Source organism: Sitophilus oryzae, unplaced genomic scaffold (genome assembly GCF_002938485.1).
Source record: "Sitophilus oryzae breed Bouriz unplaced genomic scaffold, Soryzae_2.0 scaffold_1018_pilon_pilon, whole genome shotgun sequence".
NCBI classification, from domain to species: domain Eukaryota; kingdom Metazoa; phylum Arthropoda; class Insecta; order Coleoptera; family Curculionidae; genus Sitophilus; species Sitophilus oryzae.
Genome location: NW_022145636.1, coordinates 1,613,703 through 1,757,490, shown reverse-complemented (window position 1 = coordinate 1,757,490; position 143,788 = coordinate 1,613,703). Strand labels below are relative to the sequence as shown.

At 33.4% G+C, this 143,788-nt stretch overlaps 11 protein-coding genes across 20 annotated transcripts; 5 read left to right on the top strand and 6 right to left on the bottom strand.

The window, feature by feature from the left end:
* Nucleotides 1-3,574: 3,574 nt before the first annotated feature.
* LOC115875017 (zinc finger SWIM domain-containing protein 8) lies at nucleotides 3,575-39,435 on the bottom strand. Of its 3 annotated transcripts, XM_030890349.1 has the most exons (25): nucleotides 39,058-39,429; nucleotides 34,151-34,267; nucleotides 33,940-34,088; nucleotides 31,392-31,548; nucleotides 28,504-28,598; nucleotides 28,222-28,397; nucleotides 25,764-26,074; nucleotides 24,031-24,237; nucleotides 23,492-23,969; nucleotides 22,359-23,139; nucleotides 20,119-20,265; nucleotides 13,581-13,802; nucleotides 13,433-13,522; nucleotides 11,908-12,112; nucleotides 11,638-11,825; nucleotides 11,269-11,490; nucleotides 10,216-10,827; nucleotides 10,082-10,155; nucleotides 9,408-9,492; nucleotides 8,552-8,784; nucleotides 7,775-8,084; nucleotides 7,487-7,714; nucleotides 5,596-5,780; nucleotides 5,391-5,530; nucleotides 3,575-4,162 (listed from the first exon to the last, which is right to left on the bottom strand). In XM_030890349.1, the coding sequence occupies exons 2-25, from the start codon at nucleotides 34,252-34,254 to the stop codon at nucleotides 4,096-4,098; spliced, it is 5,466 nt and encodes a 1,821-aa protein (XP_030746209.1). In that variant the 5' UTR covers nucleotides 34,255-34,267; nucleotides 39,058-39,429; the 3' UTR covers nucleotides 3,575-4,095. The 3 variants fall into 3 exon arrangements, 2 of the variants coding, with proteins under 2 accessions (XP_030746209.1, XP_030746200.1); XM_030890340.1 differs by having other exon boundaries at nucleotides 7,487-8,084; XR_004048957.1 differs by lacking the exons at nucleotides 3,575-4,162; nucleotides 5,391-5,530; nucleotides 5,596-5,780; ... (9 more) ...; nucleotides 13,433-13,522; nucleotides 13,581-13,802 and adding exons at nucleotides 15,387-15,520; nucleotides 16,117-16,348; nucleotides 16,992-17,076; ... (4 more) ...; nucleotides 19,475-19,679; nucleotides 19,749-19,838 and having other exon boundaries at nucleotides 19,897-20,265; nucleotides 39,058-39,435.
* A 1,002-nt stretch (nucleotides 39,436-40,437) lies between these two features.
* On the top strand, nucleotides 40,438-46,432 carry LOC115875010 (exocyst complex component 6-like). Its single transcript, XM_030890326.1, has 14 exons — nucleotides 40,438-40,864; nucleotides 40,922-41,087; nucleotides 41,142-41,326; nucleotides 41,382-41,656; nucleotides 41,715-41,893; nucleotides 41,950-42,117; nucleotides 42,542-42,748; nucleotides 42,810-42,988; nucleotides 43,048-43,239; nucleotides 44,832-45,069; nucleotides 45,132-45,273; nucleotides 45,329-45,515; nucleotides 45,571-45,702; nucleotides 46,279-46,432. The coding sequence occupies exons 1-13, from the start codon at nucleotides 40,767-40,769 to the stop codon at nucleotides 45,683-45,685; spliced, it is 2,331 nt and encodes a 776-aa protein (XP_030746186.1). The 5' UTR covers nucleotides 40,438-40,766; the 3' UTR covers nucleotides 45,686-45,702; nucleotides 46,279-46,432.
* Nucleotides 46,433-50,453: 4,021 nt separating this feature from the next.
* Nucleotides 50,454-87,652, bottom strand: LOC115874953 (adenomatous polyposis coli protein-like). Of its 6 annotated transcripts, none has more exons than XM_030890264.1 (21): nucleotides 87,523-87,652; nucleotides 86,903-87,065; nucleotides 78,830-78,901; nucleotides 78,624-78,768; nucleotides 77,787-78,499; nucleotides 76,072-77,161; nucleotides 75,679-76,007; nucleotides 74,824-75,443; nucleotides 74,140-74,434; nucleotides 73,917-74,086; nucleotides 73,660-73,859; nucleotides 73,387-73,548; nucleotides 71,560-71,827; nucleotides 67,961-68,016; nucleotides 66,267-66,515; nucleotides 65,789-66,142; nucleotides 62,900-63,092; nucleotides 60,103-61,507; nucleotides 58,584-59,332; nucleotides 56,880-57,298; nucleotides 50,454-51,199 (listed from the first exon to the last, which is right to left on the bottom strand). In XM_030890264.1, the coding sequence occupies exons 2-21, from the start codon at nucleotides 87,029-87,031 to the stop codon at nucleotides 50,961-50,963; spliced, it is 7,857 nt and encodes a 2,618-aa protein (XP_030746124.1). In that variant the 5' UTR covers nucleotides 87,032-87,065; nucleotides 87,523-87,652; the 3' UTR covers nucleotides 50,454-50,960. The 6 variants fall into 6 exon arrangements, with proteins under 6 accessions (XP_030746124.1, XP_030746149.1, XP_030746128.1 ...); XM_030890289.1 differs by having other exon boundaries at nucleotides 56,950-57,298; XM_030890268.1 differs by lacking the exon at nucleotides 87,523-87,652 and adding an exon at nucleotides 87,128-87,262.
* Nucleotides 87,653-87,775: 123 nt separating this feature from the next.
* On the top strand, nucleotides 87,776-88,867 carry LOC115874998 (sulfiredoxin-1). 2 transcript variants are annotated; one of them, XM_030890313.1, is made up of 2 exons: nucleotides 87,776-87,992; nucleotides 88,439-88,867. In XM_030890313.1, exons 1-2 carry the CDS (start codon nucleotides 87,932-87,934, stop codon nucleotides 88,804-88,806), a joined length of 429 nt encoding a protein of 142 aa, XP_030746173.1. In that variant the 5' UTR covers nucleotides 87,776-87,931; the 3' UTR covers nucleotides 88,807-88,867. The 2 variants fall into 2 exon arrangements, with proteins under 2 accessions (XP_030746173.1, XP_030746177.1); XM_030890317.1 differs by lacking the exon at nucleotides 87,776-87,992 and adding an exon at nucleotides 88,102-88,386.
* Nucleotides 88,860-89,778, bottom strand: LOC115874989. Its single transcript, XM_030890305.1, has 2 exons — nucleotides 89,376-89,778; nucleotides 88,860-89,319 (listed from the first exon to the last, which is right to left on the bottom strand). Exons 1-2 carry the CDS (start codon nucleotides 89,660-89,662, stop codon nucleotides 88,860-88,862), a joined length of 747 nt encoding a protein of 248 aa, XP_030746165.1. The 5' UTR covers nucleotides 89,663-89,778.
* Nucleotides 89,779-93,444: 3,666 nt separating this feature from the next.
* Nucleotides 93,445-96,484, bottom strand: LOC115874929 (cyclic AMP-dependent transcription factor ATF-6 beta). The gene is made up of 5 exons (XM_030890232.1): nucleotides 96,269-96,484; nucleotides 95,470-96,188; nucleotides 95,194-95,333; nucleotides 94,701-94,913; nucleotides 93,445-94,274 (listed from the first exon to the last, which is right to left on the bottom strand). Exons 1-5 carry the CDS (start codon nucleotides 96,351-96,353, stop codon nucleotides 93,689-93,691), a joined length of 1,743 nt encoding a protein of 580 aa, XP_030746092.1. The 5' UTR covers nucleotides 96,354-96,484; the 3' UTR covers nucleotides 93,445-93,688.
* Nucleotides 96,485-96,650: 166 nt separating this feature from the next.
* On the top strand, nucleotides 96,651-97,659 carry LOC115874944 (probable phosphomevalonate kinase). The gene is made up of 4 exons (XM_030890255.1): nucleotides 96,651-96,833; nucleotides 96,887-97,083; nucleotides 97,140-97,286; nucleotides 97,334-97,659. The coding sequence occupies exons 1-4, from the start codon at nucleotides 96,751-96,753 to the stop codon at nucleotides 97,468-97,470; spliced, it is 564 nt and encodes a 187-aa protein (XP_030746115.1). The 5' UTR covers nucleotides 96,651-96,750; the 3' UTR covers nucleotides 97,471-97,659.
* LOC115874935 (m7GpppN-mRNA hydrolase) lies at nucleotides 97,537-99,432 on the bottom strand. The gene is made up of 3 exons (XM_030890243.1): nucleotides 99,154-99,432; nucleotides 98,931-99,090; nucleotides 97,537-98,878 (listed from the first exon to the last, which is right to left on the bottom strand). Exons 1-3 carry the CDS (start codon nucleotides 99,222-99,224, stop codon nucleotides 98,135-98,137), a joined length of 975 nt encoding a protein of 324 aa, XP_030746103.1. The 5' UTR covers nucleotides 99,225-99,432; the 3' UTR covers nucleotides 97,537-98,134.
* Nucleotides 99,433-99,662: 230 nt separating this feature from the next.
* Nucleotides 99,663-117,693, top strand: LOC115874919 (tyrosine-protein phosphatase non-receptor type 9-like). The gene is made up of 6 exons (XM_030890221.1): nucleotides 99,663-100,092; nucleotides 101,672-101,902; nucleotides 101,980-102,210; nucleotides 110,760-111,322; nucleotides 114,588-114,951; nucleotides 117,250-117,693. Exons 1-6 carry the CDS (start codon nucleotides 100,057-100,059, stop codon nucleotides 117,685-117,687), a joined length of 1,863 nt encoding a protein of 620 aa, XP_030746081.1. The 5' UTR covers nucleotides 99,663-100,056; the 3' UTR covers nucleotides 117,688-117,693.
* A 2,179-nt stretch (nucleotides 117,694-119,872) lies between these two features.
* On the bottom strand, nucleotides 119,873-121,092 carry LOC115874911. Its single transcript, XM_030890209.1, has one exon. It carries the CDS (start codon nucleotides 120,948-120,950, stop codon nucleotides 120,153-120,155), a length of 798 nt encoding a protein of 265 aa, XP_030746069.1. The 5' UTR covers nucleotides 120,951-121,092; the 3' UTR covers nucleotides 119,873-120,152.
* An 84-nt stretch (nucleotides 121,093-121,176) lies between these two features.
* Nucleotides 121,177-138,038, top strand: LOC115874900 (receptor-mediated endocytosis protein 6 homolog). Of its 2 annotated transcripts, none has more exons than XM_030890206.1 (13): nucleotides 121,177-121,371; nucleotides 121,583-121,846; nucleotides 121,902-122,140; nucleotides 125,464-125,631; nucleotides 127,580-127,775; nucleotides 129,273-129,984; nucleotides 131,918-132,397; nucleotides 132,850-133,159; nucleotides 133,280-133,663; nucleotides 134,329-134,676; nucleotides 136,181-136,472; nucleotides 136,573-136,826; nucleotides 137,047-138,038. In XM_030890206.1, exons 2-13 carry the CDS (start codon nucleotides 121,595-121,597, stop codon nucleotides 137,780-137,782), a joined length of 4,371 nt encoding a protein of 1,456 aa, XP_030746066.1. In that variant the 5' UTR covers nucleotides 121,177-121,371; nucleotides 121,583-121,594; the 3' UTR covers nucleotides 137,783-138,038. The 2 variants fall into 2 exon arrangements, with proteins under 2 accessions (XP_030746066.1, XP_030746060.1); XM_030890200.1 differs by having other exon boundaries at nucleotides 134,323-134,676.
* The last annotated feature ends 5,750 nt before the right edge of the window (nucleotides 138,039-143,788 follow it).

Sequence of the window (143,788 nt, the reverse complement as noted above, 5' to 3'; positions counted from 1 at the left end):
GAGGGGTAGTAATGCGATGTCGCCCTGTGTGCCTTTCAACATCACCACTTTCACGGTAGCGTGCACTTAATCGCAATATTACACTTTACGTTGTATTTAATGCTCTAGCTACGTCGATTTGGCGCATTCCAGCTTCGAGCATACTTATGGCCCTTAGCATTTCGTCTCTGTTAGGGTACGAACATAGTGGAGGCAGGTTTCTGCTTTCCGGCAGCCAGCGCCGTCTCTGGGCACCTATTCTTGATCACTCGCATCTTCAAATATGGCTCACATCTCGCATCTCCGAAAAAGCCATATAACAATACACGTGATGCATATACGCAAAGTTGCGAACGATGTCAAGAATAGGTACCCAGATTGGCGCTGGCTACCAGAAAGCGACAAACCTGCTTGCACTGTGTTCGCACACTTAAGATGTCTACGCTCCATAATGTTTAATACTAAACAAAGTTATTTGAATGAATTCTGGCCAGTTATCATAAAAACATAGCCAGTACAGGTTAAATTCGAACAATTGATGCTAGGTGCTTTTTATACATTTGACACAAAATGCACAAACACTTCTGCAAATATCCCAAATTTAGAAATAACTAGTGTGACTACTTCGTTTCAATCGAAGTAGAAAGAATCGGCCTACAAATATGTGGTTGTTTATTCAAAACTATTATTTTTAACTTTAATAAAATGATATCCCTAAATTTTTCCGGTGTGTGTATTTAGTTTCATAAAAAAGTAACAAAGTAATGTGAAAATCGCGTCATTGTATCGCTACTCATAAACGAGAAATCCCATAAAACAAACAAAAATGGGATACCCTGCACAGATGTGATGCGCAGTAGTCTACCGGCAGCCAGACGGCCCGCACTTTCAGGAGAGCATAGCAAAAAACATATTAAAGAACCAGCTTTCTTAAAATTATCGTTTCCCCGACGGTACTAGCTCTTGTACTATTGTATTTTTATTAAGGTTAGATTAAAGTTGTCAAAACGTTCATTATCGTACGATCTTTCTCCGTTGACGGGCAATCAGAGCGCGCCGTCTTTTTAGTCTCTTTTTTATTCAAATAATAATAGACATTTAAATAAAACTACAGTAACGTGATACGAAAAAATGTATTTATGTCTGTAAGATTATACATATACAGTGTGGATAGTTACTCAATGAAAATGTAATATTGTAACAACTACAATAAGTCTTATTTTACGTTTTTTTTCTCTCATTTCAGACGAAGCGATCCACATTTTTAAGTTGCCACGCGCATCAGTGTATAAAAAATATATCGGAACAACCAACTAAACCTAAACACGTGTATATACGATCCTACATAAGTTATTCACAGTGTGTATATATTTTAGGTGACAAAAAAACCGTTGTACAAAGATAACTCTCATTTGTACAACAATTCCGGTATCACCCAGTACTTGGGTGTGGAGAGGGAGATAAGAGAGAATTATAATTATTAAAAACAAACTAGAGTGACCCTCCCCGGTCCTACGCCTCTGGAAATTTTGCTTAACTGCTGTAATCTAGAGAGACGAAAGGCACGAGTTTTATTTACTGATATTTTCTAAGGTCTGGAAGGCCGGGGAACGCCACTGAACCGTTTTTTTATCGGAAATAATCGAAAAAATAAATTAACTACGCCGCTGCTGCTTTTCGCGATTTTATACACCTTTGAGATCAGCTTTGGGGAGCGTAGGATTCCTTCCTACATATAAAGTGTCTTTGCCTATGATGACGTCGTTTTTTATAAGGTTTTTGTGGAGTGGAATCCTAGCTTTAGTCTTTTTAAAAAATAATTTAAATAAGGAGTATCGCGCATGTCTTTATATCGCTCAGATATATACCGTATGATCAAAAACAGCCCAATTGTCTCAACATGGCTAAGACAATAATCAAAATTGTAGGATATGCACAAAGTGGCAACGTTGGGAATCAACCTGCAGCTTTAAAGTTTTAATAAAATATAGAAAAAAATTTTGAGCATTTAATTTCGCCAAAAAAATCAGACGTTATAATGTTTATTATTTTATTTCATTGATTTAACTTAATTTTAATTCTTTTTTTCAATCGTACGGTAAAATCTAGCGAAACATTTGAACTACCGCCTGCCAAAAAATTTTTACACATCAAAAACATGCGCGACAAGCCTCCTCTGATTGAACACAACCGTTAGAAGATACATTAATACACCTAACTATTAAAAAATGTAACATACAACATAACGGAAAAAACGAATATTTATATATAGGTCATTCACTCAAGTCAATACGCCATTCGAGTATATATATATATATATATATATATAGAGACCTAGAAAAAATCGTCTACGAAATACCTCTCGCGACGAAAAAAAAATCGACTTCACGGTAGGCAGCGAAACCAACTTTTCTCCGCCTACCGTGACGTCGATTTTTTTTACAATTTCGTCGCAACCGTATCTTTTGTTCGTCTTTTACATGCGCCATTAAACGGTGAAAAAATATATGGGTGAAACAATCTAAAAAACGTAGATTCAACGTCATCGATATGATGGTGACGTTTCACTCACTCCAAGGCATAGGTGGTAAGAAACCTGAGCGTTGTTTTTTGAACGAAAAAATTGAACTAAAGGAACTTTGGGGAAAGTTCCGCGAAAATAAAATCTAAAACCTAACCTAGAATAATTATACAAAGTCTTATAGGACGAAACACGATTTTTAACCGGGTTTTTGTGTCTTTAAAGTACTCTTCACTGGGACCTGTAATTACATTGCACCCTGTATAGAGGATGATCCGAATTGTATTCTGGAAACTTCGGTAGCATATTCTGTACATGAAAATAAGTAAAAAAGTTTGTATAAATTTATGTCCTAAAACGCTTATTTTCGGAGATACAGGGTGTGAAAGTTTCATTTTTATTTCAATTTTTTTTCCGAATAATTTCTGAAGCAACGTGAGTATTTGGATGAAAATTGATGTTTGGACATATTTTTTAACTTTTTTGAAGGCTAATAACTTTTCATCTGTACCTGTATAAAACTACTGAGTGAAAAAATATACATTTCCGCCGTTTTTAACGTAAAAAAGTTCTCTTGGTAAAAATCGCCACGAGCAACCGTTCTCAAGATATTTAGAATGGAAATAGTCAATACATGTCATTAAAATTCATCTAAATATGACCTTAGTACAGAAATTATTGGGAAAAACCGAAATAAAAATGAAACTTCTACACCCTGTATCTTCGAAACGAAGCATTTTAGAACATAAATTTCTACGAACTTTTTTACTTATTTTTACATGCAGAATACGATGCCGAAGGTTCCCGAATACAATATTGACCACCCTGTATACAAAAAAATAAGAACCTATTCACGTTCTTTAAAGACACAAAAACCCGCGGACAAAAACAATCGCCGAAATTTCCTAAAATAAAATTACAATAAACCTAACCTATAACTCGTCAAAAATGTCTTTAAACGTGCGACTCTACGATATAATAGATTCCTGTACAAAAACGAAGAAAAAAACTGAAACCTGGACGGGATATGTCTTCTAGTAGTTCAAAAGAACCTCCATCCAGCTTTGTTTGATTCCTAATTAAGATCAACTATCGGCCGACCCCCAGTCCTTTGACTCTGGTTGCGGTGGCGCAGGGCACCTAGCTCTAACCTCAAAAGGACCTCCTCCCTCCAACCGCAAGACGCGCTGCTCGAAAGGACCGGGAAGTCTCACTGCAATCGGTCTACCCCCTCTGGCAAAAACGCCATCTTCCGTCGATTGACCTCCTTCCAGAGGCGATATGGCCAAAGCGGCCAAGGGATGGCCTTGAGGCGCGAGCAAGTAAGGCAATGCGTACCCCCCAGGCGGTTTAATATCCGCTAAAAACCTGGGAGGGGCCAATGTCCCTGGGGGAGGGATCCTCAGTGCCACTGGGACCAATTGCTGGGTCGTTTCAGGCGATGTGGGATCGGTGGAGGTGTTGTCGTGCTCGAAGGGACCGGCTATGAACAAGGGTCGGAAGGCTGGAGCTAGGGTAGACTCGATGACCTCGCCGTCGGTCAGGGAGAGTCTACGGAAGCCGCAGCCGGCGGAGGGGACCAGGTCAGGCCTTTGTCATTTGGAATTGGCCTGAAGAGCCGTGTTGATTTGCGTCCATAAGTCCTTTTTGCAGGATTTCGACCTGGAATATAAAATAGAAAGGTTTAAAAATACCGTACGATCGATAAAAACGGCGTCGAAGACGGCTGGGAAATGACAATTAATCGTTACGCGCGACTGTAGATACTAGTTTAGTTTTAATCATCTGCTGATGACGCCTAACATGGTTAGCGAAGCACGCGTCCAGTGTTTAAAAATAAAATGTTCTGGTATATTGCCGTGAATTAGTTATTTCGATCACAGATTATACAGATTATAATCTTTGTTTTTTCTTTATTGTTTTTCGTGGTTCCAATTTTCGGAATCGGGCACTAGTTAGGTGACTAGTTTGCGCACATAGCTTATGACCTCTAAAATTGTGCACAGCGCCTGACCGGCACAGTTATTAGAGAGATATTGGAAAACCGAATAGCGTCATCCAGTATTTACGCGTACCTTATCATGGTTACGATATGCGCGAGTCAATTTTTAACGCAACACTCGCTAATAACGTTACCGCCTGACGTAATTTGCGGATCAATTACACCAAGCGCTCTTTCTAAATAACCTCTGATAACGTTTAAAAATTGCTTAAATGGGCATGTGCGGGTATTTGACAACCGGAGCCGGCCGGCGAGATCTTTTATTTAAGGTTATGTTTGAATTGTTTTGAACTATTGCTTTAGTTTTATCAGGTAATTTGATATTTAAGTAGCTGGGATTAGTTTTAATTAAATAAATATGGCCCAAAATATGGATTCCATCTCTTCCAATACTAAAGAACCTATAAAGAGTCTTAGGTTTACAGCAGATGACGACTTAACCCTTCTAAGAGAATTTGTTGCTTGTTGCCCTAAACTCACTGGCAGACGTTGAACAATAAAGCACTGGAAATAAGCACTTTAGCCCTTTAGTTTTAAAATACCTAGTAAACAAAATAATTTCAAAGTTTTAAATTCAAAGTTAGGTTAAGTTTAAATAGCGGACGCGACGCGATCAGAATTCTTTCCGATTCGATAACTATAAATGAAGAGAGTTAATACCACCTCACCTAAAGGAAATAACACCTGGTCTTATTAACGTCCATGCACGCTATTCGGTTTAGCGATATCTCTCTATTACGCTATTTATTGTTATTTTACGCGAGTTTATTTTTGCGCACAGGAAATTTGACTCGTTTGCACATCGTCATAAAAAACAATGTTCGTACCACGAATTAAGGACAAGATTTTTATCTGTATACTTATAGGATACCTAATCTGTGATTATACCTTCTGATGGACGATAACCATTCCTTGAACTGAGTCGTTCCTTCGGGAGTAATTTGAAAAGCAGCCCTAGCTGCGCAGACAATGCTTACGAAATCTTCATAATCTGCTGAGGTCAAATGGTAGAGTTTCTGGTGCATACACTGCGCAAAAAAATGAAAATAAAACGGTTTAAAACAGACAACAACAGCAGAGAGTATATAAGTACCTGAATATACATTTGCTGACACTTGGTAACCAACGGCATTAGAGCTGTGCGGAGATGTTGCATAACCAGGCCTGGGTTGTTCCTGGCGAGGTATTGAGCTGCTTCTATGGCCACGTCGTGTAACACGAACGGGCTGACAATTGAGTTGACAGCGCAGACACAAAAGTGGTGCAGATAGTGTGAGCCTTAAATAAAATAAAGTCAATTGTTTAACTTCTAAAAACCTTCAAAAAAAAACATTTGAAAACTGTCAAAATACAGTTTTATACAGTTTTTTTGTCAATGAAATTTTAAATATATTGATTTTCTGCTATGCGTTCCAATTGTACCAACTTATTTCTTTGTAAAATAAAATAAACTAGTTTAAATTTAAAATGACAGACACATCTATCAATATAATAAACATCTATCAATCTATACAGGGTGCTACAAATTCGAGCATTGGTATCTCAGAAACCGTAGTAGGTATGAAGATGGTTAAGTTGGGGGTAAAGTTGCTCCTTGGCATGTTCACTAAGATGCCATCAAAAAAGTTTTAAAAATTTCAAGGATTGATGAGTTTTTTGGAAAATGAATTTTATTTTTTCCTGTCGTTACTTTTTAGAAAATCAAAAAACTAATTGTATATTCTCATAGGCACTTTATTAGGGCTATCTGATAGTAATTTTATATTTTCAAATTAGCTGATAATTTGTGAGATACAGAGGCCAACTTAATTTTTTTAAATCCGGACCTGAATTTTTTATTTGAGGTTTTGAAAGAACTCGGTCTCCTGGGTACAATGATATACCACACTTGATACTTTTTTTTGTTTTGGGTACCTTAACAGTAACAAAACTATTTAACTGTTATTTAAAATAATTTGAAGTCCGACTCTGGGTTTTTAATTTATTTAATCTGATTATATTCAGCACAAACATATTGATCAGCGCTAATTAACATTGACTAAGCAAAATCACGCCAATTGAAAGATTCAAATAATTAATATCCAGGTGAGTAATTTAAATATATCTATTTTTTTAACTTTTTTTTATTGTGAATTTGAAATCTCAGTGTACAATCTAATAATATGCATAATATTAATCGTAGTTATTATAAATAAATCAACTTCTACAAACTAGTTTCTAATGCCCTGCATGTTCGAAAGGGTTACCACCCTCCATAATGCATACATTTGTTTTTCGTTCAATCTTATTTATAGCCTCTTTGAACAGATCTTCTTCTTATACTTCGGAATTCATTTTGTACTCTTTAATTGTTTTATATTACTCGTTAATTGTTTTTGTACTCTTAATGTTGAAATGTATTGATTTCAAATGTCCTGATTTTCCTTATTCAATGTTAATTAGCGCTGATCAATATTGTTGTGATGAATATAATCAGATTAAATAAATTTAAAAACCAGAGCTGGGATTTGAAATTATTTTAAATAACAATTGAATAGTTTTGTTATTGTTAAGGTACCCAAAACAAAAAAAAAAGAATCAAGTGTACTCAGGAAACCAAGTTCTTTCAAAACCTGAAATAAACGATGCAGGTCCGTATTTAAAAAATTTAAGTTGGCCTCAGTATCTCACAAATTATGAGCTAATTTGAAAATCTAAAAATACCATCAGATAGCTCTAATAAAGTGGCTATGAGAATGTGCAATTAGTTTTTTGATTTTCTAAAATGTAACGACAGGAAGAAATAAAATTGATCTTCAAAAAATCAGTTTTTTCCAAAAAACTCAGCAATCTTTGAAATTTTTAGAACTTTTTTGATGGCATCTTGGTGGACATCCTAAAGCGCAACTTTGCCCCAATTTAACCATATTCGTATCTGTTACGGTTACCGAGATACCAATGCTCGTACCTCGAATTTGTAGCACCCTGTATAATCCAGTACTCACCTAGATGCTTGGATATCCTCAACAACCACTTGACGTCCTCCCCGTAGGGCGGATTCCGGGCGTACTTCGCTTGCGGCCTGTCGTCGTGCACCCTCCTCGCCAATGTGTCCAGCGCCAGCATACCCACCCGGTACGCGGTCAGCAGGTACCTCAGCTGCACCTGGTTGAGCTGGTGCGGCCTGTGCTGGCGCACCATGGCCTGCTGCGTCGCCGCCGGCGCCGCTATACCTACACGCAGGAACGGCGTCAGCGGTAAAACGGCTGCGTTAGCATGGACCAAAGTACTACCTTGCGGCGGCGCGGGCACCGGCTGCTGCGCGTAGATGTGCTGCTGCTGCTGCGCCACCGGTCGCGAGCTGGGAGGCGGCGCTTGAGCCAAGGCCACGGGCGCGCTGCCGAAGTACTGTAACTGAGGCTGGTGCGCCGAAGTGGCAGGACCTGAAGCTCCTGCCGGGGGAGGGCTGGAGTAGACGACGGGCGGTGGTTGCTGGTGAGTTGCGGTTATCGTCGGTGCCACGTATTGTGGGGGAGGCGCCGCGTACTGTGACGTGGGGGGAGAGACGTACTGGGACGTCGTGGGCGTGGTCGAAAAGGGTACCTGAAAAAATATAATTATAAATATGCCGTGATTTTTAAATCGCGCTGTTATCTGAGACCGTGATTTTTTAAGGTAAGTCTTCGACGATTTTACGTTATGCGAGAAACCTACCGACGTTATCGTTTTATACGACTGTTGTAACAGTTACGTTACATGCTTCTCTGATATCAGTGATTAAATCCCTAGATCATATACCGGGTGTTGCATCGTCGGACGAAATAGGAAATCCCATGTAAATTTTAATGGGGTCAATTATTGGCTTCCCTAATTATTTTAGAGAATAATTCTATTTTAGGTTTATTGAAGAGCACTAAAACCCACATATATATATATATATATATATATATATATATATATATATATATATATATATATATATATATATATATATATATATATTTATGATCTAGGATTAAATCACTGTTTCTGATATATCACTCATCGCTACAGTCCTATTTGATACTCACCTGGAATCGAGAGTCCTCCAAGTCATGAGTCTGCCTAGAATCCACGGAAAACAACACCGGCACTACCTGAGGCGGCGTGGGAGGAGGTGGCAACCCCGCGTAGGTCGCTTGTCCGACGTTTGGAGGGGGAAAAGGGGGCAGGGCTTGAGCGCCGGGAGGTGGAGGGGGAGGATAGGGGAACTGGTACTGCACGTGTACGTGTTGCGTCGCTGTAGGGATTGGTTGAAGTGGACCTGAAATAAATATAATGTTTATATTGAGAAAAATTCATAAAAAAATTTGCTTGTTCTAAAATGGTTAATCCCGTTTATACTTTTCCAAATATCCATACCGTTTTAGAGAAAATTTTAGAAAAAACACGAAAATATGTTTGAGTTTTGAAGTCCTAAAAATAAAAAGACGTTTCTATGGTACTATAATTTCGATTTCGTTCTTTGATGGATGGTTATTGTTAATTTTGATTAACGTCATATTTTTTGCTGTTGTTTGATCACATTTTCTGATAACTACTAAATTTTGTGCTTTTTTAATATTTTAAAACAGCAAAAAATATGACGTTAATTAAAATTCTATCAACAATAATCTATAAAAGAATGAAAACGAATGGAAACGCCTTTTTATTTTTAGGACTTAGAAAAAATTCAACTATATTTTCATGTTTTTTCTAATTTTCTCTAAAAGGGTATGGGAATTTGGAAAAGTATAAGCCAGATTAACCATTTTAGAACAAGCAAAAATTTTTATGAAGAATGCATTTTTCTCAAAATGTCAATAATAAAAAAGTGTTTCCTCTTGTAAAGACAATCTGGGGACATACTGTAGATATATTGGAATATGGAGAAATTCGGTGATTTACCTGCGTAGCCTATAGGGGCGCCTGTGGGATGGGCTGGTACAAAATTGTAGTGGCTCACGTACATGCCAACGGGAGGTGTGGCGTGCTGAAATAATAAATAAAAAAAAAATTAAGCAACAGTAAAAAAATAACCAAATCACTAGGATTTAATTATGTTGTTTAAGTTAATTAATTATGTTATCGTGTATCTTGTTTCTTGAAGAAATTGTCTTGTCATATAAAGCTACCTCTACACAAAACCTTTTACCTTACGTCTTATTACTCTTCAAAACAGTTAAAACACATGTAGGTGGCGCCCCCTACAAATAGCAGTCAGTTTGACATCAAAATCAAATTTCTCATGTCAAAAAACTCCCAGACACCAATTTTCATCCAAATATTGACGTTACTTCAAAAATTATTCGGAAAAAATCAGAATAAAAATAAAACTTCTACACCCTCTATCTCCGAAACTAAGCATTTTAGGACATATATTTATATAAACTTTTTTACTTATTTTTATCAGTAAAATATGCTGCCGAAGTTTCCGGAATACAGTTCGGACCACCCTGTATAAAGCCCTGTCTATACATAACGTTTTATATGTCAATCTTACCTATTCAGTCAAAACGTATCAAGTAAAACCTTCTGTTTGTGAAAAGGCTTAGAAAAACTGAAAATACTATGAAACTTACTGGATATGGTGGCGGAGCCGTTGTAACAACCACAGGCGCAGCCGCAGGAGATCCTTCCTGTGTAACTGGTTGTTCTGAAATATTAAAAAAGAAACCCTTTACATTATCACCCATAAAAAAACAGTATAACTAACCAATCAAGGCAACCAGCTGCGCGTGCGGATCCATCAGCGCCTCGTGCGGCGGTATATCGTTATCAATCAACTGTTCCCCACCCGGCGTATGCCTAATATACAACTCGTACCAGTACTTCGCAACCTGGAACAACACCTCCGGATATACTCCACCCCCTTTAGCAGCGCTCTCCACCGTCAAACAAGCATGCTCCAACATATCGTCGCTCTGCTCCTTACACTGCAATATCGCCCTCTGTATCTCATTTGGATTCAGTGCATGAGAATGAGGAAGCACAGACAACGCTAGATTAGCCGCAGCACTGACCATATTAATGTCACACCCTCTTGACGCCCTGTCAGCTATGCTGGCGGCCTCTGGAGGTGTTAGGTGACCCTCCCAGGTATCTATGAGAAAAGATATGGCAGCGGCACCGATCTCCATCGCCTGGCCGGTGATCCAGGAGACGTGCGAACTGTAGGTGCGGCTCAGCCAGTTGGGGGAGACGCAATTGTGTAGGCCTAGGGCGTAGAGACCTAGTTGGAAAGCGCACATGTGCAGGGCTCGATGGGGACCGTGGTGGCTCTGGCTCGTCGAGGGTTGGGTGAAGAGAGAGGTACTGCTTGTACCACCTGGAAGAATAGAGAAAAGATAGTGTTTCAGCGAGAAATGCTTTCTTTGATTGACACAGTAAAGAACAGAAGTTTCGTTATATTCGCATGTTAATATTTAATACTGTAACGTTTTTAGTTCGTTACATGTCTTTTATATATAATATATGATGTCTCGATGTGTGCTGTGCCGATCAAGTTGAGATTGACAGCAACCTTTTAAACAGAAAGTGAACGAAAATAATTGAATAGTAAATCGTCATTTATATTTTTTTATAAATCTCGTTTTTTATCTGAAATAAAAGTTAAGGCGTGATCCACATTTGAAAAACACCCGGTATATAAAATTAATTTATAAAAATGATAACGATGAAGTCAACAGAACCTTTTTAAGGTTATGTAAGCAGTAAAAACCGTTACATTTAGTTAAATTTTCGTAATTTTTTAAACAAAAAAACTTACCAGCTTTTGTCAGTACTGTCTTGGCCAATTCAAACATAAAATGAGCTCCAGCTTCCGAGGGCTGATTGGGAATGGAAGGGTACGCCCTTTTTTTGTACCGGCCCTCTTTGGTCCTTGAAATAGCTCCCTGCGATATTTGACCACTGGGACCAGCCAAAGAAAGGTTAGTCATACCCTGTTCCACCTCGGCACTGGTCGAACTATGAGGTCTACTACAACAATCTAGAGAAAAATAATAATAATTATAGATAAATCAATCATCAGGTTATTCGAAAACTATCTTAAGTTATGTATCAGAAGTAGTCAAAGTAAAAAAGGTAGCGGAGGCAACATTGCGGCGTGTATTCGTCAAATATTTATAATACTCACTGGCATCAGTTGGAATCATCTCTGACGGTGGTACAAACGGATTTATCGAAGCTATGGTACTGTCGCACTCTTCTCTGCGTAGGTGATTGTACTGGCTTCTGATTGGTGGATTGTTAGTGTAGTACGAGCTGAGAAGAGGCGTTTTTAGAAGCTGGTGAATTTCCCTGTCCAAAAGTTTCTCCATAATCCTATTGATGGGAAAAAATTGTGTGTATTAGCACGGAATATATCATAGCTAAAAACATCTTAAAAAAATAAATAAATACATACCGGCAAATCTTGTAACAGTAGTCTTTGTAGAAAGTTAGTAGAGTTATTGCTAGTTCTCCTCTCTGTCTTCTTGTACCCTCACAAAGTAAAGGATGATCTGCCTCGGATACGTTGGCTTTTAGACCTAAGGCCACCACAGCCGCTTCAAAGGCTAAAGGTTCATCAGTGGGTAGGCGGAGACTGATGATTTTTGACCTATCCCGACCTACAATGGTTCAATTATTATAAACTAAACTTGGTAATTATTGGAAAATCGTCCGATGTTCACCAAAATTGGTATACATCCTATTTTGAGGTCGTAGATTACGAATCTGAATTTACTGATTACGAATCTTTTTTTCTGGCGGTCTCTTACCGTTTTTCAGAAAAACGAAAAATTAATTCAACATCGAATTTTTCTTAATTTCTCATATTTTTAAGGTTTTCTAGCACATATTTTCTTAGGTATTCAATAAACAATGATGTTTTTGCTATTTTGTGTTACTTTTTTAACCAATTCTATGCATAATAGAGGAAAATTTGTTAAAATAAATTTGTAAACAATCTGAAAATGCTGGGTTATGTGTTTCTGGCATTTAAAGCAACGTTGCCAATGCTAAACCTAACCTGCTTTAGCGTGTTTTTTCGCTCATTCTGGAATCACGAAAGGCGGTCGCCAGAAAAACGGCTCCTTCCCATAACTGCTATTTTACCAACGAGATCTGACTATTTATAACCACGAAAGATTTTTGATTGCATTGGTTACAACTTCTATGCGGAGGGTGTTAATCTTTTGTTGTTATAATATATCAAAAAAAGATTAACCCCCTCCGCAAAGAAGTTGAAACCAATGCAATCAAAACTCTTTCGTGCAACTTCGTGGTTATAAATAGTCTTTATATAACTTCTTTGCGGAGGGGGTTAATCTTTTTTTAATATAATATAACAAAAAAAGATTAATCCCCTCCAGATAGAAGTTGAAACCAATGCAATCAAAACTCTTCCGCGTAACTTTGTGGATATAGGTAGGTATATTATTGTCAGATCTCATAATAGGTAATTTATTTAAAATCCCTAATCACCCGAAAAAATAGAAGATATGGCAACGTTGTAAATTTTCCAATTATCAATCTCTCATTACATAGGAGAGAGAAAGAAGTATATATGAAATGTCAAACGTCCATCTGGTCTCAATTTTCTTTGTTATTTTGTTTAGAAAAGTGTTTTTCAGTAAAATTTTGGACATTTTTCTATCCTCAATCAAGTGTGGAGTGTGGCTTTTAGATAAACTATAATATAATGAAAATATAGTGAAATTATTTCTTTATAAGGGCCGAAATAAAGAAAAATTCAATGTTGAAATTATTTTCCGTTTTTCTGAAAAACGGTAAGAGACCACCAAGAAAAAAAATTCAGATTCGTAATCTACGACCTCAAAATAGGGTGTATACCAATCTTGGTGAAAATCGGACGATTTCCAGTTTTCCTAATAATTACCCTAAACTTTTTCCACACATTTATACCTGGATAATGATGAAACACTTACCTACAATCGAAGGAATAACCAAAGCGTCGAAAATAAAACTAGCCAACATTATTGGCAACATCGCTTCACCTCTAGACTTCAAAGTACCATCTGCAAGTACCAAAACATTAATAAAATACAAACCAAGCCTATACAAACCCTTAAAAACCTTTGATTTGTTCAGCTCTTTCCCTCAAAATCTGTAGCTCTTTGTGTCCCAGAGGCAGCCTCTTCAACAAGTTGACTAAATCAGCTTCCTGGTTAGCTAACTTAACCTCCAAAGGCTTAGTGCTAGCAGGAGGTCTGGCCATCTCCAAACCGAACATTCCCACTCTGAAAGCCAGATGGAAATGCTCGGGGTTTTCCGATAAAACTGAGCAAAGAAAAGCGCCTTTGTTTTGTTTTGGGTACCTTAACAGTAACAAAACTATTTAACTGTTATTTAAAATAATTTGAAGTCCGACTCTGGGTTTTTAATTTATTTAATCTGATTATATTCAGCACAAACATATTGATCAGCGCTAATTAACATTGACTAAGCAAAATCACGCCAATTGAAAGATTCAAATAATTAATATCCAGGTCAGTAATTTAAAGATATCTATTTTTTTAACTTTTTTTTATTTTTTATTGTGAATTTGAAATCTCACTGTACGATCTAATAATATGCATAATATTTATCGTAGTTATTATAAATAAATCAACTTCTACAAACTAGTTTCTAATGCTCTGCATGTTCGAAAGGGTTACCACCCTCCATAATGCATACATTTTTTTTTCGTTCAATCTTATTTATAGCCTCTTTGAACAGATCTTCTTCTTATATTTCGGAATTCATTTTGTACTCTTTAATTGTTTTATATTACTCGTTAATTGTTTTTGTACTCTTAATGTTGAAATGTATTGATTTCAAATGTCCAAAACAATTTTTATTGATTTTCCTTATTCAATGTTAATTAGCGCTGATCAATATTGTTGTGATGAGTATAATCAGATTAAATAAATGTAAAAACCAGAGCTGGGATTTGAAATTATTTTAAATAACAATTGAATAGTTTTGTTATTGTTAAGGTACCCAAAACCAAAAAAAAAAGAATCAAGTGTGCTCAGGAAACCAAGTTCTTTCAAAACCTGAAAAAAAAAGAAACGATGCAGGTCCGTATTTAAAAAATTTAAGTTGGCCTCAGTATCTCACAAATTATGAGCTAATCTGAAAATCTAAAAATACCATCAGATAGCTCTAATAAAGTGGCTATAAGAATGTGCAATTAGTTTTTTGATTTTCTAAAAAGTAACGACAGGAAGAAATAAAATTGATCTTCAAAAAATCAGTTTTTTCCAAAAAAAACTCAGCAATCTTTGAAATTTTTAGAACTTTTTTGACGGCATCTTGGTGGACATCCTAAAGCTCAACTTTGCCCCAATTTAACCATATTCGTATCTGTTACGGTTACCGAGATACCAATGCTCGTACCTCGAATTTGTAGCACCCTGTATAATCCAGTACTCACCTAGATGCTTGGATATCCTCAACAACCACTTGACGTCCTCCCCGTAGGGCGGATTCCGGGCGTACTTCGCTTGCGGCCTGTCGTCGTGCACCCTCCTCGCCAACGTGTCCAGCGCCAGCATACCCACCCGGTACGCGGTCAGCAGGTACCTCAGCTGCACCTGGTTGAGCTGGTGCGGCCTGTGCTGGCGCACCATGGCCTGCTGCGTCGCCGCCGGCGCCGCTATACCTACACGCAGGAACGGCGTCAGCGGTAAAACGGCTGCGTTAGCATGGACCAAAGTACTACCTTGCGGCGGCGCGGGCACCGGCTGCTGCGCGTAGATGTGCTGCTGCTGCTGCGCCACCGGTCGCGAACTGGGAGGCGGCGCTTGAGCCAAGGCCACGGGCGCGCTGCCGAAGTACTGTAACTGAGGCTGGTGCGCCGAAGTGGCAGGACCTGAAGCTCCTGCCGGGGGAGGGCTGGAGTAGACGACGGGCGGTGGTTGCTGGTGAGTTGCGGTTATCGTCGGAGCCACGTATTGTGGGGGAGGCGCTGCATACTGTGACGTGGGGGGAGAGACGTACTGGGACGTCGTGGGCGTGGTCGAAAAGGGTACCTGAAAAAATATAATTATAAATATGCCGTGATTGTTAAATCGCGCTGTTATCTGATACCGTGATTTTTTAAGGTAAGTCTTCGACGATTTTACGTTATGCGAGAAACCTACCGACGTTATCGTTTTATACGACTGTTGTAACAGTTACGTTACATGCTTCTCTGATATCAGTGATTAAATCCCTAGATCATATACCGGGTGTTGCATCGTCGGACGAAAGGAAATCCCATGTAAATTTTAATGGGGTCAATTATTGGCTTCCCTAATATATATATATATATATATATATATATATATATATATATATATATATATATATATATATATATATACTGAATATATATATATATATAACTGAATATATATGGGCATATATAACTGAATTCTCCTGGACTAAACAATAAAGGGGTTTTTTCCTTGAACTAACGGCCTTCTTATTAGACTGCATCCCCAAGACACCTGTTTGAATATTTTTCTCTCAACTAGTCAGTCGCGTAGACTACCCATCTCTTTATATATATATATATATATATATATATATATATATATATATATATATATATATATATATCGCTACAGTCCTATTTGATACTCACCTGGAATCGAGAGTCCTCCAAGTCATGAGTCTGCCTAGAATCCACGGAAAACAACACCGGCACTACCTGAGGCGGCGTGGGAGGAGGTGGCAACCCCGCGTAGGTTGCTTGTCCGACGTTTGGAGGGGGAAAAGGGGGCAGGGCTTGAGCGCCGGGAGGTGGAGGGGAGGATAGGGGAACTGGTACTGCACGTGTACGTGTTGCGTCGCTGTAGGGATTGGTTGAAGTGGACCTGGAAATAAATATATTTTTATATTGAGAAAAATTCATAAAAAAATTTGCTTGTTCTAAAATGGTTAATCCCGTTTATACTTTTCCAAATATCCATACAGTTTTAGAGAAAATTTTAGAAAAAACACGAAAATATGTTTGAGTTTTGAAGTCCTAAAAATAAAAAGACGTTTCTATGATTTATACGTTTCTATGTTATATAATTTCGATTTCGTTCTTTGATGGATGGTTATTGTTAATTTTGATTAACGTCATATTTTTTGCTGTTGTTTGATCACATTTTCTGATAACTACTAAATTTTGTGCTTTTTTAATATTTTAAAACAGCAAAAAATATGACGTTAATTAAAATTCTATCAACAATAATCTATAAAAGAATGAAAACCAATGGAAACGCCCTTTTATTTTTAGGACTTCAAAAGAAAAAATTCAACTATATTTTCATGTTTTTTCTAATTTTCTCTAAAAGGGTATGGGAATTTGGAAAAGTATAAGCCAGATTAACCATTTTAGAACAAGCAAAAATTTTTATGAAGAATGCATTTTTCTCAAAATGTCAATAATAAAAAAGTGTTTCCTCTTGTAAAGACAATCTGGGGACATACTGTAGATATATTGGAATATGGAGAAATTCGGTGATTTACCTGCGTAGCCTATAGGGGCGCCTGTGGGATGGGCTGGTACAAAATTGTAGTGGCTCACGTACATGCCAACGGGAGGTGTGGCGTGCTGAAATAATAAATAAAAAAAAAATTAAGCAACAATAAAAAAATAACCAAATCATTAGGATTTAATTATGTTGTTTAAGTTAATTAATTATGTTATCGTGTATCTTGTTTCTTGAAGAAATTGTCTTGTCATATAAAGCTACCTCTACACAAAACGTTTTACCTTACGTCTTATTACTCTTCAAAACAGTTAAAACACATGTAGGTGGCGCCCCCTACAAATAGCAGTCAGTTTGACATCAAAATCAAATTCTCATGTCAAAACTCCCAGACACCAATTTTCATCCAAATATTGACGTTACTTCAAAATTATTCGAATAAAAAATAAAACTTCTACACCCTGTATCTCCGAAACTAAGCATTTTAGGACATATATTTATATAAACTTTTTTACTTATTTTTATCAGTAAAATATGCTGCCGAAGTTTCCGGAATACAGTTCGGACCACCCTGTATAAAGCCCTGTCTATACATAACGTTTTACATGTCAATCTTACCTATCCAGTCAAAACGTATCAAGTAAAACCTTCTGTTTGTGAAAAGGCTTAGAAAAAGTGAAAATACTATGAAACTTACTGGATATGGTGGCGGAGCCGTTGTAACAACCACAGGCGCAGCCGCAGGAGATCCTTCCTGTGTAACTGGTTGTTCTGAAATATTAAAATAGAAACCCTTTACATTATCACCCATAAAAAAACAGTATAACTAACCAATCAAGGCAACCAGCTGCGCGTGCGGATCCATCAGCGCCTCGTGCGGCGGTATATCGTTATCAATCAACTGTTCCCCACCCGGCGTATGCCTAATATACAACTCGTACCAGTACTTCGCAACCTGGAACAACACCTCCGGATATACTCCACCCCCTTTAGCAGCGCTCTCCACCGTCAAACATGCGTGCTCAAGCATATCGTCGCTCTGCTCCTTACACTGCAATATCGCCCTCTGTATCTCATTTGGATTCAGTGCATGAGAATGAGGAAGCACAGACAACGCCAGATTAGCCGCAGCACTGACCATATTAATGTCACACCCTCTTGACGCCCTGTCAGCTATGCTAGCGGCCTCTGGAGGTGTTAGGTGACCCTCCCAGGTATCTATGAGAAAAGATATGGCAGCGGCACCGATCTCCATCGCCTGGCCTGTGATCCAGGAGACGTGCGAACTGTAGGTGCGGCTCAGCCAGTTGGGGGAGACGCAATTGTGTAGGCCTAGGGCGTAGAGACCTAGTTGGAAAGCGCACATGTGCAGGGCTCGATGGGGACCGTGGTGGCTCTGGCTCGTCGAGGGTTGGGTGAAGAGAGAGGTACTGCTTGTACCACCTGGAAGAATAGAGATAAAATAGTGTTTTAGCGAGAAATGCTTTCTTTGATTGACACAGTAAAGAACAGAAGTTTCGTTATATTCGCATGTTAATATTTAATACTGTAACGTTTTTAGTTCGTTACATGTCTTTTATATATAATATATGATATCTCGATGTGTGCTGTGCCGATCAAGTTGAGATTGACAGCAACCTTTTAAACAGAAAGTGAACGAAAATAATTGAATAGTAAATCGTCATTTATATTTTTTTATAAATCTCGTTTTTTTATCTGAAATAAAAAGTTAAGGCGTGATCCACATTTGAAAAACACCCGGTATATAAAATTAATTTATAAAAATGATAACGATGAAGTCAATAGAACCTTTTTAAGGTTATATAAGCAGTAAAAACCGTTACATTTAGTTAAATTTTCCTAATTTTTTAAACGAAAAAACTTACCAGCTTTTGTCAGTACTGTCTTGGCCAATTCAAACATAAAATGAGCTCCAGCCTCCGACGGCTGATTGGGAATGGAAGGGTACGCCCTTTTTTTGTACCGGCCCTCTTTGGTCCTTGAAATAGCTCCCTGCGATATTTGACCACTGGGACCAGCCAAAGAAAGGTTAGTCATACCCTGTTCCACCTCGGCACTGGTCGAACTGTGAGGTCTACTACAACAATCTAGAGAAAAAATAATAATAATTATAGATAAATCAATCATCAGGTTATTCGAAAACTATCTTAAGTTATGTATCAGAAGTAGTCAAAGTAAAAAAGGTAGCGGAGGCAACATTGCGGCGTGTATTCGTCAAATATTTATAATACTCACTGGCATCAGTTGGAATCATCTCTGACGGTGGTACAAACGGATTTATTGAAGCTATGGTACTGTCGCACTCTTCTCTGCGTAGGTGATTGTACTGGCTTCTGATAGGTGGATTGTTAGTGTAGTACGAACTGAGAAGAGGCGTTTTTAGAAGCTGGTGAACTTCCCTGTCCAAAAGTTTCTCCATAATCCTATTGATGGAAAAAAATTGTGTTTATCAGCACAGAATATCATAGCTAAACATCTTAAAAAAAAATAAATACATACCGGCAAATCTTGTAACAGTAGTCTTTGTAGAAAGTTAGTAAAGTTATTGCTAGTTCTCCTCTCTGTCTTCTTGTACCCTCACACAGTAAGGGATGATCTGCCTCCGAAACGTTGGCTTTTAGACCTAAGGCCACCACAGCCGCTTCAAAGGCTAAAGGTTCATCAGTGGGCAGGCGAAGACTGATGATTTTTGACCTGTCGCGACCTACAATGGTTCAGTTATAAACTAAACTTTTTCCACACATTTATACCTGAATGACGATAAAACACTTACCTACAATCGAAGGAATAACCAAAGCGTCGAAAATAAAACTAGCCAACATTATTGGCAACATCGCTTCCCCTCTAGACTTCAAAGTACCATCTGCAAGTACCAAAACATTAATAAAATACAAACCAAGCCTATACAAACCCTTAAAAACCTTTGATTTGTTCAGCTCTTTCCCTCAAAATCTGTAACTCTTTGTGCCCCAGAGGCAGCCTCTTCAACAAGTTGACTAAATCAGCTTCCTGGTTAGCTAACTTAACCTCCAAAGGCTTAGTGCTAGCAGGAGGTCTGGCCATCTCCAAACCGAACATTCCCACTCTGAAAGCCAGATGGAAATGCTCGGGGTTTTCCGATAAAACTGAGCAAAGAAAAGCGCCTTTGGCTAAGGTTCCCGAAGCTAGAACGCTGAGCTGGTGTGTAGCTGGGTTGAGCTGAGGTTTTTTGCCTTTTTTCTTCGGGATTTGAGGTACTTCTATCATGAGGTTTGGCGGGTTAGCTAACAGTTCTTCGGCTAGTTTTACTCCTGCAAAAAAACGGTTAGTTGTAATTTAAAATTAATCAGTAAAAAGCAATGACTTAAAGAATACAAGGACGCGAATGGGAATCCTTTGCCTCGGGTATAGATACCGACACGTCGCAAATGAAACGAAATTGAACGAGACAACAGGAAACGCCAAAAAATTTCCCCGCATTCTTCCCCGCAATTTCACAAGTAGTTTCGATTTAACTAAAAGAAGTTTCTAATATTTTTTTCTCTTCTTGTTTTTAAACAGTTTGATTGGTCTATTTCAAAAATGACAGATCATACTTCAATATTATTGGAGCGACGGAACGATGCAGAGACGCAGATGCGCATGAACTCGACTTAAGATTTTTGAGGCTTGTCAAATTATGTCAAATAACCTGAGTTTTGAAAGATGACGTATTTTGATTCGTGTTTTTACGTGTGTTTTTTTATGTGTTTTTTGTGTCTTTTGAAGTTAAGTGGAGGAAAAATCGAGGGAATATTAACTGTAAACCCAGAGCACAGTTTATAGTTAATATTAATTGTCGAGACAGAGTTTTATACACCAATAAAGTTTGTATACCATGTCTAATATGGAACTAAAAACTGAAGTAGCTTGGCCGGTGATCCAGGAGTGTGATATCCAGTAAAATAACGATATCACACGATAGGTAAATAATGCATTTAGTACTGCGGAAAGATAATACTAAAAAGTACTGGTTTAAAAAAAATAAGATTAAAATTAATTAATCAACTTTTAAAGCATAAAATTCAGTTTAATAAAATATTTTGTTTTATTTACTCCTGTGCAATATTAAATATTTTTTATATGTTCATAAGTTATATTGATAAATATAATAATAAATGCAGGAATTTTCTTGAAGCTTGAAAGTAAGAAATAGTTCTTTTTTATATTTTTTTTTGTGGTGTTTTGTTTAAAATACACTCATTGTTTGTTTTGTATTAACACATACTGTAATTTTTTTTTGAAATAATAAATCTATTATTTTTTTTTCAGTTTTATACAGTTGTTTTTTACAATATTTTGAAGTAATCACTTGTCACTCAAATTTTAAATCTTTGAATAAGAAGACTAAGGAAGGAGCATAATGCTATCCATGTATTAATGCTGTATTAATGCAGGTGGGCGGAAAAAGGACTCTAGGGTGGGGATCCTTGACAGTTCTGTTCGACGATTCATTTGACACATTTGAATTTGATATGAAATTTTGTGGATTTGTCAGTCTTTACGGAGCTTATTTTATGTTATTTATTATTTATTCTACTACTGACAGTTGTATAAAGGTAGTAAATCTAGATGGAAATTGTGGCAGAACTTAAATTAACAGTGACACTATCGCGATTTATCAAAAAAGACTCTAAAATAGTTGGTTGTGTAGCGTGCGGTAGATCTCGGCAAAAATCGAGTGAAATAATGGTAACTTTTCGCTAGTAAGTGACTATATTATAATATACATACGTGTAGTAAACCGATCATTTATGAGAAATTCACTTAAATTAACTAATTATATATTTTTTCTTGCATTTTTGCTTTTATTTACTACTTGTCAAAGATTAGATGTCAAAGAATTTAGATACGTTAATTTGACTTACCTGCTCCAGTAGCGTATCGGATGTTTGTGTTAATAAATACTTATTATAACTTATCTATTTTTATTAGAATTATATATTTTTATAACAATTTTAATAACTACCAACATTTATTCACAACGTAAAATAAAACAACAAATTATTGAGTCTACCCCACGTCTACCCTACATCATAGTTTTACATTTTTTAAATAAAATTTGAACGGCACTGATAAACCGGAATTTAAGTCGGCCATATTTGAGGCCCATCGCGGTGGACCTAAGATTTTTCATATGCTCCTTCCTTAGTCTTCTTATTCAAAGTTTTAAATATATTAATTTTCTGCTATGCGTTCCAATTGTACCAACTTATTTCTTATTAAAATAAAATAAACTGTTCTGAAATTAAAATGGCAGACACATCTATCACTGTCAAGGATTTTATCGTTGGACAGACTATACTGATATTGATCCTTGTATTCTTTAGTTATTGTTTTAAAATAAAGAAAAAATAAAACATACCCAAAATACAAGCTTCTTTACTGTGCCCATGCGCGTGCAGTCCTTCCGCCCTAGCAAACAACACATCCCACGGGTCGTTACATCTCCGAATCTCCGAAAAAACGTCAGTCTTCCCATCCACCTGGTCCACAGGCATCCCACCACTCGCCGGACACTGTCCAGAACTCCCCGCTACTGGCTCCCCACCATTCGCCTCCTTGGAATTATAGAAATACACACTATATTCATCCCCGGAGTTCGGAGAGTCTAGAGAACTCGAAGACTCATCTTTCGACTGTCTTCTCGACTCTTCCTCGGTATCTGTTGAAGGTGGAGGTTCATTTCCTGACCAATTCGGGTCGGAATTGGGTTCATTAACTGGCGTTTTCGAGCCAGGTTGTTTCTGATCGATGTTCGAAGCCTGAGGGTTGGTAATCTGACGTGTAGGTGGAGTATTAGTATCCCTACTGCTACTAGACGAAGAAGAGTCACTCCCACCACCTTCCTGCGAGTCTGAGTCATTGTAACTGGGGACTTGGAGTATGTTGATGTCGTCATCGACCTCACAAAATCCCTCGCTGCTCACGCTGGATCTGTTACCGTCGCGTTCGTTGAGTTGAGTTATGTGAGGGTGATGGGGGGAGTATTCCACGGGGTTGAGGGACATAACGTTGACATACTCGAAGCGGTGGTTGCGGAACAGGTGGTGGTGATGCCGGTGGTGTAAATGGTGATGGGAATGGCCCGTGTGGGTGATTTGGTCGCCGTTGAGTACCGCTTTGGATGAGTTCACTTGGGTCACCTGCAGGATTGAAAAAAAGACGTTTTTTGTTGTTTTAGAAACATGATATTAAGTCCAAAGTTATAAGAAGATACAAAGACATCTAAATAAAGGAGATAAAAAAAACTATTATATTTTACACTGATTAAAGATCGTTTACATCAAAAATCGATAATGCCAAATTTCTGCTGTTTGCTTTAGATTTGTATAACTTAACAGCGTTGTCACATTTATGCACTCATCTTTTAACTTATATGAAAGTATTAAAGCGAGTATAACTATAAACAAATGGTGTTTTATCTCCCTCATTTACAACAATTAATGGTATTTTTAATCAAAATATTTAAAACCTCACAACCCTGGTTATAATTACCTGACTTTCGCCTCTGGCACTATCAGGCCCGTGCCTGAAACAAGTAAACGGACAATGATACATCGGATTGATATCCGACGTATACGTAATCCCAGGCATGGGATAATCGTCCCAATCCAAATAACAAGCTTCTATAGCCGGCTTAAATCCGGTAAAAATATCCAGATCGGCCTTCAAAGAACTCGCGTTCTTGTAATAATTCGACGTGGACGAAGAATTCGTATTCCGGCACTTTGAAACTTTCTCCAGGATTTTCATGTGCCACGTAGTGAACTGGCTGTGAAGCATGTCTCGTTCCGATGGTGCCAACCCTGGATTCAAGGCGGCGAGTCTCCAAAGAATTACAACTTCATCGCATAATGAGGAACCTGCGTGTTGTGAGGCGTGAGTATTGCTATTTATGTTGTTGTGTTTTCCTCCTCCCGAGCCTCCATGACCGGAATTTCCGCTCAGTAGAGCTACTTTTGTATTAAACCACCTTAAAAATTAAAAAATAATAAACGTTTAATATTTCAATTACCTATAACTAAAATTACTACCATATAAGGATTTGTTCGCAGGCCATACATTCCTCGGTGATGATTTCTAGAAGGGGTACAGCATTTCTGTCATTACGCTTAAACATTTCTCTAACTATGCTCAAAAGGTTCCACATGCCTTCGGGTTCTCTGCCTCTGAGGGGCCGCAATAAAGAAGACCATTCGGCCGCCGCTGGCGGCGCCACTGTGCTCAAATAGTTCACATCGCTGCAAAATTACATGTATTATGGTTTGGTGCATTTGAACTACTCTATATAAAAATGTTTATTTGAACTAATTTACTAATTTAAATTATTTTTCGTGTTCATTTCTTAAATACATTTAATAAAAATCGAAGGAAACACTAGGTCCCCTGCTCATGAAGAACCATAACAAAGAGTACCATTAGGTTACCAATGACAGCGCCATTGCGGTAAAATTAAACGTTTCATAGTGCGATACATTTGAACTACCGCCTATCAAAAAGCGTATTTAAACTAATTTACGAATATAAATATCCTATCCTGTTCACTACTTAAATAAATTGAATAAAAATATAAAAAATAGGTTCTCTACTCCTGACAAGCCATAACAAAGAAGACCAATCGGCGCCACTGTACTCAAATAGTTCACGTCGCTGCAAAATGAAAATATTTATGATGGGGTACATTTGAACTACTGCCTATAAAACTGTTAATTTGAACTATTTTACAAATTTAAATTATTTTTCGCGTTAATTACTTAAATGCATTGAATAAAAATCGAAGCAGACACTAGGTTCTCTGCGCATGAGGAAGCATAAAAAAGAGTACCACTAGGTTACCGATGACAGCACCATTGCGGTAAAATTAAACGTTTTATAGTGCGATACATTTGAACTACCTCCTATAAAACAGCTTATTTAAACTAATTTACGAATATAAATCTCCTATCCTGTTCGCTACTTAAATAAATCGAATAAAAATATAAAAAGTAGGTTCTCTACTCCTGAAAAGCCATAAAAAAGATGACCAATCGGCGCCACTGTACTCAAATAGTTCACGTCGCTGCAAAATTAAATATTTTATGGTGCGGTACATTTGAACTACTCTTCATAAAAATGTTTATTTGTATTAACTAATGATTTTAAATTATTTTTCGTCTTGTTTATTTACACACAAAATGTTCTGTCAAAAAATACCTTGCCATAAACACAATATCTACAAACAACGGTGTTTTACAATAATTTTATCCAAGCTTAAAATAAGTTATTAACTTAAAGGCTAGTGTGACGTCGTTTTTTTCACCATATCCACAAACACAGAGTACAAACACTATCCTGTCTTTTCAGCTTCAAGACAAAATAAGCGGGACTACTACTGTTCTCTCCAGGGCTCTACCTCAAAAGTATCAACAGTTCAGCTCAAACTAAGACATATTCTGATAGAAAAAACAATTCTGCATACGGCAAGTATAGTTTTGATTCCCTTAGCAAAAAAAATCCTGCAAAATTACATGTTTTATGGCGCATTACATTTGAACTACTCTCTATAAAAACGTTTATTTAGATTATTTCACGGTTTTAAATTATTTTTCATGTTGTTTACTTAAATTCTAAAAATGTTACTATCAAAATTTTAACAACTTTACAGAAGATTAAAGTTAAATAGATTAAAATATCTACAGTTTACTTAATTGACTCCACCATCGCAAATACGGTCCAATTGAACTATTTCTACAAAATTTATCCCAATTTAAACTCATTTTTTCCTTACCTGAACACCATAGGCGCCGGCACGCAGAACTTGATCAGAATTTTCTTGATATTGTCATGAAGGGTCTTCTCGTCCAAATACCAAGATGTCTGATCGGCTGCCGAAGCCCCGGCAGTGGGGTCGGGAGCCCCACATACAGAATTAATAGCCGAAGGCTGAGATCCCAATAATTCGTCTAGTAATCTCTGAGCGGTTGGCAAAATTTGCTGAGGCAGTTCGCTGATCAAGTACTGAGCGAATTTCTGTAACTGCTCCCGGTGTAGTCGCGATAGGGATTCGGAAACTGGGGCTCGCAGTGTCACCAAATGTGGCTAAAAATGATTAGAAATAAGACGATTAATGTACAGGATGTTTCATGTATAAATGCCAGTATTTTAAAAGATGGACCATCAGGACGAAAGAAATACAGGGTGGTCCGAACTGTATTCCGGAAACTTCGGCAGCATATTCTGCAGATAAAAATAAATAAAAAAGTTCGTATACAGGGTGTTTCAAAACAAATGCGAAAAACTTCAGGGGGTGATTCCTTGTTCAAAATAAAGGGTAGTTTGCTTCATAAACGTTGGGTCAAAAGTCAACCATTAGGGAGATATTGCGGTACAAAGATGGCGGAAAAATAATGTTTTTATTTTTTATCTTGAAAACGAAAAGAGAGATAGACTAATAAAATTTTATGGAAGCATTACTGTTATGAAAAACACACTTTCTGGTAATTTTTCACTTTTTTTAAAATGAGTGGAAGGGGTTGAAATAAACTACCCCTATCATTCTTGTTAACGAAATTTTAAGAAAAATCTTATCAAACACATGCAAAAAAATTAATTTGGATAGTTTAGTTTGTTTAGAAACTTTTTATCTCTTGTATTTTTTTGATAAAAACTCACCGATTTGAAATTAAAAAATAAAATGTAAAGCATTACATGTCAGGACAAAAAACATTTTAGATTAAGAATCTAGTGATAATAACGATAATAAATAATCATCTAGATAATAACGTATTGCAGTAGAGTAATGTCAAATAAAATAATATTAGGAACATCCTAAAAAGTAACAGCGGCCGACTAGATTTTTTCCTAAAAAAATTACAGCAGCCCACTAGATTCTTTATCAGAAAATGTTTTTTGTCCTGACATGTAATGCTTTACATTTTATTTTTTAATTTCAAATCGGTGAGTTTTATCAAAAAAACACAAGAGGTAAAAAAGTTTCTAAACAAACTAAACTATCCAAATTAAAGCATTTGCATGTGTTTGATAAGATTTTTTTTTTAAATTTCGTTAACAAGAATGATAGGGGTAGTTTATTTCAACCCCTTCCACTCATTTTAAAAAAGTAAAAAAATTACCTGAAAGTGTGTTTTCATAACAGTAATGCTTCCATAAAATTTCATTAGTCTATCTCTTTTCGTTTTCAAGATAAAAAATAAAAACATTATTTTTCCGCCATCTTTGTACCGCGATATCTCCCTAATGGTTGACTTTTGACCCAACGTTTATAAAGCAAACTACCCTTTATTTTGAACAAGGAATCACCCCCTAAAGTTTTTCGCATTTGTTTTGAAACACCCTGTATATTAGTAGTGGGAACTATCGAATAAATGCTATCGAAACATTCGATAGTTGCAATTGATTCGAATAATTCGATAGTTCGTAAGAAAACATTCGTTGAAAACTATTCGAATAAAAATTATCGAATAGATCCATCATCTGCCTTGAAATATTGTATTCTAGTAATTCGGCAGCAAAAACCATTCATTTATAAAATTCATTCATTTATGAAATTCATTTATTCGTCAAGATCGATTATAATAAAATATTAACTGAATTTTAGTTGTCGCCCGGCGACGTAGGTTTCTTTCCGAGAAACCCGACAGCAAAAGTTATTACTTTTCAAAACAGTTAAAACACATGTAGGTGGCGCCCCCTGCAAATAGGAGTCATATTGACATCAAAATCAAATTTCTCATGTCAAAAAACTCCCAGACACCAATTTTTATCAAAATATTGACGATACTTCAGAAATTATTTGAAAAAAATCGAAATAAAAATGAAACTTCCACACCCTGTATCTCCGAAACTAAGCATTTTAGGACATACATTTATATGAACTTTTTCACTTATTTTTATCTGCAGAATATACTGCCGAAGTTTCCGGAATACAGTCCGGACCACCCTGTATATTTTGTATCTGTCATTTATAAAATAAGTTGAAAATAGAGATGTTTAATTTTCAACATTTTGAAAACCGTCGGAAATCAGCTATTTGGTTTTTGTAGCAGATGTTTCTATTATAAACCGTTGACTTTCTGTTAAAATGACATTTATTACCAAAAATAATAAATTTTCAAAAAAATTTTTCATCAAAAAACACATAGGCGTGCTTTTAGGGTCGTCGAAATATAGTACCATTTAAAATACTGGCACTTATTTAAAAGACATGCTTTATATTAAAATAATACCCAATGTATTCTGGTGAGACACACGGCCACCACGTGCGAGCACCAATAAGCCTGCGACTGGCACGTGCAATTACATGAAGAAATCCGCCTCCTGTCAAATGTGACAGCTACATTGTGCGTAGGGGTCGAGCTGTTATTGTACCTGGCCTGTTGCACGCTTGCCGACAAATGAAAACCTATAATATTTATTAATACAACATAAATAATAAAAAAAAACCTTCAAAAGTAGGTCGTGTTTATGTAAACATTATAATTATCAAAAAATAAACAATAATAACTTACCAATTTGTAAAGGATCTTTGACCATGTGATTTCTGTGAAGGTTTTCACCTCTGGAAAATTCATCAGCTGAACCGTTTGCCAAGCAAGAATATAGCCTAAAATAAGTGTACAATAAAATATACCGTCTGTATAAACGTAGGAAACCCCATGTAAATTTCAAAAACGATAAATGAACGCCATTTTATTTTACAAAAAAAAAAATATCTCAAACTGCTTAAAGAACTTGTTTCAAAGAAGTTTTCTCTAAAATAAAATGGGCATCATTTTAGCACACGGTATATATACCGGGTGTTGCATCGTCGAGCGGGACATAGGAAATCCCATGTTAATTTTAATGGGGTCAATTATTGGCTTCCCTAATTATTTTAGAGAATAATTCTATTGAGGTTGATTGAAGAGCACTAAAACCCACATTCAAAAGAATAACTTTAGATATTTTTGATTAGCTCGTTTACGAGTTATCGCCGATTTCTTTTTAATTATTTCTCCTTTCTTATGGTCCTGTATTTACTTATGAGCACCAGTCAAGGTAAAAGATAACTGTCAAATGAAGTTGTCATTTCAGAAATTTATCTATTTAGTGCTTTATTATTATTATTAAAAACTCATACCTACATCGAAAATATTAGCCATGAATTACACTACCGAAGAAAAAGTATTGATGATTAAATGGTATTATCAAGGAAATAGTTATCAAAAGGTGTCGGACATGTTTGCTGCTCTGTATCCGAATAGACCGATACCTGGAAAATCTACAATTGCAAGGAATATCCAGAGATTTAAAACCAAAGGTACCCTAATAAATAACTGCAGATGTGAAGCAAGGCAGGAACAAAGAGAAGATGCAAGAAATGATACCGACTTGGAAGTTTTATTGTGCGTGGAAGAGAACGATGGAAAGATCAGCACAAGGAAACTTGAGGATGAAAGAGGAATAGATCACACTACAGCGTTTCGAATTTTGAAACGAAATAAATACTATTCCTTCAAATATGAAAAGCATCAAGAGCTACGAGATGGGGACGAAATACGACGGCAGGCGTTTTGTTTTGATATGATGGAAACAGCAAACACGGATAGGGAATTTTTAAAAAACATATGTTTCACTGACGAATGCACGTTTACCTTAAATAATGAACCCAATGTTCAAAATTATCGATATTGGAACAAAGAAAACCAACACAGGTTTGTCGAAACAAGGATGCAATATCCACAAAAAGTAAATGTTTAGGCAGGGATATTCGGACACAATATTATCGGGCCAATATTTCTTACGCGAAATTTAAATGCAGAATATTATTTGGAACTACTCGAAAATCATATTTTACCTGCTTTACATGATGCCGCTAGGGAAAATCAGGAAGTTTGGTACCAAATGGATGGCTGCCCGGCACATAGTACCCTGGCTGTTCGGGAATATTTAGACAATAGTTTTAACGGAAACGTTATTGGCCTACATCAAACAGGAAATTGGCCAGCAAGGTCTCCTGATATTTCGCCAAATGATTTCTTTCTCTGGGGCCATTTAAAAAACAGGATATACAAGGATAAAAAATACCCAAATCTAGACGAGTTAAAAAATGCTATTTCTGCCGATTGCAATAGAATTTCAGTTTACCAACTAGCGAATGTAAGAAGAGAATTTTATGATCGCCTGGGTTATTGTCTAGTGTCGATGGAGGAATATTGGAACGTCTTCTTAAATCCTAAAGTTCTAACAATTTAATAGTACCTAAATTAATAAGTTATTGAATATTGTAATAATACTATAATTAACCTTGTAATTGATTACTTTATTTTACTTTAATTCATATTAATTTGTATTTATAAATACATATTGAAGATTTCCGATGTAGGAATGAGTTTTCAATAATAATAAAGCACTAAATAGGTAAATCATAGATAAATGAAACAAGTTTAGATTGGAATGTGCCCATAAGGACAATGTAAACACTATCTGGCGCTATTCTTGCAACGGTCGCGACCCAAAACTTTTGAAAATTTCGGAGCGGTTCGGCTTTTTCCGGAACTATATCGCCAAATATTGTTTATTCAAATTTATTATTATTTTCGTTTAATTTTATAAATAAAATACAGTGTGTTGCATACAAGAAACTTTATTTTATATAAGGACGCATGTATGAAATACCTATGAAACATTGAAAACCGACGTTATGCCACGATCCACGATGGTTTTTGCAGTTCGCAATTCACAGCACAGCTTTTAAGTTTTTAATGCCACTTTTTCACAATTATCACCGGTTGGAGTAAATGAAACTTGAATTAAACTCACAAGATAGCAATAATTACTTTGAAAATGGACGCTATAAACACTTTTCGGAATTGCTTTAATGAGAGCGGTTTAGATTTTGAAAGATGATTATGATTTTTGAAGATTCTGACTTTGACAAGAGAAAATTATTTCTGTTTTTGTTTGCCGTTGTTCTTAGCGACCGCGCTATAGCAGCGCCAGATCGCGTATAACGGTCGCGACCCAAAATAATTTCGCGACCTAAAATTTTACGGGCTTTCCAATCTAAACTTGTTGCATTTATCTATGAGGTAAATTTCTGAAATGACAACTTCATTTGACAGTTATCTTTTACCTTGACTGGTGCTCGTAAGTAAATACAGGGCCATAAGAAAGGAGAAATATTTAAAAAGAAATCGGCGATAACTCGTAAACGAGCTAATCAAAAATATCTAAAGTTATTCTTTTGAATGTGGGTTTTAGTGCTCTTCAATAAACCTAAACAGAATTATTCTCTAAAATAATTAGGGAAGCCAATAATTGACCCCACTAAAATTTACATGGGATTTTCTATGTCCCGTCCGACGATGCGACACCAGGTTATTTACTGATTAAAAAAATTCATAAAAAAATATACCGGATGTCTTCTTCATTGTCCGGGAAACTCCAAAAAGCGATCCTTAATTGTAACTGTTCGGGAACAGGGGGATATACATGTTCAACCAGTTCAAACGGTATATGAGAAGCGACACATTTAGCTGTCAGTTCTGTCAATGAAGGCACCGCAAAAGCTTCTGCACCACAAAATATAAATTATTAAAGAAGCAAAGACACCTAACTTAAAGGAGACAAAACTATTAACATTTTATCCCAAACTATTAATATTTTATGACGTAACAAAGAACAAAAGCAAAATAAAAACACTAAATCACCACAATACACCAAAACACTTTTACTTTTACACTGGACGCGCGTTTCGCTAACAATGTTAGCATCATCAGAAGATGATTATAAACTAAAGTACAATCTACAAGTTGAGCGTTTATATACTCGCCCAGTGGGCACCGAGTGGGCGTGGCAAAATCTAGCCAACCGAGTCAGAACCATAGACAAACTAACAAAAGCAAGACTTTTCAAAGGATTCAGGAAGTCGAATTATTGTTTTTGCGCTGGCCAGTTGAGTCAGAAATCATCGCGCAGTCGCACTCGTCAAACCTAACCTAAATAAAACGAAAAACGTTTTTGCCTTGAATCATCCTTGAACGAACTGTTGAATTCCTGATTTTGCGTTTTGTTTGGTTATTATTATTATTTTATTAGCGTACAAAACGAAAACAAATAATTTAATACATTTTACATTTATGAAGAACATAATAATTACTGTGATTATACGTAGACAAAACGAAGGTCCTACAAATTGACTGTAAGTTATAAGAATCTTTATCTTTTTAATCTTTTTATGATTTGAATTTTCGTGCTTTATATTTTATAATAGACTCGAAATGTTAATATTTTTGCAAATTCTTGTGAAAATGTGAAGTTTATGTTTTTGTTTTATATTTGAAAAAGTTGTATATTTTTAAGATGTTTCTTGTTGTTCCTATTATTAATATTATAATATACATAATTATTTTTTTGTACCTTTTGAAGAATAATGCTTTTATTTCGTTTACCATAACTGTTGTTTTTTTTATCATCTTTGTTATTTTCATAAGAGGAATACGTTTTCGTTTATTTAACTTTTGTTTTTATATCTGTTATGTCCAGAAATTATTGTTTATTTTACCGATGGAAATAAATTTATTTGATTTTAATAAACGCTTTTTAATTAAACATCCTTGTCTAAAAGGCTACTACAAAATACACAATCCATAAGTAAACCGTCCTCGTCTAAAAGGCCAGTTGACGCAAGCGCGGTAATAAACTCTTATCAAACTTGTTACCGTTTTGCAGTACAGCGTTGACGCGTCTTGCTTTTGTTAGTTTGTCTATGGTCAGAACCCACTGAGCGTAACAGTTAGATTTCCGCTACTAGAGTAGTAGGAACAAAGAACTTGAAGGAATTGGACCGTTGTCTCTGTTCATACTATCTTTACATTTATTAATTCTGATGGTTTCATATGCATCTAATTGCCTGTAATTTGAGACTTGTTTAATTAATTTTAAATTATTAAGACCTATACAATGTTCTTTATCAACAATATGTTCGACAACGGAAGATTTATCCGGTCTACCATATCTTATCTGAGCTAAATGTTCTTTAAATCTAGTTAATATTGATCTTCTAGTTTCCTCAACATATTTCTGATTACAATCTTTACAAGAAATTTCATAAATACCCGACCTTTCCAGTGGAGGTGTTTTATTCTTTGGATTACCTAATAATTGTTGTAATTTATTATTAGCACTATACACAAGTTTATAATTGACATTCTTAAAAATTCCTTTTAGACCACGGGATAACTCTCTATCAAACGGTATCGAAAAATATTCAGACGTATCTTTCTCCACTTGAAAAGTCGAATTTTCAGAAATCATTAACCTATACCTACGTTTTCTAATTAATTTATCAACTAGTGAAGGAGAATATCCATTACGCTCAGCTGCATTCCTAATGTAATCTCTTTCTATTTCATATCTTTCGATGGAAAGTGGGAAACTAAGTAATCTATGAACTAAGAAATTTAAACTAGCCATTTTATGTTCAACACTATGATGTGATTCACTAGGAATATATCTGCGTGTGGTCGTATTTTTCCTATAGATATCAAATTCCAGGAAATTATTAGCATTTCTAATAACTAATACATTTAGAAATGGTAATCTGTCGTTGTTCTCAATTTCAACGCCCACTCGGTGCCCACTGGGCGAGTATATAAACGCTCAACTTGTAGATTGTACTTTAGTTTATAATCAGCTGCTGATGATGCTAACATGGTTAGCGAAGCGCGCGTCCAGTGTCAAAGTAAAAGTGTTTTGGTGTATTGTGGTGATTTAGTGTTTTTATTTTGCTGTGTAACACCAAAGGTTCCAACCCTCAACTGTAAGTAACAAAGAATAATGCCTGAACAGTCTTTGTCTAATTGTAAATTGTAAACAAATAGTGTTTTAAGAATGGAATTTTGTGTCTCCCTTTAATTAGATATCTAGATGATTTACAGTCTCTTTAACATTAAGTTCCTTACCTTCTGAGCCTCTTTTACCATTGGTAAAAATTCCAGCATTCGAGCTAGGTTTTTTCCATCCCCTCCAATTGTTACATACACTCTCAGGTTCAGTACTCCAGCTGCACATAGAGTCTTCCTCAAACCTATCTGAGTCTTCAAAACTAAACCTTTTTTACAAAAAAAAAACGTTACAAAACAACTTAAATTCATGTTTTAAAGATAAACAAACCTGTCCCCTGCGATGTCACCTCCGCCTCTGTCATCCCAGTCGATCATTTCGTCCTCCAAGTCGACCGGGCCCTGAGGGGGTCCTTGAGCCCCTTGTCTAGCCATTTTGAATAATTTTCTAGCAAAAATACCATAAAGTAATAAAAGAAACTCATAAAAATAACCTTAATTTAGTTTTACATGCATAAATAACATACAATCGAAAAAAAACGGCGTCAAAGACGGCTGGGGAATCACAATCGATGATAATTTTGGCGAGGTCATTATTTGGCCTGTACTCATCTTTATTTTTTAATGGTGCTTAGTGCCAGTTGGCTTAAGCAGGTTGTAATTTATTTTAATATTGAATAAAAATGGTTTAGTTTAAAATTCGAGAAAAAATAATTTCTTGGAAATATATTTGTGTGTTTAGAAAGTTCTATCATTTTTTAATATTTCTATAATTATTAGTTTTAATTTTTGACGAATTTTATGTCAATTTTTTAGCAAATAAAGTCTATAGAGATTGACCTCGCCAAAATTATCATTGGTTATCATTTCTCAGCCATCTTTGACGCCGTTTTTTTTTCGATTATACAAATACATTACGAATGTTAATTAAATAATGTATTAATCTGTGTTTTTTTTTAATTCTTTTTGTTTGGTTTGGTTTTATGTTATTGTTTTTTTTTTGCAAATGAGTAATAAAATTTTGGAAATGATAAAGGATATAATATCTAATATATTTTTAATGCTCTTCCTAAAAATATCAGAGAACTTCCTCTTTCAAGGTTCAAATTCAAAGTCAAAAATATACTTTTACAAAATGCCTTTTATACCTAAGAGGAGTTTTTGGCATTCGGGAGGTGATAGTACTCCTAAAAATAGTAAAAAAAAGTTCCTATAAGTATAGGACGGAAAATGCATATTAAGTGAGTTAGGGGCACTGAAAGGGTCCTCTTAAAAATCCTCTACTATAAATTTTGACCCTGAATCAAATGGTGATACTGAATAATGATTTGGAAAAGCGGAAAGGGTAGTTTTTGCAAGGGTGGGGGGTTGTTTCGCGAATAACTTTTTTGAGGTTATTTTTTTTGCAACGCGGGTTCATTTTTTGAAAACTACATACTTTTTCCTGCAAAATAGGTGCTCTTGTTGCACATCGTCCAGAGCTGTGGTTTTCGAAGGCAAAGAGTTTGCTCTGATGGGTTGCTAACTTGTTAATCAACGTAAACTTATGAAAGTTATGGCGGTTCAAAAGGAACCAAGTAGTTATCAAATAATTAATTGAAAAATCAAAACATCTTTAAAAAAACGAAATAATCCAATTACCAAAATTCCTTATTAAAATAATGCATTCCTTAATTATATATGTCTGCTAAGAACTTCTTAAAAAGCTCTTGAAAAAGGCCTAACAAGCCGAAACATATATGTAGAGTTAAAGTTACTCTTATTAAAAGTTTTTTGAAACATCTAAAAGCGTGCTTTATTAAAATACTAATATTTCAACGATGTTTCACAAGGAACCAACCACAGCTTCAGTACAATTTATCCTTGGTGTTGTCCGAATTTGATGGAACAGTCAATAATACGTTGCCGTAGTTAGTGATGTTGGTAGCGAATATTTCCATTCGAATTTTGCAGGAAATTTCAGAAATTTCCGAAATAGTCGGTCCCAAAATCGCGAATATTCGCAAAAATCCGAATTTTGCAAGAAATTTCTTTTCAAAATCCAAGACATTGATCAAAAATTTAACGAAAGTGTATAATGTATGCCTATTCTTAAATCAGAAGAAAAAGAATGCTTCTCCGCCTTACAAAATAGAAAACGTATGGCTCTTAAAATGTTTCCTGGGAGAGCACCTTAACAATGAAGAACACATAGCCGCTATGGAATTTATCGACAATATCACCAACAAACATCCTCAGTTTGTCAATAATAAAGAAGCCATTTTTACAGATGTAACAAATTATTGCGCCAAATCGGGTTTATGGGCTCTCGACTACGTTTGGATGTCAGTTAAAAATGCAGACTGTCTAAGTTGGTGGCAAGCAATATGTAAAAATACTCAGTTGAAATATTTAGCTGTTGCTCTGCTGTCTTTACCAACGTCATCTGCAGCCACTGAGAGAAGTTTCAGTACTTACAGTTTAATCCATACTAAAAAAGGAATCGCTTAACTGCACAAAGAGCCGGCAAAATAATGGTCGTAGCTCATAACAATAAATTATTACTACAAAAACAAAAAGTGGATATGGAACATGATATGCAACAACATGAAACTCCTCCAGAACCACTAGAACCTGTAGAGGTAGAGGTCCATCCTTCAGAATCAGAACCAGATGATGCATCAAATATACCTGATTTGGAAATAAAAACTGACGAAGACAGTACTACTACTACTACTACTACTACTATAATACCCTATGAAGATGGGACCAGCTCGGCGCATGAAAGTATTCCGGAATAGAATAATTCAGTTATTTGTGTTTTACGTTTTTTAAGTTTATATTTCGTGCTTTTTTGTTTTTTTTTCAAGTTCATAGTCATAGTTCATGGTTTATGTACAAAGTACAAATGTTACCAAATAATTTTTGTTATATCTTATGTTTATGACTTTTAGGAGTTGAGAAACAACCCCCTACCGTTGCAAAAACTACCCTTTTCGCTTTTCCAAATAATGTTTCAGTAGCACCATTTGATTTGGAGTCAAAATTTATGGCAGAGGATTCACCCTTCACCCTTTCAGTGGCCCTAACTCCCTTAATATACATTTTCCACCCTAAACTTATAGGAACCCCCGATTTTTTTTACACCATTTCAATGACACCCTGTATAACGATTTTATGATGTAAACTGTAATAATTTTATCCTAATATTTTTTGAAAATTGTGCATGTTTATTTAGAAAGTTTTGTTATTGTTTATTCTTTATATTTCACGTATGTAACTACCACTGGACTAACATGAATAAGTAAAATAAATAAATAAAAATAAAAATTACTATACAGGGTGTTTCAAAACAAATGCGAAAAACTTCAGGGGGTGATTCCTTGTTCAAAATAAAGGGTAGTTTGCTTTATAAACGTTGGGTCAAAAGTCAACCATTAGGGAGATATCGCGGTACAAAGATGGCGGAAAAATAATGTTTTTATTTTTTATCTTGAAAACGAAAAAAGAGATATATATATCTCAATTTCAATAGTCTATATATAGACTATTGAAATTTTACGGAAGCATTACTGTTATGAAAATACACTTTATGGTAATTTTTTCACTTTTTTAAAATGAGTGGAAGGGGTTGAAACAAACTACCCCTATCATTCTTGTTAATGAAATTTAAAGAAAAATCTTATCAAACACATGCAAAAAAAATTAATTTTGATAGTTTAGTTTATTTAGAAACTTTTTTATCTCTTGTGTTTTTTTGATAAAACTCACCGATTTGAAATTAAAAAATAAAATGTAAAGCCTTACATGTCAGGACAAAAAACATTTTTAGATAAAGAATCTAGTGGGCAGCTGTAATTTTTTCAGGAAAAAATCTAGTCGGCCGCTGTCACTTTTTAGGACGTTTCTAATATTGTTTTATTTGACATTACCCTACTGCAATACGTTATTATCTAGATTATTATTATTATCATTATTATCACTAGATTCTTAATCTAAAAATATTTTTAGTCCTGACATGTAATGCTTTACATTTTATTTTTAATTTCAAATCGGTGAGTTTTATAAAAAATACAAGAGATAAAAAAAAGTTTCTAAACAAACTAAACTATCCAAATTAACTTTTTTGCATGTGTTTGATAAGATTTTTCTTTAAATTTCGTTAACAAGAATGATAGGGGTAGTTTATTTCAACACCTTCCACTCATTTTAAAAAAGTGAGAAAATTACCAAAAAGTGTGCTTTCGTAACAGTAATGCTCCCATAAAATTTCATTAGTCTATCTCTTTTCGTTTTCAAGATAAAAAATAAGAACATTATTTTTCCGCCATCTTTGTACCGCGATAGGTATCTCCCTAATGGTTGACTTTTGACCCAACGTTTATGAAGCAAACTACCCTTTATTTTGAACAAGGAATCACCCCCTGAAGTTTTTCGCATTTGTTTTGAAACACCCTGTATATCTGGTACGGCCAGCAATAAAGTGGGTTTCAAAATGAATTTAGCAAAAACTAGACAGAAAAGACATTCTGATAAATAACACAACGCTGGAAATACCTAGTAGAAGAATATAATTTATATTTAGGACAAATAATACAAAGCTCGGGCTCTCTACTACCAGAAATCGACAGAAGAATTAAGTTAGCATGGAGTACTTACGAAAGAAACTCAATCATATTCAAATCTAGAAAATGCCACCTCTATATCTGTTTACCATGTGATATTATACATATATCATATTGTCGAGCCCTGAAAATGTCCCTCTCTATACCTACGTAAAAAAGATTTAAAAACTTTACAGAAAATGTCTAATTTTTTGCCCTGCAACTTTATTTGGCATAATTAGTGAATGAAACTCAATATTATTGACGAAAAACACATAAATTGTGTCAAAAAGGGGCTCTCTATATCTATTTTTGTTAGTTTTTTGTCATAACACACTTACAATGTGACATAAACAAAGAAACTCGAAAAAATAAACTTAATTTATTTTTCTATACACCTCCGAGTGGAAAAGAGGGCGTTAATAAGTGAAAATCTCCTTTTTATAGTGAAATATATTTAAATTACCCGTGTCTAATTTTGTTTAGGACCTGTCAACCTGCCACTTTATATGGTAAAGGTAATTAGTGAAAGAAACCCAATATTACACACTAAGAACTCGATTTCCTGATTAAAGAATCTTTTCTCTATATATTTCTCTTAGATTTTCGTAAAATAACACATGAACAATGCGGTAAAAGTTGGGAAATGACTTACCTTGCAACCCTGCAGTGGGGACAAAGAACCACAGTACCCCAGACGGAATTTCGTACCGTGGGGGTTATGCTAGGGCTCCGGCGAGCCCCTTACTCTAACATCACCGTACCGAGGTGTCCCTGGGGGCAGAAAAGCACATACACACGACTGTTTCACTTAGGATATCGGGGAAAAACGGATTTTAAGATGCAGCGACCTCCCCCATAGACGACAACAAATATGGCGTCTGGCAGCTCTCTCGAATAGGCCTAGGGCGAACGATCGCAGTGCTGCAGGACCAGCTTTCGCGCCGCGTTGCCGCACCCTCGCACAGCTGGCTTTCTCCCAATTTTTTCAAGCTAATTTCGAGATTAAACCGAAGAATTTCCTACTTATTTTACGCTAAAATTGTCAATTTATTTTAAAATATGACGTACACGTCACTCAAACAACGATTTGTGACAGTTTTGTAGCAAGATTTTGGTGTTAAAATGACGTTTTCTTTAAATCGGGTAAAAGGTTCAACGCTGGCAACGTTCTTTCGGGTTCTGATCATTATCGACTCGTCAGAAGGTTGCATTATTAATTTATATTTCTCTTTGTTCCTTGGATAAACAAAAAAGTGCATAAAATAAGGAAAAAATAGTCTGTGAAAGGAAATATCATTAATTTAAAAGTCTTTTAGTAAATGACTAAAAAATTTTACACTTTCTTTGTGTTTCAATTAGTAAATGATAAAAAATGTAAACAATAATATTTTAAAACAATATTTTTATGCTTTACATTCTAGTGGATCATTATTGGTGACGTCACAGCGTATGCAACTAACAATACAATGAGTCCTTATAATATTTTCAAAATATATTTATTTCGTTTTGTTATATTTGAGTTTTAATCGCACTAATACATTATTTTGTTGATAATATGGCAGAGAATAATATGATTTGTTTAAATCTAGTATTTAGTTGTTTATAATTGTATATAATTTTAAGAATTTATGGACAAATGGCAATTTACGTAAGAAAAAAACTAAAAAAAACTATAAAACAGTAAATTAAACATCTTTCTCGGGTTTTTTTCTATTTTATATCCATTTTTAAAAATATTCAAAGCATTTTTTTATAGTAATTATTTGTATAAGTGAAATATATATACATTTGACAATGGTGTTTAAGAAGTTTCTACGCAATTTTTGCCCAATTCTTTTTTTACAATATGAAATTTTTGTATTACAAGTATATGGGGTTACAGGAATTAAAAAATATACATATATTTGCATAAAAAAATTTAAACACATATTTTTATATCAATAATAAAAGTATAAATTTAAAAATGATACGCCCATGGAGGGATACTCATAATTAGAAAACGTCATACACTGTTGCCAAATGCGTACGAACTATATGAAAGTAAATTATTTAAAAAATGCCCTATTATTAGTAGATTTTCATAGATTTTACCGATTTTCGTAATTAGTAATAAGAAAATAACTAAATGCTTGTCCTGAACGATCTAGACATTAAAATCAATGGAAAAAATGAACAATCATTGTTATTTTTTAATCCTGCAACACTTTTCAGAACATATGTTTTTGACAACTACGTATTTTTTAGGTTAATTGAATAATTTAACAGCTGTCATTATTGTTTTCTTTTTATATTCATCCAAATAAAAATATAATTGTTATTTGGTATATTAATAAAGGATGGAATAACAATAAATTAATTAAAATGGATAGATTAGTGAAAGACCACAATGAAAAAAGCCAGTACGATCTGTATTTGCAGGAAATAGAAGGTATAGATGATTATTGGGGACCCACCTTCAGGTATTTGTACTATAAAATAGATATAAAAGAGTAATATTACTGAGATATATGTTTTAGAGCCGTTTTCGATAATAATGAACACGTAGAATTCAAAGAAAAAGTAGAAGAAAGGATCAAACACCATGACAGGGATATCGAAAGACTTTGCAACGTTTATTATCAAGGATTCATTGAATCAGTACGGGAATTGCTGGAAGTCAAGTCACAATCGAAGAATCTAAATGTTTGTAGTAAAGAATTTAGTTTTTTAAAGGCCAATAAATTGTTTTTATTACAGAATCAAGTTGTAGCCATTGACAAACATCTTCAAACAACATCTCAAGCGATTTCAAAGTCCGGAGCTGAACTTTTAAAGGCCAGGAAAGTTCAGAGCAACATTGCAGTTGTTATAGCACAGTTAAACTTATGTTTACCTGTGTTTCTTACTTATTCCAAGCTACAAAAACAAATTTCCGATAAGAGGTACCTTTTTATTGAATTTTTTATTATATTTTACATTTTTTTGATTTTTCTAAAGGTATTATCCGGCTTTAAAGACACTAGAAGAGCTGGAACATCAACATTTGCCTCATGTTTCAAACTACAGGTTCTCCAATCAGCTGCGTGAGAAGATTCCAAAGTATCGGGACAAAATTGAAGCAGCTTCTATGTCAGATTTGAAAGATTTTCTGGAAAACATCAGAAAATTTTCACCTAAAATCGGAGAAGTGGCAACGAGGCATACTAGTGAACAACTCGCCACAGATCCTACAGTGATTGGTCGAAAAAAAAAGCGAAATCTCACAAACCAAGGTATGTATTTCTATTTTTATTATAAATTTTTTTGGCATAAAAAATCTTTTTGCTTAAGATTCAACCACAAACTTCTCTGAAGAAGATTTAAGCGCCCAAGAGTTGATAGATTTCTCTCCGATATACAGGGGGTTGCACATAGCTCATGCCTTAGGGAAAGTTTCAAACTTTGAAGCGTACTACAGGGCGGAAAGAACTAAACAAGCTAGGTTAGTTCTTCAACCACCAACAAATATGGTAAATTTACAATGTTTTTAATGTTAATTTATTACAAAAATGTGTCTATATTTTAGCATGAATCTGAAGAGAGCTATAGAAACTATATCTACGCAGTGCTAGGGTTCTTTATTTTGGAGGATCATGTTTTAAACACCGGCAGGGGGCTTATTACCAAAGCTTTTTTGGAGGATATGTGGAGTATGGCTTTGTCAAAAATAACGACGGCCTTACAGACCCATTCAGTAAGTAATAACATTTTTTTTTTGTAAAACTGTATCATCGAGAGAAAAAAAAACAGTGTCATGGTAGCCTTTGAAGTTATTTTTTACGTGTAATATTAAAGCTTTTTTGGAGGGTATGTGGAGTATGGCTTTGTCAAAAATAACGACGGCCTTACAGACACATTCAGTAATTTTTATTTTGTAAAACGGTATTAACGACGAAAAAATAGCGTCACAGTAGCCTGTGAAATGATTTTTTACTCTTCAAAAACGTTTTATGAAGTAGCTCTGAAGACAAAAACACACCCTGTATCTCGAAAACGAAGCATTTTACAAGAATACATGCTTATATGAACTTTTTCTCTTAAAAATACTTGAAAAATCACCCTGTATAACTGAGATATTATATGGTATAGTTTGCATATTTTGAAATCAATTTTTTTAGGCATATTGCACAGACGCTACGTTAATTTTACGTATCAAGGATCTAATTATGTTGTTTTGCACGACATTGAGGAATTATGGGTATTCTGTGAAACCACTTTGGGAATTAGTAAGAGAGCTAAGAGATCACTATACAGAGGTTCTTATGCAAAGATGGGTTCAAGTTTTTAGAGAAATTCTGTCCAAAGAAGATTACCAACCAATAGAAGTATGTTTTAATTTTTTTATAGGAAGAAAATAGTTTTTTAATGAATTTTGTGGTATTTTAGGTACACAATCAAGAAGAATTTGAGCATGTTTTACTAACATTTCCATGGGATGGAGATTTGCCTGATGATGTCACTTTTCCGTATAGTTTTCCATTTTCAAGAATGGTACCCAAAATCTACCAGCAGGTCAAAGAGTTTATCTATGCCTGTTTGAAGTTTTCTGAAGATTTAAATCTCAGGTTTTATAAAAAAAATGTTCTATTATTATTTTGCCCTCTGTATATTTTTTAAACTGTAGCCAAGTGGAAGTGGATGAAATGATCAGAAAATCGATGAATCTCCTGCTCACTAGAAGCTTTAGCGGTTGCCTATCTTCGATATTCAGAAGCCCTCATGTCGGTTTGCAGGAAATAACACAAATAATCGTTGATACGGGGTATTTAGAAGATGCCAACGTATATTTGGATCAGTTTATATCAAATATAACTGGGTAAGGGATATTTTTTATATTTTTAACATAATTTTTGAATATTTTTAACTTGATTTTCGAATACATATTTTTTAACTTGATTTTTTGAATATTTTTCAACTTGATTTTTAAACATTTTTAAATTACTTTTTCCAATGTTTTTAAACTGATTTTTGAATATATTAACTTGATTTTAGAATATTTTTAACTTAATTTTTGAATATTTTAACTTGATGTTCGAATTCATATTTTTTAACTTGATTTTTTGAATATTTTTAACTTAATTTTTAAATATTTTAACTTGATTTTCGAATACATATTTTTTAACTTAATTTTTTGCATATTTTACAGCTTCATTTAATATTTAACTTGATTTTTTGAATATTTTTAAATTAATTTTTAAATATTTTAACTTGCTTTTCGAATACATATTTTTTAACTTGATTTTTTGCATATTTTGCAGCTTCATTTAATATTTAACTTGATTTTTTGAATATTTTTAACTTAATTTTTGAATATTTTAACTTGATTTTCGAATACATATTTTTTAACTTGATTTTTTGCATATTTTACAGCTTCATTTAATATTTAACTTGATTTATTGAATATTTTTAACTTAATTTTTGAATATTTTAACGTGATTTTCTAATGCATATTTTTTAACTTGATTTTTTGAATATTTTTCAAATTCATTTAATATTTTGATTTTCGAATACATATTTTTAACATGATTTTTAAACATTTTTAACATACTTTTTCCAATATTTTTAAACTGATTTTTGAATATTAATTTTTAACTTAATTTTTGAATATTTTAACTTGATGTTTGAATACATATTTTTTAACTTGATTTTTTGCATATTTTACAGCTTCATTTAATATTTAACTTGATTTTTTGAATATTTTTAACTTAATTTTTAAATATTTTAACTTGATTTTCGAATACATATTTTTTAACTTGATTTTTTGCATATTTTACAGCTTCATTTAATATTTAACTTGATTTTTTGAATATTTTTAACTTAATTTTTAATATTTTAACGTGATTTTTTCTAATGCACATTTTTTAACTTGATTTTTTGAATATTTTTCAAATTCATTTAATATTTTGATTTTCGAATACATATTTTTAACATGATTTTTAAACATTTTTAACATACTTTTTCCAATATTTTTAAACTGATTTTTGAATATTAATTTTTAACTTTGTTTTTGAATACATATTGGGACAACGGCCCAGCTACCTATTTCCGTTGATTTTTTGAGTATTTTAAACTTAATTTTTGAATACTTTAACTTGATTTTTGAATATATTTAACTTAATTTTTGAATATTTTAACTTGATTTTCGAATTCATATGTTTAACTTGGTTTTTAAACACTTTTAATTTAATTTTATATTGTATATATTATTTATATTGCACTATTATATTTTATATATTATTTAATTGAATATTTTTAACTTAATTTTTGATACATATTGGGACAACGGCCAAGCTACGTCGAAACATATTTTTAACTTGATTTTCGAATACATATTTTTAACTTGATTTTTAAACATTTTTAACTTAATTTTACCAATATTTTTAACCTGATTTTTGAATATTTTCCAAGCGAGGAAAGTCGAGGTGCCACAGTGGGCACCATCCAAGGCCAGTACGGCATGTTCCGAGTAGCCAGAGAGGACGCAGTGAGGCAAATCAGCGAAAAACTGCGCCAAAAACTTAACGAATTCCTAGAACTGGAAACGTACGACTGGACCCTAGTAGAACCTAAAGGCCACGCTTCCAGCTTTATATCAGACATTATAGCGTTTTTACAGACTACCTTTCATAGTTTCACACACCTACCGGTAACTTAACCCCACTTTTTTTAAATTATTATAAGTAAAATAGAGTTTTTTATTTTTTTTAGCCCGAAGTAGCTCAGGTTGCTTGTAGATCGGCTTGTGAGCATATAGCAAAGTCCATGTTTGCTATGTTGATGAATACAGAGATCAGACAAATATCTATGGGTGCTCTGAATCAATTGAACTTAGATTTACTACAGTGTGAACGTAAAAAAAATATTTTTAAAGTTGTTTTAATTAAATAAAATTATTTATTTTCTAGAATTCGCTGCATCTGAGCCTGTGAAAGGTTTACAGCAAGACGAATTGCTTGCATACTTTGCCAAACTCAGAGAATTATTAGATTTGTTCATTACTTGGGACTGGCCTACGTATTTTCACGATTATGCTCAAGAAACCAGCAAGTACAAAAAAGTTCAGCCTGATATTGCTATAGTATTACTGGAAAAGTATGTTTTCTCAAAAAAAAATTTAGAGAGGTGTTTAAATAAAAATGTTTTGTAGGTTAAAAGAAGGCGATAGGAAGAATATATTTACTGTGCTGAATAAGAATGAAAGAGATAAGAAAAAGCTTTTGGAGACTGTGCTGAAGCAGTTGAAACAGTTGTCAGTGAAGTAGTTGCTGGTTTTTCTTAGGTAAGAAGTAATAATAAAAATACAGGGTGTACCAATATTCCCTGGACATAGAACTACTGCGTGTTTTTGCAATCAAAATATCATTGGACACAATTATTTACCTCTATACAAAAATGCTTCGTTTGTCCGCTAGTGGGTATAAAACTTCAAAAAAATAAAATCATATTTTAAGATATTTTAAGTAAATAGTATTAACTAATTTTGGTGATTAGAAAAAAACAATTATTTAATACTCTACTATCAGAACATAAACGAAAATAAAATAAAAAAAAGTTTACCCCGAGCCAGTATCGAACTCGGGACTTCTCGCTTTATAGGCGGACCGTTTTCGCGCCGCGCTATGGAGACTTTTTCGATTTATATTCAATGCTAGAATTTAACGGACTAAAAAAAAGAGCTTCTTTCAATGCGCAGTAGTGAACACAACGTCTATCGGCAGCCAGACGACTCACACGCTGTTCCAGAGAGCATAACAAAATATTTATTAAAGAGAACTTAGTACTCTCTTAAAACACTTTCTCGAAAACGTTGCTAGCTCTTAGAATATAACTTTTGTAACAATATGCTTTGTTTCAGGATACTAGTACATGTTTGACGACAAGCTGGTCACTGTATGGTTCGCTCCCCACCCCGACTACTGAGCAGTAGCACTACCCGCCAGTATTTTGCAATGTACAGGGTGGGTAAAATTCGACGCTTTTAAATGGAAACACCCTTTTCTATAGGAGATAGACGAAAACTAATATCGGTGTCTGGAGCTCAACTTTTGTCAAAAATATGATGGTGAAAACCAAGGATACTATATAGAGATAAGGATAGTTCGATTCCTATCTTCCTGCACTGTCAGTTTTTTTACGTCATCTACTGACCGAGTTGAAGTTGGCGCTAAAGATTTTAGACAGTGACAGTTATTTTTGCATTTGACGGACGAGCGCACAGGGCGTTGGAAGATAAATTTAGCGGGACAAAAGCGTTTGGTTAGAAATAAGCCAAAAAATGTGTACTGATAAGAATAAATAGTAGACATTCCAATTGATAAAAAATGCATGAATATTCTTTGTATTTCGATACATTTTTATCAACCAAATTTGGTCGTTTTCTGCTCAGCAAGGCAGAGATCATACGAAAACAAAATATTTACAAATGCTTATACATTTTATTAGAAAGCCAAATTATGTTGAAGATTGCCAAAGGTATGTACTTTTCTACTGTATGTATATTATTTGTTAAAATCCTTCGTGCCTTTGTTCTGCAGATATCAAACTTACACTTTTTTTTCAAATATCGATATATTGAATGATGTAGATCTTTTGAGTTACCAATAGTTACCAACACAGGTAGTCGCAGTCACAGGGAGTTCAAGCTTAACAGGTGAATGCCCAAAAAGATTCATTTCAATCGGATAGTATAAAAACAAAACAACTCCATCAAAAGGCACTGAGTTTAAAAAATTGTCTTAGATACTTAATATATGAATTTACAATTACCGAGTGTTAAAATTAAAATTAAAATATCTATCTTATTTATTATTTTCAAAATAAAATATATTTTTTTAAAATAAATTATAGAGGGTGTCACAAGATTACAAATTAATTTAAAAATAACTGCTAAAGAGTTTTTTGATATCATAATTTTATGTATTTGGCAATAGTTTACAATACGGTTTTTGTGTGTCATGTACGAATAATATCATAGTTTTATTATCTTGTATTTATTTATTAATAAATTAAGTTGTTAATAAATAAATAAATTTAACCATATAGTTGCTATATATTAGACCATTTGCTACGTTCTTAGATTTTAAGTCCCAAACATTGCTCTTGATATTTTGTCCCGCTAGAATAACCATCCGGCGCACTGTGGAGCGCTGCGCTGGTCAGCGCGTGACGTAGCATTCCACGGCGACTACGACAGCGGCGATTTGACGCGATCGAACAGTCCTTTAGAATATATACAGTCCTTGGGTGAAAACCGCATATCGATATCTGTTACCGTTTCGGAGTTACGGGGTGTTTTTCAAAAATATGCATTTTTAACAAAACGCTGAAACTTTTTTGCTATGGAAAATTTTGTATTTTTATGAAAACATTTCCAAAGCACCTTTTTACGTAGAATTTAACGGTTTAAGTATAATTTTTTTTAAATTAAAAATTTAAAAATTATCAACAGAAAATTTGATTTTTTATATGGGACACCCTGTATATTTTTAATTTATTGTAAAGAATTTAAAATTACCTTTCCAAAAATATACCACACTTGATATCTTGCTCGATTCCTCTTCGAGATATAGAGTATATAAAAATTCGCCCGCTTTAAATAAGTAGGCTTTGAACGGCACCGGCTGTAATGCAAAAGAAATTCTAGCTGTGAGCATCAATTAAAACGAAAATATATTTGCTATGAGAGATGTAGAATTTTATAACAATTTAAAATATATTTAACCAACATCAACACATTTAAACTATATCTAATAACAATAAAAATAAATAGCAAACCAAGACATGAGATTTTGCTACAGGTGTTCGACATATCGACCGTCTTCTGTTATTGACAGACGGGGGAGAGACAGTTTTTGAACATTTCTCGCGGAATTCATTAACTCAGTGGGGGTGAAAGATACCCTCTCATGACTGCTAAGTATTTCTAATTCTTGTCTAGATTATACGGAAGAATAAGGAACCTTTATTCTTCCGCAAATATATCCATAGGATTAGATCCATGGACACTAAGTCAGGCGGCCTCGACGGCCAACGGCAGGAATCTTGGTTAGCTATTCAATTATTCTTGAAATTGGCTGCAAAAATTTGCTGATAACTTCAGCGTTCAGAGGCGGTGCGTCGTCTTGCTGGAAATATAATGTTTTCGAGTTCCATTAAGGGCATGTCATCAATAAGGGGTCCAAAGCCTACTAGTTAAAAGTGGCGAACTTTTAAAAGTTCTGTATTTCGAAGGGGATTAGAACAAAATATCAAGTATGCTATATTTTTGGAAAGGTAATTTTAAATTCTTTTCAGTTAATTAAAAATATAGAGGGTGTCCCAAATAAAAAATCAATTTTTCTGTTGATAACTCTTCAATTATTAATTAAACAAAATATATATTTGAACCATTAAATTCTATGTAAAAAGGTGCTTTGGAAATGTTTTCCTAGAAATACAAAATTTTCCATAGTAAAAAAGTTACAGCGATTTGTTAAAAATGCACATTTTTTAAAAACACCCCGTAACTCCGAAACGGTAACAGATATTGATGTGCGGTTTTCACCATCATGTTTTTGATGAAAATTGAGCTCCAGACACCAATACTAGTTTTCGTCTATCTCCTATAGAAAAGGGTGTTTCCATTTAAAAGCGTCGAATCTGACCCACCCTATACAACGACTGAGAAGATCGAGCCTTTTCATCTAGCCGATCGATCCCCAGTTGAATAGTCACGCCCTACTTTTTGTAATTATTACGTACTTTCGTCCTTAATTTAATTTTAATAATTAGGAAAGAACTAAATTTGTTAAAATAAATATTGTCTAAAATAAACCTTTTATATATTAAGAATTTTAGTTGTTTGATTTGACAGAAATGTCACCACCCTGGTACACCCTATACAAATAAAATAGGTGATAGAAATAAAAGACATTTAAAAAAAAATATTTCTTTGGACTCTTGTAAGTAGAACGAAATTTTTAAAGCTTAACGAAAATTTTTATGAAGTATTTACCTCCTCGCTCTTATGTACTCCTGATACAAATCCGAGAAAATGTAACTTTTGACCAAAATCGCACAAAAATATTTAAACCTCGTCCAAAATCGACGATTTTAATCAGGATCGCATAAGATTGAAGAGGTAAGGAGCAAATCTAGTACCACACGTAAATAAAGCATTTTTCAACGATATTTCTGCTATCTCTAGCACTTCGACCTCGTTTCCAAACTTCAACCCCTAATATCTCGGAAACTGTAAGGGCTAGAGAGGAACGGGGGGCGGCTTTCGATAGGGAATTCAACCCTCTATAAGGGCGCAAAACGAGGACGCGTTCGGAAACAAAAAAAAATTTTAGCGAAAAATGAGGAAAGGGGTTAACCTTCCTTCATCTTTGCCCAAAATTTTTTTTTGTCTCCGATCGCGCCCTAATTATGCACCCTTATAGAGGGTTGAAAGGCCAATCGAATGCCGTCTTCCGTTCCTCGATGTCTCTTTTAGTTTGGAAGTTATGGCCGTTTTTTCAAAAAAATCTAGCAATTCTAACTCGTTGGTCAATTGCTCCAATATTTGTCGGGTTGGAATTATTTTTGGTCGGTTTTGTCAAAAACGGAGAAAAATTGAATTTGTATCAGGAACATATGAGTGCGAGGAGGTATTTTTCGATACCAGGAGTAAGCAGTTACATTCGCCATGTAGTCAAGATATTTAAGTAATGTCAGATAGAGAATAGAATTCTTAAATTTATACCAGGAGCATATAAAAGCTAGGAGGTATGTTTCGCTACCAGGAGCAGGCCATTTAATCAAAACTTTTCAAAAGTATATTTGAATTATTACTTGTTTAGGATCTACGACTATAATATTTTGAGGAAGAATAAAACACAGTTTTAACATGAAAGCAAAATTAATTTATTTGTTCTTTGAGCTATTTAAAAGAGAAATAGACAAAAATGGTCGCTACGAAAACGTTCAGAACACAAGAGAAAAAATACAGAATAAAATAACTCTATGACGATATAAACATGAAGGTAATACAAAACTACACTGTTTTTATCGTTATTATTATCACTAATTTATATCTTTGACATCTTCTGTTTATTTATCTAAATATATAAGATATATACACAAAATACTTTGATTTAAAAATGACTAACATCATCTTTACTTAAACCTAATTATATCACGAACCAAAAAAACAAAACAAACATACAAAAATTACAAATAATGCGAAATGACTACGATCGTGACGTAACCGGGACATGCGCAGTGATTTTTTACGTCACATCGTGTCATATCCCCAACACGGAGATACACAGAGAGAGAAAAATAAGACTAGAACGATGGCTTTGTTTGGAAATGGATATAAATATCAAGTCCAAACAGAGGCATTTTATTTGGGAACATACTTATTAGAGACACCTGTGATTTTTACTGGAACTAAAACCAACCACAACGCAACAACGCAAGTTTCTCCTAGTTTATGTACAGGGAGCGTCACTAAACCTAGGGTACCTGCAGACAGAACGGACTTAAAAAGAAAAAACTAACTAAACTTAATGTCTACGTGTTGACGGCCGGCACGACTGTCGGCGTGTGACCCGCGTTATCGCCGTTCTCGTCCATGACGATGAACGAGCCCAGTCTGGAGACCCTCTTCTCGTCTGAAGTGGGGGGAGGAGTTTCATCGGAACCGCCTTTGTGACGTAGAACGACGCCATCTTTGTTTTCGAAGGTGCCGCTGCGTATCAGGCGGGGGGGATCGGGCTGCTTCTGCTCCTGTTCGATCCAAACGCGTTTGTCTGAAAAATAATAAAAAATGTTTTAGAGTAGCTCAAATGTACAGCGTGTGCCATAGAGGTGTCAATTTTTCAATTATTCTTAGAAAAAACAATGAAAAATAGTGTTTTTTTCTATACCGTTGGAAACATAGGAAATCCCATGCAAATTTTGAACTGTCCAAATATTCTGCTTGTCCAAAATTCAGCATACGCAGACCTTTATAAAAACTATTTACGATTTAGCTGTATAATTTATTAAATAAAGAAAGAATATTTGGACAGTTGAAAATTTGTTTCCATGGGATTTCCGATGTTTCAAACGACGGTATATAGTCTATCCCTAGTGTTGTAAATGGAAATATTGGAAATTTCCAAACGTGTCTCGGAAATATTGGAAATATTTTTAAAAATACTTAAATCTTGTCATTAACGATTCAAACCCGATGTTTATTAATATATCTTTCATATTTTGTAACCCTATAAACATTAAACTTACTATAGAACAGTTTTACAAACATATAATATGGTGAATATATCGAGTCTGAGGATTCACCAACTTATTTGCAACCTCGCATTTCTACGGGGAAGACCCGAGCTCGTAAGTCGTAGCCATTGCCTGGAAACTTATATGGTGAAATTTTGATAAAATAATTTAGTACACACTAAAAACACGGTATAGTCTGTCCAACGAGAAGATCCTTGACAGTGATAGATGTGTCTGTCATTTTAATTTCAAACTAGTTTATTTTATTTTACAAAGAAATAAGTTGGTACAACTGGAACGCATAGCAGGAAATATTTAAAATTTGATTGACAAGACGGCAAGTGATTACTTCAAAATATTTTGAAAAAAACTGTATAAAACTGAAAAAATGTAATCGAGTTATTTTATTTAATAAAAACGGTATGTGTTAATACAAAACAAACAAGAACAAGACACTACATACCAAAAAAATATAAAAAAAACTATTATTTACTTTCAAGCTTTATGAAACTACCCGCATTTATGATTATATTTATCAATATAACTTATGTACAAATACAAAATTGTAATATTCCACAGGAATAAATAAAACAACATAGGTAAATAAAACATACTATTTTATTAATAATAACACCTACCAAATTTTATACTTTAAAGGTTGTTTAATTAACTTTAATCTTAATTTTTTTAAACCAGTACCTTTTGACATTATTTTTCTGCAGTACTAAAATCCATTATTTACCTATCGTGTGATGTCGATATTTTACAGCTACTCCAGTTTTTAGTATGTGTTTAGTTTGATCCTTCTACCATATACGAGATGCACTTATCTACGACGAAATGGTATACAATCTTTATAGATGGCAACTTCATTGGTGTATAAGACTTTCTGCCTGGGCAGCGAGTATTAACCATAAACTGTGCTCTGGGTCTACAGTTAATTTTCAATCGATTTTTCCTCCACTTGACTTCAAAAGACACAAAACACACGTAATAATACGAATCAAAATGCATCATCTTCCAAAACGCAGGGTATTTAACAAAAGTTGACACAAAATTATAAAGTATAATTTGGCAAGACTTTGACAAGCGTCAAAAATCTAAAAAAAAAAATCTAAAAGAATCTAAAGGCGAGTTCATACGCATCAGCGTCCGTTTGTCGTTCATCGTTCCGTCAAACCAATAAAATTGAAATACGATCTGTCATTTTTTAAATAAACCAATAAAACTGGTTAAAAACAACAAGACACGACGTATGACGGATTTATATTTAAACCCATCCATAGATAACTTAAAAATGATTAGAAACTTTTTTTAGTAAAATAAATAGATTGGTATGGGATGTCATCTGCTTTTCTTCTGTCATCGTCTGTCGAAATCTTACCTGAGAAAAAAAACAGAGTATATGTCGCTAGTGGTAGGAAAAATAATTTTTAGAGTAGTTTATTTGGTTGCCTGTGATATGCATATACAGGGTGTTTCCTAATTAATCTAAAAAATATAAAATCGTTAGAAAACGAATTAAGGCGGGCTCTTAATAAGTATATTTATTTTTTTCTCGACAACCGTTTGATGAACAAGAAAAACTCAAAAGATCAATTTTGTTGAAAAAGGATGGCCAGTCAAGAAAAAAATATATTTTCTTTAAAAAAGCAGTGGTGTACCATTTATGTTAAGCAAAAAAATCGATTTTTTTAAATTTTTAACACCCTGTAGATCAGAAAGGAAGTACTTTAGACCTAATGGTTATATAAAAATTGTTTTAAGAACACATGAGGAATCACACCATAATTTTTTAGACTAATTCGAAAACACCCTGTATATTGTCAACTTGACAATGACTGCTGATAAATCAAAAAATACCTTTTCAGTGAAAAAAGCCTGATTTTCGCAAGAAAAATTTTGATTTTTATTGAATTTGGGCCTGCGTTTGCAAATACTGGTTTGTTTTTTAATTTTCTATATATCTAAATTATAAATATCATAGTCAGAAATAGTTTTATTATTTATTAACTGTAAAAATGGTGTTTTCTTGTTATGTTGCATCTTGCAAAGAAACTAACAAAACTGCAAAACTGTACGTGTTTCCAAAAGACGATAAGGTATGTATCTTAGATAAAAGAAAAATATATGGTATGTATTCGTTGTTTGATTTTTTTTCGTTCGCTTTAAAATCTATAAATCTCGGTCTATTCATTAGACAGCCAGTCGACTTACGATCATTTACATGAAACTCTGTAAAATAACTAAAAAAATAAATTGTAAAATATATATATTCTTATGTTTTATTAAAGTTACTCTGATATACTAATATATCAGTGTAACTTTAAAAATAAATCCTTTGAATTCAAATATAAACATAAAAAAAACATTTACAGCAGAAAAGGCGAAGGCGCTGAGCTAAACGTAGTCTCCACTAAAAACACGGAGGGGCGCTTTGACCCAAAATTTTACTAATAAGTTTCATATCTATCTTAATAGTAGATTATTTTCTTTTATCTATGGTCGTAGCGTAGTAAAATCTCGCTGGTCTTCAATTTTGACCAATTTAAAAAGTGTATACAATACTAGACTCAGTTTACAAGGAGTTGCAATTAGTCAAGAAGCAACACAAATGATTGATAAAAACGTTAAGCAGTGGATATTAGACGACGAAGTATTTTGGGCCCAAATTTCCAACGTAATTAACATTTTTGAACCTATTGGCAAATGGTTAAAAATTGTAGAAGGGGATTATAGCACTATTCATTTTGCTGTAAAAGCATGTTGTGATATTAGAAGGGTAATAAAATTGAGAATAATCTTGCATTGTCCTCACTTGACGACAAAGAAAAATCCGAATTGTCGGAGTTTGTTGACAAAAGAGAAAAATTTGCTATTAAACCCATTCATTATGCTGCAGAATTACTAAATCCAAAATCACAAGGTTCTGAACTTGATGAAACCCAAATTCTTTCTGCCATAGAATGCATATACTTAATATATCAAAAAATAAACTCAATATAAAGGAGCAAGAAATAATAGATGAAATAACAGATTACCGTTGTAGAAGTGGCAATTTATTTGGAAATAACTTCATATGGAAAAGTAGTTTTGATAACCCAGTCTCCTGGTGGAAAGGACTGTGTTCTTCATCTTCATTATCACAAGTAGCTTCACGAATGTTGATGATGCCAGCATCTTCGGCTGCCACGGAACGCAGTTTTAGCGTTTATAGTCATATTCATTCAAAAAAGAGAAACAGGCTTACTAATGATAGAGCCGCTAAGCTACTCTATGTATCCCACAATGAAAACTTGCTGAAGAAAATAGGAAACGGCAATATATCAATTTTTATTTCCGATACTATTGAAGATTTTGAGGAAGTAGACTGGCAAGAAGATGTTATTGAGTGTGATGCTGATGACAGCGATAAACATATGCCTCTTGCTCGACTAGTGTGTCAAAAATATTTTTTTTGTACAAATTTAACCTTAATTTATATTTTTTAATTTGAAGAATAACTCTTTATTTGTGTTTATGTATAAGTATTTTGTGTTTTGCGATGTTTTGTTATGATTTTTATAAATAAATATTTCAGTTTTTCTTATTTTTTCAAAATATTTCATATATTTCCAATATTTCCATATATTTCCAATGTTTCAGGAAATATTTCCGAAAATGTATTTCTGGAAATTTTACATCATTATCTGTCCCACAAGAAAATACATAACAGTGACAATAGTCTGACTGTAGAAAAAAAATATAAAAAAAAATGTTTTGGATAGAGGCACACCTTGTATAGTTAATATCAATTTTTCAATCGTTATCCGAGAAAAAAAAAATGAAAAACTGTGTTTTTTCGTACGAATGAACTTTATACCACACCCTGTACAAGAAATTAAAATTTTACTATTATTTACTAGCTAGTAAACTAGAGTTTGTTCCACGAGAGAGCACGTAACACTGACAATTGTCTGTCAAAATCGTCCCTTCTCGTTTAAACAGACCTTATATATTAAATTAGTAAGTTAGTACTGTAATGGCAAAATATTTTCCGATGCACGCTTTGAATAAGAAGACTGAGGAAGGAGCATAATGCTATCCACGTATTCATGCATGGTGGGCGGAAAAAGCACTCTAGGGTGGGTATCCTTGACAGTTCTGTTTGACGATTCATTTGACACATTTGAATTTGATTTGAAATTTTGTGGATTCGTCACTCTTTACGAAGCTTATTTTATGTTATTTATTATTTATTCTACTACTGCTAGTTGTATAAAGGTAGTAAATCTAGATGGAAATTGTGGCAGAACTTAAATTAACAGTGACACTATCGCGATTTATCGAAAAATAGTTGGTTGTGTAGCGTGCGGTAGATCTCGGCAAAAATTGAGTGAAATAATGGAACAACTTTTCGCTAGTAAGTGACTATATAATATACATACGTGTAGTAAACCGATCATTTATGAAATTCACTTAAATTAACTAAATTATATATTTTTCTTGCATTTTAGCTTTTATTTATTACTTGTCAAAGATTAGATGTCAAAGAATTTAGATACGTTAATTTGACTTACCTGCTTCAGTAGCGTATCGGATGTTTGTGTTAATAAATAATTATTAAAACTTATCTATTTTTATTATAATAATATGTTTTTATAACAATTTTAATAACTACCAACATTTATTCACAACGTAAAATAAAAAAAAATATTGACTCTACCCCACGTCTACCCTACATCATAGTTTTACATTTTTTAAATAAAATTAGAACGGCACTGATAAACCGGAATTTAAGTCGGCCATATTTGAGGCCCATCGCGGTGTACCTAAGATTTTTGATATGCTCCTTCCTTAGTCTTCTTATTCAGAGTGTGCATCGGAAATTGTTTTGCGATTACCATAGTTATTTTTCGCTATTACATCTACAGGGTGATTCTCTAACTGGAACTTGGAAGAAATTAAGGAAATCAAAAATATTTGTTATTTTTTGAAAAATATGCTCGAATTGTCCTCTTTTAATGTAAGAAAAATGTATACAGCTTGTCCCAGTTTAAGATAAAACATCATCTAACTTTTTTTTTAGCAAGAACAACTCTAAGGCCTCGTTCAGAACGTCGTGGTTAGTGGAACAAACTGGTACGCTAATTGAAACCACTAATTTCGAGGTTTTAAATAAAGCTTAATTTCTTTATTCCAACAGAAAACCACCCTGTATATCTATATCCACCCTACCTGGCCCACTCTGCTGTTTAGATTTACTCTCCTCCACCCTTTTCCACAAACTAGCTATCTTACTAGTCACCTGTTTTTTGGCACTGCCGTTCGACGTTATACTAGCATTACTGGTCGATCTCTGGGCAGGCGCGGGAATTCCCGTACGCCTTAACCCCACTTTGGCCTCGTTTTTCAAGCTCTGCGTCGACGACGAGGGCTGCAGCTTCTTCTGGGGTTCCCTGCTGTCGGCGCTGGTGGATCTGTTGTAGATTTTCGGGTTACGGTTCGCCCGGTCTGTACTGGCCGACTTGACAACGCCGCCGTTGCGCGCGTTCAGTCTGCTGGAAGGGTTGTTGGAAGATGTGGGGATTCGGTTCGTTACGGCCCTGGCGATTTTGCTGGCGAACGAGGGAATCTTTGAAGGTGGTGCTGGTAACCTGAAATTATAAATAATTTTTATTTGTTATACTGAATTAATATAATAAGCTTATATCTCGTCTTGGTTGTGCTAACCATAAATAGAGTTACACCCTTGGGACATTATTAACGGGAATTAAGATGCCATAATTCCCTCCTAAACAACCATGAAATATCACAAATAATATAATCTATATACTAATATATAAAATCCTTAAGTGACTGACATACTGATTAATCACGATCCTGTTCATACCCCTCGACGTAAGAAGCTCAATTTTGACATACAGGTTGATTCTAGGGTGTAGAGGTTCGATAAGAAGGGACTTTTCGAAATTCCAGTTCCAAGAGGGTGAAACCACCCCTCAAATATTACAATATTTTTTATTTAAAAAACGGTCAAGTTTCCGAAAAAACGCTTAAACACGTATATTTTATTTTGTTTTTTTACATGTTTTAAGATTTTTTAAAAATGTATACAGGGTGTTTCAAAAAATCTGGCCATTGATTAATCACGATCCTGCTTAAAGCGCTTGACGTAAAAAGCTGATTTTTGGAAAACAGATTGACTTTAGGGTGTAGAGGTTCGATAAGAAGGGATTTTTCGAAACTCGAATTCTAAGGGGGTGAAACTATCCCTCAAATATTAAAATATTTTCTATTTAAAAACCGGTGAGTTTTTCGGAAAAATTCTTAAACACGTATATTTTATTTTGTTGTTTTACATATTTTAAGATTTTTTATAAATTTATACAGGGTGTTTCATAAAATATGACCAGTGAGTAATCACGATTCCGCTTAAACTGCTTGACGTTTAAAGCTGATTTTTGGCAAACGGATTGACTGTGGGGTGTAGAGGTTCGATAAGGAGGGGTTTCACGAATCTCAAATTCCAAGAGGGTGAAAACGCCCCTCAAATATTACAATATTTGTTATTTAAAAAACGGTTAGTCTTTCGGGAAAACGATTGGACAAGCATAATTTATTTGTTTTTTTTACATATTTTGAATTTTTTTAAAAAATCATACAGGGTGTTCCAAAAAGTTGGGTAATTTCTTAACCACGATTCTGCCATACCAAGTTATATAATAATATTGCCATACTGTTTTTTCTCATGCTGACATAAATGTGAGAAAATTTTATCCAGTTTGTATGTTAATGGAAATTTTTACTTTGCTTTATCATCACCATTACAAATGATTGATTAGACGCGAACGAAGTCGCTGGTACACGCTAGTAATAATATAAAATGAAAATAGACACTCTATAACAAGTCTAATAGCTTATTTACATCGTTTAACTAACCTTGATGGCGGCTTAGGCGAACTCTGCTCACACTTATCCTCCTTAGTAAAAGTCCCCTGCCTCTCCAAAGGCGGCGTGCCCTTCGCCGAATGTTTAGGACTACTTTTCGGACTACCGTTCTGACTATTAGCCCTACTATTCACCGCACTCCTCACCGGCGTAGCACCGTTACTCCTCACTCCATACCCACTAGACTTCACTGTACTTGGAGGCTTGATTTGTCTGGTAACTGTCGGTTTGAGGGAAGCCCCCGATTTGAGACTGGACGTCACGTTCGTAACTAGGTTGGAAGTCATTGTTTTGGCCGGTTTGATTGTTTTAGGTGACACTTTATTGTTGACGTTTGATTTGGAGTAAAGCGGCTTGCGACGACCCCGTATTCCTTTGGGTACTGATTCGTTTTGAGGCGTTTCTTCAATTTCATTGCTCGTTGGTTTCACTATTTTCGGTTTTACCGGTATACTATCTCTGTTTTCTTCGTCAGAATTCAACTCTTCCGAACCAGAACTGTCCAGAGCAGGCGGATCAGGTATCCGAGGTGGTGAAACTACAGGAACCGTAGTGCTTTGTTGCTCTGTGCTTTCACAGACTTCCCCGTTGGTTAGTTGACTCGGAATGGTGGGAAGGTTATGTTTCTTCCCGCCCCAACTCTTGTGATACGTTCTATAGTTCATAGAACTTCCAGAATTGTGCTCCGAGTCCTCGTCGTTCGAGACTAGACTCAGCGTTTCGCAGTCAAGCATCTCGTCCTGAAAATTAGAAAAAAATACTGTGTATTTTACGAAAATTTATATATCTACAGAGTGGTCAAACAATTCATCGGAATTATATTTTTAAAGAGAAGTTCATACAGCGTGTATATTAATAAATATAATTATTTTTACTCTGGTAGTCTAGTTCTACTTCTTAATTAACTTTTGGGAAAGTGAATCAAATTATTACTTTAAAAAAACTATTTGTTACACGTAAAAAACTATTTTTTTTAATTTTTTGCGTATAAAACTATTTTTCTCACGTATAAAAATATTTTTTACGCTTTTAAAACGTTCTGTTACACGTAAAAACTATTTTTTACGCCTAAAAAACTATTTGCTACCCTTATAAAACTATTTGTTACCCTTATAAAACTATTTGTTACACCTAAAAAACTATTTTTTACGCCTAAAAACTACTTGTTACACGTAAAAAACTATTTGTTACACTTAAAAATATATTTGTTACACGTAAAAAACAATTTGTTACACGATAAAAACTATTTAAAAAACAATTTTTTACGCGTAAAAACATATTTTTTTTAAATTTATTGCTTACAAGTACAAAAAATGAGACTATCATTATCATTATAAAAATTTACGAAAAAAAAACAATAAAAAGTTGAATTATATCATTAGAAAATCCTAGACCACCCTATATACAGGAACTTGGCAAAATACTATCACGAGGTCATTATCTCTAACGCATACAAAAATAAAACTTGGCACCCAGTCCAGAATTTATATTATTATTATTAACCACCCACCTGCTGAAATTTGCTGTCCCTCAAGGTCCTCAAAACCAAATCGGCCTCTTTTTGAACCAGGAAATGAATGTCATTAGTGTCACAGGGAGGTGAAGCCGAGGCTAACTCCGGAGAACCAAAACTGCTCTCGCTCAAGGTCTGTGTCCTGAATCGTTCCTTGTTTTCCAGTCTTTTTTGCATAAAGTTTCGACGTATACTTAGCTTGCTTCTAGTTGGTGAAGGACTGACATTATTTGATTTAGATTCTTCCTGTTTCTCTTTAGAAGCTTCCACTGTGTAAGTCGGTGAAACATATGTGTTTTCTGACGTTTCTTCGTCCCTAACCTTAGTTTCCATTTCGATACTCTCTTGCATCACCATCTCGGCCGCTACCGTGTAAGTCTTATACCTCTCCCTAGCCAAATTCCTTCTTTGTTTAGTCATCATACTCTTATTCACAGGCTTACAGCTCTTCTTTGGAGTGTTCTCAGCACTACTCTGATCAGTTTGAATCGGTGTAACACTGTTTGCATCACTAAACTCAGCCGTATCGTCGTCTTGTAACGTTTGATCAACCAAAGTCGCTTCCATGTGAGTAAAACAGTCTTCAAAAATACTAGTCTCTGTTCCAATTGCCTCTGTAGGTACATCAGCGAGTGAGTTACACATGTCAGTGATTTCATTGAAGATCGATGGTGGATTTGTGAAGTCTAGATCACCGTTAAAGCTTAAAGGACCGGAGAGAGCAAAATCTCGCTTGACGTTGAAGATAGGGTGGTGTTCTTGGTCGTTGAGATCAAAATCTACATCAATCAACTGATTCATCTCTGCAGGAGGTTTTTGCGTGTCCAGAATAGATAAACTGTGACTTTCAAGACTCTCCAAACTCGATGCCTGATTCAAAGAATTGCTTAACGCTCTCTTCACCAGTAAGTTCTTCCTTGAAACCAGTTGAGGACTTTTTGGTACTATTTTTTCCACGATCACTGTGCTGTTAGTGATGGAATTCATCTGTGAAGGTGGTCTGATAGAATCGAGGTCCAGCGAGGCGGCGCTGGTGAGGCTCTGTGACATTTCCGCTTCCATTTTGAACACCGTTGCCATTTTCGTGGCTTCTATGGCTATTAAGGTGCTCTCGGTCATTGTGCTGGTGTTTATGGAAGAAAAATCGTTTGATTGTTCTTCTGGTTGATCTGTACCATCCAGTACGTCATTTTCTAGCTGGTTTTCGTCGCGATCACTGCCGAATGTGATGACGTTCGGTGCGCTGCCTGATATGCTCGGGAAGGTTACTTCGTTTGGTGAAGTGTCATCGTTCCAAGTGTCATCGTTCGTGGGGTCGGTGGTTTTGGATTTGTCACTAGGAACGTCTCTGTCTTTGTCTTTGGTAAGGTGACTGGCTTGGCTTACTAATTCAGCTGTGAATCTGGATAATATAAAGAAAAAAAATAATGATAATTTAATTTTTGATAAATTTTCTAAAAATTATAAATATGCAAGTAAGCCAGGGTTGTAGGGTATAGCGATGTGTGCTTTCACCCTGGGGGTGAGTGCCACCCCTTATCGGAGGTGAAAATAAAATCACCCATTAAGCAAAAAATTTTCTATAACATTTTTTCAGAAAATTAATATTTTTATTTAGGATCGAAAATGTTGATTTTTCATCTAAAACTGCATATTTTTCTGCCACTTTTTATAAATAACTCAAAAACCTTGCGTTTTATCGCAAAACTCATATAAAGCAAGAATTAAGCCTTTGAAATAACGAATCGACTCATTTTTTGTTGTCTCGCCGTAGGTGTAATAATAGCCGAGTTATCACTCTGTAAATGTAATTTTTTTATTTTTCGGACACTAAATTGCAATTTTTACCGTAAATAATGGCGAAAGAGCACATTTTTCGAAGAAAATGAATATGACCGTTTTTAAAGTGCTTAAAAAGACCTTTTAAATGCTTTTTTAAAAAAGTTCATAGCTTAAAAACTCGCGGAGTTATGATAAAAATAAAATGGCCACCTCATTTTTTCCGAAAAAAATTAACAACAAAATCTATGACTAAAATCATAAAAATAAAAACTAAGTATAAAACATGTACAGGGTGGTCGAAATTGGTCTGTTTTAACAGAGAAAACCTATTTCCTGACTAGATAGAGCAAAACCGACATAGATGTCATGGGCTCGATTTCTGAGACACGTTTAATGGCGTAAACCGCCTGTTGATATTTTCACTACCCACTGAGATACGGGGTATTTTTGAATGTTTTACCATTTTGAAAATTGCTCATAACTTTTTTATTTTGCGGAATAATAAAATTCTGTAAAAACGTTCTTAAGGCACTTTTTTAAGCACAATCCAGTGGCATAGTCAGTTTTTTTTCTATGCTTGCTCTTTTTCTTAGAAATAATGAAAAATATAATTTTTTGAATGGAAATCATAGTTGGCCATGAACTTAAAAAAATGCTGGCGTGTAACCCTTTTCAATGATATAAAGTTAGGGGTATCTATTTCTAAGAATGAGGGAAATATTAGGTTTTTTATCTTTATATCGAAGCGGGCCTTGATTTTGTGTTGACCTATAGTTGCTTAATTATTTTTTATCACAATTTAATATTCTATATTATTATTGATCTGCATAATTAAAGACAAGGTGTCAAGAATTCGGAGTAATACCCTATTTTTATCCTCGCTTACTGGCCTAAAAGAAATTTTCACAAATCAAAGCAGAAAGCCCAAGACATTAATTTGTAAATAAACAACTGTGTTTTTTATAGAGTAAGTTTTTGTTTATTTATATTTGTCAGAGATTATTTTACTGACCTGTCCAGCGATTCAATCATGGCGTCAGGGTCCAGCATCCTGTTGTCCACCAAATGTCCAGACTCTTCGCAGCTTTTAGCGAATACGTTGTCCAAATTTGCGCAATTATCTGAATTGGAAAAACTGAAATCGGTTTCGTAGCTGCTGTCCAAGAACTGACCGATGGATTTGTTAGATCCACTCTTCGTGTGATCTAGAGGAACGTTAAAAAACATTTATTGGACGTTTTTGTTTACAGAAACACAGCAATCGAACTATTTTTTTTCTGTTTATATCAGAAAAAATACAGTAAAACTATGAGGGTTCCACGATATGAATACGAGTGTACCGTAACTAACTGGTCGATAAATGTATATTTAATTTTATTCTTAACACGGAAAAGGCACAAAATATTGTTTATTGTTTTAAATTCCATTGATAATACCACACAAAAATTAAAATAGTGTTTATTAAAGCGGTTTGAAAATAATTGTTGTATGAAGCCAGAGGAAAACATATTTAATCCAAGGTTACTTTTTTATGTAATTGCGGTAAAATTGTTTGATATGGATTTTATTCAGTAGCGTGCAGAAAATTACATTTTGTAATATAATAATTTATGTTTTATTATTAATATATTTAAAAAATCTGAAAGATTAAAAAAGATTTAAATATTTTTATTAAAAAAATTCTAATTATTAAGGGTTAAAACAAGTAGGCACGTTTATGAATTTAAGTATAGAGAATAAAATGTATAGTTCAAGAAAACCTATAATAAACACCAAAGGTATTTTATGTGGAACAGCTGTCACTGAAGTCGGTAAAAATAAAATTGTTAACTTTGTTCATTTTCTCATTTTTTGTGTAAGAAAGTGATAGACAAAAATATCGATAATGTTTAATAATATCGAATGAAGAATGTACGATAGGGATGGTCAAACATGTCGATTTTAAAAATATCGATACTAAATATCGATTTCTCAAATATCGATATTTAATAACTAATTAAGAAAATCGAGCGAATTCACCATATTTCCACGTTGTTTGTTATATGAATAAGACCGGTAATTTAAAAATTATTTTTTACCACGTTTTTAATATGAGTTTTTTTATGTAAGATAGGAAGGGTCAAATGTATCAATTTTTATTATTTTAATATCGATAATACTTAATAATATTTAACTGAGAAAACTTACCAGCCAATTTACCAGTTTCTGAGCCGATACTTACATGATATTTTTTTCTATATTTTTAATTTATTTGCTCATTTTTATGTAAGATAGAGATTGTCAAACATATCGATTTTTAAAATATCGATACTAAAATATCGATAATATTTAATAATAACTATAATACCGAATTGAGAAAACCAAAGAATTTATCAGGTTGCCGCGGTGTTTATTGTTTAAATAAGTTCGGTGATTTAAAAATGTGTTTTTTATAGATTTTTAATTTGATAATGTGCTATTTTTACGTAAAAAAGAGATGGGCAAACATATCGATTTATAAAATAACCATATTGAAATATAGATAATATTTAATAATATCGAACTAAGAATATACCACCATAGGGTGGATATACCAAACAAGTGGATTTTTAAAATATCGATACTAAAATATCGATTTTTAAAATATAGATACTAAAATATCGATATTTAATTATACCGAATTAAGAAAACTCGTACTATTTCACCATATTTCTGCGTTGTTTGTTATTTGAATAATCGGTAATTTAAAAGTTATTTTTTTACCACGTTTTTAATATTTGCAGAGTTTTCTTTATGTAAGATAGTGAGGGCCAAACGTATCGATTTTTAAAATATCGATAATATTTAATAATACCGAACCGAGAAAACTTGTAACCAATTCACCAATTTCCGAACCGTTTGTTATTTGAATAGATTCCGTGATTTAAACTTGATTTTTTTCTAGATTTTTTATTTATTTGCTCATTTTTTATAGGAATAGTCAAACATATCAATTTTTAAAATATCGATAATATTTAATAATTACTATAATACCGAATTGAGAAAATGATTAGAATTTACTAGGTTGCCGCAGCGTTTGCTGTTTGAAAAAGATCGGTGAAAAAATATTTTTTTTTCTGGATTTTTAATTCGATAATGTGCTGATTCTTATGTAAGAAAGAGATGAGCAAACATATCGATTTATAAAATATCAATACTGAAATATCGATAATATTTAATAGTATCGAATTAAGAAAATTTCTCAGTAAAGAACATATTGGATATGGTAAAACTCACCGTAAAAGGGACAAAAAATAATTTTTAGCCATTTTTTTAATTGATCCGCTCATTTTTATCGAAGATAGGGATGGGCAAACATATCGATTTTTGAAATATCGAGACTAAAATATCGATAATATTTAATAATAACTATAATACCGAATTGAGAAAACGTAAGAATTTACCAGGTTGCCGCGGCGTTTGTTGTTTGGATAAGTTCGGTGATTTAAAAATGTGTTTTTTCTTAGATTTTTAATTTATGTGCTGATTTTTATGTAAGAAAGGGATGGTCAAACATATCGATTTATAAAATATCGATACTAATAATACCGAACTGAGAAAACTTCAACAATTTCCGCGCCGTATGTTATTTGAATAAATTCCGTGATTTAAACATGAACTTTTTCTCTAGATTTTTAGTTTATTTGTCCATTTTTATGTAAGATAGGGATAGTCAAACATATCGATTTTTAAAATATCGATACTGAAATATCAATAATATTTAATAATATCAAATTAAGAAAACTTCTCAGTAAAGACCATATTGGATATGGTAAAACTCACACTGTCAAAGACACAAAAATTGATTTTTAACCATTTTTTAGGGATGGCCAAACATATCGATTTTCAAAATATCGATACTCACCGAAACATCGAACCTTACCTGTCAAGAAATTCTCTCCTGAGCGCGAGCACCTGTTGCTGCTGCTGTTGCCCCCCTCTACTACCCGAAGCACCTGCGCTGCCGGTTGCGCGGTCGTCGTCCCTACGGCGCTCCCTGCTGCTGCGCGACTTTTGTCGCTTCCTACGTCTGCCGCCGCGATGTTGGAGGTGTCGGGACGCCGCGCGTCGCCCTGGGGGGACCCCGATCGGTCCCCCGGCGACGCGCTCCCGGCAACAGACGCAGCACTCGAGTTTTTTGATTGGTCGTGCTGGCTGCGAAGAAGACGCGGTGGCTCGTGGCGGTCGGAGGAGGGTCTTCGCGAGGTGGGTTGGGCGGTAGAATGTCGTCTGGGACCTGTGGAACGAAATATAGTTGTTTCTGTTCGATTTTTTTGAACTTATCCCACTTCTGAAGCAACGAAAGAAATTGGGGCAAAAAATCGATCGAATATATTTTATTTATTTATTTTTGTGCTTACTCATAACGCCTCCCATGCTTCTATCAGCACCACCAGTACTGCCAGTACTCTTAGGCATACCAGCCTTAATGCACTCCTTCAACAGAGCCTCTTCATGCTTATCAATTGGCATGCTAGAGTAAATGCACTCTTCTAAAAGAGCCCTATCTGCAGCATCGTTCGATCCAGATGAGTCCAGACTTAGGGAAGACAAAGACTCCTTTCTTGCTACATTTGACAACCTTGCTTCCTTGGAAACGTCAACGTTTTCTGTGAAAATCACATGAAAATTGATAAATGTCCAAGAAGTAAGCTTCATTGAGAACCTCCCAATTAGTGGAAAAAATTAGTGGTTTCAATTAGCGTAGAAGATTGTTCCTTTAATTTCAATGTAAACATTTAGAACGTCTAAATTAGTGGTAGTCGTTTTCAATTAGTAGAAAAAGTTAACAAACTTTTAAATTTTCCACTAATTATATTTAAAAATTTGCGGGGAATGTCATTTTGACCTTTGATTATCATCCGTCAAGAGAAATTGTGGTTAGAAATGAAAAGTTGATTGTTTTATAAGCTAAATATTAGGCTTTCTCTATGGATACAACTGACTAACGCTTTGAATAAGAAGACTAAGGAAGGAGCACAATGCTATCCATGTATTCATGCATGGTGGGCGGAAAAAGGACTCTAGGGTGGGGATCCTTGACAGTTCTGTTTGACGATTCATTTGACACATTTGAATTTGATTTGAAATTTTGTGGATTTGCCACTCTTTACGGAGCTTATTTTATGTTATTTATTATTTATTCTACTACTGATAGTTGTATAAAGGTAGTAAATCTAGATGGAAATTGTGGCAGAACTTAATTTAACAGTGACACTATCGCGATTTATCGAAAAAGACTCTAAAATAGTTGGTTGTGTAGCGTGCGGTAGATCTCGGCAAAAATCGAGTGAAATAATGGAACAACTTTTCGCTAGTAAGTGACTATATAATATACATACGTGTAATAAACCGATCATTTATGAAATTCACTTAAATTAACTAATTATATATTTTTTCTTGCATTTTTGCTTTTATTTACTACTTGTCAAAGATTAGATGTCAAAGAATTTAGATACGTCAATTTGACTTACCTGCTTCAGTAGCGTATCGGATGTTTGTGTTAATAAATAATTATTAAACTTATCTATTTTTATTATAATAATATGTTTTTATAACAATTTTAATAACTACCAACATTTATTCACAACGTAAAATAAAAAAAATATTGACTCTACCCCACGTCTACCCTACATCATAGTTTTACATTTTTTAAATAAAATTAGAACGGCACTGATAAACCGGAATTTAAGTCGGCCATATTTGAGTCCCATCGCGGTGGACCTAAGATTTTTGATATGCTCCTTCCTTAGTCTTCTTATTCAAAGGATTACGCAAGCTGTTGCTAGGATATTCTATTAATTTTAATTTTGTTTTTTAAACATTGTGAATGATCGTAAACTAAAAAGTATAAAGTGTAATAAAAACCACTCATTTATTCCACTAATTGCAAGGCTGTGAATGAAGCTTTAAAATTACTACCACTAATTTTAACCTTCTGAATCGGTGCATTGAAATTAGTGAAACAATTTCTATGCTAGTTGAAACCACTAATTTATTCCACTAATTTCGACGTTCTGAATGAGGCTATTAAGAGTATATTATATTGAAATACCTGGAGGTAGAGCTTTGGCTTCATTACTGCCGGCTGCAGAAGGCTTGTTGTGTGACCTAAGAATGGTCAATAATTTTTTAAACTCTAAAAAGGCTATTATTATGATTTGAAGAAACATTTCATGAAAAATAATACTGTCTTGTGACTGAGTATATCATGTGAATGATCAGAATTAATATGACACCTTTGGAAGATATCTTATCAAAATATATCTGTAAAGAAGGATTATACTAAATTTATGTCAAAATTCTTTTGTCTTTATTTATTTATATACGCTTATTTTCAGTTAAATCATTCTGCAGACACTAATCTAGAAGTTTTCAAAACAATATACAGGGTATCTTTTATACAAGTATTTTAGCTTTTAAATAGTATAGTTCAATCCCAGAAAAACGTAAAAAATTACAATTTTCTTGACATTTTTCGGGAAATTAAAAAAAACTATTTAGTGCCGCATATTCATTCCCCTGAAATTTCTTGACGGCGCACAGTGGTTTCGGCAATAGGAAAAAAAAACAAAAAAGGGGGTGTTAAATCGGGTTTAAATTATCCTATCTTACATCGAGTTAGTTCAAAGACAATATAATAATATTACTTTTTAAATTTAATTACTAGTTTTGAATTTCCAACACCTCCTTTTTGACAATTTTCTTAATATACGAAACGCGCAAAAATAAAGCGAAAACAAGTAATATTTTACAGCCCTTCTTTTAATTCCTAAAAATCGGTATTACCCAGGAACTGTTTCGTTTATCCATGGGTATTAAAAGTAAAAATCATTTTGCCAAAATATACCGTGCCTTTGATGCAGTTTAGTTTGAATCTATTTCTAATAAAATTACTTTACTTCTTACTTTAATCAGACTAGAAAAAAAAGCTTTACCGAGCTTTGGTCTCGGATTAATTTGACTAAAAAAAGCAACTGTTAAAGTAGTGATTCTATAAATTTTATCGCCACATTCGGCCACGTTTGTTAAAAATTTAAAATAAAAGATAAACAGTGTTGAAAAAAATGAAAACTACATTCTTCATTTTTGCGGATGCCGATGAATTAATTTAATATAATTTACTTTTTTTGCCACGTAAAATTATATAAATATCATTATATTGTATAAGATTTAAATGTTATAAATTATAATAATTTGAACCACAGTAACTAAACTGAACATCAATTGAAGCGTAAAGTGCAAATTTTTGTATTAAGTTTAACTTCTTGTATTTTTTAAACTTTTGAAGGAATTTTGAATTTGCCAGCCAGATTCTAAAACATTGTTTTATCGACTATCGAACCGTTCTTTGCAGTTTTTTTCAATTATTGGTCAGGACCCATAATACAGGGTAAAACAAAATGCGCGCATTTTAACAAAATGTTAAGTGAGCCTCATTTTGTGGAGGGATGGAGGAGATCCATTTTTTGTAGATAGTTTGAAGGAGGTGTTTTATACCTCGGGACGTTTATGAGTTTTTTTGGCTATCGCTCTCCGATGCGATGTTTTCGATATTCTTATGATTGTCGGTAGAGTTTTAATACTAATAATTTTATCTCATTGTGAAATAAAGATATCGTATTTTTAAGCATTATGCATTTTAAAGTATAATTAAATAAAGCAAACAAATAATGCTATAAAACTAAAAAGTGTTACAGTTATACAGGGCGTTAAAAATTTATCTAGCTGGTATATTTAAATTATATGAACAGGTTTTATTATGTATTTTGGCATAACAAAAGAAGCATTTAACACTTTTTCATTAACGATATAATCACTTAGTATAATCATTAGTTAATACGCATAATACTCAAAAAAACAATATATTAATTTCATAATGAGATAAATTTATTAGAATTAAAACCTTACCGAAAATCATAAAAAAAGGAAAACATCGCAATGGGGAGCGATACCCCAAAAAAACTCAAAAACGTCACGAGGTATAAAACAGCACTTTTAAAATACCCACAAATAATGGAAATCCTCCATCCCCCCCACAAAATGGAGGTCACTTAAAATTTTGTAAAAAATGCACGCATTTTTGTTATACCCTGTATTATGGGTATTGGCCAATAATTCGATAAAAAAGCGTTTCAGAATCTGGCTAGCAATTCAAAACGCCTTCAATAGTTCAGAAAATACAAGAAGTTCAACTGGATGCAAAAATTTTCACGTTACGTTTCAATTGGTGCTCAGTTTACTTTTAAATAAATTTATTAAACCATGTTATTTGATGTATTTTATTAAGCTGAATCGAATAAAATTCGCCCCAATGCGATTGGGTTAACGGTTTAGGAAATATAGGGTTTTTTCGTTATATTATCAGTTTCACACCACTGTGCGGCGTATTAAAGTCTTGCAATGTTGCCACCTCTTACATTACACTCTGCATATGTATGTGTTTATAAATTCACAGTAATTTTAATTTTATACACACTATATTACAAAAATTATTTTTAATTATATCAGTGGCATTATTAATCATTCTAAAAAACACATTTTTTAAGACACATTGAAACGTTTTTACAGTTACTTTTAAATAAACTATAAATAATAATAAAAATAATCTGTTAAGACTATATTAAGATGTATTTTTAATCAAGTTAGATGTATATTTTCCTGTAGATGTGGCAAAAACAAGCGTCGAACAAGCTGCGAACTGTCTAATTGCCCGTTGATACCGTGTATACCTATATAAAATATGACAATATTAGAACCTACTGTTGTTTTATGATTATTTTATATGATGTCGCATACAGTATATGTATTTTCACAGAGTTACAGAACTTATAATATCCTCAAAGAATAAACCAATTGAATATATTAAAAAAATAAGTGTAGATTTTCTTGTGTTTTCGTAAGTTCTTTCGTGACTGAATACGTAATTTATGAACTCCTGAAACTTAGTTATTTTTAGATATAGTCAATAACTAGTGTTGTTTTTTAATACGTCTGGATACAATTAACAAAAAGACTAAGAAAAAAGTAAAATACTGTTTTATAAACATCTATCACGCTAGCAATTCTTAAACAACTTTTATGTCACATTTGTTTGACATTTTCTTGACAAATTTAAATTTTTGCGATTTTTTTGCGCTTTTCTGTATTTGTTTATTGTTTATTTTTTGCAAAGTGCGACAGTGGTAAAAATTCAGCTATATTTTGATTTTTTTTTTAATTTTCTCTAAAATGAAATGGAAATATAAAAAAAGAATAAACGGGTAACTATTTTAGAACAAGCAAAAATTTTTATGAAAGTGAATAAAAACGTTTTTCGTCTTGTAAAGATAATACAGGGTGTACTAAAGGAAGAAAATTGTAATAAATCGAAAAAATATTAAAACTTTAACACCCTGTAGCTACGAAACAAAGCAGAATCGGACCTATGTTGATAAATCTTATTTTTACGTGAGGAATCTCACCACGAGAGATAGCACATGTTTTTTGAAACACCCTGTATAAATATTCATATTTTCGAAGTATCTAATGCCCTTTTCAAACTAAATTTATTTAATACACTCAAATACAACCGACCACAAAACAGGATTAAAATTTCGAAATACGACACTTTATCCTACACAACTATCGATATTTTTACATAAACAAACTCACGTCTTAAGTCCGACCACGCTGCCACCTTCCACGGTCAAGTCGCTCAGACTGGACCTGAGCGAAAAATGACACGGGCTGCCCTCCACCGCGTAGTTCTCCACTTCGTCCCTCACCCCCAGGTAGGGGGGTAGGGAGGTCTCCCTCCTGTTCGCCCCCTGTTGTTGAGGTTGAGGTTTAAGAGGGGGTACTTGTACGAATTCACCGCCGGGTTTCCGTTGCGCTTGTTGTTTGTATGGCGACGAACGTATCGGATGCGGTAAAGCTGTCACTGTAATTGGGTTAAAAAATGGAATTTTTACCGATTTTTTTTCATTTATTTGCGAAGTTTTTATGTAAGATAGGGATGGTTAAAAGTATCGATTTTTAAAAAATATCGATACCAGGATAATAAGGAAATTACTTAAACAACTTCAATGTTTACATAACAAATATATTAAGCCAAAAAATTGTATTGGCCTTGGAAATAATGTATTTTTATCTGTTCATTTGTTTTCATTTATTTGTTCATATTCTGGAATAAGATAGGGAGGTTAAAGCATATCGACGTTTAAAATAATGTCAGGCAAAGAACGTATCGGATGTGGTAAAGCTGTTGCTGTAATACAGTTAAAAATGCATTTTTGACGTTTTTTCGTTTATATGCTATTTTTTATGTATGATAGGGATGATAAAAATATCGATTTTTTCGAATATCGATATCGATACTGTAATATCAAACTTTCGAAATAATATGGCAAAGCTGTGTGTTTTCTCATTAATTTGTTCATTTCTGTATAGATAGACGGCCAAAATATCGATATTTTGAAAAATGCATTTTTGTTCTTTTTTGTTTTCATTTATTTGCTTATATTCTAGCGTAAGGTAGGGAGGTCATATCGATTTTTTAAAATATCGACTCTGAAATACCGACAATAGGTTAAGAACGAATCGGATGTGGTAAAGCTGTTGCTGTAATAGAGTTAAAAAATATTCCTTGCCTGTTTTTTTTTCGTTTATTTTTATGTAAGACAGCAATGGTCAAAAATATCGATTTTTTTTCGAATATCGATACTGCAATACCGAACATTCAAAATAATATGGTAAAGCTGGCATAAATAGGGTCAAAAATAAATTTTCACCTGTTTTCTCATTCATTTGCTTATTTTTGTATAGATATAAAGGACAAAATATCGATATTTTAAAAAAATATCGATACTGAAATATCGGAAAACCTGGTGAGGAACGTATAGTAATGGTTAAAACGAAATTGTTAACTTTGTTAACTGTTTTTTCTTTTCATTTATTTATCCATTGTTCAAGTGTAGAATAGGGAGGGTCCAAATATCGATATTTCTAAATATCGATACCGAAATATCGAACTTTGTTAATAATATCGAACTAAGAAAATCCTCTTAAAGTGCAATTTTGCTATAAGTACTATAAAAGCTTCAACCGCTAAAGGGTCAAACGAAATTTTATCTGCTTTCCATTTATTTCCTTAATTTGTGTGTAAAATAGGAATGGTCAAAAATATCGATATTTTTTCTAATATCGAATTAAGAACATCCTTTAAAACTCCTCAATTTTCATGTTTAAATCATAAGAATTAAAAAAATTATCTTACCTTAATGGTAAAAATGCCACCTTAAAGAGTTAAAATGAAGTTTCACCATTTTTTTGTTAACCTACCCATATTTTATATGAGATAGAAATGTTCAAAAACACCGATATTTTAAAATATCGATAGTAAACTATCAATATTTTAAAATAACATCGAATTAAGTATAAATCCTTTAAACTCCACAATTTTCATATAAGAATTATACCAAGTGGAAAAATCTGTCTTACCTTTTATTTCTTTCTTGGGTTTAGGCATGGCAGATTGTATGCACTCTGCCAATAAATTCTCGTTATCACCGGATAAATTACTAGAATCATCACTAAAATCGCCATGTTGCTTACTCTTGTTGTCGTTGGGAATAGACAGGACACTCAGGTTGGAATTAGAACCTATAAAATGTTATTTTATGTATATGAAAAATGTAAACAATTTTCCTGTGCTGTGAAACTATGAACATCTTGAACTATCTGAAATTATGAACAAAAACCCAGTATTTTTACCTGTTCTACTAAGATGAGCTGGCGTATCTTCTGTACAGTAAGTTTTAGGCGCGTCCTCCATTAAATGCGAACTACCAACCGCCACATTCCTAGGCGGAGTACGCCGCATCATGGGAATCCCAGACGAAGCTTTGGAGTGCTGGTAACTGAAGCTGGACATCTGTAGCTTGGTAGGCGTCGAACTGGCTGTAGGTGCCGATCTAAAATGCCATATTTTTTTTAGATAAAGTGTCTTAAAGATTTTTTTGATAACGTACATATTTGATTGCATCCCATCATTAATACATGCGGCCAATATCTCTTCATCGTCATCATTCAGATCGTCCGAACCGCTAAGTTCCTTATCAGTGTCTTTTTCCCTGTCTGTCTTTTCTTGTTGCTCCTGCTTAATGGTTTCTTCTTTTACTGTAGCCTTAACCTCAACTTCCTACAGAAAAAAAAATGCAGACCACTATAATCTCAAATCAAAAACACTTTTACCTTCTCCTGTGTATTATTCTGTGTATTCTCCTCGTGATCATCGATGGTTAAACTACTGAGACTCGTGGCTGTCGAGAACTGTACGGGAGTACTCTCCTCCTTAAACTTGGTGATGTTATCCTCAAAAACGCTGGGTTTTTGGAGGGGTCTCGGTTTGTTTTCGTTGGAGTTTCTTGGAAGTTTCGATGTGGAAGGAAACTCTAGCTTAGACTTGGTTGGTCTCGGACTAGGCGGAACAGTTTGGGTTGGCGAGTCTGGCAGTTCGCTTGGTGAGACTATACCGCTGGTTAGACGGCTTAAAACATACAAAATATTGCTCAAAGTCTTGAAATTGATATAAAAAACTTTTGTACAAAAGAACTACTATTGGTAAATAACAAAAGACTTACTTGGAAGTTGTCCTAAATGTTTTGAAGCATACAAAATAAGATAATATTATTATTAACTTAATAAATTAATTATTATTAAAATCATTGCATGATTAATAGAAAAAACAGGATTTTTTTTGGTATTCCCCTACAGATCGAGTTGATTACTTACGTTGATTCCCATTTAATGGGATTTTTTCCTTATTATCCCATTTAAATGGGCGTTTTCCTCGTTTTTTTTGGGCAGAAATTTTTCTTCATCTAATTTTTCTGTGAGACCACAGATCAAAAAACTTTTTACAACCAAACTACTCACCTAAAATCCGACACTACAGAACTTCTGTCATCATGAATGGAATGCTGCTCGATACTGTCCAAAGACGCTAGAGAACTCGATCTTGAATACATCAGAGGAGTCTCCTCTGCATAATTCACGACCTGTTCAAACTTAACCTCTTTGGCTTCAGTTCCTGCTTTAGCCTGTTTATCCATTTGCACTGCCTTCGCTGTTTTTTGCGTTGAAGATGTTTCAACCTCTTCAGGTTCTTCTTTTTTGATAACCGTTTCGTTAACAGGAATGGAATCCAATCCGGAGCCAAAACTGCTCCCTCTGGAGAAATACCCCGGGGTGCCTTCTTCACAGTAGTTCACTGGTTTTTCCGGGGACATCAGGCCTGAGCTAAACTCAGACTTCCGAGGCTTTAGATCGGCGTTTTCGATCTCGGAAATATCCTCGGTTGAACAATGATCCTTTTCATCAACGTTTTTTACTTCTTTTGCCTTGGATTCTTTGTTTTTCTGGATGTCATTGTCGATCAGCTCTGGTTTTTGTTCTGTGGATCCCACATTTCGTAGATCCGAGATAGAAGTGGCATTGGAGAAAATGTACGGAGTTTCGTAGGGTGTTCCTTCAGTGCAGTAGGTTTTGACAGTGTCCTGCAAAATATAAAAAATGTTATTCATATTATTAATAATATACAGAGTGGTCCGAACGGTATTCCGGGAATTTAGGCAGCATATTCTGCAAATAAAAATAAGTAAAAAAGTTCGTATAAATGTATGTCCTAAAATGCTTAGTTTCGGAGATACAGGGTGTAGAAGTTTCATTTTTATTTTTTTTCCAACGTTTCCGGAATACAGTTCGGACCACCCTGTATATTATTAAAATTACCTGGATGTATTCCTGTTTGGTTATCTCCACACATATATCAGAATCAGAATCGTTCTCTGCATATCTCAAAGAGTAATCTGTAGGTTGGTCTAAGTCAGTTTCCGTGTATCCCATACTAAAACTGTCCCCTTCTTGTTGCCCCCCGTCTTTTGGCGATGATTGGGGCCCTACGGGGACGTCAGAGACCGTATACTTCCTGCTATAATCAATCGGTTGCTCGCAAACATCATCCTCGTAGTTCTGATCAGGAAATTTGTTCCTCACTGGTATAAAAGTTGCTGGATTTGATCGTCTGGTCGGTTGTGGTACGTACGGTAAACTAGAACTACCTACAGAACAGGAAAAGACTCCTAAATAAACCGGATATTTATAGGTTATGTTTTAAAAACTCACCATAACTCTGCGGTATCCTCGTCTTCTGTCGTAGATCCACCGTATAGCTTGTAGAAGGTTCGTTTAAATTCAAACTCGAAAAGGCAGCGTTCAAATCCTCTGGACTCCGACTCCTGCTTTTATTTCTCATAAAACTATCGATATCGACACTTTTTTCCACCTTGTTCTTGACCGGAGAATCCTTGTCGATGTTCTCGAAAGTCTCGCTCAACGACTGATCCAAATCTTGTAACAGTGCTTTCTGTTTTCTAGCCCCCAAAGTTGGTAACTCAGGTAAATTCAAAGACAAAGCTGTAGAGTCCATTCGAGAGGTCAGTGCTTGCTGAGGCCTACAACTGAGTAGATTTTTAAGAGCTGCACTCGATCCCATCGCAATCATCTTGTGTTTTGAGTGATTTAAACTTCGCAACATCGCGGGAGCTCCTAATTGCCATAGAGCTTCCTGGTCTTGGGCGTTTTTAGCTGAAAGGTTCCACAAAGTGCCGCACGCGTTCGAAACTATAGTTAAACTCGGCGATTTCAGTTGGTCTAGGAGGATTTGAAGGCATCCGTGTTGTCGTAGAATCTCTCTGTAATCGTCTCGAACCGCTATCTGGCTGGAAATATTTCTTAGTATCCCCCCGGCGTTCTCTACTATAGACAAACTTTTTGTCGGTGTTTTATATGTTAGCATATTAACCAAGAACCCCAATGCACCTTCCACCGAACAAATTTCAGACTTATTCTCCGTACAATGGGCTGAAAGGTTCCACAACGCCGACAGGATGGACTTAAGAGTGTTTTCCTTGTTCTGTAACATAGCGGCGCGCATTAGAGCAGTGACACTGCCCGCGTCTTTGAGAACTTCCTTGCTAGTGGAGTCGGCGCGCCAGGACAGATTGCGCAGCACGCTGGCCGTGACTTGGCGCAGCTCGTCCGCGGGGCTTTGCAGCTGCGCGACGAGGCTGCGCATGAAGTCGCGCAGCGAGCAGAGCAAGGCCTTGTTGCCGCCGTCGCCGAAGGTTAGGTTGGTGAGGGCCATGCAGGCGTATCGGCGCATCAGGACGCAGTGGCTCTCCGCGGAGCCGCTGCCGTGAGTCGAGTGCTCGATCTACGGGTGGAAAAAAGAGGGAATACAGTGAAAGTGAAGTGTTTTGTGAACGTAAAGCTGCTGTGTTTAGAAAGATTTTTATGTTTTATACCATAATATAGTGTCTCATTGATATTTATCTTCTTCATGCAGTATTAATATTAAAAATAATGTCTGTTTCAAACCAGTTTCAGGGTTTCTAAAAGGTGTGAGACAAGATTTACTTTATAGCTATTACTGATTGGTTATTTATTGTTGGCGGTACTTCCTTAAATAATGGTACTTCTTTTCAAAAATTTAAATTCAGATAAAGTTCAAGGATAAAATATCTTTTTTATTACTCTGAACCTTGCGAAAATAAAAATAAACACAACATACATCATCTCTAAGTTTAAAAATAAGTGGTTTCACACATTGTAAGGCGTCTAATAGGAACCCCAAACTAGCAGTGCCAGAAAAAATGATCTAAATATACAGAAAACGTTGAGGAATTACACAGTGGTGTAGCTAACGGAAGGGCTAGGCAGTGCAGTCTGGTATGCTCAAATTCTCAGTAACAATACATAATATAAAGACAAAGTGTCTCTTAGTAATCTCAATAAAAAATATTATAATATACTATAGATTATAGACATTAAGAACTTACCTCGACCATAGCGGCTATAGTATGAATCCCACCCAATTGGCAGATGGCCTGTCTGTGTCCTTCGTCAAACGACAGCTTCATCAAATGCGCCACAGTTTCAACAGGATGTTTGTCGCCATTTTCGCTGGAAGACCCCACACTTCCTCCGCTAACCTCCAATTCAAATTCAACACCGTTTTTCAGATATTCCACATAATTCCTTGCATGCTCCAATAGCTTCAAAATCCTTGCTTCCCGTTTTCGTACTTTCTCATCTGGTTGAGAGTTAACCAAGTTATGTAATGCTTGCGATGCTTTCCTCCTAGTCTCGTTATCTTTATCCGACTGAACCAGCTGCACCAGGAGAGGTATACAACCGGATTGACGCATGGCAAGACAGCTTTCCGGGCAAGTACTCAGTGCTAGAAGGGTCTCGCCCATGTCCACGTGCTCCTGACTGCCCAGCATCGAAAGGAGACTGTGGACTACGTCCATTTTGGCTTCGAGTTGTTGCGAAGACCACTTGCCTCTGTCTGAACCACATAAAACGTTGTCTAGTGGTACTCCGCCTGAGCTGGAGGCAAACGACATGACTGAACCCACGTCGTGAGGTACTGGGATTTGTCTATCTGTGTCTCGTTGTTTTTGCTGGGCTGCTGTACCTAGACTGGCGGGTTCAGAATTCCACATTCCGGTTCGTTCCATGTTCGGCCAAGCTCCGTGGTACATTGAGTCTGGAAAGTACCAAAATGAAGGGACCATTTGAATTAAAGCTAAAGTTTTTTGAATATACCCCAAGCTTGCTCTTTTTAATCAGTGTTTGGATGAAACTTGTTTGATAATAATGTGCATACATACCTAAGTGACTTTTGACAGTAGCTCTGGGTACGGGCTCGCTGCTTACTGATATTTGACTACGCGAGGCGCCGCCCCTGCCTATATCTTCGAAGCAGTCAGTGTCGCCCGTCAACCGATCTTGGCCCGAAGTGGAAGCTTTATCATACTAAAATAAATTTTAGAAAATTAAAAATGTTTTTTTTTTGGTAATTTAGTAATAATCTTACATTGGGAGAGTTTGATCTATTCAGTAACAGGGACTCCATGGTATAGTCCAGTGGTTCCTTTAGTCTATCATTCTGAAAATAACAATTTTTTTTAGTTTTCAAGGCTCTTAGAAAAATAGTAAACATGGTGGTAAAATTACGAAAATTTCAGTATTTGTAGGGAATTTTATGTAGATTTAGAATATATACTGACTTAATAGCTGAAGTGTTTTGATTCTGTAAGACACTGGATTTTTCAAACCCTTTTTTTTAAACGATTTTTAATGGTAGCTAAAATGTTACCTGTAATTCATACCAAACTCGTAAGGTCAAAATGACGTACATTTTCGTATTCTCTACGCCTTTTAATTAATAAATATCAGTAATTTCATCAAAATTTCATGAATAAACAGCATTAAAAATTGCCACCAAAGTTAGATTAAAAAATTTATGTTATTTCTTTCATGGTAAATATAGAATCTGTATTAAAATGGGACACCCTATATAAAAACGACGTTATTTAAGAATACAGCTGCATACCAACTAATCAATTGAGTTATTAAAAAAATAGGGCAGTAGGTAAACAAGATAGGTTTAAATTAGATTATGTTGAAGGCTTCTGAATTCTCTTTTTTTTACAAATTTACGTACATTTTTAAGTGGTTTTCTTTATTACATTTTTTGAAAATCTGAATTTAATAGATAAATATTACTACATATTTTTTTAAATGCATTCTCTGTTTACTCTTAAGCCTTGGTTTAGTCCTAACATTTTACCTGCCAGTGCACTGCCTTTATTATAACATTGTGTTTAGTGAAGTTGAAAAGAAAAAACGTGAACTTTTACTAGAAAATTGTACAATATGATCGAAAAAAACTCGGCGTCAGCGATGGCTATGAAATAAAGATCGCTGTCATTTTACAAGTATATGGGGAATGCCATCGATCGTCATTTCCAAACCAACTGGACGCCTTTTTTTCGACCATACGGCATTTTTTGTTTAAATTTCAATATAATAATCACTAAATAGTTCCATGTGTGCACTATTATTTTTCAACCTACTCCACATCTGATAAGTTTTTAAATAATTCTGAGATAATTTTCAGGAACAAACATAAACAAGTTTTAACACCTAAATATACCTCTGAGATACGAATAAACAAACTTATGTACACTTTGATAACACTTTAATAAGAAATGATGAAAATTGTAGGTATACAAATACAACCACTATAAAAAGTTGTTTGTTTAGACTTTGATGCAACAAAGAACCATATTAAAAATACTTTACCAGATTTTAATCTACTCAGTCTTGTTAAGAAACGGTAGACCTACTTAATAATGTGTACAGGGTGTGTGTTTTATTTGATATTTTTTCCTAATGTTTTAATATTATAAAAAAATTGTATTTTTAGAAGAAAAAAATCACTCATGATTTGGCTATCTTTCAGAGAGAGGATAAGTAATACATTTTGCGCTAAAATTAAATGTTACATCAAGTTGGCGAGTGCGAATTTACGCAAATCAATTTTATTGAAAGAAACAAACTTACAGAAACGTTAAAAATATAAGCCATTATTTAGGAAAGTACGGCTGTATGCACCTGCTAAGTTCAGAGAGTTCAGTAAACATTGATCGGCCCTAATATATAACACTGCTTTGTACATAGACATACACGATAGAGTAACCAATATGCGTGGATTTGTTTTGATTCGACATACACAAGTTTGTTTATACCACAGATATAATAAAAGTCATAGGAGTTAAATATAATATCAACAAAGAAAATAAACAGAACAGTCTTATAGTACAACTATACAATATACATATATTAGTACAAATCTTAGTAGTTGTACTAATATAAACAAAAAATCAAAAAAAATATTTTAGAACATATTTAGATTGACTTATTTTTCTGGACACGTGGGGTCTTTAAAAAAGCCCTAACCTAGGGGGCAACGCCCGAAAACAGTAAAAAAAGGCCCCAAAAGAACAATGAAGGAATTTAATCATGAATCAGCGTCAGACAACTTCCGCAATCGAAAGACCTTTAAAACAATTTAAATTAAAATGGCGCTATGTATGTGCTCACTGTGTAATTAATAGCTGGGAATACTATGAAAAAGAGTGACACAAAACATCTGTTTTGTTTGTACTTCAGAACCTACAGGATGGTCCACTTTTAGTAGCAGGATTTGACAGTTTGGAATTACTGTATACTATATTTAAAATTTATTATTACAGAGAATATTTTCTCTAAGTTGTCACCCTTAACAAAGATCCTAGGTATATGATTACTATTTAATAATTGTAGTATTTCATTAAATTATAAAGATTTTTTCACCACACATTTTTTATTTAAAGATTTCTAGATTTTTATCTGTTGATACATAATCTTTATTTGTTACTGTATCAAAAACTCAAAATAACATAACTCCATACATCAGTTTTAAGCATTCAAAACTGAATTTGATTACACCATAGTTGTTTATTTACAAATAAATGCCTTGAAGTGTTGTTTAATTCTTGTTCTTACAATTGACTCACCCTGTATAGGCTTTCACTCAAAACTAAATCTCGCTAGTGCCATAATACACAAAAATACATAAAAAATATCAAAAATATCTCGCGCTGTGTGGTACTTTGATCTAAAAATAATACGGCCTAAAGACAACGGCAAACAACTATACTTATTTTTATTTCCTCTTTTTTTACATTAACCCAAAACTGTTTCCATATTAATTTTATCTTGACTGGATTAAGGATATTTCGTACAAAAAACAGATAAAAATGATAAGTTTTTTTAATAATAAATAACAATTAACAATGAGTTATCAAGTTATTAAATTACAAAGTACAGAGTATGTATTTACAAATAATAGAAAAAGGAAATTTAAGTAAGTGTGGGTGAAGTGAATATAGTACTTGCTAATTTGAAAGTTAAATCTATGTCAAATAGACTCCTACCTACCCTCATATATAGGTAAAAGGTCATTTGTAGGCTATTTTAATCTAAAATTAAGTTTTTGTGAAACTTTAGCAACAGCTATTCGGAATATACAAATGCATTTTAATGAAAAACCTTCAAAGAGATTGCTAAAATAATTCAAACAAATAATTTTGTTGATTTTAGTTTATATTTTTTATATACAGTGCATTCAGAAATGGTTGAAAGTGTAATAGTCGTATTTGTAGCATTTCATTAAAATATAAACAGTTTTTGACCACTCATTTTTGGTTCATTTTTGAGAGAGATACTAGATTTAGTGTTTATATTAGATTTGGGACCTGATTTATTTTTGTATAGTTCAGTATACGCACTTTCAAGTATTTTTGGATAAACTATACCAATGAAATGTTTATGATAAGTGGCACAACAAAAAATTTAATAACTAATTAATAATTAATAAGGCATAAAATACTTTTTACGCACATTTATGTGCACATGAAGTGTCAAAATCAACGAGCGTAACCATAGCTTCTCGATATATAATTACATACAAGGTATTACTTTTAAATCTTTTTATATTATTTGGAAGGTTTGAAATTGTTTAAAAAATTATTTGTGGCGTTTGAAAAAAAAGCATGTTCTATTCAGAGTAAAAATTACTTTTTGTGCCTCGGCTGTATGTCAAACTACAGCCTAGCCACAAAAAGTGTCATTTTTACTCCCAATAAAACAATATACATACTATTTTCATCTAAAAACTAAAAAAAAAATACAAATTTTCAGATTTTTTTTTCGCGAAGAAAAACCGAAATAACCCCTAAAATATTTGCACTTATTTAAGACCCACCCTGTGTATTTCGTGTTTTTTCTTAATCAACCGTTCTTGGATAGAACCAAAACAAAACACGATTGCATAAGAAAAAAAGAAAGACTTTCTATTCAAAAAATAGAAAAAGATACGCTAGAGTAAACCTACGACTTTTTGGAACAAGTCCAAATATTTATTTTTCTACTAAAAATCTTACCGGTATTATATTCTAAACCAAAAATATAGTTATACACCACAATACTAATGATCCTGTTCCATATTTAGTTAAAATCCTCTCAGAAAAAAAAACAAACACACTCACTGTTTAAAGTAGTTTAAAAATTTGTTATCTATGACTAATCCAGAACATATACACTCAATACAGTAATTACGAGATATATGACACGTATTTTAAAAAATTTCTGCGATATAAAACACCAAAATTAATTGTTTTATTGATAATAAAACCGAGGAATCAAAAAAGAGCGGCGAACCGTCTAGCAGGAGAGTGTATGGTGCACTGCAGGATCGGCGTAAATACAGGATTTTCGACAGCATGCGCCGTCTGATTTCCTTGAAATTTCCTCAGAAAAACCCAAACAATCAAAGATCTTACCCTAAATTCAACCTTCCCATATACAAATCTGTCTCAATCGTATTTGATTTGAAGAACCATTCAGAAAAATAAAAAAAAATTTTTTTTTGGCTTAAGTCAGATTTTTTTTATTTAAATCAGATTTCTTTATTTAAATCATTTTGTTTTATTTTAAATAGAAAACATAATTCAACCTTTTTATATACAAATCTGTTTCAATTTTGTTTGAACAGTCAATTATAAAAATTAAAAAACAGTTTTTGTTTAAATCAGATTTTTTTAAATTACTAGATAACATTATTATGTTTGAACAACAAGGTTTGAACAGGCATTCAGAAAAATAAAAATATCAGATTTTTTTTGGTTTAAATCAGTTTTTTTTAATTTAATCAGATTTATTCTTTAAATCAGATTTTTTTTGTTTAACCAAATTTCATTTAGAAAATGATTTTAATAGAAAACATAGTTCAACCTTCTTATATACAAATCTGTCTCAATTATGTTTGAACAGTCATTTAGAAAAATTAAAAATCAGTTTTTGTTAAATCAGATTTTTTTTTTATTTAAATCAGATTTTTTTTTTATTTAAATCAGATTTTTTTATATTACTAGATAACATTATTATGTTTGAACAACAAGGTTTCATTCAGAAAAATAAAAAATATCAAATTTTTTTTGGTTTAAATCAGTTTTTTTAAATTTAATCAGATTTATTCTTTAAATCAGATTTTTTTTAACCAAATTTTTTTAGAAAATGATTTTAATAGAAAACATAGTTCAACCTTCTTATATACAAATCTGTCTCAATTATGTTTGAACAGTCATTTAGAAAAATTAAAAATCAGTTTTTGTTAAATGAGATTTTTTTTTATTTAAATCAGATTTTTTTTTATTTAAATCAGATTTTTTTTTATTTAAATCAGATTTTTTTATATTACTAGATAACATTATTATGTTTGAACAACAAGGTTTCATTCAGAAAAATAAAAAATATCAGATTTTTTTTTGGTTTAAATCAGTTTTTTTAAATTTAATCAGATTTATTCTTTAAATCAGATTTTTTTTGTTTAACCAATTTTTTTTAGAAAATGATTTTAATAGAAAACATAAGTCAACCTTCTTATATAAAAATCTGTCTCAATTATGTTTGAACAGTCATTCAGAAAAACTAAAAAAATCAGATTTTCTTTTTGTTTGAATCAGATTTTTTTTATTTAAATTAGTTTTTTTATTTCAATAGCAAACATAATTCAACCTTCCTATATACAAATCTGTCTCAATTATGTTTCAACAGCCATTAAAAAAAAATAAAAAATCAGATTTTTTTTTGTTTAAACCAGATTTTTTTAATTTAGAGCAGATTTTTTTTTATTCTAATAGAAAACATAATACAACCTTTTTATATAAAAATCTGTCTCAATTAAGTTTGAACAGCCATTCAGAAAAATTAAAAAAAATCAGATTTTTTTTTCTTTAAATCAGATTTTTTGATTTAAAGCAGATTTTTTTTTATTTATAGAAATCATTATTTAACATCCTTATATACAAATCTCTCTCTGTCTGAATTGTTTGAAACAATGACCTTTGGTTTGAACAGCCATTCAGAAAATTTCTCATTTTTTTGTTTAAATCAGATTTTTTTAAATATTTTTTTTAATTTAAATCAGATTTGTTTCCTAATATCAGATTTTTTTTTGATTTTAATAGAAAACATAATTCAACCGTCTTATTTACTAACCTGTCTCAATTATTTTCGAACAGTCATTCAGAAAAATAAAATAAAAACCATTTTTTTATTTAAATCAGATTTCTTTATTTAAATAATTTTGTTTTATTTTAAATAGAAAACATAATTCAACCTTTTTATATACAAATCTGTTTCAATTTTGTTTGAACAGTCATTTAGAAAAATTAAAAAACAGTTTTTGTTTAAATCAGATTTTTTTAATTTACATCAGATTTTTTTTATATTACTAGATAACATTATTATGTTTGAACAACAAGGTTTGAACAGGCATTCAGAAAAATAAAAAATATCAGATTTTTTTTGGTTTAAATCAGTTTTTTTAAATTTAATCAGATTTATTCTTTAAATCAGATTTTTTTTGTTTAACCAATTTTTTTTAGAAAATGATTTTAATAGAAAACATAAGTCAACCTTCTTATATAAAAATCTGTCTCAATTATGTTTGAACGGTCGTTCAGAAAAACTATAAAAATCAGATTTTTTTTGTTTGAATCAGATTTTTTTTATTTAACTTAGTTTTTTTTATTTCAATAGCAAACATAATTCAACCTTCCTATACATAAATCTGTCTCAATTATGTTTCAACAGCCATTAAAAAAAATTAAAAAATCAGATTTTTTTTTGTTTAAACCAGATTTTTTTAATTTAGAGCAGATTTTTTTTTATTCTAATAGAAAACATAATACAACCTTTTTATATAAAAATCTGTCTCAATTAAGTTTGAACAGCCATTCAGAAAAATTAAAAAAAATCAGATTTTTTTTTCTTTAAATCAGATTTTTTGATTTAAAGCAGATTTTTTTTTATTTATAGAAATCATTATTTGACATCCTTATATACAAATCTCTCTCTGTCTGAATTGTTTGAAACAATGACCTTTGGTTTGAACAGCCATTCAGAAAATTTTTCATTTTTTTGTTTAAATCAGATTTTTTTTAAATATTTTTTTTTAATTTAAATCAGATTTGTTTCCTAATATCAGATTTTTTTTGATTTTAATAGGAAACATAATTCAACCTTCTTATTTACTAACCTGTCTCAATTATTTTCGAACAGTCATTCAGAAAAATAAAAAAAATCAAATTTTTTTATTTAAATCAGATTTTTTTTGTTTAAATCAGATTTTTGTTATTTAAATCAGATTTGTTTATTTTAATAGAAAACATAATTCAACCTGATATCCAAATCTGTCTCAATTGTTTGAACCAATGACCTTTGAGCAAGTCAGAGAAATATAAAAAAATCAGATTTTTGTTTAAATCAATTTTCTTTTATTTAAATCAGATTTCTTTTACATTTTACATTTATTTTATTTCGTATATTTTTCATTTTATTGATTTTATGGAAAGCATTGTTAAAATGTTGTATCCTATGTTATAGGGCTTGTTTCTCTCTACAATTTCCTGTCTCACAATGTACCGTTTGTGTCCAGGAAGGGTTCATAGTTTCATAGATGTCGATTTTCGAAAGGAATCAGTACATTTATTTTATTTCGTATATTTATCATTTTATTGATTTTATGGAAAGCACTGTTCATTAAAATGTTGTATCCTATCTTATAGGTCTTGTTTCTCTCTACAATTTCCTGTCTCACAATGTACCGTTTGTGTCCAGGAAGGGTTCATATTTTCATAGTTGTCGACATGGGGTCTTTTTTTGATACTGATTGACTTTCGGCAACAATATCAAAAAACTGCATTTAATGGTAGCAGGTTTTTTATCCCTATCACGATCACATTATTTTTACTATTAATTTATATACATATAGTAGTATTATCTTTGGTATGATGGGAAAGTTTAATTAATGTTTTTTTTTAATTTACATGAGATTTCCTGTCCAACAGAAGGTATATCAATAACAATTCCTCCATTTAAATGTATTTATCGGTCAAGGTCAACGAATCTTGAAGCAAAACACCCTCCTTATATGGACTTGGTATCAAATAAGGCCAAGTCAGGGTCACACAGAGAGGAGAATGTCAGTGAAACTCACCTGGTATTGTTGTGGAAGACCCGCAGCACCAATCAGAGGCCTGGCCAGCTGCTGGACCCTTTGGGCCTTGCGTCTCAGGCCCCTGACTTCCGCCAGCAGCTCCTCATACTGAGACACTGGCAACGACATTGCCCCGTTCCATGGACACTTTCTTTAAATTAAACTACAAGAAAATAAACAAATAAATAAGTAATTTCTACTTGTATTCGTTAAATTCTGCTCTACTTCTAGGGTAAACATTTCCCGGCGGTGAAATGACCTTACAGAAGGCTTCCCGGTGCATAGAAAAATAAACAAAACGGAATGACGAAGATGAAAACACATAAAATACAGTAGGGAAATATTGATTTTGTTTACGATGCGTGGGTGTGACGTTTTTGCCATATAGCCGTTTTTTTTCTAAAACAAGGAGAATTTTACCCCTAAAACGTACGAGACTATTAAAAGATGACTAAACGAGTTAATCTAGCACGTTTTAAATGCATCTCGTGCTGTTAAAGAGCTTGTTATTACCAAAATTTATATGAGCAGTATTTAGACATTTTTAAACGCGATAAAGTGTTAGTTTTCGTGGTAATATAAAAGAAAATACATGCAGGAAATGAAAAGTTGTACGTTACCATGATTCCTCTTAAAGATATACGAAAAAAACACACAGATTTTATACAAAAAATGGTAAAAAAACGATATTTGTTACCATTTTCACTAGACAACTCGGCATCTGTCAATTTTATCTGCTTCGATTGTCAAATTTTCGATATGTGTCGACCTCTGTTGGAGTTTGTACGAAACAGTACATTTAAATTTGAAATTATTCCATATAAATAAAAATATTATCTATTTTTATTGAAATTCTTTTGATTAATACATAAAACAATCGTTTAATAACACTAAAATTGATTAAATGCAAAAGAATCGTATCTAATAACTACAATAAATTGAATATCCTTGTAAATATAAATCGATACAATGGCAACATTGCCTTGATTAGTTTTAAATCCGCTCTAAAATTTATTGTACTATTAAAAAATGTTGAATCATTGCAAGATTGTATCAGCGAATAGTTCTAAAATACTTTCTACTACCTTTGGTAAGTTTTGTAAAGTTTTATTGTATTTAAAAATATATTTTATTAATCAACGTTGCCATATTTCGACGTCCATGTGGGCACTTTATTAATTTATTTAATTAGTTTAAATTTAAACTACCATTATTTATTTAGAATTATTAGTTTAGTTAACACGAAAAATGAATCAATAATTATTACATTTAGCTAATGCACTTTTGTGTAGCATGTCAGATAAATTATTCAAAGAAAAAGTTTGTTTCAATCAATATTGTTAAAAATTTCAGAGCATAAAATGATATATGGTATCATTAGAACGGTAGTAGTAACAGAAAAAACAAGTGTATCATCTCACATCAAAAAATTCCATACTATAGATGTGTAAATTAATATATATTTAGGATAAACATTTACATAAGTATTTAGTACATTTCTTTTGAGGGTTTCGGTATATAACTCTTATAATCAAGTTGTAGGGTCAATTTTCCCAAGATCAAACCACAAAATGACCAGTATTCATGCAGGAAACATCAGTGAAATTCACGAAATGCCTTTAAAAGAAATAATAAGACCCATACCACCTATTCTGGATGAGAAAAAGGTCGCATCACTCATGAAAACCTTATTGAAGCCTGAAACAGCTCATGAAGTACCTCCAGTTGATGTATTATGGATCACAGGAAGAGAAGGAGGTAATTACTACTATTCTTTTGGAGGATGTCACAGATACGAAGCTCACAAAAGACTACAAAACGAATTGATACCTGTAAAACTTGTTAAATCCAACATAGATGATTTGAGAGTGTATCTAGGATCAAGTACGCCAGATCTAAAGTGAATTGTAATTAATATTTGTTATTTATTTAATAAAACATATAAAGAACGTATATTTCACTCAATATTTGGGTCAGATTCCACAATTATTTTAATATTCTCGTTATGAAGTAAAGGATCAACAATACTAGTTTCAATTTGCTGTTCTCCCTCTATCAGTTCGTCAACTTCACTGTTGGGAAAGCTATATTTCAAATAAAATACATAATCATCCATATTCTTTAGAATTTCTTGAACCTTACTAGGACTGGATAATGAGGCAATTCTAGCAATGTGTCTGCATTTGTTCAGTACAATTTTGTATTTGTCCTCAGGAGTGTTGATATTTTCAAAACTAATATTTCCTTCTTCATCTTCTAAACTCTTTTTCTTTGGAATCAGCTTTTGGTAGTCTTCCTCTGTTACAGGGTGATTATGGTACTCCACCATGTTAATTATCTCCAGAGCACGATCATCTTCAGATAGTCTTAATGATATAAATGCTGGACATGGTGTGTCTATTTTTTGTCTAAGTGAGCTAGAAGGAAGTAAAATATACGATTAAAATCGAGAGTATCTTACAGGGAAAATTACCGTCGTTTTCTTTTGAGGGGTTTGTTATTTGTACGACTTTTATTTGAATAGAAACAGGCATATTTTAACTGATAAAATATTAAGTCAGCTTGATAAGTTCTGTTGATGATTTTTCTGGCTGCTTCGATAGTTCGGCTGTCTTTTCTAGAAAAACGTACAAAATTAGCTCTAGCTCGGGTAAGTAACTTTTCTTGGAACTCTTTGAACGATGTAAACTGTTCTCCTATTTGAAACCCTAATTTTACTCGGACTAAGTCGTCACAGTTCTCTATTAAGGATTCATCCATTATAAACTCATTTTTACTCAATAAATAAGGAAGGATTTCTAATTTTACTGCGTTTTATTTCGTTTAAAGTTTCTAAACAAACTTGACTAGAAAATTTCTAGGTTATGTTTTTATCTCTTTTTACATTTAAAAAGAAATATATTATTTAGATTATTAATGTTGTATTTAAATAAATAAACAATCTATAAATAATTAGTAAATATAATAATTTATCCTAATTTATATTAAAATTAAATTTTTATTTTAATTATATAAAATAGAGAAATCTGTAAAGGTTTCAAAGAACAAAGAAATCTGTAATTAAATTACAGATTTCTCTATTTTGATGTACCTTGTTTTTGCCAGTCACTACTAGAGGGCGCCAGTTAAAAATAATTATTTTTAGTACATCAAAAAGTCGTTCAGAGGGCGCCACGATTTGAATGGCAAAATTTAAATTTTCTCGCGGCATTTTATACGTTCCTGATAGAAAATGGAGATGTTGCGTTAATTTTACAATACCCATAGGAAAAAAGAAATACTTAATAAATAAAATAATTCTTTTTTAATCATTTACTTCCTGCATATTCTGTTTATCTGTCAACTAATATTAACAATAAAGTGACTTAGTAATAAAGTTTATTAAATGTAGATATATTTCAATAGTTAAAAAATAGCTTTAATTTTTTAAGTAAAGGAATTTTGTTTATTTTGTGGTAATTAAATAATTATTACCCGTTTAATTTATGTTCATATTACGTATTTTATTATATACTTGTTATTGTTATATACAAACAGGGAATACATATTATACATAAATATACATTTTTTAATATAATATCCATACATTTAAAAAAATTAATTCCTTTATGGGTGTTATTTATTTCTATATTTATTTCTATAATAATTATAATTATAAAGAATAACTTCTTTAAATTGTGCTCTGGAAAATTATGCTTCAAAAATGCTGTAGGTAGCTGAGTTTTGATGTTTTATAAAAAATTTATTTGTCTATCAAAAAAGAAACGTGGAATAAATTAATTTAAATTTATTTTTATACATATTATCATATTTTATTTATATTGCATCAAGGTACAATTTTATTTTTCTTGTTAAAAATGGAATTAATAAATAATAGATAGATTTTTTTTATTTTAAAAATAAGAATAATAATTAAAATAAACAAAATTTGAATTGTGTGAATTAATATTAATTCTGTGAGCATATACTCTTTAATACATACATAGATAAATAAATATAGTAAAGTACAGTAAAAGTACAGTTTAATCATAGTAGTTTATTTAATCAATAAAAAAGTCAATGTCAAATGTCGTCGATCTCAGTCGTATGCGACTTCGTCAAACGATGCGAAATATACGAATTTATGATCAGGAGAATATAATATTAGAAGAGGTATTTTTCTTAAACCGAATACTCACGAAAATGATTAGAAATTGAGACAGCAAAAAGCTTAAAATACGAAAAATTGATAAGTTAATTAATTAGTGTAGTGTAGATAATAATTTGGGGCATTTTTGCAATTTTATTATGTAAAAATATTATTAAAAATATTCAAAATGTTTACAGTTTAACTGGTTGCCATACCATTTTACATTCCTAGATTCCTTAAATTTATTTTGTCCGTTATCTATTGACGATTATGTACTCCTAATAACTAGGAAGAAAAATTGGAATATCACGTCCATCTTTGTTTGCTGGCGGTTTTTGTGCGGTTTTTGTCCACAGGTTTTTGATTGATTGATCAGAAAAAGGTTGTCTCTCAAACAATTAAAGAAATATAATTCAACATCCTCTTATTTATTTAATATATATCTATTTACTATTTAAAGGGGACGTGATTAACTAAATAAATTATAATTCTATATTCTATAAAACCTATAATAAGCCTTGGAATAATTAATTTAATTCTTAATTTACTATTTATTAAGTTAACAATTTTACCACAATTTTACTATAGACTAGGTTGCTGTTTGGGGGACAGAACACAACAAATCAAATAAATTCAATTATCTTAAACTTAAAAAAAAACAATGCTAATTTAATTCATATTTTAAAACTCCCTCCTTTTCTTTTCTCTCTTCTATCCAGTGTTGCCAGAATTGAAAGGTTTCCTTCAAATCAAGGATTTTACAGTCAAATTTCGTCGATTGAAGGGCTGAAGGATTTTTGTCAAAAAAGAAGACAATATGAAAGTTTCTGGCAGTTTTGCATAATAAAAATTGTCAAAATATGTAGTAGGAGTATTTATTGTTTTTCCTACATCTATTTTTTCACTTTAACGGTGTTTAATTAAGGATACCTCAGTTTAAAGCAATGTTACCGTCAAAAAGTCCGCATGTTCAAAAAATTTTAACGATTAACAAAAAATTAGTAGGTACATTTTTATCTTTCAACACGTCTTTACACACCTACCATGATTATTGTGTCACAATTGTGTCTTGCACGATTAATTATACTCAGTTCAAGCAGTCATTGAAGCAATGAATTTTTTGAAAAATACCTTATAATACTGCTGTGGAGTATCACAGCATTTTTGATCGTGTTATTTTTTTAATAAAAAGTTTATTTATTAAAAAAATAACATTAAAAAAATTTATTATTTACATCGGTGTCCAAAAATTACCAGAAATATCTTTTTAAAAATTTTCTCCTAATTATAAAAAAGGTAAAATACATTACATTTTAAAGTATTTTAGTGTATATTTCCACCAAAAACAAATTGCGTTGACTTTTGTTTACAATTTAAAATACAAATAACGAGGGGAGGAGCCGAGATTCGATAACTTCTAATCGGGACCATTCGGTTTACCGTTCGCTTGCGTTCGGGTTTTCGATAACTTGGGCTTTCGAGAGTTTATGGCCCGGACGTTCGTTCAAGAATACCGAACGAAACGCGAGTATTCGAATTTTTCCCGATTTGTATCAGGAGAACATAATATTCGAGGAGATGTGAGCATTCAAAGCGAACGCAAAAGTTGAGAGAAAAAGTTGGCAACCAGTTAAACAGCCTAGTTTTAATTATTGGCAGAATACCTCCTCTGAAATTATATGCTCCTGATACAAGAAGAGAAAAATTCGAAGTATACACTGGATCGGAATTGCTCCTGAATTTAATTTTGACGTTGGAGAAGGAAATTAAATGCATAAAAAGTGAAACAGAAGTTAAATTGACTTTTGATTAAAATCATTTTAAAAATTCTTGTATATTTAAAGTAAATAAAACAAATATTTTCCTGTAGTATTATTTAAAGAAACATAATTAATTTTATTGTGATTATTAGGTGGTACCTAAATAGTTTATTTCATTTTTCTATATTACAGTAAAATGGAAAAGGTATTGTACTCACTTAAAAATGATGTTTTTTATGTTTAGAGTACGAAATAATAAAATTTATAGTAACTATTGTTATAAACTTTAAAGTAAATCCTTTTGTAGCTAAAAATGAGCCATATATATGTTAAAAAAAATAAAAATGGTTTTGGTGTATGTCTGGTTGCCTAACCAATAATTTACATTTTCAAACATCTTTTAGAAAAATATGTTTCAGTTCGAAATAAAACAGAATACTCATATTTATTAATATACATATATTAATTTAAGTCATCACAGAATAATATCGTATGATCGAATAAAAACGGCGTCACCGATGGCTATGAAATGAAGATCGCTGTCATTTTATATGTAAATTTATATAAGAAATGTCATCGATGCTCATTTTATAGCCATCGCTGACGCCGTTTTTATTCGATCATACGGTATATACATAATATAAAATCTCTTCTAACATGAACTTTCTATTTACCAAAATAAAAAAATCATTAGCTTGTTGCATTTGTTATAAATGTAAAAAATCTACATAAATCTTTATCTAAATTATACTAAAAATGACTGAAAACAATGAACTCAATGGCATAAAATTGATAAGAAAAAATACTATTGCACAAACGTATATACAAATTGGAAAACCCAGAAAAAAATACATTCACCGAGATCACAAAAAAAGCTTAATATAAACTTTGACTAAACTAATTTATATCATCCATTTTAAAGAATTTTTTACCCAAAAAATAGGGCTTATAAGCTCCCTTATCCCTATTTTTCCTTGGTACTGTAGAATTTGATTTTCTATGCTCGTCATTTCCGTTGGTTTTTGTAACATTACGGTACTGCCTGGGTATGGCACCATACTTCACGTTAACAAGCTTTGTATCGAGTACTTCACAATCAATTTGCATCAAAGGTACAAAAGTTTGGGTTGAAGTACCGTTGGGAAGTACCGAAGGCATAAGAAGCGTCATTTTGGGTCTCCGGGTTTTGTTATGGTACAAAGCCGGTACTAAGAGGTGTTGCTCGCTGAAAGACACCACGTAGAACGTGTCTTCTTGCCTGTTAATAGCCTCGAAAAATTCTGAATAAAGTTGTTCGGGTTTAGGAGTGAAAACTTGAATTTCGTTTTTACTCTCGTTCTCTGGGCCGTATTTTTTATTTTCTAAAACCTGGACTAGCGAAGAATCAACCCGTATTTTCTTTCTTTTTGTTTTAGGCTTTCTAGTAGTCAAAACAGTGGCAGGAGATTTTTTTTCTGGTGTAATTTCAGGTTTTCCGATCCATCTATCAACCAAAGCAAGAGTCAAAGTTATTTTAAATATAAAATAATAAAAAAAACAGAAAAAATTAAATAGAGAAAACAAAAAAAATTCTCCAGGTCATATTCATATCTAGCAATAATAAAATCTTCAGCAATATCTGTATATGTATTGGGTCTAAAATTGATAATATGAAAAATCGGTCACAAAATTACAAATTTTATTTAACACTAGTCAAAAATCAAAGTAAAAAAAGTAGCCACGGCAACATTGCGACTTCCGACGTGCATTTCAGTGATGCCAGATGTAGGAAATTGTCATTAGTTCTAGAGAAAATTCAAAAAAATGTGTACCTAACGAAATAGGGATATTCTATGGATTTTTTACTATAATGCACTGCATTTTTCAAATATTTTGATAACTAATAATACAATTTAAACAAAATAAATACCTTTCCAGCTCCAAAAGAAGTCTGGCACTCTCGCTTTGATTTATCGAAGCCGGACACATGGTTAGGGCTGAAAAATAAGTACTATTTGGTACGCTTGGGTCTGTGTTTTGATCATCCGCCCACAAAAGACCTCTACCATGGTGATTAAGGGGTATATGCGTGTGTTTACTTTGGGCCAAGTCAATTTTATTTGACTTTGATAAAAAGGGACTTCTAAAAAAATAGAAAAATGATAAAATATAATTTTTAAAATGTTTTTTTTTAAAAGAAAACAATATATTTAAAGAAAAAAAAATCTGAAACAATTAAAATAGCAATATTTATTAAATTCTAAATTTTTAATATTAACTCTCTGGCATGATACTGGATAAATAGCTTTCATGTCAACTGGTAACACTTTATGTATCTCTCTTTTTTATCTTTACTTTTAAGTTTTTTTTAAAATAGAAAATAAACTGATATCTAATGTTACATGCATACATATTTCACTTACCTTAAATAGTCTAAATTTAATCCTACTACAAGTAGAAAAGCACACAAAACCAACGCTGGTTTAGTTCCTTTCGAAGATATGCTTTTAAAAGATTTATCCTCTTCATAATACGAGAGCCTGTCCTTCAATAGTGCGTTTTCCTAATAAAAAACGTGTTTTTTATTTACTTAAAGACTCCTTATCAAGAGATTATAAGAGCCTGGTACCAGAATTACTTAATTTAGTGAAGAATTAATAATATATAACCTTCTGATAAGTGTTTTTTCAAGTACCTACCTTTTTCAAGCATTTATTCTCCTCAACTAATTCCTTCACTTGTTCTTCTAAAGAATTCAAATAGTCTTTCTTTTTCTTCCTGGATAAACATGCAGATTCCCTGTTTTTTATTTTTCTCTGTTGCCTTTTAAAAATTTTCGGATCTATTCCCATATTACACGGTCTGTTAGGAAGAATAGGAGACACCTGTTTGACAGGGAATGTTGAAATATTATCCAAAACCACAACTTTAGGTGATAAACCGCTAATTCCTTGCGGCAAAACTGTAGGGAATTTATTATTTATGACTACAAAGTTGTTTTGACCTTTGGGCTGAATTGGAACTCTTTTTATTGGAACTTTTGTCTTTATTTTTGGTTCAATCTCCTCTAGCTTGATCCTAGTTGAAGGAGGATACTGTACAACAGGAATTCTGGTAGTAGATTCGATAGAATTGCTTGAAACACTAGAAGCATCAGATGCTACGTCCTGTTCTTCTGTCTTAGGTATGTTAGCAAAGTCCCAGGCTGTAAAATCTACATCTTTAACATCCAGACTATCGTTTGAGACGTCCTCCCTAGGCGGGGAAGCTACATCGGAGAGAATTTCGTCAGGACTTTTGTCAAGAAACGAGTTAAGTAGTGCCATTTCATCTTCACCAGCATTTAAGAGCAATGGAATATCCAAATCTGTAGATAACTGCGTTAAAAAGTCCTCGCCCGAGGATACGTCCATGTTATCTATAACAAAGAAAATGTCAGCGTGGTAGAAATACGGGAAAATCGCCAGAAAAACCGTGTATGGGGGCGGATGTTTTTACCTGTACAAAAAGAATTGTCGCTGCTCGACTCCGGAGAACTTTTGAAGCCATAGTCCTCGTTAAAACCCACAAAATCAGGCCACATTTGAACTTGGTACGATTATTTTCAGCTATCCTTACTTATTTCATATTATAATTGATAAAAATCCGGTGTTTTGTACCAAAATAATCACTTTTCCGAATCATGCGTACCGAATTTTGACAACGTTGTCACTTTCTGTTGACGTTTACAGTTCATTCAACTCTGTAAAACAAAAAGAAACCTGTAAATTTGCAGAAAAAGAAACCTGTAAATTCGCAGGTAAAGAAAAAGAAACCTGTAAATTCGCAGAAAAAGTTTGAACTTTCGTCAATAGATGACCAGAAGCAATAATTTAGGTTATATAAACGTCACCGAAACATCAACAAAATGAAAATTATGTATTCTTTTAAATATTTTACTCCACCTTTTAATTTACATACGATTTCCTTTCAACAAAACAATGCAGAATCCCAAAATAATCCTTTTATTTAGCGGTAAAAGAAAGTCTGGCAAAGATTTTATATGTGAACAAATAAAAAACATGTAAGTACAGCTTCAAAACTAATTTTGACTGTTCAAAAACAAATTTGAAATAGACTCAAAGAAGAATGTGAAATCGTACGAATTTCGGGACCTCTGAAGAAGTTATACGCTAAAAATCATCAACTGGATTTCAAGGAACTGATGGGTGATGGTCCGTATAAAGAAAAATACCGAATTGATATGATAAATTGGAGTGATGAAGTTCGTAGTGAAGATCCAGGGTACTTTTGTAGGGCTGCTTGTAAGGATGGTAAGCTTTCTTTCCTTGTTTAGTGTTTGAGTATTGTCAATGATATTATTTGACAGCTAAAATTACTCCAGTTTGGATAGTTAGTGATATTCGAAGGAAAACTGATATTAATTGGTTTAAAGAGAATTTTAAAAATTTATGTGTACTGAGAATTTATGCTGAAACAGATGTACGAATAGCTCGTGGATACAAATACACTGAAGGTATGGAAATAAAGTATTTTTAATGTATTTCTTAAGTATTTTTTTAGGCATAGACAACGTAGTATCTGAATGTGATTTGGATGATTTTGAGCACTGGGATCTACAATTATCCAATAATAATTCTGATGAAAGCAAAAAAGCTGTTGAACAAATTATAGCAATTACATCAGAACGCATTAAGTAATATTTTTTATATAAATAATTATTCATTCAATATTTATGTTTAGAGCCTTCAAATAAAACTCATATATTTTGAAAAGATTTGTTTATTAGAAAAAAAAACACAGTTTGTCATCCAGAATATAATTATACCAAAAAAAAACGTCAGACTTTCTGTAATATCTTAAAAAAAATGCAACAGTTTTGTAAAACCAATAAATCAACTAGGAGAATTATTGCATTTTTATTTAAAAACTATTATCACCATTCTTTGATTTACCTTATGATCGTAAAAAAAACGACGTCCACTTGGCGTGGAAATGGCGATCGATGACGTTCCCCATATAATTTTACATATAAAATGACAGCGATCTTCATTTCATTGCCATCGCTCACGCCGTTTTTTTTTTCAATCATATAGTATATAAAACCCTATTAAGCAACCAAAAGAAAAAAAACTGTAAAAATTACATGCATCTTAATGTAGAATTTAAGAAAAAAAATTAGAATACTCAGTTAAAGCTTTTTGAGATGTCGAGACAAGATAAAACGTGAAATATTTGGGGCCTAACAGAGAAAGTTGCTCCTTTTAAAGAAATATACCAGAGCACTTTCTGTGTTTCAATCACTTTATAACATTTTTGACCACTCTATAAAGAAGTCCCCATTGCAGCCATACCTTGCATTTTTTATGGCATGCATTCCATTATGGCCAACTTGTTAAACTTGAAATTAAGCCAGGAAGGAGCTGAAAACTCGACAGGGATGTGTTCGTCATCAGAAAACAACTGTCTCTTACTGTGTTTACGATTACTATCTGGCTTTTTTGTCTCAGTTTTAGACTTTACCTTAACTTTAGAACTGGTATTATCCACTTCACTGAGACTGGCCGATTTATTTCGTCCTTTCCGCCCTGCTGTGCTGTTATTACAAATCGCTTTCAACCGTTTAATGAACGGGAGCACCATAAAGAATGCATTAGGGCTGACTCCGATCTTTGTTTTAGGTGTGGCATCTTTTTTGTTATTCGGTAGATCAGCCACAGCAAACCAACTGCAAGCTTTAATCTCGCATCTTGTTCTCGGTTTGAATTCTGTATGTTTTGGAATATTTTTAATTATGTATAACCTCACTAACTGGTCCTGAATTACAGATTCAAGATATTCGTTTGGTTTGAGGTATGGGCTAATATCAAAGCCGGTTTCTTCCTGTACTTCCCTTATAGCACAATGTGCCGGATCTTCATCTTCATTTACTTTACCTTTGGGAAAACCCCACGAAGATTTTGCCCAATAACTCTGGACAAGCAGAACATGGGATAGGCCTTCAGAAAGTATTATAGCACCGTACGTGGGGACACTTTGTTTGTATTCCTTCCATTCAGCTAGTATTTGGTTCAGTTTATGGCTTTCGCTTTTCAAGAATGGGACATGCTAGGGAAAAATAGTTTTAACTGTTTTAAATTATTCAAAAAAGGATATTTACTTGGAAAACATGGGCAGCGAATTCATATATACTGCAGGTTTTGAGACGCGGGTCGTTTCCAACGTAGAAGTCCAAATAGAACCAGTGGGCCAGTTCGATTTGGAAACATATACGAATCAGATTTTCTTTGGCTGATTGTGGAACGAAAATAATGAATCTCCTTAAAAAAGAGTGTAAAATTCCAATAAAAAGGGTTCTTTGTGGATCGGCAAAGATATCTTACGTTAAAAGATCGTTGAGTATATCGATAGGAATGGAATGTTCCACAGTTTTTAACTCCAATTCTTCTGCCATAGTTGCTCTTAGATATCTTCCTATGCCTCTGAATCGTTTCCTTCTGCTGATTAGATTGTACGCATAAAATAGAGTATTTTCAGACCTTTCTGAAACAACGGATATTTGAAAAACTTTAATTCACTCCAGTTCATGTTTGAAAATAATCGCCATTTTGGAATATTTCTTCTTCATATACCTTTTTTTATTGACACTGTTGTCAAGTTTATTTTTCTATTTTTTTTTAATCAAAAATAGCGCACTTTTGCTGCAGTGTCTTTAGGAAAAACTACTTGAGTGTATTATTTATTTAATTTAATAATTTAAATAAGTTTGCTTATAGAAATTATTGAATGAATTATTAAAAATAAAAATAGTTTGAAGAATAAAACAAATTTGACAACATAAGAAATTCTTTATTTTGACATTACATAGCCGCGTTGCCAAATAATCTAATAATACTTTGTTGATTTTTTGATTTGCACATGCTAAAATTAGTCTCTTCTAAAATTAATTACATCCGCAGAAACCGTTTACGAAACTACGGATATTTTTTAATTACTTCACCTAAAAATGATGACTGTGCGTTTGCATGTTATCGACAAGGCGTAGACGAACGTACACAATATTTATCTTTCATATTTTTCCCGTGAATTAACGATTTCCTTGCAACGTTATCTCTGGGAAATCATTATTTATGTTGCAAATAGACGGTTTAACGAAAAGCTCGATTATTTTCAACGTTTTTAACAAATATTAAAGCTTGTTAAAGTTACGCGCAGTGTTGTCGTCCATCCGCTGATTTACTTCAGTTTCTTATGGAGTGTTGTGCCGTGTGTACGTATGTGATCTCATGATGGCTGCCCCTTTGACACAAGAACAAGAAAATGTAAGTGATTTTATGAGTTTTACGCAAAGCTTTGTTGATATTCCATCTTTATATTGCAAATCAAGACACGTAGGCAATTTACATCTATCAAAAAATGGCGAACGAAATAGAGTGCTTGATTTGTTTATCTTTTGTTTAGTTTTGTTGTCTTGCTAGTATGTGGGCAGTAACATTTTAATTTAATTAATTAGGAACATCGGGGGATTATATGCATTAGATTTAATCAAGTATCAAGAGATTTATTAAGATTCTTTTGTTTATTTATGTACTTTTGCCTGTAGATCCTGTAATATTACCAAAAGTGTTTAACATAAATAAAGGTAGCACTCCACTAATGACAATCACTTCCTTTTTGACTGAGATTTCATCAGGAAGACGTGTATTCTTTGTAATACGTATTTTAAAAATTCATTCTTCTCTTTTTATATTCAGTAAAATTGACTTATTAATATGCAGGACGGTGGTATGAATGAATTAATACGATGTGTTCCGTTTTATGAAGCCAAAAATAGTGTAAGGCCGGATATAGAGGCATTTCTTCGACCTTATGTCGTTCTATTATTATTACAGGGTGACCCAGTCTTCATAAAATCATGATTTCTATTAATATAAATGCAATAGTAGTTAGCCCACTTTTTAAACCCATTTTCATACATACACAGGGTGATTTTAAATATTCTTCTGTACAGGGTGTCCGATTTTCGTATGTTTTACAGGTTTGTTTTCAGTGTAGTTTATTAAGATTCTATATAAGATATAAATTAAATAATAGTCTTTTAAACTAGGTTGATTTTTGTTAAAATTTTAAATAATGCCTCTTTTATGTTATTTATGAAAATATGAATAGCCTATATTATATTTTTAGACTCATAAACAAGGAAACATATAAAACATACGAAAATGGGATATTCTGTAGTATTTTTCTTATACATATTTAATAAAAAAGATTAGGGTGGAAATTTAAAATAGAAAACATGATTGGAGATTTTTTGGTTCACTCTGTATATAAAATTTTCGTTAATATTCACTATGAGGCTTGATGCTGTCAGTTCTGTATACTGAGAAATAAATAAATAAATTAATAATAAAAAAAATGTGAATAGTGGTGTGTATTGTTTATAAACTTCATAGTTTTATGTTAACATTTTCAATACAATAATCTATTTGACCTGTACCTTGTGAATAGCATTGTTCTTTAAACCTGCCTATATACAGAATAAAATGAGAAAACTGTTTTGAAAAGAACCTGCTGCAAGGTTCTTTTCCTTTATAATTTTGAATTGATGCGACCTCAGTTTGATTACAGATCTAACCTTACAATATTTAGGTATTCCTCATTATTTTTTATGCTTTTATTGTAAAATATATAATGCCTTTAACATCCTGTATACTTAAATACAAAACAAATTATTTTTTTTTTGAAATTTTGAACAATTTGGCAGCTAAGCGATTCTAAAGTGGTCCACACACGTACTACGCGTAGTACGGGCAAGTTGTTCAATCAGCTGGTGTTTTTATAGACTGAATTCTATTTAAATCGTCGCCATATTTTTTTAATGTTATTATTATTTGTATATAGGCAACGAAAGAATTCATCGAAAGAGTGAACGCTAAATTTAAGAGAAACGGCTGTACAACCTCCTGGTCTACTGCAGTACTTTTTTTGTACGCCCGAAAATTTGACGTGAACAGGGCTGTAGCCTTGTACGAACAGCACGAAGCCACTAGACAGCGCGAAGGCCTAAACAAATTCGACCCCCACAAAGAACCCCTTCACAGCGAGCTACTCACTGGAAAATTCACAGTTTTGGTAGGTTTTTAAACGTTGAAACACTAAAAATACTTATTTAGTAGCTTTTTAACTATCAAATTTCTGCTCGTTTTCAGCCTAAAAGAGATGCAAACGACGCAGCTATAGCAGTGTTTACAGCCCACAAACATATACCGGCCTCTAGCAGTCACCAAACTACCCTTCAGGGGGTTGTATATCAGTTGGACGTTGCCCTACAGAACCCTTTGACACAGAAATCCGGGATAGTTTTTATATACGACATGTCTAACTCAAAATACTCCAATTTTGACTATGATCTGTCACAGAAGATCTTGACATTATTAAAGGTAAGTAATATTATCTAGAGTTTTTAATATATTTACTCATTTCTCTGGTATCTGTATTTACTTATATCTGTAGTATTTTTATTTTATTTTTCATAAGTAATTATTTAGCCCTTTATAGGTCGATGGTCGCTAAATCGACCACTTTAATTTAACCAACTAATCAGTCGCGCGGAGGTGTATTATCGCCCAGTTTGTTTGCTATGCTTATTTCTATGCCCGCCTTGGCCATTTAATCAACCATATCTATACGTTGGCCGAATTGGCGCGAAAAGTTAACGTAAACGGTTGAATATTCGACCAGTGAGTATTGGTGACACTTGAGTTCGCTGTGTATCATATTATAGGTAATAATTGTCGTCTAAGCATTTTCTATGCAAATTTCGTGTGACTAAAATTTAAAAATATAGAAACAAATGTATCTGGGACATTTATTTCTTTTTATTTAGTGTACCAAACTTACGGCTCGGATGATATTTTCTAAAATCATTAGCAAATGCTGTATATTTTCGATCATTTCTCATAGGATGCGAGTTTCTCGAAAAACAAAATTTGATTTATTTGATCTGGGCACATTTTTGAGTAGATAGTAGAGACACAGATTAGACAGATTATAAACTTTGTTTTTTCTTTATTGTTTTTCGTGGTTCCAATTTTCGGAATCGGGCACTAGTTCGGTTACTAGTTTGCGCACATAGCACGCCCACTTATAGCCTCTAAAATTGTGCACAGCGCCTGACCGGCACAGTTATTAGAGAGATATCGGAAAACCGAATTGCGTCATGTATGCAGTATTTACGCGTACCTTATCATGGTTACGATATGCGGGAGTAAAGGCGCTAGTCAATTTTTAACGCAACACCCCCTAATAACGTTACCGCCTGACGTAATTTGCGGATCAATTACACCAAGCGCTATTTCTAAATAACGTTTAAAAATTGCTTAAATGGGCATGTTCGGGTATTTGACAGCCGGGGCCGGCCGGCGAGATCTATTATTTTAGGTTATGTTTGAATTGTTTTGAATTATTACTTTAGTTTTATTAGGTAATTTGGTATTTAAGTAGCTAGGATTAGTTTTAATTAAATAAATATGAAGAATTTTGGTTTTTCGGGTTATTAGGCCGTCGTCGATTAGAATTGCTTCCTAACGACGGCCTAATAACCCGAAAACCTAAAATTCTTCAAACGATAGCCGCGAAAGCCTAAACTACTAAATAAATATGATCCAAAATATGGATTCCACCTCTTCCAATATTAAAGAACCTATAAAGAGGCTTAGGTTTACAGCAGATGACGACTTAGCCCTTCTAAGAGAATTTGTTGGTTGTTGCCCTAAACCCACTGGCAGACGTTGAACAATAAAGCACTGGAAGTTTTAAAATACCTAGTAAACAAAACAATTTCAAAGTTTTAAATTCAAAGTTAGGTTAAGTTTAAATAGCGGACGCGACGCGAACAGAATTCTCTCCGATCCGATAACCATAAATGAAGAGAGTTAATACCACCTCACGTAAAGGAAATAACACCTGGCCTTATTAACGTCCATGCACGCTATTCGGTTTAGCGATATCTCTCTATTACGCTGTTTATTGTTATTTTACGCGAGTTTATTTTTGCGCACAGGAAATTTTACTTGTTTGCACATCGTCATAAAAAACAATTTTCGTACCAATTTCGAATTAGGGATAAGATTTTTATCTGTATACATATAGTATACCTAATCTGTGGTAGAGATAATCAAAATAAACTTCTTTTTTTCTTACATTGGATGATACATACAGTTTATACATTATATCCATTAGATCATTACATATTATCTATTTGCTTTAACAGTCTCTGGTTGAAAAATCGACCACTACCCCCCACTCCCTTATTTGTTAATTTTTTCAAACTAAAAAATAATTTGTAGTGCTTTATAAAGGGTTAACTTGCGAAGAAAATTAAAATTACTATAAACTTATGAACACACAAATATGCAGAATATGGGTAAGGTAGTATGTGGCAACACTGGAAGGCTTTGAAACACCGCACCGTCAAGAAATTACAGGACTAAACGTAAAAACGTGGCACTAAAAAGTTTTACCAGTTAAAATATTGCTGGTACATATTTATTGGACACAGTGTATAAATCATTTCTTTTACTACTGTGAAAAATAGAGTTTAGATATTTTTCACCTATTAACAACAAGTTGAAAATTTGAAAACAACAATATTTGCACCAATACTTTACTTATTGTATTTATCGTTTGAATCGTTTTGTTGTTGTTTTTGTTGGTTATAATTTATTGTCAGTGATATTTAGCTTGGCATAACAAGCATGGTAATGTGTGTTTGTTTTGAATTACGTTTAAAACAAATTAAATCATGACAAACAGACGGGTTTTGATCCTTGCCAGTGACTCATTTATTTGGTTTGTATGTTAAAAGCTGTCTCTGGTTTAGAGATATACAAATATCTACTATTAATGAATATAAAGGTCCGTCTATACATAAAATTTTACCTGTCAATCTTACCTGTTCACCTCTGTAACTTTTTTATTTTTTCAGATAAAAAAACGAGATTTGGTACGTTAGTATACGACATAAATTAGGATTGATTGACGTATTCAATTGTTTTCGGTCACTTCCTGTTTCACCGGAAATGACTACAACTTTTGATTTTTAAATGACAACCTCGGAATTTTTTTACTTTATTCGATAGAAAATGACACTCTGAATAGAATGACATATCACATGTCAACTTTTGACATTTTCACATATGATTTAATTGAAATTGTAACATACGATCTATAACGATAATTTGACTCAAAATATGAAGTGTGTGGTACCAAATTATTCGTAAAAAATATGTTTTTCCAAATATACTAATGAGCCACCCTTGTTCGGTTTAAAAAAAATTGAGATATGATTAAAAATACGATTTGGGCATCTTTTAACCGGTCAGAACAAGACACGAAACACATGAGACAATCAAATTTATTTTTTCAACGCTTCTTGCTTAAAAATTAGTATTTTTGACACAGCCATGGCACTCTAGATTGAAATTTAAAACACGATTTTTTTAAGCTAAAATGTCAAAAGTTGACATATATGATATGTCATTCTATTCAGTGTCATTTTCTGTCGAATAAAGTAAAGGAAAAATATACCTTTGAAAATAAAAAAAAAGATTTTTGACCTAAATTTTGAGAACCACTGCATTTTTTCTCCTTTTTTGTTCCTCTAAATTTATTTACTACCTCTGTTGCCATATTATATTTTATAAACAATAAATAAATAAAAATATTATATTTTTTAACTAAAAATATAAAACAAATAATCGAAAAATACAAAAATTTCCCAAATTTTGTTCAGGGGAAAAAAAACTTATAGATCTGCTTCTGGGGTTGCAATATACCACCCATAAAATATTTGAACTCTATTGAAGACTCAATGAAATAATTTTTTATTTAATTTTAATAAAACTACTCAAATAAACGGTAAACGTATGTTCGAAAAAAACATTATTAAATGATATTTAGCAAAAACATCGTAGGATTCCAGCAGAAAAAAAAATCGGTATAAAAGGAAAATAGATTACAAACAAACGCCCCCGTATATCCCGCAACCACCTAAACACCCCGCCGCGGCGTCTGCGTCGATTCCAGCGTCCCGACGGCTGGCGTCGCCGTCCTCATCGATCTCAGTCCGCTTGCATCTGTTGCGCGCGTTCGTCATTTTACCCTACTAGACGCTTTTTACAATTTTAAAACTATTATAATTCGAAAAAAATACAGTTTTTGTGTGTTTTTTGGAACCCAGTTTCACCAGAGAGGTTACAGGAAGCTCTAGAAACAGGTAAAAAGTCAAAATGCGTGGAAAAAATAAGCCCTAGAAACGGTTGATTGAGTTGAGAGTTAGTACGTCCTTGAAACGAATTTTTGGCCGAGTTTTCCTCACGTACTTATGTCAGTTTTAGAATTTTCCCGATAAATTTTCACGCTAAATATTGTCTAGTTTATTTATATGTGTATTTTTCAAGAATATTCCGCGATTTTTAGAGATGTAACTCTTCGGTACAGTGGTTAAAATGACGTAAATAAAAAATACTGCAATATGTGTCATTTAATTGATTCTCTAATTTCTTAAAATCTGATCAAGCATATTGTGTAGATTATTTTTGTTTGTTTATTTAATTATTCGGTAGTTTTTAGACTTATTATTAATTTTTTGTGTGTTTGATAGAAGAGGTAAAATATTAAAACACTGCATTATGTGCCTTTATACGAGTCTTAAATATAAATATTAAATTAAAGAATGTAATCTATGTTAAATAACAATATTGTAGTTTTTTTTTGTATAATTTTGCAAAGGATGACGTAAACAAGAAGTACTGCAGTAATGATCGCTTAAAGCACTGGCTACACGTAACGATTTACCGGTCAGGTAGGACGAATTAAAAACTAGGATATACTATGAAAGTTTTATATGCATTATTATCAATTATAGCAGTGTGAAGTGAAAATTTAGTGAATATATTATTGAAACCATTGCCCTTATTTTCGCAGTCTGAAAAATTTGTCAGGTGATAGTTTGTATTATAATTACAGCTGCAAATATAGTCTGGCTAATGTAAAACATCTCGAAAACCTTGACAGACTCGTCCAACGCTCCATGTTCAATTATAGAGGTTCATCTCTAGTTGTTTTTGGTTATGGCTAAATACACTTTTCTCAACGTTTTGAGACTCCAGGAATCCAAAATACATGGTTTTAGCAAAAAAATATTCGTCAATAGCTTTGTAACTATCGGAGATACGATAAAGTTTTTTGTAGGAAACTTTCTTGAGTTATTTATTGTAGGAAATTTAATTCTCTACAAAATCGATCTCTTGATTTTATTTTGTATCTACCTTAGTTTTGGAGTTATAGCAATAAAAAAAATCTGGTGAAGGTGACTTGTCCTAAATTTTATTTCTCATCATATGAACATGTTCGGATCTAGGGAATCTTGGATCTTGCCATTACAGAAAATGTTCTAAAGGGGGATGTTTTGTGCTTTCCTCCACTTGGGATGTGCCAGACTATTATTTACATTAGTAAAGAGTGTATTTCGTTGCTTACCTTGGCTATGGTTTTATGTTTCTGTGGGTTTCCTGAAAGTTTTTTTATTACGGAACACGGTTCCTGAAAAATTCGGTTATAACTGTCACATGACTGTCACCAGCGCGACAAGGCCATAGATAAATGAAACAAGTTTAGATTGGAAAGTGCCCATAAGGACAATGTAAACACTATTTGGCGCTGTCCTTGCAACGGTCGCGACCCAAAACTTTTGAAAATTTCGGAGCGGTTCGGCTTTTTCCGGAATTATATCGCCAAATATTGTTTATTCAAATTTATTTATTTTTGTTTAATATTATAAATAAAAGACAGTGTGTTGCATACAAGAAACTTTATTTTATATAAGGACGCATGTATGAAATACCTATGAAACATTGGAAACCGACGTTATGCCACGATCCACGATGGATTTTGCAGTTCACAGTTCACAGCACAGCTTTTTAAGTTTTTAATGCCACTTTTTCACAATTATCACCGGTTGGAGTAAATAAAACTTGAATTAAACTCACAATATAGCAATTATTACTTTGGAAATGGACGCTATAAACACTTTTCGGAATTTCTTTAATGAGAGCGGTTTGGATTTTGAAAGATTATTATGATTTTTGAAGATTCTGACTTTGACAAGAGAAAATTATTTCTGTTTTTGTTTGCCGTTGTTCTTAGCAACCGCTATAGTAGCGCCATATCGCGTATAACGGTCGCGACCCAAAATAATTTCGCGACCTAAAATTTTTACGGGCTTTCCAATCTAAACTTGTTGCATTTATCTATGGACAAGGCTGGTTTTTCTGGTTTTGTTTGTCAATCAATGTCAATTATGTGACAGAAATCAAGAAAATACTGGAAGTTTGAGTGAAATTCTTATTTAATTTCTAAAATTTGTAATAATATTTCGTATTTACATCCAAAAGCAATGGAGGGAGGCTGTAAAGATAAATAAATTTCGTTAACTAAATAGAATTACTTTTTAGGATCATTTAAACTTATCATGCAGCCATTGTTTCTTAAAGTCAGGAACATTTAAAGAAAACATGAAAAACAAGACAACAAGTAATCGTGAATGTTTTATAAGCTATAAAAATATAAATATTGCTTAGATTTGTTTATTTTTTATTGATCTGTTTTAATATTGAACCTTCAAATCTTCACTTGAGCCGTCTAACAGTTTATTAATAAAGCACTTTTCAATATTAAACTTCATTGAAAAGAAGAAGCAATCGTAAAAGCAGAGAATAGGTACATTAAAAATGCATAAAAGATAAATTTCTCTTTACCGTAGTTTACCGGTCTGGTTCGTCTGGTTTTGCAACGGAATACAGCCAAAATTATACACTTTAATAAGTGTCAAATATTTATGACTGGGAAGTTCATGTGCTCATGTGCACTTATTGGGGATCCGCCATTGTCAAAAATTCGCGGTATTTAATGAGTATTTGGGGGTCCAGCGCCAAAATCGGAACGGCCATGGCCCCGAAGCCCGGTGACTCACAGACGAGGAGGCGATCGGCATTTTTTTCGCCGCGATGATCGCGTGCGCTGTGATTCCCCCCTCCGCGCTCCCGTTTCTAGCTTTGGTTTCCCCCCAAACTCGTCTCCTCCATAGGTAAACAACAGCAGAATATATTCTTTTTTATTGATGACAATTAGCGGGCCCGACATTGCGTGGTTCGCCGCGGTTTTAAGTTTTCCGTGTGTGACTGATATTCGACGTAAAATTGTGCGAAATTATCGTTGATTTTTCGGCGTAGAAAAGTTCGAGGAAAATCGTCGATTTTTTGGATATTTTTGCCGTGTTTTGATGCGTAGAAATAGGTAAATTCGAGTTTTTGTTTATATAATACACGAATATTTATACTTATTTGGTAGTAAGGATGTTAAAATTACGTGTTAACTTGTCTATAAATAAGATTAATAATATAGTAATCATATTAGTGGCATCAGAGTGATAAATTGATAAGTTAATCAATAATCAGAGCTATAAAAAAAACAAGGAGTACGCAACAATGACTGAAAGATAATTTTAAGACCAGTGATCGTATTAGTGTCATCAGAGCGATATAAACATGGAGCAAACAACAAGAAAGATGGCAACTAAAATAAGTGCTTGGAATTACCAGAGTATATAAGTAAAAATATGAAGGAAATCAAAGATTTTTTGATATTTTTGCTGCGTTTTGAGGCGTAGAAATAGGTAAATTCGAGTTTTTGTTTATAATACACGAATATTTATACTTATTTGGTAGTAAGGATGTTAAAATTACGTGTTAACTTGTCTATAAATAAGATTAATAATATAGTAATCATATTAGTGGCATCAGAGTGATAAATTGATAAGTTAATCAATAATCAGAGCTATAAAAAAAACAAGGAGTAAGCAACAATGACTGAAAGATAATTTTAAGACCAGTGATCGTATTAGTGTCATCAGAGCGATATAAACATGGAGCAAACAACAAGAAAGATGGCAACTAAAATAAGTGCTTGGAATTACCAGAGTATATAAGTAAAAATATGAAGGAAATCAAAGATTTTTTGATATTTTTGCTGCGTTTTGAGGCGTAGAAATAGGTAAATTCGAGTTTTTGTTTATAATACGCGAATATTTATACTTATTTGGGTAGGTTAGGTTAGGTACCGTTTGTGTCCGGGAAGGGATCATAGTTTCATAGTTGTCGATTTTCGAAAGAAATCAGTACATCTATATTATTTCGTATATTTTTCATTTTATTGATTTTATGGAAAGCACTGTTCGTTAAAATGTTGTATCCTATGTTATAGGGCTTGTTTCTCTCTACAATTTCCTGTCTCACAATGTACCGTTTGTGTCTAGGAAGGGTTCATAGTTTCATAGTTGTCGATTTTCGAAAGAAATCAGTACATCTATATTATTTCTTATATTTTTCATTTTATTCATTTTATGGAAAGCACTGTTCATTAAAATATTGTATCCTATGTTATAGCGCTTGTTTCTCTCTACAATTTACTGTCTCACAATGTACCGTTTGTGTCGGGGAATGGATCATATGTATGTATATCGGAACAGTTCGGACCACCCTGTATATTCCAATAAAAATTGCTGACTGTAAAGTAAACTTCAACTTAATTGCGGCAAGTAAAATTACTAAGTGTAAAATGGACTTAAAATTAAAACAGCATAAGGCTTCTTTGTTTAAAAAAAAAACGGCGTCAAATACGGCTGGGGATTGAAAATCGGTGGTAATTTTGGCGAGGTTAAACCCTAGACGTCATTTACTTGGCAGCATATTTTTTAATGGCGCTTACTTCCAGTTGGCCTTAAGAAGATTGTAATTTATTTTTGTGTTAAGTAAAAATGATTTTGAAATGGCGAACTTTTTCTAGCCGTCTTTGACGCGTTTTTTTTTCGATCAAACAGTATTTAAAGACATTAAAAAAGACCCTAACCTCTATTTCTTTTCTCTTACAGGGCGGCTACCCGGCCAAACTGAAAAAAGTCCTCATCGTGACCGCGCCTCTCTGGTTCAAGGCCCCCTTCAAGATCCTGCGCCTGTTCGTGCGCGAAAAACTGCGCGAACGCGTCTACACCGTCTCGGCCGCCCAACTCCTAGCTCACATCCCTCGCGACTCCCTGCCCGCCCGTTTGGGCGGCTCCCTCGTCCTGGACCACGATGGCTGGCTGGACCAGTGCCTGCTGGCCTCGATGAACGGAGGGCTCACCGATGGCCACCGCACGCCGCTGTCGACGTCGCCCCAGAAAAAGGTCGCCCAGGGCGGCGAGGTCGAGGGTGCAGGAGATACCTGGTCGTCGGAGGAGGGTAACTTGAACCCGCCGTCCAGCGCGTCGAGTGGGTTCAGTGATGACGATTCGTTGCACGGCGACGGCGCGGCATTGAGTATGTCTCAGCTGGTGGACTATGTGAGGGAGAGGGGGAGGTCGGGTTTGGTGCAGGAGTATGCGGAGATCAGATCCAGGCCGCCGGATGGGAGTTTTAACGTGGCGAAACTTAGGCCGAATCTAGCTAAAAACAGGTAAACAGATAGGAGTTTGAAATTCGTCCCTTTCTCATAATGACACAACGTAACCAACTACAACATAAAACTTTTACATTCAACTACAAAATAAACTATAAAAACACTACTAAACTACCGTATGATCGAATAAAAGCGGCGTCAGCGATGGCTATGAAATGACGATCGATGGCATTTCCCATATAATTTTACATATAAAATGACAGCGATCTTCATTTCATAGCCATCGCTGACGCCGTTTTTATTCGATCAAACGGTACTTCTGGTATTCTACATTAAACATATAATTAAACTTAATAAATTAATCTAATTTTACACTACAACTACAAAGAAATAAGAAAATGTTTTGAAATTAGAAGAAACAGAACTTCGATATATGCGTCCAGTATAATAGATCAAGGGGACGAAAAGAATATAACATGAATATAAAATCCTTTATTTCCATAGCAACTGTTAAAATCGCCTTATATCTATCAAAAATAGTAGATAAAATAGTACTTTAACCGCAAGGATAGGTTAAAAACTTTATTTCTTGACGCACGTTTTTTAATTGCTTCCATTTTTGAAAAATTTTGTATTTCTTTTCATAAGTTATTCGGGATTTAAATGGAAGTAGTTTGGATATGGCGTTTGTCGCCTCAGCCTGAATATCTGTTGATAATTTACTTATCTCGTTTTGAGCCATTTCTGGCTCCAGTTCAATCATCAATCGATACGAAAGAGAATTAAAAAATATTGACTCAAAACTGACAACTAAAGAGCAACAGTTAAAGATTTAAAATTGTTTACTGTTTAAATTTGTCAAATTACATAAGCTTTGTTCGGGTTCTTGTTATTACCGATTCTGAACCGTCCTAGAACTCGGCAGCGCATGCGTAAATGAAATAATGTCTTCATATTTCCTTCTGCGCATACGCATCACAGTTCTAGGACGGTTCAGAATGGGTAATAAGAGAAACCCGAAGTAAGCTATAGAAACCAACGCCAACCCAGCACCATATGTTTTCTACTCGTAATAAATTCCTTGAAATAATAATTTCTGAATATTTTTTAAAACGTAACTCGCTATGGGAAGAAATATTGTTTTACGACAATAAAATTGCATTATCGTCTTCCGAAATTAATTCACTCGCGATTTCATCGTCTTGTATAAAAAAATAACTATAAAATGTGCATTCAGAAAGAAAAAATATCTAGAAAATGATCTAAGCGAACTTTTCTATTCTCATCAGTAAGAAAAGTCGGCCTGGTCGGCCTTGCGGAATTTGTCGGGTATTTACAATGGTTGAATTGTATAATTACCAGCTTTTATAGCATATCTAATAGACAAAAAGTATCTGGTCGATTAGTAACCAATTGGCACAGTCCGAAAATTATCGATTTTTATTTTCTCTGTTTTTATTGGTCGCTTCAAAATTCAGAGTAACAAAAAATATTTTTCTGTAGTAAATTACAGAAAAAACGGGTCCTACCATCTAGTAGTGTTAAGCTCCGCGCGCACTGAAGGGGTATCGGCGCGAGCGAGCGGCACGTAATTTTCAGTTTACGTTGAAATAAATGTAAGCCCGCGCACCGCATCAGATCGGTGCGCTCGGTGCGCTTCGAGCTATCGGCGGTACTCGCGCCATCAGGCGAAATCAGAGAATGCATGGGAGGGGGACGAATAGTCTACTCCGAGCGACTGTTTTTAGTGGAGCGGTTTTACATTAAACATGTCCGATGAATTATTAATCGAAAGTGTACGAGACCATATCATACTTAATATGCGGTTTTTTATAAAAATTTCTTACAAGCACGTAACCTATATTGTTTACTACACTTATTCTATAACTGAATTAGAAAACCTTCCGATTAAACCCATTTATTTCTCATCTCGTTTTGATTATCTCACATTATTATGGAAATCGAATTTAAATATCGTCAAAAAACTTATCATATTATTTAATTTTTGGTTTGTTTTGACGTTAGTAATAACAGCTGATAAATAGTCATCCTATGTTACTATGTTGATCGCTCCGTACAAGGTACAAATAGAGAAAATAATATTTATGTTTGAATAAAATATTTGTACATATATCTACCGTATGATAGAGAAAAACGGCGTCCAGTTGGATGGGAAATGACGATTGATGACATTTCCTATATAAATCTACATATAAAATGGCACCGACCTTCATTTCATGGCCATCGCTGATGCCGTTCCTTTTCGATAATACGGTACTATAAAAACTATTTATATTTTTTCTTTTTTCTATTTTCTTTGACTTTTTATTATATTTTAAGTTTTTAAAATCTTGGTTTTAAGTCAGTAGTGAATAAAACGAAACTTGTGTTTACATTTTGTTTAATGATTGACGTTTCGACCAATTTTAATTCGGTCTTCTTCAGAATCTATAATATACAATACAATTTTATCACTAACAATGTGTTTAATATATAATTTTTTCTTACCACAAACGTAGAAAATTATTTATAGGTATATTATAGATTCTGAAGAAGACCGAATTAAAATTGGTCGAAACGTCAATCATTAAACAAAATGTAAACACAAGTTTCGTTTTATTTACTACTGACTTAAAACAAAGATTTTAAAAACTTAAAATAAAAGCTATACATAAATGTTTGTAATGACACTTATTTAGATTAAAAAACTAAAAATAGAAGTTTTATTTGACTATTTTTCATATCTAGCCTTGTTTTTAAAGAACAAATTAAACCCTTTTGAATGATACCAAATTTGTTAAAATCGGTTAAGCTAAGAGTCATGTAGTATATTTTATCCCCATCTTCCACTCTATTTCACTAATTTTATGTGGTTTGTTAAGATCTAAACATATTAATGTGTGTTTGGTTAAAATCTAAATAATATTAATTTCCATCATAAAGCATAAAATATAAAAAGTTGTATAAAAATATAAATAGTAATAATACTTTATAATTTTTTGAAATGCCGAATGAATTTGACTAAATTTGAATAAACTTCTCGTCTATGCTCAAATTTATGCTGGTGACGTACTCTCGACCGTCGATCGTACGACTCCAGTACGCGGCTACAATCGACTTTCCGACCGGTCGTGCCGGTCGCGCCGCTCGCTCGTGCCGGTACCCCTTCAGTGCGCGCGGACCTTTAGTCCATAAACGTCTTAGATTGATCTGCTTTAAAAATATAAGGCTAATAGTTAGTAATTACATGATTAATAAGACTTAATTAACAGCTATTATATCTTTCGTTCTGGACAGAATCAAGACACTTATTTATTTCCAGGTATACAGACGTACTGTGCTACGACCACAGCCGTGTAATACTCTCCGAACTCGACGGGGACAGAGATAGCGACTACATCCACGCCAACTTCGTGGACGGTTACAAGCAAAGAAACGCCTTCATCAATACACAGGGTCCTCTCCCAAGGACGACGGTTGATTTCTGGAGGATGGTGTGGGAACAACACACGCTAGTGATAGTGATGACCACCAGGGCCATGGAGAGGGGGAGGCCCAAGTGTCACCAGTACTGGGAGAGCGAGGAGGGAGGAGAGACGGTTTATGGTCACTTCGGAGTGAAAACTTTGGCTGTGGAAACGGATCCGGATTATACGGTGACGACGATAGGTCTAACTAATATGAAGGTGAGTTTTTTTTAATTTTTTACGTTTTTGAATTTACTACATGAATGTGATTTTTTATTACTACGACGTAGTAAATTATTTATTACGTCTTAGTTAAACATCCGACTAAAATACCCAAAATAATACTTAAAATGTTCCCCAAAGAAGTTACTGCCCTCGAAAGGTTAAATAAAAATAATATACAGGGTGATCCGAATTGTATTCCGGAAACTTATTCTGCAGATAAAAATGGATACAGGGTGTAGAAGTTTCAATTTTATTTTCGATTTTTTCTAAATAATAATTTATGAAGTAACGTAAAAATTTGGATGAAAATTGGTGTCTGGGAGTTTTTTGAGATGAGAAATTCGATTTTGATGTCAATATGACTCCTACTTGTAGAGGGCGCCACCTACATATTTTTTAACTGGCTTGAAGGCTAATAACTTTTAGTCCGTACCTGTATAAAACTATTAAGTCAAAAAATATACATTTCCGTAATTTTTTACGTAAAAAAGGTCTCTTGGTAAAAATTGCTACGAGTATTGGTTCTCGAGATATTTGAAATCGAAATTTTCAATACCTGTCATCATTGACATACATAATACAGGGTGTCTCAGATTTTAATCGAGAAAATTTAATAGACGATAGAACTTGCAAAAATAAAACAAAAAGTTCATATCAACTTGTAAGATTTAAGCTTCCTTTTCGAGATACAGGGTACCATTCGAATACCAATTATAATATTAATTACCAATTAGAATTTAATTTTTTTCGCAAAAAGTAAGCAAGATAGACAAAAAAATAATATTTTTAATTACTAAATCCAAAAATAATATTAAACTTCTAAAAAAGCAGTGACGTGCCTATTTTTTCCTTTAAAATAATTTAACAGTGATGCCCCACCGCCGCCCCTGGTCATTAAACTTAAATCTAATTACATCAAATTAAGTCCCATAGTAAGTATTATAAACGGGTCAAGTTATATCCAAATCGATTAAATAGTTTTTCAAATATCTTAATTTTTTTTTCTTCTTTAAGTAACAACACCCTGTATCTCGAAAAGGAAGCTTTAAATCTTACAAGTTGATATGAACTTTTTGTTTTATTTTTGCAAGTTCTATCGTCTATTAAATTTTCCCGATTAAAATCTGAGACACCCTGTATATTAAACATGTTGACTAAATATTTATTAGACTGAAATCATATATTTGAATTGTTTTTGTGTCAAAAGCTCAACGGAAACTGTTTTATCATCATTTTTTCGCAGAAAAATTTATGATTAATTTAAAAAAAAATAAAAATTTTCCAAATTTATTTTATTTTTATCACAACGTGTTTTTTTTTCTATTGACTATTTCCATTCTAAATATCTTGAGAACGGTTGCTCGTAGCGATTTTCACCAAGAGATATTTTTTACGTAAAAAGTCACGGAAATGTATATTTTTTGACTCAGTAATTTTATACAGGTACGGTCGAAAAGTTATTACTTTTCAAAACAGTTAAAACACATGTAGGTGGCGCCCCCTTCAAATAGGAGTCATATTGACATGAAAATCAAATTCTCATGTCAAAAAACTCCCAGACACCAATTTTCATCCAAATATTGACGTTGCATCAGAAATTATTTGGAAAAAATCGAAATAAAAATGAAACTTCTACACCCTGTATCTCCGAAACTAAGCATTGACACACATTTATACGAACTTTTTTACTTATTTTTATCTGCAGAATATGCTGCCGAAATTTCCGGAATACTGTTTTCTCTCTTTTTTTAAATTAATTGAGTTTATTAGTTATAGCCTTGTTTATTTATAGTTACACAACTAATATAATAAAATATTAACTACATAACTACGTACTGCATAAAAAGGTTCATTTTATAGGACATTCTGTATATTGTAAGTACTTCAAATTAATTCCGCGGTTATATTCCATGATAAGTCGGATTTTTACCAGACGGAAAACCAGATGTTTAATTTTAATTTCATGTAACAGCGCATTCAAGCCTGACAACACTCAGTTTTATTGTTATTGTAAAGATGAGTAATTTTCCTTTTCTTCAATCAAAATAAATATATTCACCGCACCGCACTTGTATATATTATATCACATATTTTTTTCATATTTTGATTTGTTTATTTGTATTTTACTGTGACTAATAATAAAATTAAATAATAGAATTTTTCGATTTTTTCACAAACTAACTTAAATCATTTACATTTTTTTTAACCAGTACCTTTTGACACTATCTTTCTGCAGTACTAAAATCTATTATTTCCCTATCGTGGCAACACTGACAGTTTGTCTCTTCCCAGACGGACGAAACCAGGGAGGTGTCCCACTGGCAATTCACCTCCTGGCCCGACTACGGCGTCCCCTCGTCCGCCAAGGCCATGCTCGAGTTCCTCGACAGGGTGCGCCGTCAGCAAGCCAGCATGGTCAGCGCACTCGAAGACACGTGGGCGGGGCACCCTCGAGGTCCTCCCATCGTAGTCCACTGCAGCGCCGGTATTGGCCGAACAGGCACGTTCTGTACGCTGGACATCTGCATTTCGAGGTTAGAAGATATCGGCACTGTGGACGTTAGAGGTACGGTGGAAAGGATCAGGTCGCAGAGAGCGTACTCGATCCAGATGCCTGATCAGTATATTTTCTGTCATTTGGCGTTGATCGAGTATGCGCTGTCGAAAGGACATCTGCAGTCTGTGGACTTGACGGGGTTTGATCAGGGTGCTGAGGAAGAGTCTGATTGAGGTTAGGTATGAGTTACTTTTATAAAACATATCCTTAAAGCTTCATTCAGAACCTCGAAATTAGTGGTTTCAATTAGTGGTGAAGTTTGTTCCTCTAATTTTAATGTAAGCCTTCATAACCTTAAAAATTCCTAGTAGTAATAAGGTTATCAAACTTTTAACTTTTGCTACTACTAGTTATACTTCAAAATTTGCGAGAAATGTTATTTCGGCCGTCAAGAGAAATTGTTGTTAGAAATGAAAAGTTTATTGTTTTATAAGCTAATAATAATTATTAGGCTTTCCCTATACAGGGTGATTCTTAACCTACTGACGTATTGAATACATATTAAGATTCCAAATATCTCGAGAATGGTTGTGCACAGTGATTTTTACCAAGAGACATTTTTTACGTAAAATAAGGCGTAAATGTATATTTTTGCACTCAGAAGTGTAATACAGGGACGAACGAAAAGTTATTACTCTTCAAAACAGTTAAAAAGATGTAGGTGGCGCCCTCTACAAGTAGAAGTCATATTGACATCAAAATCAAATTTATCATATCAAAAAACTCCCAGAAACCAATTTTCATCCAAATATTGATGCTACTTCAGAAATTAATTGAAAAAAATCAAAATAAAAATTAAACTTCTACACCCTGTATCTCCGAAACGAAGCATTTTAGGACATAAGTTTATACGAACTTTTTTACTTATTATCTGCATAATATGCTGCCGAAGTTTCCGGAGTACAGTTTGGACCACCCTGTAGATACAACTGACTACTGCAAGTTGTTACTAGGATATTCTATTAATTTTAATTGTATTTTTTGCGTAAATTTTTAAATATAAAGTACCGTATGCTCGAATAAAAACGGCGTCCATTTGGCTTGGAAATGAACATCGATGACATTTCCCCTATAAATTTACATATAAAATGACAGCGATCTTCATTTCATAGCCATCGCTGACGCCGTTTTTATTCGATCATACGGTATAATTGAAACTACTACTAATTTATTGCACTAATTTAGATGTTTTGAATGAGGCTTAAATCTAGACAGGTAAATCTGTATATTTATAAACGAAAATGCCTTCAGTGTTTTAATATAATTAAATACATTATTTGGCAGATCTTGAGTCAACCAATGACTGTGCGACAAAAAATAGCGAACACTTTTCAAGAATAGTCCTAAAGCATTATGTAATTTTTACATTAAAAAAATGAGCTTCAGAAAACATTTATTTGGAATAATGGAAACTATAAAATATTCATTTTGCCGAAAAACTCGCCGGACCCTGTGATACTGAATTTTATAATTACTATACATAAGACCGGCAATAGAACGTTTTCATTGGCAATGAAAACTTCCAAGAAAAAAGGCTGCTATCGCATCTAATCCGGCTCGAAGGACCAAATAATAATTTTGAATTGATTAAATTCAGACAACGCGTCAGAATACCAACTAAAAATAGTATACAAACCTCTGAGTAAAATGTTTCTTTGACAGAAGTCGCCCAAAAAATGACAGATATCAACTGTCACTGTCATACGTCGTATTCTCTCGTCGAAGAGATTTTATTTTTCCTTATAAATATACAGTTATAACTGCAATTGTCCCCAAAATGGCGTTTATAGCCATTTTATCTTGATGTTCCAAGAAAAGAACTAACTTATATAATACTGTAAGTACTGTATAATAGTAAATTATTATTAAATAAATAAATACGTGTCTTTTGGACCTGATAAAAAATAAAAACGACTTAGGAGAAGATTAAAAATATACAGGGCGATTCATTTTTAACCAGGAAAACTTTTAACAGTTGACAGAAAAATCTGCTTTAAGTATAACGTCATTTTTGACATTCTGTGGAAAACTGGACCGCTCTGTAGAATAAAATATACTTGAAGACTGTCCAATTTTTGAATCTGTTTTAATTTTGAAATTTTCGTTATTATATTTAGAAGAAAAAAAGAATAATATATATAGTTATTTTCTCAAATTTTTTTGTTGTGAATGTGACGTAAACTTTGAGTCCTGTTGTACCAAAAATGAATAAAGAAAAAGACAGGACGTTTCAAAATGTGGTCCTCGTTGTTGTAAGTCTCTATTGCAAAGTATTATTTAGATTGTGAATTTTTATTTATGGCAAAACTTTGTAATGTAAATATTGTACCTTATTTCTTAATAAATAAATGCTTTTTACTGTTGTAGATTTTATTTTGAATCCAAGTAGTAACAAGTACTCATTTTTTGTTAAAACTACTAAAGTATAGTACTTCCAAAGTCAATTGGAAATATTGAAACTCTTAATTTGTTTGTCCAGGAATTGTTTCTTTGGAGATTGCAGCTTCGTAGATCTTAAAGATGTTGCCAAGAAATTGTAGTTCGATAAGCAGTCGTATTCACCACTTTAACCAACCATCAATACTGATTGTAACATACAATCAAAAAAAATAGCATCATAGATAGCATTTTTTTTCAGTCATACATTAAATAACAAAAGACAATCCTTGATTCTAAACTGTGCTTTTTTTGTAGTGTTTTTTTCAAGATTCTTAATCACAGCAGAGTAAATACCATTATATGTTATTCCATCATAGAAGTCAGGAACATCTTCAAGGCTTACATCTATGCTGTATGCCAAAATATTAAATCCAGACTTCTTAAATTCCATATTAACTGATCTGTGATAGATCATTGTTACATTCGAATCTTTAATGGCGTTGTGTAGCAAGCGTAGATATTTTAAGCAATATTCTTCGTAGCTCAGATCGTCCCCACAAAACTGGGCACACCAATACTGCGTAAAAACGTCGTCTAATATTACTAGACCGATTTGGTCGTCTTTGTCCAGCGTATCTTCGAAATTTCGGATCGTAATTTCAAACTCTTCCAGTGTATAACACTTTATAACAGACAAGTTCTTCAAAGCTTCTTCTACAACTGTTTTTTTCTCGTCGCTTTGTAGGTTGAACGGTTCCAGTTTCTTCTCTAATATCTGGCGCACCATAAACACACAAATCATCGAATTCGTGTCGAATAAAATCACTTTGACCCCCTTGAATTCGTTGTAGTATTTCGGTGGTAGAATTGCTCGAACAATGAGATCTACCATAATGCAGACATAGTTTACGTGGTCTCTAGCGAGAAGTTCAATTAGTTGACCGGGCAGAGGCTCGCCATCTTCAAAGAAATGAGGATTTATACCGGATATGGTAGTTCCTCGGGATTTTGTTCTTGAAAATACCTGGACGCCCGATTCAACGGTTCTGGAAAACATTTTTTAAAAATTTTATATAGATCTAGACACTACCACTTTCTCAGGAGATTTATCTGATTCTTCTGGCTTCTTTTAAATATTCTGTTTGATATGGTTTTTGGTATTTTTTTCCCCTACGATGGCATTTTTAATTTGTTTTGTATATAAGGTAGGCAACCAGTAAATCACATTAAAATAGAAAAAAATATTTGTCACTATCATTAACGTCAAAATATGTAAACGTCAATCAATTCGATTTTATGTGTCAACTTCTGTTTTTGTGTTTTGCACAGATAATTTTTTAAACAATCAAAAAGTAGGTGGATAATGAATTGTACATAGGAAATTTGTTGGAAAGGGATGAGAAATAAAGCCAACTTGATGAAAATTTTAGATAATTCTGTTGTCGACGAATAATTATTGCAGAGTCACCAGACACTGAGTAAGTAAATATTAAAGGAAATTATACAATTACGGCCTTGTTTACAACTGTTTCATGTTTCTAAAAGCGGATATAGCTGTTTTAGTACATCAGAACCATTTAATTGAGCTCCTAAAAGGTCCTGTTAAATAAAATACAGTCTCTTGTGCATGTGTGTCATTACTTTTAAATGATACAGTTATTTTCTATTGTATTGTTTTTTATTCTAAAGTAAAAAAAAGACATGAAGAATGAAGAAGAAGAGTACGACCTATATGCATTTGCTGTTAAGCTCAGGCAAGAGAATTTATTGATAAAATGTGAGAAATTAGATATTCAGAAGTTGAACGAGGATGTCAGAGCTAAAACACACACCGTGATCAAAGCATCATGGTTAACCAACAAACAGAAGCTTTTCCTATTCGAAAGTGACCAGAAATTCGATTTTATTCACAATTCGGAGTTTGTCGATGCTAAATCTACCCTGGGATTTTCAGTATGTTCCTCAAAATTGTTATTTTCTACATATTTGAACATATTTTGTTTTGCAGAATGCTGTAAAAATGTCGAATCTCTTACATACGCTAAGATCTCAGCCTAAGCAGCTGGCTAAATCGCTTGTTGCAGGTGAAAGTTTAGCTGAAGATAGTTTACAATACTCGTTACTGTTACAAAGTATTTTAAATGGACTGTATAGTGGGTGTTTGTTTGCTGACGACACAAAACTACTGCTCTCTTTGCTGTTGGAATTGGCTAAACAGCAACTCGTTAAAAGTGATAACCCAAGAAGGTAGGTCAGAAGAGATACAAAATAGATTTATTTTATAGAGTATTGTAGCCAAATGATTAGATATTTTGAAATTTAGAGTGATGTGGTCGTTTAAGGACTTCTTCTGTAAGGAAGAAATTATTTTTGAAAGGTACAGATTGTCCCAAATAAATAAAAAAATATCAAAGTTGTATTTTTCTAAATGGAACACCCTGTATATCCTTCTCTAGGCGTATTATAGTTTTTAAAAGTGAATAGATATGCATAGGACTTTTTTGTTATTTACTAAATATTGTGTTACAATAATAAAATTAATACTACCTTGTACAGAGTGTCTAAAAATTTACTCTAAATAATTACTAGTTTTAAACTGCAATAACTTGTTTAATTTAAATAGAACACCCTGTATATTTTGCGTGCAACAGATGTAAAATTTAATGTTCTGTCAAATTGTATTACACCATTTATAGATTTATTTTTATTATTTTATTTTTTCTCTTCAGGCTTTCCTAGAAAATGCATATTTTTATAATTCAAGTTTTATTAATCATTATTTATTAATATACCCCATGGAATGTTGAAATTTTAGATTATTTTCAAAGAGTACAGATACTTCTATTGTTGATATTGTTTGCTTATTTTTATTTATAAAAGGAAATTTTAAATATTTGTAAAAGAGGACCAATTAATATGATCTCATTATTAGAGCTCAACCATTCATTGATTGATTATTTTCTTTGATTCATAATTGTTCTAAATATTAAATAAACTGAATTTTGTATGTGTGTATGAAATTATATCATTTAAAAATTGTTTATTTGTTTAAAAAAAACTAAAATGTCAAGATTCCATGGATATATTGAAAAATATGATCTGAATTATAAGAAAATATATACATTTTCTACAAAAACTTGAAGAGATAGGTAAAAATGGTATAATACAATTTTATAGATAATTAAATATTGCATCTATACTGGGTTGTTCACCACATACGACACGGAGTATTGTAGCTAAACGATGAGATCTTTACAAATTGTAAGTTTTGGGTTCGATGAAGGACTATTAGAGGTACAATTTAAAAATAATTTTACATGATACAGAGTGTCCCAAATAAGTAAAAAATATCTTAAGTTGTATTTTTTAAATGGAACACCCTGTATATTATTACATTTTTAGTTTCTACGATTAAAATAAAGATAAATTTGATTAAGGTTTATGATACTTAAACCTTACCGTTTTTGAAATATTTTCAATTTTGTGAAATTGCAGTAAACATTTCAAGGCTTCATTTCTCCAAGGGTATCAAAGTTTTTAATACTAAATATTTACTGAAGTTTATTTATTGATCAGTTATTGTGTTGCAATAATAAAAATAATACTACCTCATACAGAGTGTCTAAAAATTTATTTTAAATAATTATTAGCTTCAAACGGCAATAACTTGTTTAATTTAAATGGAACGCCCTGTATATTTTAGGAGAATCAGATGCACAATTTAATTGTCTATCAAATTGTGGTATACCATTTTTTACCTATCCCTTAAGTTTTCGTAGAAAATGCATTTTCTTATAATTTAGACCTCATTTATCAATATACCCATGGAATATTGACATTTGAGATTGTTTTTAAAGATGTACCAAATTTTTAAAGAGTACAGATGCTAATATTGTCGATATAATTCGTTTATTTCATTAAAAAAATTAAAAAAAACTGTTTAAATATTTGTTAAAGAGGACCAATTAATATGATTCCAGTATTCAAACTACATGAACTGACTGTTTGCGTTGATTAATAATAATTGCTCCAAATACTAAAAAAACTGAATTTTGTATGGGTATTAGATAGTGTGATAAAAAGTAACACCTTAAAAATTATATTTCATTTTTTAATAAATGCTTATTTATAACAACAGAGACTTTAATTGTGATAACTTATTATTATATTGATTTCTGACTCAAATTCACATTTATTTAGAATAATTTATTAACGAACACAATTAAGTATGTAATTAATTAGTATATGGGCTGAAATAATGGTGTTATATTTAATTAATGGTATACTCTTTTATAAAGATTTAAATAGTTTTCTTTTTGCATACAAATGGGCTCGTAATATTATCGTTTTGCTAAAAACGATAATATTACTAGCCTGTACATTTTGTACATTTGTTGCTTTAAAAACAATCTCAAATGTCAATATTCCATGAGTATATCGATAAATGAGGTCTAAATTATAAGAAAATGCATTTTCTACGAAAACTTGTAGGGATAGGTAAAAAATGGTATAATACACTTTGATAGACAATTAAATTGTGCATCTGATTCTCTTAAAATATACAGGGCATTCCATTTAAATTAAAGAAGTTATTGGCGTTTAAAGCTAGAAATTATTTAAAATAAATTTTTAGACACTCTGTATAAGGTAGTATTATTTTTATTATTGCAACACAATAACTGATCAATAAATAAACTTCAGTAAATATTTAGTATTAAAAACTTTGATACCCTTGGAGAAATGAAGCCTTAAAATTTTTACTGCAATATCACAAAATTGAAAATATTTCAAAAACGGTAAGGTTTAAGTATAATAAACCTTAATCAAATTTACCTTTATTTTAATCGTAGAAACTAAAAATGTAATAATATACAGGGTGTTCCATTTAAAAAAATACAACTTTGATATTTTTTACTTATTTGGGATACTCTGTATCTTGTAAAATTATTTTTAAATTGTACCTCTAATAGTCCTACATCGAACCCAAAACTTGAAATTTGTAAAAATATAATCGTTTAGCTACAATACTCCGTGTCGTATGTGGTGAACAATCCTGTATATTGCAAAATATACAAGGTGTTCCGTTTAAGATAAACAAGTTATCGCCACTTAAAGCTAGTAGGCAATTATTTAAAATTAATTTTTAGATACCCTGTATAACGTGATATTTTAGTTTTATTATTGTAACTCAATATTTGGTAAATAGAAAAACTTTTGTGCGTATTTGGTTTTAAAAACTTTAAAACACCTAGAGAAACAAAGCTTTAAAATTATTAATAACGGTAAGATTAAAGTGCGGTAAACCTTAATCAAATTTACCTTTATTTTACTCGTAGAAACTAAAAATGTAAAAATATACAGGGTGTTCCATTAAAAAAAATACAACTTTGATATTTTTTATTTGGGACACTCTGTATCTTTCGATTTTTTTTAAATTGTAGCTCTAGTAGTCCTTTAACGACCGTATCACTGAAAATTTTTAAAAATCTAATCGTTTGGCTACAATACCACAACAATACTTCACGTCCAACAGCGTGAATAAACATGTATACAAATGTTTTTTTTTGTAGGTTAATTCAACAAAAAACATGTTCGTTCAGGCGTTTGTATTTTATGTTTCACGAAATCTACCAGCCGGCTAAATTTTTCTTAAACGCGGCCCTGGAGATGCCCATTTTGGAACTGGTATCTTTTGCCGATCATTATCTAGATGTTGATCATGATCAAACAATGGGGAGGTATATTTACTATAAGAAAAATTAATAAAAGTTGGCGGTATACGTCATCAAAATATTTGACGAACGCGCGACGCAGTGTTGCCACGGTTACATTTTATACTTTGACTTTTGACGAGCAGTGTCAAAAAAATATCGTAATATTGTCACAGATTTTTCACTTGAATTTTAGACACAATGCGTATATACAAATATTTTTTATTTTATATCTACATTGTTACTTTGGATATGATTATAAATCAAACTTTGTGCGGTACCTTGTATATTTTACCTAATAATCGACCGTTTCCATACATAAAAGCGACCCTGTATGTATTTTCGATAAAAACCCCAAAACTTAAGCAACAATGTCAATTTTTATCTCTCTAATGCTGTTTAATAGAAAAAAGATCTCGTGAAAATCCTTCATTGGCATTTTATGGCAATGAAAATCTCAGTTTTAACTAAACAAAACTTAGATTTAATTCCAAATTTATAAAAGAAAACTCTCATAAAAATTGAAAATGATAAATATTAGGTTAAGGATAATAGCCAATAACCAGGATATGAGATCATAAGAAAAAGAAAAAAGTGTTCTCAAAGTTTCAAGCGAATTTTTGTTTATTAGAAATTTAATTTGGTAATAGCACAGATTATACAGATTATATATTTTGTTTTTTCTTTATTGTTTTTCGTGGTACCAATTTTCGGAATCGGGCACTAGTTTGCGCATATGGCACGCCCACTTATGGCCTCTAAAATTGTGCACAGCGCCTGAGGGTGCAGCCACACTATCCTAAAAACGGCGTATCGGCGTAACGGCGTAACGACCTTGAATCAATTTCCAGTAATTCTATTGGCTGAAACATTCATCTGTCAGAAATTTTATCTGTCAAATTCATCTGTCAAAAATTTCAGCCAATAGAATTACTCGAAATCGATTCAAGGTCGTTACGCCGTTACGCCGATACGCCGTTTTTAGGATAGTGTGGCTGCACCCTGACCGACACAGTTATTAGAGAGATATCGGAAAACCGAATAGCGTCATGCAGTATTTACGCGTACCTTATCATGGTTACGATATGCGCGACTCAATTTTTAACGCAACACCCGCTAATAACGTTACCGCCTGACGTAATTTGCGGATCAATTACACCAAGCGCTATTTCTAAATAACGTTTAAAAATTGCTTAAATGAGCATGTGCGGGTATTTGACAACCGGGGCCGGCCGGCGAGATCTTTTATTTTAGGTTATGTTTGAATTGTTTTGAATTATTACTTTAGTTTTATTAGGTAATTTGATATTTAAGTAGTTGGGATTAGTTTTAATTAAATAAATATGGCCCAAAATATGGATTCCACCTCTTCCAATATTAAGGAACCTATAAAGAGGCTTAGGTTTACAACAGATGACGACTTAGCCCTTCTAAGAGAATTTGTTGCTTGTTGCGCTAAACCCACTGGCAGACGTTGAACAATAAAGCACTGGAAATAAGCACTTTAGCCCTTCAGTTTAAAATACCTAGTAAACAAAACAATTTCAAAGTTTTAAATTCAAAGTTAGGTTAAGTTTAAATATAGCGGACGCGCTAACAGAATTCTTTCCGATCCGATAACTATAAATGAAGAGAGTTAAGACCACCTCACGTAAAGGAAATAACACCTGACCTTATTAACGTCCATGCACGCTATTAGGTTTAGCGATATCTCTCTATTACGCTATTTATTGTTATTTTACGCGAGTTTATTTTTGCGCACAGGAAATTTTACTCGTTTGCACATCGTCATAAAAAACAATTTTCGTACCACGAATTAGGGACAAGATTTTTATCTGTATACTTATAGGATACCTAATCTGTGGTAATAGTTTCCGCGTCTTTGATGACGCGCACCCCAACTTTTACTGATTTCTCTATATTTGTTATAATCTATTTTTATTGTAAACTTTATTTTCGATTGCGTTATATACAGGTTTAGAGAGGGTGTAAATATGGAATCTTACAAAGATGCCGTTCAATACAGGAACGAGGTAGCTCTGAAGCTTGCAAACTACACAAATACTTTTGTAAGGTCTTTACTAGAGAATGTATATAGTTTTCCCAAAGCTTTGGCATGGTTAGTCTGTCATATATACCAAATGATCGAAAAGAATTTCTGTACAAAAGAGGTAAAAGTGTAATACGGAGCCACCAACAGTGCTTGAAATAGTTTGGTTAGCAAAAATTTAAGAAATTCGGATATTTATCGGCTCCCAGTGAAAAACTAGCTACGCCACTGTATTCTACGTGGTGAAAAACTTTACGGGACACAGTTTTACGGGACACACCAAACCAAACCAAACATTTTCAAATTCACCCTGTATTTCAGAAACCAAGGGTGCTAGAGCAAATCTATTTCTAGCATCTTTAATTTCATTAAAAATTAGTGCAGTGATGTTAAAACCACATCTTTGTATCTCTTCTCCTAAACAAGAAACCCTGCAAAACACACTAAAATGGGACACCCTGTACTGCCAACTATATTTCAACTATTGTTGATCGCTCTGTAGTTATATTACTTTGAATAAAATGATTAAGGAAGGAGTATAATGCTTATAATGCTATCCATGTATCCATGCAAGGTAGACGAACAAGGGACCCTAGGGTGGGGATTAGAATTTTAGAATTTAGAATAAGTGGGAGGGGGGTTAATCTCTGCGACCTTAGAGATCTATTGTGTCCCCCTTTCTTGAGTTATAACTCATCATACAGTCCCAGGACTTCCTACGGAGACCCGTGTCCTTCACAGTCGAGGAGCTACGACCCAGGCCGGGTAGACGAAACGGTAGCTTGTGTCGCCTGTTGGGTTTAGAGGTAGGAGGTAGGCTCCCGACCCTTGGAGGAGGTGGTAGCTTGTATGCCACTTGCGGAGGATGGTCTCACGCAAGTGTCAGCCACCTCTCCTGTAGTTCTCTTTGGGTTTGGCCCCTTGGAACTTTCATTGTTACTGTTCCCAGTGTCGCTAGGGGGTTTCCCCACAGCTTCACCGGTGATGTTTTTATTACTATTATTACCAGATCTCATAGTGTTCCCATGAGTCGCTAGGGACAGTCGGTCCACTTCTACAGAGCCCCGCATGTAGAAGTAAGGGGTAAAATACAATGGGATGCCCTCCGATGCCCCAAGGTTGAGGCTGTCCATAGCCCCGCCCGGTATCGTTATATGTCTTGGTGCAATTCCCTGGCCACGACACTATAGTCAGGGACAAGACGATGAGTGAGATGCTTCTTAGGCCAAGCCAAGTGCTAGGGGGGATTCCCCCCGGGAATTTGCTTTTATTTACTACTTTTCAAAGAATTTAGATACGTCAATTTGACTTACCTGCTTCGGTAGCCTATCGGATGTTTGTGTTAATAAATAATTATTATAACTTATCTATTTTTATTAGAATTGTATATTTTTATAACAATTTTAATAACTACCAACACTTATTGACAACATAAAATAAAACAACAAATTATTGACTCCACCCTACATCATGTTTTTACACGTTTTGAATAAAATTAGAACTACAACTGATAAATCGGAATTTAGGTCGATCATAAGATTTTTTATATGCTCCGTCCTTAATCTTTTTATTCAAAGTTATAATAGAATGCTTTTTAAAGGTTATGTTTTTGTTCTAGGCCAACGCGATTATTTCAGACTTAATTTTTACCTTTTTCCTGTGCCCAGTGATTGTAAAACCCGAAGAATACGGAATGATCAACTCGAAACTAACCGAAATCACCAGACATAACCTTACTCAAGTGGTGAAACTTCTACAAATTCTAGCTTTGTACAAGTTCGAAGGAATCGACCCGAAACACGCTGATATATTCGCCACAGTCGATAAAGAAGGAATTTCGAATTTTATCGAAATAATTTTGACAGATATGGATTGCCTGGAAGCTCCGGTAGATGTCAGTCCGAAAATTTCGAGGGATATCATGTTATTTACTGAGGAAGAACTAAATAATTGGGTGTGTTTCCTTCAAAAAGTTCAATCAAAAAGTAATGCCAGCTTGAGTGAATCCGTTGAAGAGTATCTGTCTTCTTTAACCATTCTTTCTTCAACCGATAATTCACCGAAAACGCACAGGACTAATAGTGATGGTAAAAAAGCGTTTTTTTCGTTGTCTTCGAAAAATCATCATTCTAGAAGGTTGTCAGAGGATGATAAAAAGATCGATACAACTACGGTGATTATATTTCCGATCGACGGTGTTATTTTTGAACCGATCGGCTTGTTACCTGAAGAAAAAGTTATAGATTTGAGTGTCCCAATTAAAAATGACAGTGGAGTTTTTGATGGACCGGAAAATCCCAAAGAAAATCCATCTCTGAAAGCGAATTTTGGTAATTATATGAATGTGATTTTTTTGGCGGTTTCTTACCGTTTTTATTTAGACATTGATTGATTTTTCTCAGTTTAAGCTTTATAGCGTAAAACAGGTAACAACTATGCGGAGAACTCTTCGAAACAGGTCAAAGTCGCGTTCCGTTGCCCAACTATGTCGCATTTTGATTTATATCCAGTTGTCTTGATCCACTTCGGTTTGCCTCGACCTACTTTCGATTCTTAAAAGCGCCTGAAAACTACTCGTGAGGGCGTGGGGAATTTTTTTAGCGTTTCGTTTTGACTCGTTCAATTTTGTTTCATTTTGAGCTATTTCCAAAACGTGTCGGTATCTGTACCCGAGGCAAAGGACTTTTTTTTCATAAATCTCACACCTTTGCATTGTACTTACTTCATATACGGCGTCCACTGGCAAGAGTGTTCTACCAGCGTCTCTTTCTCGAGTAAAATCATTTATAAGCTTAGCAATGAGGTGTTGTTCATTTTGGTTAAATCTTTGAGGCATTTTTGCAATAAAAATTAGAATTTTGTTTTACAGCAACAATCAAATTTTAATTTTAACATTAATCGATGTCCGTCAATAAAATTATAACCTCAAATCAAATGAACTCGCTCAATCAATAATATAGGAACGTATTTAAAATTTTCTAAACAATATGAACTGATCTCAGACACATCCTAAAACTCATATTTGACAAATAATGATGACGTAACAGTGAAACAGTCTACATATTATGTAAGAAAACATTAAAAATGTTGATTTTTGAGAAAAATTGTAAGAGACCGCCAAAAAAGGTCAGATTCCTAACCTATGATCTCGAAATAGGGTGTATATGTTACAGTGAAAGTCGAAATTTCAGTGATTGTTAACATTCACTAGGAAATGCTAACAATTACGCATTGGACCAGTGAATGTGGTATTTTAAAGAGGTTTGTCGACTTTTCCTAGTAATTCCTAACATTCACTAGTGAAAGTAACATTTACTAAAGGTCGCCAGTAAAATTTATTCTACTGTACAGGACGAGTGTGGAGAGGAAGAATGTTGGTGAAAGTTAGAACAAATAAAACTTTTAAGAATATTGGATCACTTCAATATTCAAGCTGATCCACATATCTTAAAATTACAATTTACTTTTTTAGTATATTTATTAAAAATTATAGAAAATAACGACATATCCTTCTAAATATTAAAAGCAATAGTTTTAAACGTTTTAGAGCGTACAAAAGAATTAAAAAAACCATTTATAAACATAAGATTACTTATTGGTACAAGGTTTTTTAATAAAGTTCTTCATCGTGGACAAAATAAAGGTATGCCCGAATTTTCTTCGACCGGGAGTTATTCGTTTCTTCAAACCTGCTACTTCAAGCATATCAAAACGTTTAATAAGTTCATAGTCACCAGGTTCCTTTTGCTATGACTTCATTATATTGCAAAAATGAAAAACAAGCACTGTTACATTTTTGCGAGTGCCTGGTTTACCTTAATTTTTCACAGAGAATTTCTTCCGTAGGGAAAATACCGTACAGCACTTTTTACAACGATAACAAAACAATAATTATACATAACCACAACAAACAAAGCGAATTTACGCCAGATGTCTGTCAACGTTGTCAACGTTTAGCCCAATTTAATGTTATCCTTATATGTATTGCCTATTATTCAACTTATCCTTATTTATCCATATATTTTACAACATGTGGCAACCGCGCTAACTGAATCTTTCAAACTCACTGCTCACTGCCATCGTCCAGGGAATGCTGTGATTCACTAGTAAAAGTTGGTTTCAAAAATAGCTGTTGAACTTTTACTTGCGAGCTTTTACTAGTAATTGTTAACAATCACTGATTTCCAACTTTTACGGTGACATATACAATTACACTTACAATACATATGACTTATACATATACACATTACTCTATTTCTTTAGGGTTTATCGATGAAAGTTCCGATAATTTAGAAGCAATTTCCGAGGCAGCCAGCAACCATTCAGTCGCCAGTAGTCTAGAGCTGGAAAACGAAGAAGACGACCAAAACGATAACCTCTCCGACATGGTATCAGCAAACGTTTCAGGCCGTGGAACACCAAATATCAGTGGAAGAGACACACCAAGCAGTCAAGTAAATGAAAACGAAGAACGAGTCAATGCAGAAAACAGACAGGAAAATGTTACTAATCAGCCGAATCAACAAAATATTTCTAGGCAGATCAGATCGGAGATTGACGATAAATTTTGCAAGTTCGAGATCAAGAAGCTGATAGAGGGAGATGAGACGATTTCGATCATTTCGGAGACTTGGAGTACAGATGTTTTGAGTTCGGATACGGAGACGGTGGATGCGAATGAATCCAGGGCTGAGAGGCATCATTTGCATCTGGTGGATCAGGCTATAAGAGAAGTACCACTGGGTGAGTACGGTTTTTTTTAAATTTTAAAATTAGGGTTTTTTTTTGGCCTTCCTGTTTTTTTTGAGGGATATAATAGGTTTGTTCCAACAACGCTTATGCGCAGTAGAGAAAATGCATTCCAACAACGAGAGAATTGTTAAGCGAATTATAACTTTTGCGTTCCAACGGGAATTGTAATCGTTAGTCAACTGTATTCGGAACGGTGATTAACTTTCCTATTAAGACTGTTTGTCAGCTGATTACTGTTTTTCTTTTCATTCTTTGGCTATTTTCGTTTTTTAATTTGCCGATTTCAAGATCTATACTAATATATAAAATCCTTAAGTGACTCACTGATTAATCACGATCCTGCTCAAACCACTCAACGTAAGAAGCTCTTTTTTTATATATGCTTCGCCTCTTCGAGATGACTTAAAAACTTGGGTTGTCCATAATGCTCCTAATATTTACAGCCGAAAACGTCCTGGACATCTCCGAAACCCAAAGTGAAGGAGCCTGGTCCACCGATGTTGCCGCCTCGGACACCGAGCGCCTCATAGAGGACAACGACGACGCAGCCAGCGTCGCGCAGTCGGACGACACGAACAGCGTCGCCCGTTCCGACGACACCCGATCGGAAACCGACGAAGCGGCAAGCGCGCGCAGGCTCAGTTCCTGTTCCAGCACGTTCGGCGCAGCTGGAGGCGGAGGCAGCGGCGTTGGGGCGGGACAAAGCTACGTTGCCAATGTGGCGGTTAACACCACCAGTTACGTAGCTGTCAGGTAAGTTACTCGTTTTCGTATTTCTCTTTTTTTAAATTCGTGTGCATTTTTTTTCTATGACAACGTTTTTAACTCTTTTAATATAAAGTATTTGTAATCAATATAATTTTATTTTTGTAGTCTCAATAGTCCAAGTTATGGCATAAGCACAGCCCACTACAAATCACCAGAAACGAATTTTGTCTCTGTCAACCACAACTACGTCACCTTTCAAGAGTTCAAACGACCCGACAATCGCCCGAATGGTAAAATTTGTACAGAAACCGATAATAACGCCAACACAGTTTACAAAACCACCACCAGAGGTCTTTTTGGTTCTAAAATGACCCTAACCTCGAAAACAAATGACGGAAGTGGTCCGGGACCAAGTGGTTTGAGTCCCAAGACGAATCATCGGGATACAGACGGGGATTCTCATTATTCTAAAACTCAGAATAATATTGGAAAGAAGTATGGTGATAGACCCACTGAAATTTTGCTGAGTAATTGCAGCCTGAACTCTAGGTAAGTACAGGGGAGGTTTTGTGTGAATTTTACCCTGAAATGCGTCATAAATTTGTGTTGGTTACAACACGTTAACTAATGAAACTGTATCTAGTTGACACATAGTCTAAGGCTTTTTTTTCTTATAAATTTAGTTTTAGCGAGAATTTCAGCAACAGATCGAAAAATTTAAATAATAATTGTTCTTTGGAAGCATCTGTACTCACAGGTTGCGTTATTTTTTAATTTTTTAAATAATCTGTTTTAATTTTTTTTGTAAAGATCGAACTTCATAAATTCTATACTCTCTTATTTTGCCCAAAATTGACGTCATAAATTTATGTTGGCTACAACTCGCAGACGAGCGGAACTGTAGCTAGATGTTACATAGTCTAAGGTATTTTTTTACTGTTCCAGTTCTGGCGGGATTTCTGAAAGTTTAAATGGTTGGTACTCTTTGTATATAGAGACTGAACTCTATAACAAGAGATATTAGTTGAATGACAGAGTTTTCTATAATTTATTTTAAATTTTTCATGAGGATTGAACATTATAAAATCCTGTACTGTAATTTTTGCCCAAATCTGACGTCATAAAGTTATGTTGACCACAATACGCACTCTAACGGAACTGTATCTAGTTATTACACAGTCTAAGATTCTTTTTTCTTACTAATTCAGTTCTAGTGGGAGTTCCAGCAACAGCTTCGAAAATAAGGCTTCAGCCACGGAAAATTCCGACCAATGGGACACCAAGCCTTGGCTCAATAGTTCTGGCAGTTCCCTCAACGTAACACTAACTCCTTCAGAAAGTACCAGCGAACTATCTTCGGTTTTGAGTGTAAATAACCTAGGGCATCCTGCGGGGGCGATTAAGAAGAGCAGTACTGTAACGGCGAGGACTTTGAAGCCTTCTGCGTCGACCGGGGCTATACCGAAGAGTATTAGCTTCGATATGAGCGTGGACAAAGGGTTGGACGATGAATCTCGTACGAAGAGGGGAGGGTTCTTCGGGAAATTGAAGAACGGGTTTAGGTAAGCTTTAATTGTCGTTTTATTACACGTATTTTACACGTAGAAATGTTTTTTACCTACCCGTCCCTGAAAAAAATTAAAAATTCTAAAAAAACGTATAAAACTTAATATAAAAAGAAGAAAAATTACATTTCTCTCCCTTTTCAATTAACATTTTCTGTGAAAATTTCAATTTCTTCACAAAATACAAAAAACCTAGTAAAAAAATTATATATTTTTTTAAAAAAGCTTTACTAATACTGGTCTAGAATTACTAATCTAAATCTAGTTTTTTACATATAAAAAACTAGTTTTTTACGCTGAGGTTTTTTATCTGCCCGTCCTTGTAAAAAAATATAAAAAAAAACGTTAAAAATCGTATAAATCTTAAAAAAAATTCTCGAATTTTAAACTACACCATTTAAAAATCGTTTCTACTCAACTTAAAAATAAATTACAATCTTCTTAAGGCTAACTGGCAGCAAGCGCCATTAAAAAATAAAGAAGAGTACAGGCCAAGTAAATGACGGTTAGAGCTTGACCTCGCTAAAATTATTATCGATTGTCATTCCCCAGGCACCTTTGACGCCGTTTTTTTTTCGGTTGTATGGTATATTTTCTATTGTTTCTAACTTAATTTCAATTTTACACAAAATAAAAATATATAGTGGATTGAAACATTTTTTTTTACAAACGTCGTTAACAAATAACAGAGCTTTTTTACCTGCCCATCCCTGTAAAAAATGTAAAAAACCTAATAACGTTTAATACTTATTAAAAACAAGATAAATGGCATTTCTTTTTCTTTCTATTGTTTCTGTCTAAATTTCAATTTCTACACAAAATAAAAAAATATACAGGGGGAGTCTTAAATAAGTGCGAATATTTTTAGGGGTAGTATATTTCGAATTTCGACCCTAGAAACACGCTTATGAAGTTTTTCTCGCGAAAAGTTTTTTTTGAAAATTTGAAATTTTTTGGAAATGTTTTTCGATTTTAGTTAAAAAAACATAATTTCTTGATAATATGGCAACATAGGTGGTAGATTAAATTTACGAGAAAAAAAAACAGAAAAGATCCAGTGGTTCTTAAAATTTAAACCAAAATTTGTTTTTTTTTTAATTTTCTAAGTAAAATAACTAATTTATTTTGGACTTATTTGAAAAAATTTGGCTTTATCAGCCCTAAAAATATTTGCACTTATTTAAGACTCACCCTGTATAGTGGAATAAATTGAAATGTCTTTCTTACAAAGGTCATTACAATTAACAGTTTTCTTTTCATAATTTACACGCAAAAAAATAGTTTTTTACCTGCTTATCTCTGTTAAAAACCTTAAGAAACGTATAAAACTTAATAAAACCAAGAAACATGACATTTTTTCTTTTTTTTTTTCGACTATACATTTTCTATTGATTCTGAAAAATGTTTTAAACTCGAAGTAAAAAAAAATGTTTTTTACTCGAAAGTTTTCGAGTTACCCATCCCTGATTTGCAGTGTATCACTTCTAAAACGTTATTTCAGGTACAAAAAGAGGTCGTTCCGAAACCAGGACGACCTAAGAGGCACGGAAGAAGATCTGACAGGCGCACTAGCTAAACGGGGTAGTATAGACTGTTCCGATGACATTTTGGCCAAATACAGACCAAAAGGCTTCGCAGAAAGCAGCCCCATTAAAGAGAACGGCACCATGAAGAAACCGGCTAAGAATCCCACTTCTGAAAACCTGGATAGCGAAGCTAATAGTCTGGGCGATATAAAAAAGAAGCTACGATTGGTTTTAGCGAACTTAGCCGAAATTCCCCTGTATATTAAGGTAAAAATATAGAGAAATCAATAAATGTTTGCTTTTACGTCATCAAATATCTCGAAATTTTATTCATTTCTATTTCCTATGTGTATATTCTGTTTTACAGCGCAATCCACGAAGTATTAAGGCAAAACTGGAGACGATTTTGAGGTTAGAACTGGGTAAAGCGAGAAAGTTGCGCGACTGGTCGCAGGTGGCGCGCGTGTCCGAAGCGGTGCGATGCGTCAACCTCCTGGATGACGTCAGCTGTCTCAAGTTGCTGCAGAGCATGCGCGACGATGTCCTGCTTCGTTCCACCTACATTCAGTATTTAATTGTGTCCAAACAGGAGCTGCTCTTCTGTGAAATGTACCTGAACACGTGAGTACCGTGATATTAGTTAATTTTGGTATTACTTAGAGATATAGAGGTAATCTATTAGTCATATTGTACTCAAAAAAGCCTTTCGGAGGAAAGTTTTGGGGTAGTTCTAAATTTTTTCCTCTAATTATTATGTTATTATCAAGGAGATCGAAATCGATGATTAGAATTTTTGCCCACGTCAATGCTTATTCTCCCTATCCGTCTTTTATTTTTTCAGGCTTCACGAACAAATCTTGAACGAGAAGCGCCAATGCGAGACTTTTTTTGCCACAGATTGCGTGCAAAAATTCGTCGAAGAACAAGAACAAATCATAACCGTCTTCTGCGAAGAATTCCGTCAACTAAGCTTAGCAGACGAAAAATTCGACTCACTACAAACCTTTTACAAACGCTTATATGCATTGGCACACGAACGACGCCACTGGCAACACGTCTTACAAAAACGAGGCGCTTTGATCAAATCGGTCCTGGAAAGAAACATCATGGGCAGAGTATACTCAAACGCTCTCTATCCCAACGGAGACGGCGATAGAGACAGGGATAGAGTGCTTAGAGAGCATATTAGCAACCTTTCCAGAATCATAACGCCCGACCACAAAGATCTGCTCATTCCCAAGACGTACCTGAGAGAAAGTCCGTGGTTGCCGGCTCAGGAAGCTCTCAGAGCCTTGGATATTGCCCGAACACCGAAAGACAAGTTGCAGTGCGTTCTGAGGTGTGCCAGGTGCATCATGGACCTTCTCACTCTCTCTCAGAACAGAGGATCGGCAACAGCGGATGATTTTACGCCTGTTCTAGTCTACGTTATCATCCAGGTCAACCCCGGAGCCTTGTTATCCACTATCCAGTTTGTGAACAGTTTCCAGGGACAGATTTTAGGGGAGGAGGAATATTGGTGGACGCAGTTTTGCTCAGCGGTCGAGTACATCAAGACCATGGATTACACGGACTGATTTCGGGGGATTTACCCGGATCGTTCGAGGCCGCAACGGATGGTTTTACGCCTGTGCTAGTCCGGTGTCATCCATGGATTACGCGCCGATCATGGATTACACGTGGCCATGGATTACTCGTGACTATGGATTGCACGTAACCGTGGATGGATTACATGGACTGACGGAGGAATACCCTGGGTCTTTCGAGGCCGCCCTGTTTTATGTTTCTATTCACTCGTTAGTTTTAGAGAGCCTTTATATAATTATATTTTAAATAAATAAATATTATTGATGTGTGTATGTTATTGGGGGTTTTCCTGGGAAATGTTTGAATAGTTTATCAGGCCTGTTAAGTTTTATAAGACACTGAGAGCCTTGTTTATGTCATTGAAGTTACCTAAAAGTTAGATTTTGTCTTGAAGAATGACGTTTCCAAATAGTTAAGACCATAAAAATTTGTTTTCAGTTCTAAGTTCTAAGGGTCTATATTTAAATATTTGTTTTGAGATAAACTCGCGACCATGTTCGCTCTCATGTATTTGAGAGAAAGTTCATGGTCGCCAGCTCAGGAAGCTCTCAGAGCTCAGAACATCGCCAGAACACCAAAAGTTCGCAGAATCATTCTCAGAAACTCTAGGTCGATAATGGTTCCTTACTCTTTTACACAGCAAGGGATCAGCATGGATTACATTACGCTGACTCTGGATTACACTACGTCGATCATGTATTGTATTAGCTAAATGACTGGCTAAAATAACTATTCAATCATTTAACAGTTACTCCTCAGGGGCTCATATCTTGTGAGTACGGGTGTGGCAAGCCCGAGGTACCCTAGCTGGATGCTCACTTTGTTTCAACTTGTTTTCGGTGAGATATCCTTCCTTTTCTTATCTATCTATCTATCTATCTAAATCTACTCTTGTTTTCTTCTGACTTTTCTTTGTTCTGAGCTAAAGTTTGAGTTATCAGACTACTGAAGACCCATTCAAAGACATCAAGAATACGTTTTGGTATGTCTTTAATGGATTTAGACGCCAAGGAAGGGGAATACTTTAGTCTACATTTCAAAAGTAGCCTTTTGGGACACTTTACCTTTGGACACTGATATTATAAACCTTGACTTAGCAAAGTTTAATATCTTGCTCAAAAGGTAGAAAAAACGAAGATTTTGGACATAACTAGATGTATAGTTCAGTCATTGGGGATCAAAAATTAATTATTCATAAATTATAGGGAATACTTTAGTCTACATTTCAAAAGTAGCCTTTTGGGACACTTTACCTTTGGACACTGATATTATAAACCTTGACTTAGCAAAGTTTAATATCTTGCTCAAAAGGTAGAAAAAACGAAGATTTTGGACATAACTAGATATATAGTTCAGTCATTGGGGATCAAAAATTAATTATTCATAAATTATAGGGAATACTTTAGTCTACATTTCAAAAGTAGCCTTTTGGGACACTTTACCTTTGGACACTGATATTATAAACCTTGACTTAGCAAAGTTTAATATCTTGCTCAAAAGGTAGAAAAAACGAAGATTTTGGACATAACTAGATATATAGTTCAGTCATTGGGGATCAAAAATTAATTATTCATAAATTACAGGGAATACTTTAGTCTACATTTCAAAAGTAGCCTTTTGGGACACTTTACCTTTGGACACTGATATTATAAACCTTGACTTAGCAAAGTTTAATATCTTGCTCAAAAGGTAGAAAAAACGAAGATTTTGGACATAACTAGATGTATAGTTCAGTCATTGGGGATCAAAAAAGGGGCCTGCTTGTAAAAAGTCCGGAAGTTGTGAAACTTTGCTTGTTTATAGGTTTTGGGGTCCCTAACTAAAATCCATAAAATGCACATTTCCAGACTTGCCGCCGGCGCCGCCATCTTACCAAGATTGTGCCCAAAATCGGTATTTTGTGAATATCTCTAAAACTATGCGTTTTTCACAAAGATTTGAGGACAGCACAATTAAAGAGAATAAAATTTACTATAAAAAGGGTTTTATGAAAATTTTCGCTAAAGTCAACCGTTTAGGCACAAAATCCCTGGGAATTTTACAATTTTGCGTAAAATATGATATATTATGTATAATCGATTTTCAGAAATCAAACGTCGATTAGGATTCACTAAAACTAGTTTTAGTTTAGTTTCTTCAATTTTGTCATGAAACAGTGGCGTACATAATATATCATATTTTACGCAAAATTTTTAGGGATTTTGTGCCTTTAGCGAAAATTTTCATAAAACCTTTTTTATAGGAAACTAGCGTGTACCAGCGACTTCGTTCGCGCCGAATTAATCATTTGTAATGGTGATGATAAAGCAAAGCAAGAATTTCCATTAACATACAAACTGGATAAAATTTTCTCACATTTATGTCAGCATGAGAAAAAACAATATGGCGATATTATTATATAATTTGGTAATATTTGAGTGGTAGTTTCATCTCGTTGGAATTTGACTTTCGAAAAATCCGTTTGCCAAAAATCAGCTTTTTACATCAAGCAGTTTAAGCAGAATTGTGGTTAAGAAATTACCCAACTTTTTGGAACACCCTGTATGATTTTTTAAAAAATGATTTTTTAAAAAAATCTAAATATGTAAAAAAAACAAATAAATTATGCTTGTCCAAGCGTTTTCCCGAAAGACTAACCGTTTTTTAAATAGGCGTTTTCACCCTCTTGGAATTTGAGATTCGAGAAACCCCTCCTTATCGAACCTCTACACCCCACAGTCACTCCGTTTACCAAAACTCAGCTTTAAACGTCAAGCAGTTTAAGCAGAATCGTGATTACTCAATGGCCATATTTTATGAAACACCCTGTATAGATTTATAAAAAATCTTAAAATATGTAAAACAACAAAATAAAATATACGTGTTTAAGAGATTTTCCGAAAAACTCACCGGTTTTTAAATAAAAAATATTGTAATATTTGAGGGGTGGTTTCACCCCCTTAGAATTCGAGTTTCGAAAAATCCCTTCTTATCGAACCTATACACCCTAAAGTCAATCTGTTTTCCAAAAATCAGCTTTTTACGTCAAGCGCTTTAAGCAGGATCGTGATTAATCAATGACCGGATTGTTCGAAACACCCTGTATACATTTTTAAAAAATCTTAAAATATGTAAAAAACAAAATAAAATATACTTGTTTAAGCGTTTTTTCGGAAAATTGACCGTTTTTTAAATAAAAAATATTGTAATATTTGAGGGGTGGTTTCACCCTCTTGGAACTGGAATTTCGAAAAATCCCTTCTTATCGAACCTCTACACACTAGAATCAACCTGTATGCCAAAATTGAGCTTCTTACGTTGAGTGGTTTGAGCAGGATCGTGATTAATCAGTATGTCAGTCACTTAAGGGTTTTATATTATATCAGTATAGATTTTATTCTGTTTAATTTTGCTGTTGTTAAATTTTCGCGAAAAACGCATAGTTTTCGAGATATTCACAAAATACCGATTTTGGGCGCCATCTTGGCAAGATGGAAATGTGCTTTTTATGGATTTTAGTTAGGGACCCCAAAACCTATAAACCTGCAAAGTTGCAAAACTTCCGGACTTTTTTCCAAGCAAAAATCTCCAGTGACTGAACTAGTAGATATATCTCATCAAACACATCGTCTCAGGGCTTTGACAAAAGCCAGTATTTACAGAGGGTATTTCTCCATTTCCGATATTCAGTCGTTCAAAGTATACAAGGGTGTAAATAAATTCGCTTTTACACTACAATACAAATTAACTTACACCCTCTGTATACCCAAACCTAATACTTGAGGTAGATATCCTGGTGCATGTCGAGTGCAAATATTATTTTTAGTGCATTTTGATTAAGCATTACATATTTTTAACAAAGTTTATTAACTTTTTGGCCTCTTGAGTTAATGTCATGCATTTTAGACGTACCTATAGATAAAAACATAATTATTTATATTTCTAAACCTCCTAAATGCATATTTGTTGCTTTAAATATTCATAATCTTTTGCTTCAATGATTAGTAAGTGCGGGAATTCGAAAATACATACCAAAGGTTATCCTATATTAATTTAAAATGCCACTTTGTACGTGGATGATAGATATATAAATTAGCAACGTTTTATCAATAAAATTGTTTTAAAGTAACCAAAAAAAAATCTTTTTTCCTGTGATATATTTTAATTCTTAAAATATGTTGTCTAATTTTAATTGTTTTCCTTATCTGAACTTCTTTAATTATTGATATGATAACACCATAACACCATTAGATATATTTATAAAACAGTCAGCATTATTTACTATTATTTTTTTCTATTATTAATTACAATTATTAACAGTGGTTTTATCGTTCATAAATTGTAAATTTTGCGGAATATTTTTACAACATCCGTATCATTCATATGAATTAGCATATTTACTATAGATATACTGTTTTCGCATTTTTAATTTGCTGGCTATCTCAAAGAACCAATGTTAATAAGTCGTATTTTTATTATAAAATGGAGATAATTAGACAATTTTGAAACGTCTACAAGAAATTCTTGATCGAATGGTTTTCAAAATCATTCACTTTTGGTAGAGATTATAAATAGTTTACGTTTAATGGCCTGTTTTATTGATATTCGGTTGCTAAAATAGCATTTTGATTTAACCGGTCTTTGTTTATAACTGTTGATAATGTTATAATAATCCTATGATATTTCGTACATTTAAATTATATAGCGTCATTTCCTGTCAGAATACAATGTTTTTTTTATATTATTAATATTAAGAGTCTACTACGCTGTACTGTTCGGGTTTCGGGTCGCTCTCAGGGGTCGGGTAAAGCGGGTGTGTGGCCAAAAGAAATCCATACATACATATATAAAAGCTCAAAGGGTTTTTTTGTTACATCCATCCCGCCGAAACTGCTTTACCAATCTTGATGATTCTTTTTTTAAATGAAAGGTACCTATATATGTCTAGATTTGTTATGAAGTATTTTTAAATTGTTGAATGGCTATTTCTTTGTGTAAATCGACTAAATATTAAAACATACCTGAAAAACACCACACAATACCTCCAGAAATTAATTATTTGTCATTGTCAGTGGTTTGTCAGTTAGATTATATATCAAGTTTTTCGATATTTTAGGGATCAGTTCATACAGCCAGCTTTAGATACATAAATATTAGAACAAAGGTTCGTTTAAACGACAAAAAAATGACTTAAAAATAAGATTAGAATAAAATTAAACTTTAAACACTTATGTGACAGCCCTGGTATTAAAACCCAGTGATATTTCTCTATCTGTATAATGTTATTATGCAAAACGAAATATTCAATTTTAAGTGTAGCGATTTTAAACACAAAAGAATCGACAGCAGATATTAGGTTGCGTCAGGAATGCATACTCTCTGATTCTTTCATACCATTATTACATCACTGATGGCAACGATACTTCTGCCTAGGGATGTCCAGTTTAAGAAAAACATCGATAATAGTCCAAGCGGTGATTATGGGATTTGGGATTTACTCATTCGCTGCGGTATAACATAAAGGGAGAAACCTTGCGCCATTTTTAAGTATCCCTAAAATACACACACACATACCTTTTATACAGACGATAGTAAAAAGATGATTGTTATAAAAATTCAAGCGCGTCAGGTTAATATGATTTACACTTAACGATGCACACGCCAGTGCATCCAACTGTTATACATGTCCATGTATTTTAAAATTTCGATAACAATTTTTTGCACACCGATATCGATATTTCAAAAATGTCGATATTGTTACACATCACTATTCGATCCAATTTACATCAGTAATCGTATTATCTAACGATTAAATCACGCCTCGAGTCGGAGAGATGTCCGAAATTTACATAATCATAATTAACAACGAAAAACAAACAACATCTGCGTCCTATTTTTATACCAACGCCATAAGAAGAGGTTTTTTTTTCGAGTAATATGCAAATGCCACTTTTTAATTTGTCACCCTGTATGATCTGAACTGATCAAATTAGAGGAATTCAAACTTGGTCAGACTT

Bases quoted from the DNA above. Each gene is read 5' to 3' on its own strand.
- LOC115875017 (XM_030890340.1), bottom strand. From the start codon at position 34,254: ATGGCTAGACAAGGGGCTCAAGGACCCCCTCAGGGCCCGGTCGACTTG. The intron at 12,113-13,432 runs GTAAGTGTTTCA...GAACCATTGTAG, and splicing joins GGTTATTCCTTCGATTGTAG to GTCGGGATAGGTCAAAAATC. The intron at 10,828-11,268 runs GTAAGTTTTTTT...CTATTCTTCCAG, and splicing joins GACAGTACTGACAAAAGCTG to GTGGTACAAGCAGTACCTCT.
- LOC115875010 (XM_030890326.1), top strand. From the start codon at position 40,767: ATGGATAGATTAGTGAAAGACCACAATGAAAAAAGCCAGTACGATCTG. The intron at 41,088-41,141 runs GTTTGTAGTAAA...TTTTTATTACAG, and splicing joins CACAATCGAAGAATCTAAAT to AATCAAGTTGTAGCCATTGA. The intron at 41,894-41,949 runs GTAAATTTACAA...TCTATATTTTAG, and splicing joins TTCAACCACCAACAAATATG to CATGAATCTGAAGAGAGCTA.
- LOC115874953 (XM_030890264.1), bottom strand. From the start codon at position 87,031: ATGTCGTTGCCAGTGTCTCAGTATGAGGAGCTGCTGGCGGAAGTCAGG. The intron at 78,769-78,829 runs GTAAGATTATTA...AATTTATTTTAG, and splicing joins ATAGATCAAACTCTCCCAAT to TATGATAAAGCTTCCACTTC. The intron at 63,093-65,788 runs GTAAGGTTCGAT...ACGTTCCTCTAG, and splicing joins AGGAGAGAATTTCTTGACAG to ATCACACGAAGAGTGGATCT.
- LOC115874998 (XM_030890313.1), top strand. From the start codon at position 87,932: ATGTTGAATCATTGCAAGATTGTATCAGCGAATAGTTCTAAAATACTT. The intron at 87,993-88,438 runs GTAAGTTTTGTA...CTTATAATCAAG, and splicing joins AATACTTTCTACTACCTTTG to TTGTAGGGTCAATTTTCCCA.
- LOC115874989 (XM_030890305.1), bottom strand. From the start codon at position 89,662: ATGGATGAATCCTTAATAGAGAACTGTGACGACTTAGTCCGAGTAAAA. The intron at 89,320-89,375 runs GTAATTTTCCCT...ACTTCCTTCTAG, and splicing joins CCCCTCAAAAGAAAACGACG to CTCACTTAGACAAAAAATAG.
- LOC115874929 (XM_030890232.1), bottom strand. From the start codon at position 96,353: ATGTGGCCTGATTTTGTGGGTTTTAACGAGGACTATGGCTTCAAAAGT. The intron at 96,189-96,268 runs GTAAAAACATCC...TCTTTGTTATAG, and splicing joins CGACAATTCTTTTTGTACAG to ATAACATGGACGTATCCTCG. The intron at 94,275-94,700 runs GTATTTATTTTG...TTTGGTTGATAG, and splicing joins CTTCTTTTGGAGCTGGAAAG to ATGGATCGGAAAACCTGAAA.
- LOC115874944 (XM_030890255.1), top strand. From the start codon at position 96,751: ATGCAGAATCCCAAAATAATCCTTTTATTTAGCGGTAAAAGAAAGTCT. The intron at 96,834-96,886 runs GTAAGTACAGCT...AATTTGAAATAG, and splicing joins TGTGAACAAATAAAAAACAT to ACTCAAAGAAGAATGTGAAA. The intron at 97,287-97,333 runs GTATGGAAATAA...GTATTTTTTTAG, and splicing joins TGGATACAAATACACTGAAG to GCATAGACAACGTAGTATCT.
- LOC115874935 (XM_030890243.1), bottom strand. From the start codon at position 99,224: ATGGCAGAAGAATTGGAGTTAAAAACTGTGGAACATTCCATTCCTATC. The intron at 99,091-99,153 runs GTAAGATATCTT...CTCTTTTTTAAG, and splicing joins ATACTCAACGATCTTTTAAC to GAGATTCATTATTTTCGTTC. The intron at 98,879-98,930 runs GTAAATATCCTT...ATTTTTCCCTAG, and splicing joins TCGCTGCCCATGTTTTCCAA to CATGTCCCATTCTTGAAAAG.
- LOC115874919 (XM_030890221.1), top strand. From the start codon at position 100,057: ATGATGGCTGCCCCTTTGACACAAGAACAAGAAAAT. The intron at 100,093-101,671 runs GTAAGTGATTTT...ATTTGTATATAG, and splicing joins TGACACAAGAACAAGAAAAT to GCAACGAAAGAATTCATCGA. The intron at 101,903-101,979 runs GTAGGTTTTTAA...GCTCGTTTTCAG, and splicing joins CTGGAAAATTCACAGTTTTG to CCTAAAAGAGATGCAAACGA.
- LOC115874911 (XM_030890209.1), bottom strand. From the start codon at position 120,950: ATGTTTTCCAGAACCGTTGAATCGGGCGTCCAGGTATTTTCAAGAACA.
- LOC115874900 (XM_030890200.1), top strand. From the start codon at position 121,595: ATGAAGAATGAAGAAGAAGAGTACGACCTATATGCATTTGCTGTTAAG. The intron at 127,776-129,272 runs GTAAAAGTGTAA...TTTTTGTTCTAG, and splicing joins AGAATTTCTGTACAAAAGAG to GCCAACGCGATTATTTCAGA. The intron at 129,985-131,917 runs GTAATTATATGA...CTATTTCTTTAG, and splicing joins ATCTCTGAAAGCGAATTTTG to GGTTTATCGATGAAAGTTCC.